This window comes from Lissotriton vulgaris, chromosome 7 (genome assembly GCF_964263255.1).
Source record: "Lissotriton vulgaris chromosome 7, aLisVul1.2, whole genome shotgun sequence".
Classification (NCBI taxonomy): Eukaryota; Metazoa; Chordata; class Amphibia; order Caudata; family Salamandridae; genus Lissotriton; species Lissotriton vulgaris.
Window position 1 is genome coordinate 489,498,048 of NC_141695.1, and position 144,179 is coordinate 489,642,226.

Below are 144,179 nucleotides of genomic sequence, written 5' to 3' on the forward strand. Positions count from 1 at the left end.
GATTTTTCAATGGTTTTTGATGATAGGAGCTGTAATGGAGAGTATTGTTTTTGTCAGTGGTTTTTCTGTAAAGATCGGTCTCTAGATGATCTTGAAGCCTTGTCACTCTCACATCCAAAAAGGTGATGGTTTGCTGGCTCATTTCCGATGTAAATTGAATGCGATCGTTAATTTGATTGAGATCAGTTACTGCTTTGTGTAGGGAGTCATAGTCTCCTCGCCATAGAACAAAAATGACGTCTATGTATCGCAAGAATGTCATGGCATGTGTGATCCAAGGTGTCTGGTTCAGGATGTTATTTTCCTCAAAGTGTATCATAAATGCGTTGGCATAGACAGGTGCCACACAATTGCCCATAGAAGTCCCGGACAACTGTGCAAAGAATTGATTATCCCAAGAAAAATAACTCTGATATAGAGTGAAATGCATAAGTTGCATTAAAAAGATTTGAAAGTCTTGTGAGAGATCAGAGTGTACCAAAACATTTTCAATTGCTTCCATACCTAAATCGTGAGGGATGCTCGTATATAAAGATTTCACATCTATTGAACATAACCAGATTGTTTCATCCTCTCCAAAACTGATCCCATCCAGTATCTGTAAAAAATGTGTAGTGTCCTTTATATAGGTGCGAGATTGTTGGATTAATGGCTGAAGATACCTATCAATGCATTTCGGACCTTGTGTCCGAAATGCATTGGGACATGATTACTTATACAATGAATTTGGATACATAAATGAAATGGAACTTCGTGGACATTGATGAGATTCATGTGAATTAAACATGAGAAACATGAAAACAAATTTGGTTTAATCTTTTTGCAATATTTGGAACATTTGTTACAGAAACTTCGTTTGTTTCATTTAGGTTGTGCTCAGAGAGCTGACATCTACCCTAGGTGTCACCAACCACTAGTTTGATTCCAACACCTTCTTTGTCAGGGGGTGATATCTTTGAAGCACACCACAACCTGTTTACCTTAACTTCACTGAGGAGTGCGTGACCCACACCTGAACAAATATTAAAAAAAGACATTCAGTCAGAAAGCTCAGTCTGGATGCGTATTCGGTGTTTGTTTCCCTGCAGCGTTAACACTTACTTAGGAACAGGAGAGATATTTCCTGCACATGCGGTGTTGCTTCGCTGTATTTTCTTTGGCTCTACGCGGGGTCCCTGAAATGTTAAATTGTGTTGTTTATTATATGTTCTCGGAGTCGCTCGGGTCGAAGTTTAAAGCTTTTTTGAAACCTTTCTTACCTCCTTTAACTCTGCACTGGTTCGTATTAGCTTGCTCCGTGTCTTCGGGTGTCTGGCGTTTCAATTGCCGCTAGTCGACTGATGGTTTTTGAACGGTCCCCCGGAACTGGTTTGGACCTTATATGTGCTGCTCTGCATATTGGGACTTGTAGTCTCTGATGACTTTCAAGTTTTTTCGCCGGTTGACGGCTGCAGTACGGGGTATAGTTATATTGTGGATATTAGTTATTTATTGGATAAATGCTGGCACTTATTTGCGTGGGGGTGGTGGCGGGGCAGGGGGCTCAGTAGATGGATCGTTGTAGTTCGGACATTTAATTCATCCCATCCATCACACAGTTAAATTTAAGAATTAAGTATGCCTCTTTCTTTAACAGCATGGCATCTACATTTCCTCTACGGGGGGGAATTTTTATTGCACGTAGAACGGTCCATTTAAAGTCTTTCTCAGTGTGTTTGTGTTCTGTAAAATGCTCTACCATGGGCGCAGTCAACACCTTATGTCTGATTCTAGATCAGTGTTGCGCCACTCGCTGGTTTATTCGTTGAGTAGTTTTCCCAATATACAGTTTGGGACAAGGACAAATGATTGCGTATATTACGTTGCTCGTTTTGCAATTTGAAAATTCTTTATGAAACCATTTCACTGAATTAAATTCAAACTCCTCCCCTTCTATTGTGTTGGCACAAGATACACAGGAGCCACATTTATGATGGCCTTTCACGGGTTGGAGCTTCCATAAAGTGCGTAAATCCGATTTGGCCTGGCTTATTCCCAAGTCTGCTCTCACTACATATTGTGCAATGCTTTTGTTTTTCTTTAGTGCGAACAGTGGTTTTTCCATTGGAACTTCTGAATTGGAGATTAGGTGCCAATTTTTTAGAATGATTGTCTTTAGTTTGTTCGTGTATGGCCCGAATGTAGTTACACAGACTGGCCTCTCTATTGGCTTGGTCTCCTTTTTCTTGAGTAATTCTTCTCGTGGAGTATGCCAGGCCCGTGTAATTGCATGTTTTAACAATTTACTGGGATATCCTCTCTTACTCAGTTGGTCACTTAGTATTTGAGAGTGTGCTGAAAAGTCTTCTTTCCGAGAACAGTTTCTTCTTATTCTCAACATTTGGCCATATGGGAGGTTGGCTTTTAGGCCAGACACCCGAAGACACGGAGCAAGCTAATACGAACCAGTGCAGAGTTAAAGGAGGTAAGAAAGGTTTCAAAAAAGCTTTAAACTTCGACCGAGCGACTCCGAGAACATATAATAAACAACACAATTTAACATTTCAGGGACCCCGCGTAGAGCCAAAGAAAATACAGCGAAGCAACACCGCATGTGCAGGAAATATCTCTCCTGTTCCTAAGTAAGTGTTAACGCTGCAGGGAAACAAACACCGAATACGCATCCAGACTGAGCTTTCTGACTGAATGTCTTTTTTTAATATTTAACAGCACCCAGCACTTGTGACCCGTTTGGCACTACAAATCAAATGCAACTCTAGAGAATCATCCATCTTTGGTCAAGTAAGTGCTGGCACCCCCAAATCGATTAATGCCATTTATCATGTAGTATTAAATTCACACAAGCGGTGAGAACAGTTAACAGTAAACTATCCTTTGATTCATTACCCAGGCCTAATTGAAGGATACACAGATGCCCCTAGTAAGAAAGTGACAGAAAGAGAATGCCTTTGAAGAACGAGGTAAAGTCCCTTCTTTTTCTAGAAATGTTTATGAGTCTAACATTTCTGAGAATAGGAGAAGTTAAACATTCCCCAAATCTTTACACCATAGGTACACAGCTCAGCCCTGAGGAAGAACCCTGACAACTGAACAAGGGTTTGGAAACGCGTCGGCTGCTCGGCTGTCCCAAGGGAGCCTACACCTTGGAGATTTCAGGATTAATAAAAATCCACAATCACAAATAGGGCAATTTAAAATAATTCGGGAACTGAGAAAACCGAAAGGCCCATTATGTTCAGTTTCATTCATTTGGTACATTATGATTTGCACAGAAATAAGTACAGGTGTATCATATTGAGTTGTTTTATTACCACAATTGATAATCCACTTGTTTAACTGTTATTGAATGTTATCATTTATGTATGCATTGAGTATCATTTACAAGATTGTTGTTTGTATCAACCATTTTAATTGTCAAGGTAGGCGAAAACCACTGCTGTTTGTTGAACAATGTAAATAAGTTGAAATGCATAGTATTGTATGAATTAATACAAGAGTCTTCGGAATCTATGAAACGGAGGCCCGGAACTGCTAAATAAAGAGCAGTTGTGTATGAAATTCGAGCCCTGGCAACCTCATTTTGTTATAATAAATGATATGGCGGCCCTATACCTGTTGGCGGTTGCCGCCGACCGGCCTTCTCTATGAAGTGCCACCAAAAATTGGAGCAAGGACTCCTCCCGCCCCCATCTATGCTCCCCTACTGGCCCCAGAAAGGCGCAGTATGAACGGAACGCCCCTTCATAAGCTTTCCTCGTCCTTGGCGCTAGACTGGCTGCCACGAGGTCTTGTAGTCCAGGGCACCGATCTGCCATAGTGCTTCAGGGAAAGGTGCCGCCACTAGCTTCACTGTGGGTAGATAACCCCTGAAAGCCTGCATTTTTGAACGAGAGAGTGCATCAGCTGCATTATTCAGTACACCCGGCACATGTTTTGCCCTGAACTGTACGTTTAATCTCATGCATCGCAATACAATTTCCTTCAACAGTCGTAGGATCCATTTGCAGCGTGCTGCCTGTTGATTAATGCACTCGACCACTGTCATGTTATTTGACCAGAATACCACTGAGCGGTCCCTAAAGTCCTCTGGCCATGCCATCAGAGCCACCCAGATGGGCAATAACTCCAAGAAACCAATGTTACCTGTTAGGCCGCTTGAGTGCCACCACGCCGGCCATGTTTGTGCCGACCACCGGTTACCGAAAATTGCGCCAAACCCCACGCTCCCCGCCGAGTCGGTCCATAAGCCGAGCTCCTTCGACGAAGCTGGGGGTTTGTTCCACACCACTCGACCGTTGAAGTCCTCCAGAAATGCCAGCCAAATGAGCATGTCCTGGCGAACCTCTGCCGAAAGTCTAGTGCGGTGGTGTCCCTCCTTGAGGCCAACCATAGCCTGTGCTATGGAACGCGAGAAAGGGCGAGCCATCGGCATCACCCTCAATGCAAAGTTAAGCTGACCCAATGTCTGTTGTAACTGGTGTAGGGTCACCTTCTCTGTTAGGAGACATTGTACCAGGGAGGCCCTAAACTTGGCCACCTTCTCATCCGGCAAGCGGAAACATCCTTCACTGAGCATACCTTGGGGTCAATAGCTTCATTTACTGAGGCCCCCCTCGGGGCCGACAGATTGTGGATGAGTCTATACTCCCACGGGTCTTTCTTTGGAACCACTCCTAAGGGTGAACACACAAAATCCGCTACTGGTGGGCCGCCAAATGGCCCTGCCACTCGCCTCAAGCTAACTTCTTTTGCTATCTTTTTGGTGGCCACCGCTGGGTTGTGTTGAATAGACAGCTGGTTTTTACAGGAAGGGCTCCCCCGAAAATTGCCCGCCGGGATCCTGAAGCCATATGAAAAGCAATCCCTCAGAGTCCCGGCGGACGCATGATCAGGGTATCGGTTCAGCCAAGGGGTCAAAGCCAAGATATCTACGGGCGAAGATGTTTGCTTCCGAGGAACCGCATCAATCCTGCTTGGATCCCCCCTTTCCTCCCGCGCCATTGGTTTTAGATCGGCAACTGGTTTCTGGGTATGAGGAATTCCCACAGCCCGAGCACGCGTGCCGGAACCTACACATTCCCTGAGGCCTGTTACAAGTTCCTTTGTTGAATCCCCAACAAACCTCTCGCTTGCCTCCATTCCCGCTAGACCTGGGCTGGGATTCCCCCCCGGCGTTCGCCCGAAAGGGCTGTGACGGCCTCTGATGGAATCCCCCAGAGCCACTCATGCTTGGCACCGAAGGACCCGCCGGCCCTGGCAAGAGCTGAGCGTGCCATGACACTGTATCCAAACAATCCCATGTCAAGGCCTGGTTAAACTCCTTTGCTTTTCTAAAGGCAACATCATACCCCTTCCATTCATTTCCCCCATGCATCGCATGGAAATTCATGATCCTGTTCTGATAACATGCCAGGTCAGTCAACACTTCTGGTTTACGTTCTCCGATAATTGCCGCAAAGATAGAAAAGGCCCTGACCCAGTTCACCATGGTCTCCTCGACCCTGAATTCCGCCATCTTGGCCCGCCATACACTGGGGTGCCAGAGATCTTTCTTGGTCTTTGCATATTCTAACTCACGATGGTCAGTCAAAAGTGAAAACATGTTAATGTATTTGTCTCCCCACAACATCTCTTTCGTAGCCATGGGAATATGTTGAGATAAACTTCCCCGCCTTGAGGGTACCGGGCCCTCCCCCACCAATTGCAACACTCTCTTACCGGCTTCAACCGAACTCCCGGCAGTGTCCGTTGTCTTCTCCCGATCGTCAGTCGTGACCGCCTTCGCCATCTGCGGGGGAATAGAAGGTACATTCGCTGTCCCGGCATCCCTTGCCTGCCGCAACTGCTCAATAATTAATCTGGCTTCCTCGGCCGGGTCTCCCGCGGCCGCTGATCCCCCTGCTCCCTTCTTTAGCCAAGGTAATACCGCTGCTAACTGAAGTGCTAATTCTGGGGGCATCTGGTCATCCCCCAGTGGCGTGATAACCACGGGAATTGGCAATCCCCCATCCGGTCCTGGTACCGGGCTAGCCGCCGGCGCGACGGGAATCGGTGGAGTTACTACTGGGACTGGGGCCTCGCTGGGACCTGCCCTCCCCTTCCTTTTCTTACCCTTATCCCCTGGGGTGACATTCGGCAATGCCGGTCCTATGACCTTTTTAGGCCGGCCCGAGGGGGCATTCTGGGCCTCCACCTGTTTCCTGATGGCCGCCTGGCCACGATCAAGCCGGTCTACTTTACCCAACTTCCGGTCCATCACCGCCACTTGGTTCACCAACGTGCGCAGCATCCTTTCCATCTCGGAGCTCTTTCCGGATTTCTTGCCAGGCATGTCTTCGATCAATCCGTCCGACTTGACTTGCAAAGGTGACTCGATCTCCCAACACTCCTTGGTAACTGAAAGAGAAAGACAAGGATTACAAGTTCTCAAAAAGTGCAGCTTGTTCCCGTGAAGGCTCACGAGCGACGAGTGGTGCAGCCTTCAGAGCACAGGAACAAGAGGAAGCTTTGTTGGATTCCCGCACTATTTATCTAGCTGCGGGAGGGCGGAGACCCGCCTCAAGCACGCCCATCCGTGCACGGACTTCCGGGCGGGTGTCTAGGACAACCTCTTTTGGGCGGGGGGGCGTGCTCCGGCTACGCCGCTTCGGGCATACCAGCCGGGTTACGCCCCCGCCCACAATGGTTTCCCGGGGGATCGGGGCACCCAACCATACGTTCGGGGGGACCCAGTGGTCTCCCCTTTCCATTATTGTAATTTTTTTCCAGTCTCTTCCGGACATGGGTAGGTGTTTAATTCAATATTCCATCTCCTGCTCCAAGGATGCTGTTCTTTGGTGTAGGTTTCTGGCCATTCATGGCTCAATCGCTTCCCCTGCACTTCGTTGTAATCTCAGGTGTGATAAGACCCTTCTGCTTTGGGTACAGTTTCCAACATTGGTGATGTCCCACAGAGCTCCAACAGTTGGTGGCAATTTTAGAGTCCCTCTTAGCTTTGCCTCCCGAAAGAGTGTTTCTCTCAATATGGCTGCCAATATGATCACATAGTCCTTCTTTAGTTCTGATGCTCACTTGAAGAGCAGAATGGTGATTGGGGCCTCAGTGTTTGTTTTGACGAATGAATGACTTAATAGTAACATACACCAAGCACTTCCTCACTTCACCATGACCACTTCCAATGACGGTAAACTTTTCAGCTGAGCTTTCCACTGCAGACAGATGGCCACAACAATAGCTAGTTTCATTGGGTGCTGAAAAATTCAGCTTTATATCAGTACTTGCAGGGTTTATTTGAAATGAGTGTACATTATTTTCACAATCACAGACCAATAAATTAACGTGTTCTCTGCCAGCTTCTATTGATTGTTTAGAGGCTGTCTCCCACCTTTATAGTCACCTATCAGGTTGGTGGTGGTGTATATTATTACGCTGCGCCTCACTTCCAGAGATGTTTAACAGCTAACCTCTATGTTTACTTCTTACATGAAATCTGTGCCTTTGTAAATGTTACTTTAATTTATTTTATTTATTTATTTTTGGCAATTTTTAGAGCGCGCAAATACCCGAGGGTGTCTCGGCGCTGTGTCACAGAACTCTCCGTAGGAAAGGAAACTAGGCATGGAATAGCCATGTTTTCAGATTTTTTCTGAACTTAAGCAGGGTAGGTGCACACTTAAGGTGGAGAGGGAGAGTGTTCCACAGTCTAGCTGTGGCAACGGTGAAACGTTTGTCTCCCCAGTTAGCCCTTCTTGTGCGGGGGACTGTTAGCAGATGGGCAGAAGATGAACGCAATGTTCTTTGCTGTTCGGGTGGGCGAAAGGCTTGTTTTAGAAATAGGGGGCCATGGTTATGAATGGCTTTGTACGCTATGCACAAGGCTTTAAATTTGATGCGGCTCCTTACCGGCAGTCAATGCAGCTGTTGGATGTAGGGGGAGACAGATGCAAATTTAGGAATGCGTAGCAGGGTCCTAGCTGCTGCATTCTGTACAGTCTGTAATTTATTAAGTACCTTTTGTTGTGCATTTAGGAGTAAGGCATTACAATAGTCGGTCTTGGAAAAGACTAGCGTGCTGACTAAAGTTTTGCCTGCGGAAGATGGTAGGTACGGAATGAGTTTTTTGATTTTTTTAAGGTGTGGAAGGCAGATGAGACCACTGAGTTTGCGTGCTGCTGGAAGGACAGTTTGTTGTCGAAGATGACCCCCAAGTTTCGTACCTTGACCACTGGTACTGGAGGTTGTCCCATTTGTTGGGGCCACCATTGAGGAGACCAGGTTGGTTGTAGTCTCCCGAATGTCATCACCTCTGTTTTATCAGAATTTAGCTTGAGGCAGTTTGATGACATCCAGGAGCTTATTGCTTCCATGCCAGATTGGAAGTTTGACGCTACTGTTTGGCCATCATCGAATACGGACAACACCAGTTGTGTGTCGTCTGCGTATGTAGTGAGAGAGATACCGTGGGACTTGATGACCCTCGCTAAGTCAGACACATATATATTGAACAGTGTCGGGCTTAGCGAGGATCCCTGTGGTACACCGCAAGGCAGGGAGAAGGTCTGGGAAGTGTATTGTCCCAGCTTCACCGTTTGTGGGCGGCTTGACAAGAATGAGGCCAGAAGCTCCTTAGCCTTGTCCCTTACTCCTATGGCTGCGACACGGTCAATCAGAGTGGCATGATCGACCGTGTCGAAGGCTGCGGACAGATCTAAAAGTATGAGGATTGCAGCTCCTCCATTGTCCATAATGGATCGAATCTCGTCTGCCGCCTTCAGGAGAGCTGTCTCTGTGCCATGTCCCTGACGGAACCCGAACTGGGTGTCATCCAGTAAGTTGTTGTTGTGGATGTATGTTGCCAGTTGCTGGTTCATGATCTTTTCAAAGATTTTGGCCGGAAAAGGAAGGCATGCAATAGGCCTGTAGCTGGATGGGAGAGACGGGTCTAGACTGGGTTTTTTGAGTAGCGGCTTGATAATGGCTTCCTTCCATACTGAAGGGTAGGTGCCGGATGTGAACATTGCGTTGCAGATCGTAGTGAGTGACGGGGCAACAGCTTCTGGGATAAGGTTGAGAACAGCAGGAGGGCATGGATCAAATGGAGATCCAGATTTGGTTCTGGCGATAAGGGGTTGAACCGTATTTTTCGTGATGTTTTCGAAGGCTGGGAAATTTGGAGTGTTATTTGTCGTAGGGTGCTCGGTAGGGGATAAGGAAGGGTCAGGTGCAAAAGTGGAGAAAATGGCTCTGACCTTATCTTCAAAAAATTTGGCCAGTGCATCTGAGAGGTCCTGTGATCCCTCTGAGGGGGGTGGAGGAGGATTGGACAGGTATGTTACTACCTGGAACAGTTTTCCTGATGAATTTTTGGCCTGGTTGATTTGGTTGGTGTAGTAAGTGGTTTTCTCGGATGTGATCAGTTTTTTATAGTTGGAAAGGGCGTTTTTATAGCTGATCTTGTCTGCGTTATTATAGTGTCGACGCCATTGTCTTTCTAAGTTCCTGCAATATTGGCGCTGCAATCTGAGTGATTCTGAGAACCAAGGGGCTGAAGGATGCTTTCTGTTCCTGTTAGATGTTTTTGTGGGGGCTAGTTTGTTACAGGCTGCGTTCAGGATGTTTAAGTAGGTGGCTGACGCAGCTACAGGGTCTTGCTTGTTTAGCAGGGGACTGTCCCGTATGATCTCAGTGAGCTGGTCGATATTAATGTTTTTCCAGTCTCTGAATTTTGTTGGTCCAGAAGTAGTCTGGGAGGGTGGGCAAGGAGTAATGGGGACTGAAAAACAAACTGCCGAATGGTCTGTCCATGTTAGAGGAAGAACCTTATTGATTGTAATATCTCTGTCGTTGGTGAATAGGCCGTCTAAGGTATGCCCTGCTGAGTGGGTAGGTGATTTGACAATTTGTAGGAGGTCTACTGACTCCATGTCACCTAATAATGTTCCTGTATCAAGGTCATCATGAGATTCAAGATGAAAATTGAAGTCACCTAATACGGTGAAGTGTTGGGCTCCGATAGACATCTCAATGATTTTGTCTACATTTGAGAGAAATTTAGATCTGGATCCTGGGGGGCGGTAAATTAACAAACCTCTAAAGGTAGTTTTACTGGAGGTGCGTTTGGCAAAGAGGAGAGCTTCGCACTCAAGGAGAGTAGTTTCTGATGTTGTTAATTTTAGGTGCTCTTTATGTATGATTGCTATTCCTCCGCCTTTTCTTAGGGGTCTGTTTAGCTTGCTTACACAGTAATTGTTAGGCATGGCATCTCTGAAATCAGGTCCAGAGGATTCATCTCCCCATGTTTCGGTGATAAATAATAGGTCCAGGTCATGGGAGTCAATGAACTCGGCGATTTCCATTTTGTGTTTGGGTAAGGAACGAACGTTTATTAAAGCTGCAGACACTGTGGGTATGGAGGTGGTAGTGTCTGTAGACGGTATCTTTATGCATGTGGGACATGTAAGCGGTCCAATGCAAGAGTCGTAATTACAGAGGGGTGTGGGATGGGCTATAATGAACAATAGGGCTGTGAGCTGCATGGGATATGTATGATAACCACCCAGTTCTCCTACAGTATCTGGAAAGAGCAAAACATTCTCCTTGTAGGTACTGTTAAAGTCTATCATAAACATGTTACAAAATAAGCAGCATCTTTAAAGAAAGGGATCCCGAGAGATCATTTGTGGCTCTGACTGAAAAAACGCCCAAATCAATGTGAAAGTGTAGTACAATGAAACCACACCTGCACAGAGAGTTGTGTATACATCTGGAATACTACTTATAAGACAGGTGAAGGAAAGGAGTTCACACCCAACTCGTTCACTTATATCAACAAGAGAATCCGCCTATGACAATGAGCAGAACAAAAATCAGTGAAATCAGTAAAAACTACATTAGGAGTGTTTCTGAGTCTAAATGTGATTAAAATGTAATATTTGCATGTAAAAACACTTTTAATATATGAAAGTGGTTTAGTAATTATAACATTTTTAATAATGATCCATTCCACATAGTTTGTAAGTCCTAGTAACTAGTAGGTGTCACTATTATCTGCTTTAATGATACCAATGAAAAATATTCAGCCGACTTTTATATGGGCACAAATCATTTGGAATCTCTGTGTACAGACTAAATAAAGTGCAATACAAATAACTGATATATGTGGGGAGAAACAAAATTAAATCCTGTTGTTGGCCAGAATTGGTCCAACTTAATTCGCCAGAAACGTGCCCCCTCAGCCCCCATCCCCTGCACCCACCCCCACATAAAAGCAGAGGGGACTCACATTCACCATTTGCATTGTTCTCAAAGGCCCGTACAAAAATTGTTTTCACCTGTGAAATCTTGCGTTATTTCTGCAATGTCACATTAAGCTTGTTCTGCGAAATGCCCTACATTACTCTTTTGATCAACGACACATAATTGAGAATTGGTTCGGGTAAAAATGCTATCATGTGTTTTGCGTAATTTCACATAAAGGAAATTACACAAATTTCACAGTCTTACAAAAGTTACTCGAAAGTCCCTTGGTCTTGTTACTTTAAATAACACATCATTATTGATCAATTTATTGTATTGAGATCAGAGGAATAACGTGTGGAGTCACCCATGCTGAGAGTTTAAGCTTTTGATCTAGTATGCCACATGTTTCTTTCACACGCATGTTAAACCTACTGAGCGAATTTACTTTTAGGTGGAGTTTTAATAAACGCTATATAAGAATACATTTTATTTGTGCTTTCTTTTTTTTCAAATTCGTAATACTATCACAGGAGTAAACAGGCATAACATGCACATGCCATTTGATGGGTAGATTGGCACCATTTCCGTACATAAAATAATTTCTTTTGTCAGCTGATCTTTTTTGCTTTTTTAAAGGCTAGAAATAAAAGGGCAATTAGTTGAAATATCTAAATGAGAGCAGGATTGTCTGTAATTTCGCATTTATGCAGAAATTAATGTAGCCATAGCCACACCTGGGAACACATTTGATAATAAGCGCATTTTCATTGTTTGTGCCAGACGCACTTTTAAAAAGGTGCGACCTGCGTAAACAATGAAAATGCACCCTATTATGATGAAAGTGCTGTCCCCAGGGCAGACATGAATCCTGGGGGGCAGTGCATTCAGGTGAAAAATGGAGTGGCTGCTTTACAACCGCTTCGTGCTTTCACAGTGCAGGCGGCAAACCGTCTGCACTTTTGAAGGGGATTAGAGATCCCCTTGCAGACGGGTGCAATTAGTGACTCCAGCCGCCAGCAAGGGTATGTCTGGGGGGTCCAGCCAGAGGGCTGCCAGCAGGGGTTGCACTGACAGTGCACCACCTTTTAGGTGGCACACTGTCATGGAGCAGCCTGAGGGCTTCTTTGCCTTTGCGTCTCTAATAAGGGTCAGACGCAAAGGCACAGAGATTCCCTCATTTGCATAGTGCACACCCCCATACAAATGAGGGGGCGCCCACTGCAGATATTGCTATATGTATTGTAATGTAGTGTATGTAGTGTCTGCTGCCCCTTCTGTAATACCATAGTGTCCAGGGAGTGCGTAAAGCGAGTGCAGACACCCAATGCGCCCAGGAACACTTTCTGTAATGTGGTCCCTGAAGTGGTTAAGAGACTGGTTTCCAGCCAGCAGTGGGGGCCTCTCCCTAGGAAACATAAGAAGTGCATGCACTGAGAGGCTGAGCTGTCTGCCATGTAGAACCCTGTAGGAGGCCAAGCAGAAGAGCACTGGTGAAAGGCGGTATACAACCGTTTCAACGCAACTTTTACAACGCATAAATGTAAATGTAAATGTAAAACAGCTTTTATACAGCGCATTCTATCGCTCCAAGGAGCATACTGTTTCAACGCACACCATTACAACGCAGGATCCTTTACAATGAATTACATTACATAGCAGATGCTATTACAACGCATGCCATTACAATGTAAGTTTAGGTAAGTATATCATTTTATTTTTTTTAATTAATTTAAAAGATTAAAAATAAATTAAATACATTTATTTAAGTAATTTTATATATATAGTTTGGGTTATGGGGTACAGGGGTATTTTTAGGGTTCAGGGCTGGGTTTGGGTTATAGGGTACAGGGGTATTTTTAGGGTTCAGGGCTGGGTTTGGGTTATGGGGTACAGGGGTATTATTAGGGTTCAGGGCTGGGTTTGGGTTTTGGGGTACAGGGGTATTTTTAGGGTTCAGGGCTGGGTTTGGGTTATAGGGTACAGGGGTATTTTTAGGGTTCAGGGCTGGGTTTGGGTTTTGGGGTACAGGGGTATTTTTAGGGTTCAGGGCCGGGTTTGGGTTTTGGGGTACAGGGGTATTTTTAGGGTTCAGGGCTGGGTTTGGGTTTTGGGGTACAGGGGTATTTTTAGGGTTCAGGGCTAGGTTTGGGTTTTGGGGTACAGGGGCATTTTTAGGGTTCAGGGCTTGGTTTGGGTTTTGGGGTACAGGGGTATTTTTAGGGTTCAGGGCTAGGTTTGGGTTTTGGGATACAGGGGTATTTTTAGGGTTTTGGGGAACTGGGGTATTTTTAGGGTTCAGTTTTTAAATAAATAATTTAAATAAATTAAAACATTTTTTTTATAATTTTATTATTTATTAATAATAGTTCTTTATTAATAATAGTTCTTTAAAAAATAAAATTAAAGTAATTTTTTTCCCTACACTATCCAGCACTTACCCTACTATTACACTCCCCTGGAGTTAGAATATTATTTATAAACACCTAAACTATTTTTTAAAATATATATATATTTACAAATAAATTAATTTAAAAATAATTTAATTTATTAAATTAAATAAATATTTATCAATTACTTTTTTTAAATAAAATTATATACTTACCTATACTTACGTTGTAATGGCATGCGTTGTAATAGCATCTGCTATGTAATGTCATGAGTTGTAAAGGTATTCGTTGTAAAGGAATCTGCGTTGTAAAAATTGTGTTGTAATGGTGTGCGATGTAAATGTATGCGATGTAACGTCATACATCCGTGAAAGGCATGCCTGGGCACCACACAACCTCTGCTAATAATTAGCATTGTTACCTGTCCTTGGGCTGAGGTTTTTCAGCAATAGAAATGCAACCAGATTCATAGATAAGGGCCCAGCTCAACTGTGCAGCACCTACCTAGTACTCTGACTACCCACAGTAGGTATTTTAGCCCGATATTTCGAATACCCAGTGGTTACTTTTGCCACTTCCATATGTTGAATAACCAACACACAGGGCTGCAAGTTAAGCCTGCTGCAGCTGCAGATAAACATGCCTAATACGATTTAGCACTATTCAAATTCTTGCATTTACTTAGTTGGAAGAAAGTCTGAGTGCCTCATTTACAAGGCCACTGCGCTACCGGAGCGTCACTTTTTGCAATGCTTTGGTGGTGCTGTGCTGCCCTGTTTCATAGTTACACGGCAGCGCTAACCCACTTTGTGCGACTGAACGTGGCCTTGTAAATATTGTTCCCTTCCACTTGTAATGCAATCAGTCTGCTATACGTAGTCCTTATAAGAAGCATTGCAACCTCCATTTGCTGGATTGATGCAGTGTTCGTGCGTCCATTCTTTCACCTACCAGTGGCCTTCCCAAAAATGTCTGCAAATGTAATCAATTATGAGGTCAAATCTGGACTAAGGCAGAAATGCCTATTTAGGGTGAAGAGGGGATGCTTTTGTCTTACAAACTATCTCTCCTGTTGGGCAGCCATCTGTAATTCTACAGGCATTTAAGTACATTGTGAGACCATTGACTCCATGTTGCTTTCACTACATTTTTGAGTACGGTTTCATCTTATGTTTGTCTGACCCTGCCTTTCAGCTGCAAACGCAGGCAGGGCCCATGTTACTTGCGCGCAAACACAGAAATTTATGTTTTTCACTTCACCGAGTGGGGGTAATAAGCTGCTAGAACAGACAAGTGTGGGCTGCATACAGTTCCCAAGGATGAGAAGTGAAGAATTCTGTTCTGCTCTCATTAAAGCCTGCCCAGCTCTGTTGAGTGACGTTGACACATAGTTCAGTCAGCACCTACAGTGCAGATGAAGGGAGGGGGAGCTAATAGAGGCATCTCTCTGTGGGGCATATTATCAAGAAACTGCATTAAAATTATTGCCGCGGCGATAATGGGCTTGATAATATGCCCATGTGAATTTCCATAGAAGCCCATGTTGTGGTGTGAACATAGGCTTCTACGGAAATTCTCAAGGGCATATTATCAAGCCCATTATCGCCGCTTTAGTGACAGTTTCCTGCCGCTAAAGCAGCGATAATTTTAACACTGCTCTTGATAATATGCCACTGCGTTAGTAAAGAGTATAAAGACAGAGACTTCTTGACATTTTTACAGGAAGACTTTTAGGAGTGGACGCATTGGCTTAAGCCCTTGCCCGGCTGAAGAGCTCCTGCATAGACTTTCAATGGGTTCCCCAGTCGTGCTGGCAGGATGATGCAAAACAGTTCGCCGGTGATTTATTCCAAGTTCTAATTACCTTATTCCTGTGTACATGCAGTTATCTTTCCATGAATTAATTCTTGTGTAAATGCAGACATCTTTCTATGCCTTTATTGTTGTGTATTTACATTACCGATACACATTTATTTTATATGTACATTATTGCCATTGGATATACTGGAACTTGCTGCAATAAATATTTCCCTTTACTTGGTATATGAGCGCTGAGCTCTGTTTATGTTGTATTTTGGTATTTTAAAGGGTGTAGAGTTCTATTTTGAAGAGTATTCACGTTGTGTCCTGGTGTTTTGAAGTCTTGCTTAGGTGTTCTGAAGAGAAAGCAAGACACCATATTTTTTTAAAATTGCTTAGTTTTGCATTTTGATTTTAAGGCTCCCCCTGCCTGCACTGGGATGCTTCACATGAAGCTGAATAGGAGAAATGTTGCTATGTCCATAAATAACTATAACCATGGAGAGAAAAAGAAACGTTATAGGGGTGCAAACCTTGGCTTCCCCTGAAAACTAAAAGAGGTTAGATCCACAATGCATTAGAATATTGTGTTCCTACTGCCCACTAAAACAACAGGTCTGAGAACAGCCTTTGTTTTTCATGAGCCCTGACCCACACACTATTCATGTGACACGAGTCATCATCGAACTTACATCCAATGTGATTGTTGACTTCAGGTGGGCTCAGGAGGGAGGAAACAGGTAACCCAACCCCTAAAAGCTTTTTCAGGAGAAGGAAACTCGGTCCAATTCTCAGCAGATAAGGGTGATTTTAACTGAAATGCAGCGCTAGGCATAACAGTGGACCACATAGACCTTTCCACTCCTGGGCCTGTGTAGATTAGAAGGACTGCCCTGCTGGATTACTGATGATCTGGTGCCAGATAATAAAAGGCGTTTGAAGGGCAGGAGAAGGACTGTTGTATCATCGCTGTTCTGTCTGTATTTTTTTACACTCCCCACTCCCCAGCCACTGAATCTCTTCTCTTCCCCATAACATCTCTCCACTGCCTTTTCTGTCTACAAACCTAGCCACCCTTCATTTGCTCATCTCTCCATAGCCTGTGCATCTCTTCAGTGTTCCATCTCTCTACATCATTTGCATCTCTTCACTGTCTTATTTCTGTGCACGTTCTGCAGCACTTGACTGTCCAATCTCTTTACATTACCCACTTCTCTTCACTGCCGCATCTCTTGACAGCAGCCTCTGTTTCACTTCACTGTCCCATCTCCCCAAAGCACCTGTTAATTTATCTTCACGTTCACACTTTTCTACATCCCATGCATCACTTAATTGCCAGCTTTCATCATAGCTCCTGCAGCTCATCTCTGCCAAAGCTCTCTACAGCACCAGCAACTCTTCATTGCACCTCACCCCCCAGCACCTGTACCTCATCATTGTATCCTTTTGCCAGAGCCCCTTTGAATGCTCATTGACCCATATCTCTACTTTCCAGGCATTGCTTTACTATCACATCTCTACACAGCCTACGAGTCTCTTGAGTTTCACATTTCTGTACAAATGCTGCACCTTTGCACTGCCCCATCTGTCCAAAACCGTATGCTTATCTTCTCTGCCCCATCTCTGCAATGGTCTCTACATTATATAACTGACCTATCTCTCCATAGCCCCAGCATCTCTCTATACTCCCTATTCCTTTTTGGACATCTGCTGTCCTTGTTATTGTCACATCTTACTACTGTCTTTGCATTTCTTAACTGATTCATTTCTCAACAGCATCCTCTGCATCTTTTCACTGCCAATCATTTCAACAGCAGCCTGACATGTTTTTATTACCCTGTTTCTACCCAGAAATGCAGTTTACAGCCTGCCTATTAATTACTCACAACAGCTTATCTCCCACTAATGTATCCCAACCCCATTTTCTATCCACTGCAGCCTCATCTCTCCAAAAAGCATCTGATCAATCTTTTTGCGAATCCCAGCTTTCAACGGAAGCATAGTAACTAATTACATTTTCAGCATCTCCTCACAGCCTCAGTATATTTCGAGCACACCTGCATATCTTCACAGTACCATCTTCTCAACATAATCCTGAGTTGAGAGGAGAACATGGCGGCCACGGTGTGGGCAGATCTCTAGAGTGCCTTTGAGCGCACACAGCAGGGTGTAATTGAAAGTACCAAGGTCGGCGGCATTGGCTAAAGCACAAGCTCAATGAGCAAGGAGTACGCACCTGCCGGACTGCGATAGTCCAAATCCTATGCACAGCGGATCCACAACTGATTTACAGATCAGTTAAATTCCTGGACAGTTTCGTGAAAAAACGAGGCCTATTGTCATAGGTCCGACCTTCATCTTGACTTAAGAACCCTGGGCCTTATTTATGAGGCCTTGCGTCAGTTTTGCGCCGCTGGTGCGTCACTTTTTGTGACGCACCAGTGGTGTAAAAAAATGCGCCTCGTTGCACCATATTTAAAAAGTGACGCATCTAGGTAGATTCGTCACTTTTTAAACCCCTGCACCACATTACACCTGCGTCAGGTATAAAGTATGCAGAGGGGGGCGTTCCCCCGCAAAAGCCTCGTAATAGTGACGCAGTGAAATCTATGAGATTTCACTGCGTCACTTTTAGGACGCTGTTGCGTCAAAATCTTGCGCCTGCCTCACAGCAGGCGTAAGACTGACGCAAGCCCTTTCACATGGGGCTTTCCCCATGTGAAATGTCGCATTGCTGGAGTTGCGTCACTTTTGTGACACACTCCAGCAATGCGTCACTTTTGCGCTTACAGATACGTCAGAAATACTGACGTATCTGTAACTCCTTGCGACATGATGCGTCATACATTAAATATGACGCATCAGGAATGTCGTAAGGAGTGCGCAGTGAAAAGTGACGCATCACTGTTTTCACGCAGCGATGCGTCACTTTTCATAAATGAGGCCCCCTGTTATTAAAGACAATTTGTGTTCTGAATAAGTTTACTGAAACTCACAACAGACTCTCGGCCACACAGATTTCCTACTTTTTTTCTCTTTTATGTAGCATTAAAAGCTTGTTTTAAATATTGTGGAATATTATACATTGTAATGGTTTTAATCAACCAACAATAAAGAATTACTTACATTACACCCACCAAATGTCAAATTAATGTGGCTCACTGTGTTGGCTTAGGTATCAGGGAGGCTGCAAAGGGGCTGTTGAGCAGGGACAGGAACGTCAGAGGCTCAGACTGGTTTAGGGCCACCCTGGAGCTCAGGAAGAGCCACAGGGCGGCAGCGCCAGGTCTCCTCTGGGTCTGTAAGAGCAGTGTCAGCACAAACGCTGCACCCACAGTCCCTTGATTGCTGAAGGATTCTCTGGCTGCTGGGGAGAGTACTGAATGCAACAAGGAAGAGCTATTGGTTGATGGAAGGAAGAAAGAAAGGCTGGAAAAACAGCCCACATGGAAGGTAGCCACACAAGTGAGAGGTAGGGGGCTCAGTTCAGGTAGGCGAAAACAGAATGTTGGCAAGTTAAACACTTTGCAAAAGGAAACAGTTGCTAATATAACGGAGGGCGGTAAAAAACGACTCCCAGAGCAGCTCTTAAATACTCCTTCAATTTGTTTGACTTCTGAACACAGTGTGGAAGAAACTTACCCCCGAACTTACCCAGGTGTGTAGATCCAAGGAGAAGTCTAGGAAGGAGGCGTAAAGGACAGGGAGAGCGCAAAGTAGAAATTACAGTTTAGAGCTTAAAGATTACTCACTCGTTGAGGTCCTTTTTTAAATCTTAACCCCCGTGGTGACTCTCAGAGAGCAAGAAACAGGCCCTGTAGAGAGGGTGAGGGGACAAACCTGTTCTATCAATGATGGTAGCGGAGAGGAGTACATCTAACCCAGAGTGGCCTAATCAAGAAACAGCTTTAAATGACTCTAGTTTAGAGAACGCTGGGCCCCAAGTGGATGATCCTACACAAGATAAGGATAAGAAGAAACGTCCATCAGACATGGCCTTAAAAATACTAGGGAAAGAAAAAAACTAATGTAGAGGCTCCAGCTAGCTCCTTAGAGACTATGGGGCATATTACCAAGCAATAGCGATAATTATCGCTATTGCTTGGTTAGAGACAAAAATTTACCGCTGAGCTGCGGCGATTTTTACCGCAAACAAACCTTGGTATTACCAAGGTTCATCGCAAATGCGATAGAAATCGCCGCAATGCATGAATATCGCTGAAAAGTCAGTGATATTCATGCATTACCGAGCTAATGCTCTTAGCCATGTTATCCACCTCCCATTGGATAACATGGCTAAGAACTGCTCAGGGCAGGTGTTAGCTTTTGGAGATATTCGCGCTTAGCGCGAATATCTCCAAAAGTTGGTAATAGGAGATAGCGATGTTAGCGACTGTTTTCAGTCTCTAACATCTTGGCACGCCCACTTTGCATGTCATTAGTGATAAATATCACTGAAATGCAAAGTGGGGCCCAAGATGGTCGCTATCTCCTACTAGCTGTCGCTAACTGGTGTTAGCGACAGCTAGGTAATAGGGAGATAATTTTATCTCCGCTTTCTTGGATTTTAAAGCCAAAAAAGCGGAGATAAACCCCCTTGATAATATGCCCCTATGTTTTCTTTTCTTACTGTTGATATTAGAAAGGGTTTCGCTGTATCTGAAGGAAATCAGGGTGAAATACGCAGTTTCTGTGAATCCCTTGAGAAAAAGATTGATATTCTATTTGTAAGCACCACTGTGGGGGAGATGAAAGAAGATCTAAGCAATAGTAAAATGGAACTACAGGTTCTACGGCGGGATGAGCAAGATTCGCAGGAGAAACTGGAGCAGCTGAAAAATAATTCAAGAAGAACTAACTAGAGGATATTGAATGCCCCAGAGGGAAAGGAAGGCGACAAACTAAAAGATTTTGTGGCTTCCCTTATAAAGGCAACGGTTCAGATTAATGAGAGTGAGGTGGATATTGCAAAATATATTCAAAGAGTACATAGAGATCTCTTCAGAAAAATCTAAAAAGGGTTAAGCAATGGAAGATTCTCCTTAACTTTCAGACGTACGCTTTAAAGGTGAAAAATATTTCATGTGCATTAAAATTGAAGACATTAAGGGGGAAAGACTTCTCATTTGAGATTAGATCTGATCTATCACGGGTCACCTTACATAGACAATTAGAATTGGGAAAGCATTTAGAAGAATTAAAAAAAGTAGGGGCCACAGCACAGCTTGAATTCCCTGCATCCCTAAGAGTTATGCACAATAATAAAATTCATACGTTAAGAAGTCAAAAAGCAGCAGATGACCTATTAGAGGCTATCAGGGAGGAGCGGGAAACTAAGAGATGATATTTGTATAAGTGGAGCTGTAGGACAGGGTGTGCCCTGCTTTTTCTAAGAAAGTAAAGTGGGGTAAAGGGGGTCATTGTTTGTTTATGTTCTGGTGGGGGGGTGACTGTGCTGCTGGGAAATAAATTTGGCCTAACATCTCATCCAGAAGGATGTATTGGTGGGTTCTCCAAGGAAGGGTCGGGGAATAAGGGAGGGTTGCACTCAATGGGGAGCATGTGGGAAAAAACTATAAAAAAATTGTCAAAAACCTCAGATGGGTATAAGGCATTCAGAAGAGATATATCTGCCCAAATGGAGTGTAAGGAGAAAAAGAGAGGAACATGTTGATTCAGGTACTAACATGGAATATTAATATCATTAATATTATTAGCATTTATAGAGTGCACTGTAACCCTACGGCCATCCTGGCACTAAGAGAACAGTCAGCACAAGATCTGTCAGCTGCACAAGAAAAAAGGCCCACCATCCAATGAGAACAACTGCACCCTTGATACCACACATTATACCCTAGGGATGAGCCAAGTCTTAATTTTTTTTGCCGAACAGCAGCAAACTTTGTGTCCTCTTAATTTCTAAAGGGAGGGAGTTCCAAAGATGAGCTGCTGCCACGCTAAAGACTCTTCCTCCCAGGGCCACCCTCCTTAAATTGGGGATTCTAGCACAGTTGGCGGTAGAGGAGCGGAGATTCCGGGTAGGCTTGTACCACTGAAACTTGCCCTGTAGTGGCTTAAAGAAGGTAGCATTACACGCAGATGATCTTATGATCTTCTCCTCGGACTCTGTCGGCCACCTTACAGATGGCTCGGAGTTCTGCAAAGTGTCCAGTTATCTAGTAAATGAGGGGAAAACAGAGGTCATGGTATGGAATCAGAGAATGGATAACCCGGGTGCAGAGTAGGCTGGTCCAGAGCTTCCTGGCTGGCACCAGGGGTGTTGTTGCAGCAGAGCCTCTGCTGATGGGAGTCCCAGGCTTTAAGAGGGTCAAGGCAGGCAGGTCCTCGGGGTGTCCCAAAGTTGCTGTCCGCAGGAGTCACCGGGATTTAGGCACAAGCAGGTTCCAGGATCGACAGGCATGTAGGGCTGGGGCCAAGTCAGTTGTTGCCGTCCTGTTGTTAGCAGCTGCGCGGCGGGGCTTCTTCTTATTGATCTTCTTTCTTCTTTTGGTATCGGGATATGAGGAAGGAAGGTTCAGGGAGCCTCTAAATACTGAATTTCGGGGCGTTACAGGTAGGGCAAGGGCAGGGACCAATAGGTCCCTGTCCTGGGGTGGGTACACCCCTAGCTTGCTGCTCTCCTATGGGAGGGGGGCAGGAGCCTAGCTGGTATTGGTCAGGGCTCCCCATCTTCAAGATGGCCAGAGCCCGGGGTTGTGCTTCACCTCGTCTCCCCCACCTGAGGGGTTGGGTTGCCACAGGCGGGCACACCCCACTTCCTGACATAGTTTTTCCCGCCAGTCTTCCTGCCAGAGTGGGGTTCAGAACTGGTGGGGGCCCAGGCCCAGGAGAGCGGGGGCTCCCCACTTAGGGGTCCAGCAACATGTCTGCTGTGTGGCAGCCTCTGCAGCCACTCAGCCCAGACGTGAATTGTAGGTTAGATTTTCAGGGGGCATCCCTAAGATGCCATCTGGTGAATTTTACATTAAACCCCACTCTGGCATCAGTGCGGGTTTAATGTGCTGAGAAGTTTGGTACCAAACATGTCAGTCTTCAGTGTAGCCATTATGGTGCTGTGGAGTTCGTAATGACAACGTCCCAGCACCATATACTCTTAATGGCATCACTGCACTTACAGTGCCCAGGAATGGCCCTGGGTACTGTAGGGACACAGGGCTCATGCACCTGTGCCCACATCTCTGGCGTAGGGCATCCAGCTAGAGGGGTGACTGAAGTATGCCAGGGCAGTGGGTTCTATGGGCATGGCACACAGGGATGTGGTCCATGTCGACTCTTTGTTTTTAGGTCTGTACTTAGGCAGTGTGTGGGTGTCAGGGTACAGGGCCCCTGAGGGTGGCACAATAAGTGCTGCAGTCCTCAGGGGTCTTCTCTGGTCACCATGCCCTGTGTAGTTAGGGTACCATTTACTAGGGGCTGACAGGTGGCCAGAGATGCCAATTGGGTTGTAGTTTCAACACAGCTTTTAGGGAAGGAACACAGGCCCTGGGTACAAGGGCACACTCAGTCAAATTACATCACCAGTTCCGAAAAAAGTGGGGGCATACCAGTGCAAGAAAGATGGCACTTTCTCACAGATGGGGAAAGGAAACCCTACTGTATGCGCAAAATGTGGTCAAGAAAAGGCAATGGGTGTTCATATGTTTCACCAATGCCCGGAAATCAGGAGGTTTCGGGATGAAGTGGGAAAGACAGTTTTAGGTATTTTGGGGCTAAAAATTAAGGTAAGTCTTTCATTAAACATTTTTGGAGTAATGGAAGGAGTTCCAGGAATTGCTAGAGATATCCTGTTTTACGCTATTTTATTTGGCAAGAAGAGAAATCTCTCAAAATTGGGTAGGAGGTACAGCAACACAACATTTGAAGTGGTTAGATTCCCTTTTTTATATGTCTAGAATGAAGTTATTAGGGAAAGACTCTAAGGAGAACGACTATGGGCACTGTTATAAAAATTGGGCTAGGGTGTAGTGGTAAGCAATGGTTATTGAGGATGTAATGTAGTAGAGACTTGCCCCATGATTACACCTGTATAACACTGTGTTTTTGCTGCAATGTCTCCCACCACCTCATTTGACAAAGCTGTTGTTAATCAGACATTGTGAGAGAGATGTACCTGCAGGGAGGAAATGTCTATTTCTGATGCCCTTCTGAGGTTGCTTTTCCGCATTACTGGGCTGTTATTGGACATTGGAACCTGAGGTGAAAAAACCATAATCCTATATCTAGTCATGGCCCACATCACTGTCCCACCATCATTCTACAATACCAGCGTATATCTGCAAATACCGATTGTACTCTCTATCCCCAGCAGCTTTACTGTCTAATAGTAGTTTATGACTTGAGTATCCCTCCACAGTTGTATTTCTCAACAGCCCCAGTGTCAGTTTACAATCACACTACAGTTTCAGCATCTTTTCAACTGGTGTGATACCACATAGCTTGCTTGGGGCTTGTTTGAAATGTTCCTTTTCTCCGCCATCTACACATCGCTCTCCTGAAAGTAAACTCTTCAATCAATCATTTTGTGAAGCGCAGCTACTCCCCCGGAAGGGTCTCAAGGCGCTGAGGGTAGGAGGGGATGGTGCAGCTCATAACACCTCGTGGAGAATCAACAGATACCATAGCCATCAGGGTGTGTTAGGAGCTGACGATCATGGTGATTCATCAAAGAGCCAGGTATTGAGGTCCTTCAGGAACTTCGAGAGAGTTGGTGTCTGGTGGAGGTGAAGTGGGAGGGTGTTCCATGCCTTGGCCGTGAGGAAGGAGAAGCAGCGACCCCCTGTTCTGGTTTTCTTGATGCTTGGTACCGTGGCGGGGGAGAGCTGGGCTGAGCGGAGGGATCTTTGGGGTGCGTGGAAAGAGAGGCAGGAGGGGGGGGGCAAGAGGGTGGGGAAGGGAGGGGGGAAAGGGGGTTGGGTGGCGGATGTGGGGGGAGAAAATAAAAAACTGAAGAGAGTTCGTACTGATAAAGTGATTTCGAAAGAAAGAGTAAATTTGAAACAAAGGATGTGTTCTTATTATGTATATTGTGCATGCATTAGGTATCTGGACAGGTTGATGTTATGGAAATATTTAAAAATTAGGCATGCCTAAACTAAGGATTTGATCTCTCAACATAGGAGGATTAAATGATTGGAAAAAGAGGGGGAAGCTTGAACAATATTTAAATATGATAAACTTAGATTTAATATGTCTACAAGAGACCCACTTACCCTGGAGCAAAAAACACTGGTTGAATTTTAAAGGTTATGAATTGTTGTCATGTACATCCCAGACTTCTATGATAAGAGGTGTGGCCATAATTGGCAAAGTGGGGTTAGGGGGGGCCAAAAGGTGTAAGGCGGACTCACTAGGAAGATGGGCAATTTGCGAAATGAACTTAGGTTTCACTATTTGCTCAGTATATGGATCCAACGTAGACGAGCCAGAAGTCTTTAGTCATATTGAAAATGAATTAATTGATTGGCATACCCCCATAGTATTATGTGGCGATTTTAACATCTCTGCAGATTTTAGGGCCGGTAGTGCATACAAAGGCAGGAAGCCAAGGGTGTTTAGAGCAATCATGTCAATAATGCAGTCACATGGCTTAGACGATGTCTGGGGAAATTTATTGACTGGAGATCCAGGGTTTACTTATTTTTCACATCCTTTTAATAAATATTCGAAATTGGATTACTTCATGATCTCTACTACCCTACTTAAGAGCGTTCAAATAAATAAGCTTCCCAAAATCATGTCAGATTACAATCCCCTAGTTTTAAATATGGTCATTAATAGACCATATAAGGCTCAGGTACAGTGCATCAAGGGGAGGGGTGTGGGATAGCTTCAAGGCAGGAATAAGAGGAGAGACTATAAGCTATACCACCAATGTATGGAAAAAGGTTAATAGGGAAAGGGTAGCATTGATGGAAAAACTGAGTGAGGCAGAGATACAACATAGACAAGACATAATTACAGGTGCTCAATCTATCGAGAGCCTACATAGAGTAAACTCCTTAAAAGCTGAGGTCCAGAAACAACTAGCAAGGAAGGCGGCAGCAAATTATCAGGCACAGAGATCACGCCTTTATGAAACTGGTGAGCAAGCAGGTAGAGCTCTTGCCCTGCGAATCAGGCAGGTGGCAAGTAAGAACATTGTGACACAAATTGAATATCAGGGCCAAATATATGACAAGCCCGGTGAAATTTTGGAGGGGTTTAGGAAATTTTATCAAGAATTATATCAGGAAGAAGCAGCTGGAGAGCCCCCAAATATAAGCTGGTTAGACATGGGTAGTAAGTTAAAATCAGGCCAGATCGAATCACTGGAACAAGATATTACAATGTCTGAGGTATTGGAAGCTCTGCAAGATCTTGCAAGCGGAAAGGCGGCGGGCCCAGATGCTATACCGGTAGAACTATATAAAAGTCTAAGGGAGGAAACAACACCAATGCTCTTAGATCTATTCAATGGTGTTATGAATACCGGAATAATACCTGAGTCCTGGCAAGAAACTAATATAGTAATCTTTCACAAAAAAGGGAAACCAAAGACCAACCCGGGCTCCTACAGACCAATATCATTGATTAACAGTGATAACAAGCTATATGCCAAAATCATGGCCACTCGCATGGGAAGGATCATTGCGTCCTTGGTTTCCCCCTGGCAGCATGGGTTTATCCCAGGAAGAGGAACCACAAACCATATTAGGAGAGCTATCACCTTATTTGACATCGGTGCTGCTAGGGGGGAGGAGGTCGCAATGATCCTCCTCGATGCAGAAAAGGCATTTGATCGCGTCCGATGGAGTTTCCTATGGAAGGTTATGGAGGCAAGGGGATTTGGCCCTAGATTTTGTCAAGCCATTCAGGCTATGTATTCATCACCTACGGCAAGAATTCAATCAATGGGGGAAAGATCAGATAGGATCAATATCACAAGGGGTACGAGACAGGGCTGCCCTTGTTCTCCTATCTTGTTTGCGCTCTACATAGACCCTCTAATCACACAATTAATGAACAGCGCGCTTATTAAACCAGTAATATCAAATGGGTTTCATACTAAACTTCTCGCTTACGCGGATGATTTAGCAGTCATTACAAAAGATCCAGAGCTAGCTATGAGGGAGGTAGTTAGCATAACTGGTCAGTTTGGAGACGTGTCGGGCTACCGACTAAATGTGGATAAAACACAGATATTATGTTCTAAAAAAATAGCCAAAGTGGACGGAAGATATGTAGGATCTGTAGTTTACCTGGGTATAACAATAAATGCAGAACCAGGTAAAACTATTGACGATAATTACACCCCTCTTATCAAATCTATGGAAACAGATCTAAAAAGAATGGACTCACTACAGCTATCACTGATTGGGGGGGCAAACGTTATAAAAATGACAATGTTTCCTAAGGTGCTTTACAAATTAAGATCAATCCCATTTAAAATTGACGAGAAAATTATTAAGAAGATTGAGGCCACTTTTATGAAATTCCTATGGCAATATGGAAAAATAAGGCGGTCAAATAGATATATGTCATTACCACAAGATAGAGGTGGGTTGGGACTACCAGATATTAAGAGCTATCATCTTGTATGTCTCCTCACAGACATGGCTATTCTATTCCATCCAGGGGGCCCAACCCTCAGGCAGGCGGAGATACCATCAATTTTTGAGCAATTGGTGGGAAGTGAAGCCGTAGGGCTTTTATTAAGGAGAACTCAGAGGAGGTATTACAAGGAATTAGGATACAAGACGCTTGAAGGTCTATGGTATATATGGAAAACGGTTAAAAAAGTTCTAGATATACCTACTATCCATCATCGTACACCACTTTGGAATTCAACACTCTTTCCAAATCTTAGTAGGGATGGAACGTGGCGCCATTGGGAGAGTCATGGTATTGTGGAGTTGGGGCAAATAATGATCAGAGATCAGTGCAGAACACTTGAAGAAATTACACAAAACTATTCACTACAAGGTTATCAAGAGTTCAAATACATACAGATTGTAAATAGAATTAAATCAATCAGGCCACGTATCACTTTGCTTAGAAAATTCGAACTAATTGAGTATCTGAAGTCAGGGGGCCATAGAATTAGAGATATATATAAAATATTTAACGATGCATCAATTGACGATATTGGAAAAATTGAAACCGCATGGTCCAAAAAATGGGGAGATCCCGAAGTAGACCTTGATAAGGCGTTAGCCATGGATAAGAGGTTTCTGCGCTCCTCGAATCTCAGAGCCCAACATTACAAAACTCTATTTAATTTATACTATACGCCCGAAAAATTATTCTCTTGGGGGAAAGCGACAGATAACAACTGCCCCAGATGTGGAAAGGGTACAGCTGATCTTATACACATGTTCTATGGCTGTGAAAAATTAAAAACTATTAAAGTTGAAATAATACGGTTTTTAGAGGGGCTTCTGGATGTCAAAATTAACCTATCCCCAACCTTGATAATAATTGGCTGTGATGCGAAATTAAATATGAGTATTGAGGCCGAAGCTCTGGTTTTTATTTCCGTAGCAGTTCTTAGGATTTTAATTAGCGCAGCCTGGAAGGATACAGAAGCTCCAACTTTTCAAATGTGGTTGTGCAGAATGTTGGGCATACATAATATTGAGGAAGCATTATATGATTTAAAGGGAGCGAAGCTAAGGGATGTGGGCAAGCGACTTTGGGCCCCAGTGGCTACCTGGAGGACAGCAAAATTAACTATAAATGAATGATTTACTGGTTGTGTAGATATTTAATATGTTAATTGATTTTGTATTGTTTATTATTCTTTCTGTTATTTTGCATGACGATATAATGCTATGCTTCTATCTATGTATCTATGTATCCATTTAGAAATATGTATTTACCGGTATGAACTCTCATTAAATAAAAAATAAAAAAAAAAAAGGAAAGAGAGGCGGTGGTTCAAGTAGGCGGGGCCGGGGTTGTAGAGGGCTTTGTGAGCATGGGTGAGAAGCGACGGGGAGCCATTGTAGTGTCCGCAGGTGTTGGGTGATTTGGCAATGGTGCGGTAGGTTGAGGACTAGTCTGGCTGCAGCATTTTAGATGTTCTGGAGTTTGTGGTGAATTTCTTTTTGTTCCTGACATAGAGTGCATTGCCGTAGTCCAGTCTGCTGCTTATGAGGGCTTGGGTGACAGTTGTCATGTGTTCGAGGGGTATCCAGTTGCGAGTTTTATGTAGGAGACAGAGGTTGTGAAAACAGGAAGAGGTGACGGTGTTGATCTGGTGGTCCATTTTGAGTTCGGAGTCCAGGATGATTCTGTGGTTGTGTGCTTGGTCCGTAGGTGGGAGGGGCTTCCTGAGGGCTGGGTGCCACTGTGTCATTCCACGCATCACAATGAGGGCCTAAGATAGGTACAGTTTTGTCTTCGTTTAGTTGTAGGCAGCTGCTCTTCATCCACCTGGCGACTGCTTCCATTCCTTCTTGAAAGTTGAGTTTCAAGATGTGGAATTTGTTGGATAGTGAGACGATGAGTTGAGTGTTGTCTGCGATGGAATCAAGGGGGCCATGTAGATGTTGAACAGGGTGGGGCTCATGGAGGATCCTTGGGGGACTCCGTAGGTTGTTGGCGTGGGCTCCGAGATGAAGGGAGAAAGTCTGACACGCTAAACTCTTAGCCATGCAGGCACTCTAAAAATATTAGGACAGCCGCGAGTGGCAGTCGATCACATAAAACAAGTGGATCATCTCAGTCACAATTTGTACTTTCTGGAACAGAATACTTTTTGGAAGTCCACATTTTCCATGGGAGCAAGGTCCAAAACTGATGCAGGAGAGGGTCCCTCACAGCCAGATATGCAATGGCATGCTCTTGGTGAACTCATTGGTTTTGGCAGAGCAATGCTCAATTTCAGAGGTGCTCGTGTCATTTCACTGCTGATTTGACACCTCGTTCCTGTTTCAAAAAATGAAGGAATGCCACTTCTGGAAATGTTTTTCTAGTCCACTTGCAAACGCCAGGTTCTCAGGCTGGCTTCCAGGCACTAGATCTCTCAGTAGCCAAGGATATTGCAGGGTCAAGTCCTCTCTGTTGAACGGTGCCCTTTTGAATTCCGGAATCCTTCTGCTTTTTCTGTCTCTGAAGCGTGTAAGCAAGAGATCAGCAACCTGAACCTTGGAGATAAGTTCCAGTCCCTGGGTGCAAGTAGGAGGAAGGGAATTTCAATTTCTTTTATTCCAACAAGGTCTTATTTCTTCAGATGTTGCCTATCTAGAGCATCCAGAGCACTATCCAGTGAATGGTATATTTTTCTACTTATCCATGTCTACGTCTGTCTTTGTGCCTACCTACTGTTGCAGCACCTCCACTTTGCTTTACTGTACCCATTCTCATAATCCATATATCTAAAATGACTAATCCCTTCCTACATCAGAAGAGGTTCTGGTTCTCCATACCCCACTCTCACACTTTTAAGAGTAGGTGTCCTCCCTTTGTAAGGGTCAAAAACTATTTTCCTCTTGCTGGGACTGGAGCTAGTCTAAGAGTTTGGGAAGACCCAGGGATTGAACGGAAGCACATTCTGCTATCCCTATTTGGCATCTGCAAGTCATACTATTCCTGTCTCATTTGTTGGTGGATTATTTCTGTGAAGAGGGCAGTTTTAGACAACACTCAGGCACTTCTGAAACCAAACCAATGCTATTTTCCTCTAACGAATGAGGTGAGTAATTCCAGCAAGCTGACATAAGTAAAAAAACTTATTATAAGTCAGTTTTTTATAGGCATCACAAAGTACATTTTGTTACTTGTACACTAAACACAGCAAAATACTACTTTCCTAATGAAATCTATGTTCACCATTTCAGAATTAGTGGAGTATCACTTTGAATATTTTTTCTAGAACATTCCCAGGTGGAGAAAGTGTTTTATTTATACCAAGGCCACTTCATAGAAAATGTATCTTTCCCTACACATTGAAAACAGGATTTGACTATTTACTCACTGTGAAGGCACATGTGACATTTTTATACATTAAGCACCTAGCCCTTTGGGTTTTAAGGTATGCTTTAGGGTCAATTACCAATATATCAAAATATTGTTTTTGTACATGACCAGACATGACACGACTTTTTCTTGTCTTTTGTAGCGGTAGGGCAGGCTAGCCAGAGCACAATGGTGTTTTCTGGAGTCATATGTATATTTCTGTGACATATGTTTGTGGCGTATAAATGCACTGCAGTCCACTTATTACATGTAGATTCCAGGCTCATGGTGCAATTTCTGTGCCAACTACCAATTGAGTAACTGAAAGTTAAATACCTCAACTGGTCAAAACTCATGTATAGTACCAGAGCACATACACTATGGGGTCGATTCCGATTCGGGGAAAAAAACGACCGTCCGATTTTCATCCAGAGCCATCGCCGTACGATTCGTACCCGTCTGTCCGATTCCCGTAGTACGATCCATATTCCGTCAATCCGTCTGAATCGTCGCGATCCGTACGTATTGCAAGGCTGAAACGGTGACCCATACGACTCGTACTCATGGCGTACGACCCGACCAGTACGATCCGGACCAGGGTATGAGGACGCGATTCGTGCAGTCCACGTCAGGTAAGAGCGATTCATACGGAAAAGCGCACAATCACATACACACCGTACGGTGCGTACCCCCCATGATCGCAGGGGTTTGGCGCGTACCCCTGCAATCATGGGGGGTACGCGCCGTACACCCAGCGTACATGGGGTACGCGCCGTACACCCAGCGTACATGGGGTACGCACCGTACCCCATGTACGCTGGGTGACCGGTGCGTACCCCCCATAATTGCAGGGGTATGCGCCGTACCCCTGCGATCATGGGGGGTACGTGCCGTACCCGGGGGGCGTTCTGTACCTGTTTTGGCGCGAACTCTGCTTTTACGGCTGTTTTCAGCTCCCGTAGAAAAAGGGTCGTACGGTGCGTACCCAACCCGTATTGTACTTGCTGGGTTGTATAAACCAGCCACAAACTGTACATATGTCGCGTACAGTGGGTTCCAAGTGAGAATCGTACGGAGATTAGAGTCGTACGGTCTCTGTACGATTCGTACGGAGTCCAGCTGCTGGTACGAATCGTACTTCGTCGTACGTACGGGGGACGTTGCAGGGTACGAATTGTACGGGAAAAACGATCTGAACGGCTATTCGGAGTGGGATTTTACCGGATCGGAATTGACCCCTATGACACAGTGCACAGCCACAACACCAATAAAAATAATATCCTGCTGAAACAATGGTTTTCGCGCACAACACAGCACTGAAACAGCTTTGCTCTTTATGACCGAGCATTTGCGTTCAGTGCTGGATGCGGGGCAGACTGCGGCGCTCCTATTGTTAGACCTGAGCGCCGCGTTCGACACGGTGTCTCATGACATTTTGATGCGGCGCTTGGAGGAAGTGGGTATTGAGGGGAAGGCTCTTCAATGGTTCCGCTCTTTCCTTTCGGACCGGTTTTTCAAAGTAGCCATTCCACCTGGCCAGTCCTCTTTCCACTCTCTGGGACTGGGAGTCCCTCAGGGCTCTGCCTTGAGCCCCACATTGTTCAACCTGTATGTGAAACCGCTGGCCGCTGTCGTCAGGCAATGTGGCCTTACCATGACATTGTATGCCGACGACACGCAGCTGGCGGTGACACTCAGTGGGGACCCTGAGGTGACTGCGCCCAGATTCCGCGCAGGACTTATAGCTGTGGCAAATTGGATGCGCAGTAACTGCTTACAGCTAAATGCTAAGAAAACCGAGGTCCTGATTTTAGGGAAGCAGGCGGAACTATGGGGAGATCAGTGGTGGCCTCCCGAATTGGGGGTGTCCCCCATCCCAGCGGCCGAAGTTAAGAACCTGGGGGTTTGGCTGGATCCTAACCTCTCTTTTACCAGCCACACAAAGAAGACAGCAGCTACCTGCTTTGGTATTCTGCGAGGACTGAGACCTGTCCTCAAATTCTTTGACCCTCCCACTCGGCAACTGGTGGTTCAGGCCTCTATCCTTTCCCGGCTGGACTACGGGAGTGCTCTGCTGCTTGGAGTTAATCAGGCTGAGGCTACTAGGCTTCAGAGGGTGCAGAACGCTGCTGCACGGGCCATTGTTGGTCTTCCGAGACGGTGTTCTGTCTCTACTGTCCTGACCTCCCTTCACTGGCTTCCGGTCAGACAGAGAATCAAATTTAAGGCTCTCTGTCTGACATTTAAGATTTTGAAGCTTTCCTCTCCTCCTGCCCTCGCGGGCCTTATCTCTCCCTATGTCCCCACGCGGTCTCTCAGGTCTGAATCTCACCATCTGGCGATTAAGCCTAGGTTCAGACTGAGTAGGATGGGAGGACGCTCCTTTCGTGTTTTGGCGGTTGAACTATGGAATTCGCTTCCTGTACATATTCGCGCCCTAAATAGCCTGACTCTTTTCAGACCCGCTATTAAAACCCACCTGTTTGCCTCTGCTAATTGATTCCCTTTCTTTTCAGCTCTGACCTGTTGTGTTGTGGTACTTGATCAGGCGCCAGGACGCCCCTTCGCTGGGGCAGCTGTGCGCCGAATAAAAGTTATTAACATAACATAACATAACATCTAGGGTGACAGTGAGGGACGGTAACATTGATACGCTATATATTTATGTATGTTTTAAGTGCTCTATACCAAAATAGCAAAGCTTCAACAGGTCCTGAAACCACAGAATTGCCATGTAGCCTCTTAGATATAAAACCTAATGCAAAACATGAAGAAATGTGATAGCATTAATCTTTTAAATAAAAAATATGCTTATTGTTTAGAACTGTGTTCTCTTCAAGGTTGTAAAATCGATTTTATTGCAGTACCTTGACAGTAGTGCAAATATATAAGTAAGTGAATGGTTTTGCCTTTGGTATTAGTTTGTATGTAATCTGTGTCCTTATTTCAGCTCTTCTTGGCTTAATGACTTTATAATCGTGTTTTATGTTTAGCTGATTATACCATAGATGCAGTGGGCTATGCAGAACTTAAACAGCCAGATTTACTCACATGTCACTGTACAATTCCCTTTACCACCCACTGAAAGACCTGCCATTTTTTGTAAACAAATTATCTGAACATTTGGTTATCTCCAGCCACATCCAAAAAATAACAGCAAAAAACAATGAATTATGAAATTTGCTTCACATTTATTACCCTTTACACTTGTGTGTACATGACAAGATTTACAGTATAAACACAAAGAAGTTCATATTCTATGCACTTCTTCCGCTTCTAACAGTCAGGCGTTCTCATTCTTCAGCTTTCTGGAATGCAAATAACAATACAATAGTTAAGAATGGTAAGCAACCATTTCAACAAAGAATAATAATGCTAAGTGATAAATAAATTCAATTAATAAGCAAGAACCCTTTTTAGATGGCATTTCTTCCCTCTTGTTATCAGAGGGTAGTGAAGGATGTGCAAAATGATAACTCAGCCATAATCTATGTCATTCTGCCCCTTACACCCCAAGCTCTGTGACAAGTGAAATGTATGATTTCTATTTATTATGGCAGCAGCATATGCAGATATGAAATCAAATACTAGTTTATACTAAGATTAGACAGATAAAGTGTAATATTCTGGATTCCATGCTCCCTGCGAAACAACCCTTGTGGCCCTTGGTGCTGGCATTGCCAGCGTATGCATGCTTCCTAAAGCATTGTCGATGGATTTATTAGTGCATGCACACCAGTTGAAGACAAAGCCGCTGTTCATGTGCAAGTCTTCCAGGCCACACTTACTTTATTCTCTAATTCAACAGAATGCCCAAAGCCCAGCTCTTACCTTGCCCATGCCAATGTCACGGCTTTTCACTCTCAGTTTGTTGACCTGAGACTCTGCAATGTCTGCGCGCTCTGCAGCCTCCTCCAGCTCATGCTGAGTCTTTCTGAATCTAGACAGGTGGGTGTTCGCCTGTTCCTCCTGAAACCGGTATAACACAGTGTTCTGTTAATGCAGTCTGAGTAAGTGTAACTCATTATCAGCTTAGAATGTTTCAGTGTATGACTTCCCGTTTACTCACTTGTTCCATCATTCAAATCTAAACAACATTGTGTGTAACAAAGAAGATGCCTGAGCACCTTAGAAGCTGTGAATGCAACTACATAACTGATCCTAGATTAACATATGTAGTAACACATCAACCCATATATGAGAACATACAATTACACTAGTTTCCTGCATCTTAGCTGATCAGACCCCACACACTTACTAGGGCGTAAACGTTTGCGTTGAAACTGGTCCGCTGCACATCTTTATAAAATTGTAAATTTCATAGTTTCAATTCTACTGTATGCCTCTAAATCACATTTACCATCAATGTTATAAATGAGTATGGTCAAGCTGAAAGGACGTATGGTCCCCTCTAAGAAAGTTAATTCCAGAATGTTCCAGTCTCTGCTATTGTCCTTCCTTTCTAGTCTTGATCCAGAATGGAACACCAGCGTGTTGGGCATATGTTAATAGGCTTTTTTTTTTACTGAGTTTTTATATAGCGCAAACTTGACCCGGTATCGGGTATCAGAATGCTTTACATAGCACTAGTTGCGTTAAATGTAAACACATTCATTGTGTTACACGAAGACACATTCATTTTATGTTAGGCATGGGGAGATTAAGTGATTTACCCAGAATCACAGGATGTTCAGCGTCATTGCTGAGACTCAAATCCGGTACCCCAGATTCGAGGTCGACCACCCTAGCCGTTAGGCCAACTGAGGCCAATTGAGGTTCAGCATTATTCTTTCTACAACTATCTAAGATTGTCTTTTCTACCCAGTGCTCTAGAAAAGGTTTCTCAGTGTATTATCAGATGACTCCTCTTAATACTAACACTGTTATGGGCAGTATGTGGTATAACTGGAATACGTACCTGCTGTCTCTTACTCACTTTGAAAAAATATATTTTCAAAATATTTGATTGAAATGATTGCAATAATCTCTCAACTGAAAAGAGGAATTGTGGTCTTACAAAGAGCTTGTTTAGGACGATACAATTCTATGTTATATAGTGAGTTGGAATTTGTATAAAGTACTTACAACATCCTCTACTTGTCTCTTGTATGCTTTCACCTTCAACTGCAACTTGTCCACCAAGTCCTGGAGCCTAAGGACATTCTTTTTATCCTCTTCAGACTGTAAATAAAAGCACAGTTTGTCATTCCAAGTGGGAAAATGACAACATTTTGTTGTTATTAATGCTCAACAAAGTTCCCAAAACCCAGTCCACCCTAGTTACCTGGTAGGTGACCTCCTTGAGGCGCCTCTCATACTTGCGCATTCCCTTAATGGCTTCTACTCCACGCTTCTGTTCTGCCTCAAGTTCATTCTCCAGTTCATGCACCTGAAAGATGATTTTTTTTGTGAAATTACTATTTCATTTAGTGCTCTTGAACAGTTCTTTTGCTTTGACATATTTTCAACATTTTATTCTAGTCATCTTTCTTGTTAACATCTGACCAACTTGTCGGGACTGGTTATCTGTTTAATCATATCTTTGACAAGTTTTACATGACTAAACCTATCTTCTTGAGCTGTATGGCAATGTCTATGCATGGCACTTTGCATTCACTAGCTAGAGGCCTTATGAGAACAGTTAATAAAAACGTTTGTCTATATTTATGAGTTTACTCCATTATTTTATGCTAATTTTCAAATATTTTGAAATGTTCAATCTTAAGAAGACGTGATAGGTACAGCTACTGAGGATTACTTATATGCATCAGAATGAGTAAATGTAGCAGATGTACATTTACACATATATTAGGTACCCGCTATTTACGGCTCACATTTTCCTTGTTGCCCACTCACCCTAAGAAAATACTTTTTCTCCAGTGAGAAACCCATTTCTTGCCCACCCCGGGGTGTACATCTCATCAATTGACACACTGACTGCAGATTTACCCTTGTCCTTGACAAGAATAATAGTAAGTCATATTTAGACAGTTAATGTACCAAATGCCTGTCATGTTTTCCCCACTTTTGAATCCATCAACACCCACTCTCTGCTCCTGTGAGGACATTTACTCATGCCATTTAATGTGCGTGTAATTTCATTTGTGAGTGCAAATGCACATTCTGTGAAAAACAGCCATGAATTTACAGTCAACCCCCTCAAAGTATTATAGGGAAGACTTACTTTCACTCTGCCTTGGTTATATTTTGATTAAGCCAACATTTCTACTTCTATTGATAGTTTAAATATGTTTGTGATAATGTTGTACAGATATTGATAAAGTTGTAAAGAGATTGTGTAAGTATTACTCGTATGTGTATAGAATAAATATTTTGATGAGGAGACATTGAAAAGACTGAAGGATCAAGTGGTGCCCCAAACTGAGTAAGTATTGTGCTATTAATTGCATTTGCATCAGAGGTCCATACCCTGGCTTCCAGTTTCTGAAGCGCCTTCTTGCCACCCTTCAACGCCAGCTGCTCAGCCTCATCCAGGCGGTGCTGCAGGTCCTTCACTGTCTGATCCAAGTTCTTTTTCATCCTCTCAAGGTGGGAACTTGTGTCCTGTTCCTTCTTCAGCTCCTCAGCCATCATGGCTGCCTGTGCATGGAAAGCAAAAGCCATAATAAGCAGGTGCCACCTCTTTTGTGATACAGGTTTCAATCAAAAATGAAGTGTGCAGTACACAATTTCATTATGCACATTTGATGTTAAGCTACTTGCTTTAACTCTTAAGTATTGAGAAGTAGATGGAAGTGAAAGAGTGAACAGTTTACCCAACTGGCAAGTAGAGTTCGGGATAGTATCTTTATTGAGATGATTTAGACTATCATTAGCAAAAATATTGTCTGATAGGAATATCATCTACAAAAGTATCAAGCCATTGTCTGTGGATTTTCCATTATTTCCAATTGGCTAATATTTTTATACACAATATATAAGAAACAATGTTTCTGTCAAATTGTATTTTAGTTGCGATATTCTGGTACCTTAAGAGTATTTTAGATGGAATCATTTTAGCAAAGCCTGCAGGAATATCAGCAGTGACCATGAGTACATCTACTGCACTAGCTCTGAGACAGTGAAGCTGAGAGTGTGTTTCGGCTGCATTAAAACCCATTCATAATATGTTATGCCTGAGTGGGGATAATATTGAACACATCTTATACACAGCAATGAACTTACAACTATCTTTCAATAGCCTTTTGCGTAAAACTGTGATGTCACTGCAATGCCCTGGCAAGGCTTGACTAAAGCACACCGCTGTGGCCAAGAGTCATCATTCTTTGCTCAGAGGAAAGAGGAGTAGGCCTTACTCCTCAGTCCTTCCTGAAGGAATGCTCTCTTTACTGAGGGTTTTCCAGAAAGCCAGATGCAAATGACAAAAGAGGAGCTCAGAGAAATAACGGCTTTCTTCTTTTGCTACCTCATCTGGTCATCTTTATAATTCTGCCTACACTTGGGATTTTTCAAACTTTTACACTTAAAACGCACCTTAGGAAAGTGTAATCAATAAAGTGAAGATGAATCAGTGTAAGTACAATGAACCCATCTGCCTTGATATTGCAATGGAGACTAGGAACTCACTGGTAGAAAAGTCTGGTGTGGCCCGTAATGCTGCTATAGTACTGTCGCTGAAAGACATCATGTTTTTCCAAACTGTACATTGGGTATGTACTGTGATTATTACCTGAGAAGGCACTTTCAGTATAATGTTTCCACCTGGATGTCTGCTACGATGCCTAATTTGTTAAAGGATAGGGGCCATGCTAAACGTTTTGTTCAGAAGTTGACACCCTCCTTTATCAAATGTCAAGGATGCCACATCCCTCTGCCCATATCTGTCACACTTCTTGACTCTTTTCTCATCCTTGCTTTCTATGTCCATGATTTCTATCTTTCTCTTCCTTTCCGCCTTTAACCCGAGGCTATATCAAGCACTGCTCTGCTGAAAATAAACTTCTCTGCACATTTAAAGTTGATAACCTGGTAAAGGCAGGTGCCCTACTTGAATTAAGTTTACTTTAAGAGCTTCCCCGGCAATGCATTTCCAAGAATAAAAAACAAATACTGATATCCCAATTGAATTACAATTTTACTAAGGACAACAAGTACTTACATCTGTGATTGCCTTTTTCGCCTTTTCTTCTGCATTTCTAGCCTCCTGGATGCTTTCGTCTACTTCACTCTGTAGCTGAGAAATATCCGTCTCCATCTTCTTCTTCGTATTGATGAGACTAGTGTTCTGTGGAATTAAAGGTGTCACCGTCAATTGAAGCGGTAATATTAAAGTAAAACGCATGAGCAAACATGTTCGCACTGAGAAACTTTCAGTATACCTGAGTGTGCAGCAGCTGCACCCGCTCAGTGACATCGAGAAGTTCATGTTCAGCTACTTTGCGGCCACGCTCCGTCTGTTCCAGAGCAGCTCTCATCTCCTCAATTTCTGCAGCCATCAGGTTGCTTCTTCGCTCAACCATAGCCACCTGTTCTTTCAAATCTTCATTGCTTCGAAGAGCATCATCCAGGTGAATTTGGGCATCCTTTTTGGAATGGAAGAAACAGAGTGTGATTTGCCATCTATTGACAGTTGGTAATACAGCTCGGAAAAAGTAAAGACAGCCAATTGGATCATTTACCTTGAGTTGCCCTTGCACATTCCTAAGCTGTTTCTGTGCTTCAGCTGCCTGGCGGTTGGCATGTCCCAACTGGATTTCCATCTCATTGAGATCTCCTTCCATCTTCTTCTTTAGCCTGAGGGCATCATTCCTGCTCCTGATCTCAGATTCAAGGGTGCTTTGTAGGGATTCCATGGCCCTCTGGCTATTCCGCTTGATTTGATCGATTTCCTCGTCTTTCTCTGCAATCTTTCTATCAATCTCAGATTTCACCTGGTTCAGCTCAAGTTGGACACGCAGGATTTTAGCTTCTTCATGTTCTAAGGATGCCTGAAAACATTAAGAAGTATTGCAGCACTTAAATTAATCTCTACATAAAAACATAAATAGTTTTGGCCAGTATGGCTTTAACTGTATGTACTTGCCTCGGCTTCTTCCAAAGCAGATTGGAGTTCGGATTTCTCTTGTTCAGTTTGTTTCTTAGCTTTTTCCAGTTCGTGAATACTTTTGCTACCTTCAGCAATTTGTTCGGTTAGGTCAGATATCTCCTCTATAAATGTGAAAAACAATGTGTTGTTGTATCTGGCATGTCATTATTAAAATTGGCCATTCGGTACATAGTATGGAGAACTAATTACACAATATATTATTAAGATCAACAGTTGCGATTTGTTAGTAATATATGCTAGAAAATCATGAGTATTCCAGTTATTTGAAGTCTATAGAAGACAAAAATGTTTTCTTCTCTACAGCCACCTTGAAATATCATGACAATATAAGAATATTAACGTTTATAAGCTGAATACCTAATTTTTGAAAAAAATTATGCTCATCATGATGATACAGCACCCCAACCTTATAACTTCTTCTCAGTGCAGTTTTTCAACCCGCTTCACCTCACTGAAGTGCTGGAGACTGCTTCTAAAACTACCACGCGTAACAATCATAATGTGCACAGCATTCCACTTAAAGATAAATACACTACCTTTGTGACGTATATGAACCCATATTTCCACTTGCAATACAAAAAATGCATAATCCACAGTGGCTTCCTTCTAAGGCTGCTTTCTAATACCATTATAAAACATCTGCCGTACCCTACACTACATCTAATATTACTGCACTCAGCTCTCTCAAAGTACATGAGTTGTCTTTTAATGCTTCAAACTCCTATTGTTATCATGTACATAAGAGTCAATATTCAAAAAAATAGAGCACCAGTCTTATAGTTTTACAACCCAGTCTGAGTCTATCAGACCAAATATTCATAAACGGTATGCTATCCTATTAGGGGATATACCAAGTTGACTTTACAATATAGATCCACATTCTATAAGAGGCTGTGCCATTCGATCCTTATACTATAAAAGCGCTCTACATTAGGCGCCACCATATAGTCATCAGGATGATGTCATTATGAGGAGGCTAGAGCAGCCCACTGTAATGATGTGCATGATGATCTCAATGAGGTCAGAACACCTTACCCCATTGACACTACCGACATAATAACCCTGTCACAAGACAAGACCAAACCACAAAGACCTGTGACTAGCATACATGGTCTCTTTATGCTTTGGTACCATTTCCAGTGGTACAGAGCTCTGCAAAGCAGTGACATCACTACCAGTAAAAGGGTATGTGCAACACAAAGCACAAATCATGACAAATATCTGCATTGGTATGTCAGAGCTTCAGCGTTATAAACTGTGAATGAACCATTCTGAAGAAAAGTGCAACATTCAGCAGGCACAAGTATTAACAGCATAGTTTATTAAGTAGGGAATAGCATCAGAAACGTCCCATCCATAATGGCAGTCAGCAGATAACTTACTGACCACATTCTACAGCCCTGTAACATTCTAAGCAAGCATTCTACATTTTACAACCCACATGTACTAACCGAGGATACCACACTTTCATTTCAAGTATGTTTGTAACCCCTATATGAGTAGACAATCTGTATTATACCAAACAACCCAAATAGGATGAGGAAAAGTCTGAAATAGTACTGAAACGTATTTGGGCACTTAGCTTTAAAAACGTTACATCTATAAAATATGTATTTATGCCTACAAAGCAAGGACACCCTGGCTGAATTCAGTACTTACGCTGAAGGTTTTTATTTTCTCTCTTGAGAGTCTCCAGCTGGTCCAAGGATTCCTCATAGGCATTCTTCGTTTTGAACAGTTCTGTGCTCAAGGACCGCGTCTCTTTCAGAGAGGCTTCAAGTTCAGCCTGGGCTTCATCATGCTTTTGTTTCCATTCTGCCAGGACCTATGGAATCATACCACTTACAAGTTAGAACACATGTTAATCTTCCATTACAGTTGAATCTTAACAGAGATTCTCTCAGAATATCTGTTTTCTCTCAGACCAAAAGTCAAATAATTATTCTATTTTTTACCCAAATCACCTAAATGCCATCTGTGTGCTCCTGAGCTCTCCGAAACGTTTTGCTTCTATTGTGTATACAACATTGTATGTCAGGTTACAACATATTTTGCCTCCACTGATATCTTTTTAGAATTGGGCAGGAGGGCCTGATTTGTTTTTTCATTACAGCGAAAAACCGGTGTATGGGTTGACTGCCTTCAAGGTCTAGATGTCAGAAGGAGCCACCACTCAACAATCCTCATATTCTCTCAAGAGTTTTTAATATTGTGTCATAGGCCAGTCCCATGAAGTCACCCTTCCAGTTGTTATTGGTACAATACCTTCTCTCATATTGGGCGTGAATACAGCATTTTTGTTTTGAAACTGCATGTGCTGGAGTGAATATTTACTCTGGCAAACAGTGGTAAATAGCCAAGTGTGCCAAGAGTGCAATGGGGTTACCTAAATTAGCATTCCTAAATGTTGAAGAATAAGGTGTCCACTAGAATTACCTTTCAGTTTATGGGAATGAGTGTCTTAAGATGTATTTTTTTAAAAATCATTTTTATTAAGTATTCCAGTTAAACAAACTACCCCCTCTCTCCACCCCCAACACTCCTCAGACAGTACATACACATTAAAGGAGAGCGACAGAACATACAAAAAAAACAAGATTTTCATATTGCGTAGGAAATCTTGACAAAACCATTTAAGGTACATTTCAGGTACATCCAGAACAAACATACACAATAAAGAATATCTTCATGTATATTTCCTCAATAATAATTTCCTAATAGTGTGTACTATAACTAGTTAAAAACTGGATAGAAGCCTAGCCACTCCCATTTTGTTCCCGCATCCACTTGACCAGTGGGTCCCATATTTTCAAGCCCTTTTTGAGTTAAGCACGTCCTTTCTTTCTATATATAGCTGTTTCTAGACTATATATCGCTAGAAATGTGGCGCGCCATTGTTGAAATCCTGGTGGGATCGGAAATGTGTGTGTTAAGACTTATTTCTAATGCATTTAGTAAAGCACTACATTATTTGAAACATTTATAAAATGTGGTACTCTCTTCCCTCAGTAAGAGCACATGGATAGTTCCTTGTTTCAGATATGTTGTTAAGAAGCGGGGTGATTTCTTGTTTAGATGTCCACTTTTGTTGACAGCAAGACTTCAGATCCTCTCCTCTGAAACTTCTTTACCCTTCTAGCTTTCTGTTGGTGGTGTAAGTATTAACTGTTTTACAAGAATCCACAACCTGCATTCTGTATTCTTGCCATCTGGTATTCTTAAATATGTCCATCTTGAAGTCTAAAGTTAGGGCAATGAACATTATGGGTCTGTTGGTCCCTTTTGGAGGTAAAGCCAGAATAGCTTATTAGTTTTAATGTTGCATGATGAGGTAGAAGTTGGTGCTTATTTACAATTAAGCCCTGAACATCTTCTTCAATTACATAGCAAACTCTGGATTATGACATATTAGGATCTGATTTGTAAACTAAAATGTAAATTACATTTTTCTGGTTTGCATAAAGGAAAATAAGCTGGGGGGTGTTTATCCAAATAACAGTTCAATATTGGACCTTCCCTTATTGCAAAGAAGAGAATTTGAAACGTTGTGTTTTTAACTAACAAACAGAAAAATATGTTTCCCACCTTAAACAATGTATTCACAGAAAATAACTTTTTCTTATAGATTTTCCTAAATACACTGTGTTAAAGTTTTTGAGGAATTCAGTAATGTATAATTGTAAAACATTCCACAAAGGTTTTCCCATATTACCTTATCAAAGTTCTTCTGCTTCTTGTCAAGAGCTGCACATGCTGCGTTTGACCTCTCTACGTCAATCATAAGATCTTCAACTTCACCCTGAAGTCTCTGTTTTGTCTTTTCCAATGAGGCACATTTAGAATTAACTGCTTCAATTAGTTCTTCTGCATCCTGTAGACGCTGGGCAAGCTTCTTCCTAATGTGGATAAGAAGATATGGACTGTAGTCTTGTGCATTTGTTTCTTGATTTGTATACATAAATCCCCTAAATCACCAAGTTATTTCAAAACAGTGACAGGTTCACATTTTAAAAATAAATGTGAAGTATTGGGTTCTAGACTGACGGCTACCAAATCATTAAAGGCATAAGACCTACATAGGGAGTTGTTGGGATTTTAATATCAGAGTTTATTTTATAGATTTTCTGAGAGTATTTCACGGATTAAGCTCATTTCTTAAATTTTTGCATTTTAGTGATAAATTTTAACATTTTCAGGTTACAAAAATAAGTTTTTCAACCGTCAGAAATGGTGCCTGTCCTCAATGGGTCTTATGTGTTTGTTGACATAAATATCTTTCAATAAATCAACTTAATGTCTAAAAAGGCTGATGTGACACCTGCGCTGTCCAGACTTCAGAAGTTCCTTTGCAGAACAAATAGCTCTTATGATTGAGAACAATATCTTAAATATAATGCTTTAAAGCATCCCAAGAAGAAATGTTAAAGCCAGGACTGAAATAGCCATTTATTATATCCAGAATCATAAATGTAAGTAACTGTCATAAGTTTTACTAGGGTCACACATCTTTGCTCAAGTCAAGAACATTTTACTTATGTTTAACTCTTGCATGCCATAATCCAGTGATACACAAGACATTACTAGACATACATAAAACATATTTGTTCGAATATGGGCCCTGAAAATAAAGTCTGTTAACATTGGATCCAAATCAAAAAGACTTTCTATGAAGCAAATAATAAACGCCCTGTTCGTCTCTGGTTTGCATCAGCTGTATATACATAACTGTGCCAAAGTGCAAAAATGTTTGCACTGAACCCAACATGACGATTCTTTGAGCATCACTCGGATACTCATATGCTAATGGAATTACCAAGCATTTGTTTGACTGGATCTCAAAGATCTCCAGATTTCCTCTAGTGCAATTGTTTGTAAATATGTAAAGTGTTGTGGCTTTTATCAACATTAAATCAACTGATTTTATGTAATTACATATAGAAATAGGAATGCAAGCAGATGCAGATGTCACAGAAACCTACTTGGCCTCTTCCAGTTCCTCGGTGCGCTGGATGGCATCTGTCTCATACTTGGTCCTCCACTGAGCAACTTCTCCATTGGCTTTGGACAGGGCTCGTTGCAGCTCAGCCTTGGCCTCCTGCTCCTCTTCATATTGTTCACGCAGTAAGTCGCAGTCATGACGCGCAGATTGTAAACCATGCGCAAGTGCATTCTTGGCCTAAAATATGTGACATAAAAGATTTATTTGGATCAAAATGTTTAAGTGAGCCACCCTCATGATTCTTTTAAAAACAACAAAATTATGTAGTACAAGTCAACAATTAAAAGCTTGGAAATGTCAACATGTTCAACATGTAGTAGCTGACATCAACCTCTACCTACCACAGTCAGAATCATAAGATGGATAAACGTGTCATTCTCAACAACTAAAACATCAACATATGCATTACAGGGATAGGTGTCATTTTCCACCAATTACATATGCAATTGTGATGACATTTTATGAGTGAATATAATGCTAGAAATGCATTCAAAAGCAGTGTATAATCATTTTAAAAAGAGCCTGGCTAATGCTGGGCATTGTGGAAAAATTGTGCTAAAGGCACTAAAAGCTTTCTAGCACTAAGTTTCTACTAATGTAGACTTGCAGGGTGCTCTCTTCCCTCAGTAAGAGTCATGGAGATCAGAAGCCAAACTGTGTTAAAAATACTAAATTACATTTACTTCATTCAATTTTATGATATTGAACATTTTTCCACTTTGTGCTGGCCATGAAACGCCTTAATAGATCAGTCACTGACTGCAGAAAATGAGCTTGGCTGCCCTATTAATGGAAAGGGGCGACCACTCGGTCCCCCCGAACGTATGGTGGAGTACCCCGATCCCCCCGGGAAGCCATTTTGGGCGGGAGGCGAGTCTCGGCTGGTATGCCTGAAGCGGCGTAGCCGGGGCGCGCCTTTTCCCGCCCAAGAGAGGGTTGTCCTAGACACCGACACCGCTAGCCACGCCCCGGAGGCGGATTGGAGGTGGGTCCACGCCCGCCCGAAGAAGGATAAAAGGCGCAACAAGCCAAGGAAGCATCCTCTTGTTCCTGTGCTCTGAAGCTGCACCTCCCCGTTGCACGTGAGCTCGAGACGGAACGAAGAGCCAATTTTGAGAATTTAATTTTTGTGTTTATTCTTTCAGTGAGTCCGGAGTTTCCTGGCCTAGGACCTCGAGGAGCATACGTGGACGATGCCTAGCAAGAAGGTCGGAAAGCGGGTCGGGACCGATCAGATGCTTCGTATGCTGATGAAGGACATGGCGGATATGAAGAAGCAGATGGCGGCAATGAATGGTGCGGGAGGTCCTAAGAGAGTCATCGGACCAGCATTGCCGGGAGTGGTCCCTAACGGGAGAGGTAGAAGGGCCAAGAGGGGAGCATCGGGTGGGGAGGCCCCGGTTCCCGAAGCACCTCCAGCGCACCCGGTCACCCCGATCGAGGCCCCGACTCCGGTCCTGAACGCGGGGCAACCAATCCCTGTGGTAGTCACTCCTGTGAACGGGGAGGATATGCCTCCTGAGCTGGCTGCCCAGTTGGCGGCATGGTTGGGCAAAGAGAACGAGGGGGCCACGGCTGATGAAGCCAGGGCGATAATGAAGCAGTTGCGGCAATCGAAAGATGCTGCGAAGGCACCGTGTCCTTTTGTTTCCCCGCAGGCTCCCGTGGAACAAACAGTATCGGGCGTTGGTTCGGCAGGGACTACGGTCACAGTTACCGGTTCAGGTAAGCAGCCATTGCCGATGGCGGGGGAGGGATCGGTACCTTCAAGGAGGGAGAAAGTTGTTCAGCATATCCCGATTGAGGTAAAAGAAAGGATATGGGCTGATAAATATGTGAACATGTTTTCCTTACTGACCGATCACTATGAGATTGAGCATGTAAAAAATCAAAAAGAATTTCTGCATCCTAGTGTGTGGCGCGCCAAGATGGCCGGTTTCAGAGTTGATGAATCGATAGGCAATTGGGGCAGAGCGTTTGGAATGTTCACTGCAATTATGGGGGAACGTAGGCCCGAATTATTGGTCGAATTAGCCGTGTATCAGACACGTATCATGGAATTTTATGAGACATATGGTGGCAATCAATGGTTTTGTTACGATAGCATATTTCGTAAGTCCAAGGAGCACGACACATCCCTGACGTGGGATTGTTTCGACTCCATTTCCTGGCAGAAAATGGAGAAGTCAGGCACGGCGAAGTCGCCATCTTTAGGGGGAAACGTGGTCGAGTTTTCCCGCCATTCGTCTGGGGCACCCTTTCGGGCGGGATCAAGCAATGATCAGCACACAAGGAACAATGGCAACTCAGGTAAAAAAGGGGCATGCTGGAGCTTTAACAGAGGCAAATGTACTAGGCCGCAGGGGTCTTGCAGGTTTAGGCATGAATGTGCAGGGTGCGGGCAGTCCTCGCACCCCGAGACCATGTGCAGAGCCAAGACTGGTGATACGGGAAGTAGAGGGGGCGCCAAACAGGTCTGAAATAGTCCGAGGGGCGCCTCTCCCTACCCCGGTTGATATCATGGCAATGATTCCTTGGCTGAATGAATATCCGGATCATATCTCTGCTGGGGTGTTGCGAGATGGTTTTTCATATGGTTTCCGCATCCCAGCGGGGGATTTTCAGGGTAAAGCACAATGTAGGAACCAACTGTCGGTTCTGCAGAATACGGCGGTGGCACAAGCAAAGATTGGGAAAGATGTGACCCGAGGTCGGGTTGCCGGACCATATGACACGCCACCAGTAGCTAATTTTGTTTGTTCGCCTCTGGGAGTGGTCCCCAAAAAGGACCCAGGGGAATTCAGGTTGATACATAATTTGTCAGCTCCAAGGGGTCTTTCGGTGAACGATGCGATTGACCCGGAACTTTGTTCGGTGCGGTACGCATCTTTTGATGAGGCCGTCGCCATGTTGAATCGCCTGGGGCCCGGAGCGCTGATGGCCAAATCAGACATTGAGTCGGCGTTCCGGTTGCTCCCGGTACACCCAGATGATCAGCGTCTCCTTGGTTTCATGTTTCAGGGACGCTATTACATGGATAAATGTATGCCAATGGGTTGCTCCATCTCTTGTGCGTATTTTGAGAAATTCAGTACTTTTTTGCAATGGGCTTTCACAAGAACAACGGGGTTTACACATGTTATGCATTATCTTGACGATTTTCTATTCCTGGGGGCAGCCGGGGACATAGAATGTGCACAGGCTTTGAATTAATTTTGTGATCTCATGACTCGCTTTGGCGTGCCATTGGCACCAGGTAAGACAGTGGGCCCGGCTACTTCGCTCGAGTTTCTTGGAATAGAGCTCGATTCCGAAGAGGGGTGCTTCTGTTTGCCTAAGGAAAAGGTAACGAAATTTAAGGCATCGCTTGAAACATGTATTAGCGAGACGAAGGTAAATTTGCATCAGTTGCAGCAGGCTGTGGGTCAGCTGAATTTTGCCCTTAGAGTAATACCGATGGCTCGCCCCTTTTCCCGCTCTATTGCTCAAGCCATGGTTGGCCTTAAGGAAGGGCACCATCGCACAAGGCTCTCGGCAGAGGTTCGCCAGGACATGCGCATATGGTTGGCATTCCTGGCGGATTTCAACGGCCGGGTCGTGTGGAACAAACCAGCGGTTTCCTCCGAGGAGCTGGGGTTGTGGACTGACTCGGCAGGGAGTGTGGGCTTTGGCGCCATCTTTGGTAATCATTGGTCAGCACGAACCTGGCCGGCATGGTGGCACGAGAGTGGGCTCACAGGTAACATTGGGTTTCTCGAACTGTTCCCTATTCTGGTGGCCTTAAATACATGGCCTGAGGGGTTTCGTGATCGCTCTGTGGTGTTCTGGTCTGATAATATGACCGTGGTTGAGTGTATCAATAGTCAGGCAGCACGCTGCAAATGGATCTTGAGATTGCTGAAGGAAATTGTCCTGCTGTGTATGAGACTAAACGTCCACTTTAGGGCAAGACATGTGCCAGGGGTGTTAAATCAGGCAGCTGATGCGCTTTCTCGTTCCCGTATGCAGGCCTTCTGGGGTTTTCTGCCCTCAGCGGACCCGGTGCCGGCACCATTTCCCGAAGCTCTCTGGTCTCTCGGTGCCCCGGACTACAAGACCTCGTGGGAGAGAGCCTAGCACCCAGGACAAGGAAGGCTTATGAAGGGGCGTTCCGTTCTTATTTGTCCTTTTTGGGTTCAGCTAGGGGGGAGCTTTGGGGGCAAGAGGAGTATGTCCTGAATTTTTTGTTATCATTACATCAGGCAGGCAAATCAGTGGCTACGGCCAATAGGCACCGGGCCGCCATTTCTTTCATGGCACGGGCCCATGGCATACAGGACCCCACAGCGTCTTTCTTAGTACAGAAGGCGCTGCGTGGGTGGCAACCCCGTGAGGGTAGCAGAGTGGATGAGAGGCACCCGATAGGTCTGGAAAGGTTGGCCCTGTTACCGTCCGTACTCCCCGCGACATGTTCATCTCAATCAGAGACAGTGCTATTCCGGGCCACTTTTGCATTACCATTCCATGGGGCTATGCGGGTAAGCGAGCTGGTAGCGAGGAACAAGCAGGATACGGGGGGAGGTCTGTGCCGAGAGCACATTCAAATTAAGGGGGAGACAATGGTAGTCTCATTTACCAGGTCCAAGACCGATCAGAGAGCGATCGGGGACAGCGTAGTGGTCCAGCAGATTCCGGGATCTCCCATGTGCCCGGTAGCATGCGTTGAGGAGTATTTGACGCAGAGGGGGGCATCATGGGGGGGAAGCTTGCTGAGGCACGCCGACGCCACCCCACTGACTAGGTTTCAGTTCCAGCGGGTGCTCACGATGGCAATCGCGGCGGCGGGCTTGAACCCGTGCGAGTTTGGGACCCATTCCTTCCGGATAGGGGCTGCTACAGAGGCTACAGCCAGGGGTCTGAGTGTGGAAAAAGTGAAACAGTTGGGGCGTTGGTCCTTGAATTGTTATAAAAGGTATGTGCGGTTGCACATGTTATGAAGCTAATGTCATGCACTCACGCTTCTTGTTTTTGTTTGGTTTACAGTTTCGCGAGCTTACGAGGTGGGGCGGACTGTGCAGTCAACCCGACACCTGGGAACCAGCGGTCAAAGACCACCGGCTGAGGAAAGAGTGGTGTGGGTCGTGGGCCACTCATACGTGAGGCGTGCCGCAGACGTATTCAAAGCAGGTGACATGATTCACATGGCTGGGGAATACGGGTACAGGTTGACCTTCTACGGAAGGGGCGGGCTCTGTATTGACCAGTTCCAAACTTTTATGGAGGGCTTGTTAGGGGGGACAAGGTCACCGCCATCTGTAATCATAGTGCATCTTGGGGGCAATGATTTGGTGACCACTGGTCGACGGGTACTTCTCGAGTTGATACTATCCACAGTAAGTTGGTTGGCGAGAAGGGTTCCGGGGTGCACGATTGCATGGTCCCATATGATTCCACGGAAGGTGCGGCGGGGGGCTAATTCTGTGTCTGCTATAAATCATTCGGTGAAGAAAGTGAATAACAAACTTGGTAGATTGTTCCGTACAAGTACATTGCATTCTATTCCTCATGGATGTATCAGGGGGGACCAGATGTATCTAGAGGATGGGGTCCATTTGTCCCGGGTGGGGAATACTTTACTCATAGGAGACCTCGTAGCTTGGTTAAAGAGTTTGCAGCCATGACCTTTAAGTAGGAGTTTTTGTGGGGGGTCCGGATAGCCGGTCAACTATCCGGCCTGTGGCGGTAAGGTCATGATCGGTGAGCAGTAATTGGAAGATCCCTAGAGGTGGGGCGTCACCCATTATGGATGGGAGCGCCCGGGGGGAGGCGGCCATTGGCCCCTCAAACGGGGAGGCGGTCCCCTCTAAGGATGGGGACGCCGAAAGGGAAAGCGGCCATGGGCCCCTCCCTGGGGAGGAGGGGCTACGGGCCACTCCTGGGAATTTCCCGGGGCCAGGACATCTGCGACGGCAGATGTGGTAAGTTGTGTGAGGTGGGAGGGGGGTCTACGCTACCTTCTAGACACCTCACACGAGTCCTCGGACGACCACTAAGATGGCGTTGAGTTAACAGGGGGCCCCCGCTAAGACAAGGGAAATTGGAAGTAGGCACAAAGGTACAGTACTCGGTGCGACCGCCCCTCACAAGTGAGGGGGGAGTTCTGGTATTGGGGATCTGACACCGGTAACGACCTTGCCGTTGGCCCGTAATGTTAGGATGTACAATTTCAATTTTGAGAAATGCATTTGCAGGATGTTTAATATCGGCTAGGAGAACCTTTGTATTAGAGATGTGTTAAGGTCAGCCAAGAACATCGTAATGTGTAAATGAAATTGTACATGATATGAAACTGTTATTTTAATGTTTTAATTTTGTTTCATATTTTAATAAATACGGCCGGGAGGGTAACTCCCTCCTGCCTTCCAAAAGTTCAGAACCGTTTCCGTCTTCCCATCCTTGGAGATTGTGTTGAGAGGGGGTGGCGGGTATCTCAGCCATATGATGGAGTGCCAAACCCGGTATTGGTTGCACTTAATGAGCATTGCGGCTGTGCACCTTGTTATAAGGATCAAAAACATCACTTGCCTGCTCACTCAAATACTTCACGCTTGTGCTGGAGATACTGTAGTGCATATATGCTTGGATATGCCTTTACCTTCTCCTTTGTGGCTGTGTTCAAATGACCCAGAGTCATTGTGGGGGCACATGTAAGAGGTGCTTACAGAATATGGCAATGAATGGCTGAACAAGCATTCATCAGTAATTGGCTACTAGGTCTTTCATGTGTGTTTCCCATTCTTTCACCCTACTTTTGCTTAAACGTATTCCAATTCAAAGAAGAAAGCGCAGTGGAACAGAGTTTTCATGAAGGTTGTCAATGACAAAGAGCAGCTCACTCCCTGGTACACATGGAATTACAAGGAACAGCTCACACGTACAAAAAATATGTATCAACATGAAATAAGATTAAGGTTCGTAGAATGAGAATACAGATAAGAGCAACGTATGCTGTTTTACATCAATTACCTTTAGTTCTTCTTCCAAGTGTCTTTTCAGCTCTTCCAGTTGCTGGGTGAAGGCTTGCTTGCCTCTGCTTAACTGAGATATTAAAGACTCTTTCTCATCTAGAAGCCGAGAATATTCGCCTACAACCAGATTTATCACAAAATGAGCTCTTTTTACCCCTGTTCCAACAGTTTCATTGTGCATATAATATAGATATGTACACTACACATTCCCTTTGTTTACTTACCATTCTCTGTTGACAGGCGAGCTTTCTGGGTATTTAAATCATTAATTTGGCGCTGATGTTCTTCATCTTTTGACTTAAGTTCAGAAAATTGGTCTTCCAGAGTTCTGCACATTTTTTCCAGATTAGCCTTTGTTTTGAAGCAAAATGAGAAGAGTTTAGATAAACATGTTGCAAAACTATAGCTGCAACTCATGATACACCCTGAGATTGAGAAACAAAATAATTACCTTGGTTTTAGAGACAGACTCCATGTTACTTGCGAGGTCATCAATCTCCATCTTCAGTTCACTCTTCTCCTTCTCTAGTTTCTGCTTGACTCTCTGCAGATTGTCGATTTGCTCCCCAAGTTCTGCTGTACTGTCTGCATGCTTCTTGCGCAGAGCGGCTGCTGTAGCTTCATGCTGCAGAGTTGACTCTTCCAGGTCACGGCGCATTTTTTGGAACTCTGCCTCTCGCTTTTTGTTCATCTCAATATGAACTGAGGTGGCCCCACCGGCTTCCTCCAGCCTCTCACTGATCTCTTCAAGTTCCCTGGAAAGATCTGATCTCTGCTTCTCTGTTTTAGCTCGAGACGCTCGTTCTGCTTCTATCTCCTCTTCAAGTTCTTCAATACGAGCCTAGAATAAGGATTTTAAATATTACCCACAGCTGTATAGCCATAAACTGCCTCTGCTTCAAACTGGTATTTTTAATTAACAAATACTTCATAAAACTTGAAAAAGCTTTTTGATAGATCTCTAAAAACCTTAAACTTTCATCTGAAAAAGAGGTAAAAATGGTTATTCAAAATTTCACAGACGCATATATACACCATTTTACACACACATACACACAAACACAAAATGTTGATATTCATTCTGCTTATTAGTTCTCCGTATTTGTCCATGTTTGTCTGAAGGTTTGGGTAAATATTGCCCCTCTCACTTGAATAATATAAATGTATGTAAGCGTGCATACATAGAATTACCTGTAATTCCTTAATTTTCTTCTGTGATTGAGCCCCTAGAACCTGTTCATCTTCAATCCGGCTTAGGAACTGGCTAATCTCAAACTCCTTCCTGTTTTAGGGGAAAACAAATAAACATAATGTTTGTGTGTGTTTATTACAAAGCAAACATGTTGTCTAGGGGATGTTTATCCATCACAACCCTGAGTATCTTCCGGATCATAAATGAGCCATTATTCCCCTTGAAAAGGTCTGAGACTCAGGTGGTATTTTCACACCAATATTTTCCACCATAACTAGTGATGTATTCCTTTAAAAGAGGTAGACTATGATTTATTCATCATCTGTCAGACTCTAGGCTTTGCATTTATTCTAGAACCCCCAATCACCACCACCACAGAGCATTGACAATGGCTATCATATTTCGTTCCCGTTGCCAATGTCGAAGCAACATTATATTTTGCATGTTTTTACTTTTTGTTCTTTTCGTCCAGTTGCTGCTTGTCATTATCCATATCCATCAACGACTCCTGGGCAAGTTTTAGGTCACCTTCAAGCTTCCTTTTTGCTCTTTCAAGGTCCATACGCAGCTTCTTCTCTTGTTCCAGAGAACCCTCAAGCTAACGAAACAGAAAAAACAGAAACTATCATTATTCTGGCCGACATGATATGGATTTCTGCCAACTGCCACCGTTAGTGCAGTAGATGTCTTACATCATCCACTTGCTGCTCCAGTTTAGATTTCGCTTTTGTTAGGGTATTGACTTTATCTTCCTCAGCTTGGAGATCATCCAGGGTTTGCTGATGGGCTTCTTGAAGAGCCTTTTTCTCCTTGGTGAGCTTGGCAATGCTTTCATCCAGGCCAGCCATTTCTTCGGTAAGATTTTTAACCTAAAAATGATAGAAAGATTTGCATATGTATCCATATTTTAAAATAAAAGTGATGTATGCCTTTTATTTACTTTTTATTCACGTGCCTTCCACAACTCCTTAAAACAATTGTACCTGTAATTGTGCTTAGACAATGTATTTTATCTTTAGCAATTAAGCAAAAAGTAGCCGCGTGTTATTTTAACTGAAAGGGCAAGATACGTTTTGGCTACCAGCATACATTTTTGAAATTTCCGATTTAAGACAGCATTACATGCCAATCTCTCTTACAGTTAGTCAGAGAACAGGTAAATTATGGTGACATATTTAGTTTTATGATCAACTGAGGGACACATGATGGTACAATGGGTGTAATGCATAGGCAAAGGAACTTGATGTTTAATTGAATCTGTTTACTGAGGACACCAACCTAATGATTAAATAGTGAACCACATACAAATCTCGTCTAGATATCACCAATCTGCCAGATAATTTCTGATGATATAAGTAACCTGTCTGGCCCCAATCTATGTATGTGCAAGAAAAAGGAAAATATGGCATCAACATGGCCCAAGGAAAGATCAATGACATGGCCCAAGGAAAGATTGATGATGGTTCTGCATTTCAGCAGTAAGACAAAGGAGCATTTTCATGTGTCATTTCTCTTTAAAACAATGTGCCCACATTACTGTATCACACAGTGTTCAAAGGTTGGACACCTTCTGATGAAGCATCTGCTCAGTATGACATACCTTATTCTCTGTGGCATGTTTCTCCTTTTCCACCTTGGCCAGTGTCAGTTCAAGGTCATCAATGTCTTTCTTCAGTTCAGAGCACTCGTCCTCAAGCTTCCTTTTCTTGGCTGTTAGCTCAGCATTGGATTCTTCTTCATCCTCAAGCCTTTCAGTCACTTCCTTGATTTTAGCTTCAAGACCAATCTTACTTTTAATGAGTTGATCACACCTCTCCTCAGCATCAGACAGATTTTCCGATTCCTTATATATGTAAAACAGAAATGTAAAACATCAGATTCAAAATATAATGCTGTATTGCCAAAAATCTAAAGTATCAAACATAACATTTTATATGGTTGCTTATGCCTTTTGGTGGATGCTGAAGCAACAGATATAAGGACTCATGTTGTGGTGAAAATCGTTAAAATTAGCATCTGCCTTAACCATACTATCTTTTCTAATCATGTCCCTCCTTACTTGGCACAGGTATTTACCTAACTCTACCTTCCTGAAGATTAAATTAGCTGGCACTTTATGATAACATCCCTACTATTGCCTACAATTCACAACATAAGCTCTCGCAGTTGACACTGAGCCTGCTCCATTCTCAAAGTAGAAAGAATATTCAGGTGTCATCTTGTATTTTCTTCCTATATGTATGTAATGCCACGTGCCTGAAGCATCAAGCAAGTTAGGGCATTTTACTGTAAGAATTTTTTTATGCCACAAAACTGAAAAGGAGGGCAAATGGGAGCTCATATTACCTTAATGTGCACTGAATGACCTTTTGTTCTTTTCTCAGATATATAGATTGTCCATGTAACACCCTCCATCTTCATACATGCGTATCACAGATACATATGAAAATAATCTTGAGGGAGATAAGACTTTCACACTCTGACTCAACTGATTCAATATGCATTTTGAACAGCTCAGTACTTGAAAAATCAATTATATCAAGTAATTTCCAACTAGTGCTAACTGTTACATAAATGTTGACTTGGTAATTCACTAAGAGTTGTAATGGAATTCTGTAATGCAATGCATTAGAACCATTGAAATGGCACTGAATAAGTACTGCAGAAGACAGCTGGGGTGAATTGACAAAATCACTCTCAACAATATTGTTGAACATAAATGCTGTGTCCTAATTACTTATTTGCAAAAACGTTATCTAATTGGGTGGAGATTTTCTATTATTTAATCAAGTGGAGAGATATGTTTCTAAACAATATTTTTGTCAGAATTTATTTGGTCCATGATATTCTGGTACCATACCGAAAGCTGTAGGGCCAATGTAACCAGTCAAAACACGTGCTGAATAACAAAGTACTGGAGAAGTAAACTGAAAGGTCAGTATATACATGGAGCTGCTAAGAGAACATCATCGTTTACAAATCTGTATTGAGATTGCATCTCCAATTGAACTTAATGTGTGCATTGTTCCTAAGACATATTAGCCCAATTAGACTAAAAGTCTAATTGGTCTGCCTGAACTGTGGGTCTCCTACTATCAACTAAAAAGCCATGTGGCTAATCACTTGGTTGGTATGCAAAGTATCACTTTAAAGACTACATTTAAAGTTGCAAAGTAGAAGCTCCAAAGATGGAAGCCCTTGCCAATTGATGTCAAATAATCCTTGAAAATATTTGTCAGTCAAAGGCATATGCTGAGTTTTTTCTATTTAAATTAATTTATAAACATATCCTTCATTTAAAAGTACTCGAATTAATGTCAGTGGGCTTGGGTTAATTTGAGATTTAGAGTCACATCAAGATTAGCTTTTTACAGTCACTTACTGACTGGGCTTGGAGAAGCAGATCATTCTTTTCCTGCATAACTGCAACCATTTTCTCTTCCAGTTCTTTCCTTTTAGCCTCAGATTTAGCCAGATTTTCTTTGGTTTTCTCAAATTCTTCCTTCATGTTGGCCATCTCCTTCTCAGATTCTGCACTCTTCAGGAGCGGCTTAATCTTGAAGTACAGCTTCATCCATGACCAATGTTTGACATTCATGAATGAGCGGATGTTGTACTGAATGGTGAAGATGGACTCCCTGAGAGTTAATAACATAAATTGGTAGGTATTCAGATAAAAACAACAGGAAAATATCTTAGCACATTATTGTTAAACCTTTATGTTCACAGTAATATAATACACTTAAAAGGTATGTAAAGTTACATTTACACAAGTCACCTTCTCAAAGTACTGTTTACATTAGTTTCCCTTTTCTGATTTCCCTAGATTACCACACTGTTCTAATCTAACACAGTAATATGGGAAACAAGAGAATAAACATTCTTCAATAGTCAATCCACATGACTTCTATTTTATGTTACCGACATGGGCAAATGCTTTTCTGAAAACTTCATCCTTCCCTAGTGTACTCAGTCCATATATAATTTTCTTGTTACTCCTGACTTCCCAGTCATTTAAACTGTTGCCTTTTTCCATGGGAAGAAGGTGAACACAGGTTATGTTCTCACACTGTTTTACCTAAGGACTAACAGGATAATGTCTGATGGAAAGACACAACCCAAGGAAATCACTGATAGAAAGTGTGCAGAATAAAAGGAAAATGTATGGAAATGTATGAAGTGTTGGGAAATACTGTAATTTATCTGCATATATGGAACAGGTGCATATCAGGAATTCAGTCAATGAGAGCACCACCTTCTCATGCCAGTACACATTCTTAGTGTTAAGTACATAAAGTGACTTGTACTGTGATCCACACTTTGGAATGAACTAGGAATCTAACTTACCTCAAATTAACACAGTTCAAAGCTAAATTCTACTTTAATATTTGCTTTTCATGTTTGAAATCTTAGAACAGCTAATTTCAGGGTTACCAGATTGTGTCTTAGAAATATCATACAGTCATTTGTTTTTTTAAGTTTTATATAGCACAAACTTGTCCCAAATGTATCAGAGCTAGCACCAGTTGTTTTACAGATGGACATATTCATTTTTGTTAGGCACAAGGAGATTAAGTGATTTGCCCAGAACCACGAGAGGTTGAGCATCCATGGCAAGACTCGATCCCGGTTCCCCAGCTTCAATGTCAACGGCTCTAGGCATTAGGCTATATAAATCCTCATTCATTCATTCAGCCTCCTGTATTTCCCATTTATAGCATTTAAAGCACATAAGTGATGGATTGGGACAGAATGAATGCAAGGTAGCCATTCCTAAGATTGAAACCGAAAGGTATCTTAAACCATTTGCCTGTATTAACTGTCCTCGTATTTGTCCAACAAGTAAAATTTACACTTTCTATACAGCATTGAAATTTATTGTAGATTGTTAGGAAAGATTCTGGAAGTGACCTTTGATGATCGGAAATTAAATGCTTACTATAGCTCTGTTTTTCTACTATATCAATTTAATAAATGTAGTTGCGTTTTGAGATGAGGGCTCAGGGAGTATGGCAGCCATGATAGTGTGTATAACCTAAGCATTGAGACATGTGGGGGGCTCTCTAAAATAAATAGGAATGTTATTGCTAATGTCTTTTCTTTGAAGGCTGATTTTGTGAGATAAACTGATCTTTGTTTAAAGGCGTCTCACTTATGGAATTATCCAGATTAAGGACAACACTTACAAAGATGCAGATTTAATCAGTGATCCTAAGTATTGTATCATTTATTACATTAAATTTCCTTTTACCTAAACATGCAATCTGTATGTGTTTTGCATGTCAGTATCACATGGAATTGATGATGGCATTGTAATATTAGTGACTCCTGATTTAGTGGATGCCAAAATACATTACAATACATTAGATTTGACATAGTGCTTGGTAACATGCAGGAGAAATGTTTTCACAATATCACTCAGTTCTCACCTCCTTTGCATCATCTTTTGAAATTCTACCCTCATGAGGAAGCCACGGCACATAGCCTGAGTGCGAGTTATCAACTGGGCTAAGCGTTCATCTCTCATCTCTTCAAGGGTACCCAAAATGCCAGCTTTAAAGAAAACCTATTGTGCAGAGTGAAAGGTTGGGTAACAGCATATACAAAATGCAGAAACCATAACGATAGTAAGTATGTACATAATTGGAATTTGAAATTGAAACTTGCCAAGGCATCGATTTCACCAATTATTATACATATTGGTAAGTTGTTTAAAAATGTAATTTTACACACTGTGATGCAATATTTGTGTGCAGCAGATATAGAAGCACAAAAGGCACAGAGAATAGTGATGTGTAAGTAATGTTAGTTACCAACAAGAAAGCAAGTTGTGCCTTTGTTTTTTTTAGTGTGACACAATCATCCCATAGCATCAGTACCCAATGTGTTTTTCACCATGTTGGGTGCACCATTCTCCTGCCCATAATTATCAGGCAAACAGATTCTAAAGAGAATTGAAATTCATCTAGCAAGTAAAAGAATTGCAGTCTCCTGCATGGTGATTGGAAGGGTATGTTTCTCCAATAGCCAGAGAATGTTTTGCAAAATCTGTACCTCTATGGGGCCATATTCTAATGACATAAATGACAACAATCTATTGCCCACTAAAGAAGATATTTAACACATTCATAGTTATTTATTGACATTAGCTGAAGTTACAGATATCTTTGGTTGACTTCTAATCTAGCTAGTTTCTAAAACAAGTTGATATGAAGAAGTACATCACTGATATTTCAAACCCTGATCAATGTAGATCGATGATTGAGGACTTTGTTTCTAATTACATGATTTATAAATAAATGAACACATATTTAAGATATGTGGAAGCAACATATTTTCAATTTAAGCACATGTGGGTACCTGCTTGTAATATGTTAATATATAACAAAATAAAAAAACAAAAGTATCATAACATTTAGTATTTATTGTAGCATAAATTATATATATTCACAGAATATGCGATAAAACTTTAATAAAAGCTATTTACCTTTGTATGCCCAAATTTGTACTGAGTATGGTCAACATCTATAGATCCAAGAAGCTTCTCTGAAGCTTTCTTACTGTCAATGAACTGACCTTCGGGAATTGCACTTGCATTTAAAATCTTGTACCTGAAATAAAGTAAAAGAGAGGACAATGCTTTGTTCATAAATGATGGAGTGGATTAGCCAGATCATATCAGCACTAATCTGCATTCTGATGAATAAAGATGTACGACTTGCTAGACCCTGTGCTTCCCCCTTCATGTTTGGAGAGGGTATAACCATAACCTTGACCAGCCTGGCCACCGTGCAATCTTTAAATCCATAAACATCAATGAATACCCACCTAACACCCTTTTGATTAATGTGATTAAAACAATGTGTAGAATGAACATATTATCTACTCAACTGGAACAATATATACCATCTCATCATTGGCCAAGATGATAATCTTCACAGCTCTACATCACTGATCCTACCTAGTACTCCGGAACAAGGAATACAGGCATGTTTGCACATTTTAATTATATATTCCCACTTAGGTTAGACACACGCTCTAATTGTAATCATGAAATTATTCTTTTCCAAATTCTCAATCCATTTTTGATTTATCAAAAATGTTGCTTTGCTTGCTAATAGTTCAATAGATGAACGCACCCTTTTGAGATTTCTATAGACTTTTCATATAGACTTTGTCTATTAGTATTTGATTTTTGATTAATGCTTGAACAAAAAGTTGTCAAGGTTTTCCTTTTAACATATTTTCTTGTAGTTATCACACCTGGGGGAAGTTGCACTTTTGTCTCAGAAGTTTCTCCTTACAATATAAATGTGACTTAATTCTTTGCTGTCTTAATATTCAATTGATGCTGGCATTAAATAGGTGTCAGTATAAAACCCACCTAGATTGAACATTAGAAGTGACATATGAAAATAGCAGAGAAATACAATGATAAACAAAGGTGATATTTATGTAACATATACCGTTGCTTGAAGTCAGCATATAAAATTCTGCTTGGGAATCCTTTTCGGCAAATTCTAATACCTTCCAACACTCCGTTACACCTCAGCTGGTGGATAACCAAATGGTGATCCATGGCGCCTTACAGAAATCCAAACAAAAAATAGCTTTAAAACTAAAAGCGTACATTTAAACATGTACCAAATTGTATATATCAGCGCCATTTACATAATAGACACATAAATCATTATTTTATAAATATTCTGTCATATTGATAAATCTTAAGCCCATGATGTAGAGCCCGGTTCACAGAGCCATTTTGACCATGAGCGTGTGTTATTCATATATACCCTTTGATGCAAAATAGTTACATATGCTATACACAAAAGGATACTAAGCAACTGTAAGTTCATTTATTCCTCTGTAATTGTACACGGACTCACTGTATGAATGAAGGACTTATAGCCTTCCATAAAATCTCTCAAAGTCTTCTCCCTACCAATTGGCAAATCAATGTTCTCTTACCAGGCGTCTTTGTTTCATTGGGAATGAGACAACGCACAAAGTGGGGGTGGGTGCTTCTCAGGTTGGACATCAGTTTGTTCAAGTTTTCCTGTGGTTTAAGCATTGAATAATGGTTGCATTAATTTCGCTATATGTTCAAACAAAAATAAATAAATCTGTGAATGTGGCTTACCCTGAACAGAGCTGACACAGTCTGGAAAGAACCACCCTTCTTCTTGCCGGCCTTTTTGCCAGCGGTATCTTAATTGAAAAGAGGAACAAGGTAAAAGAACTGACATGATAATTTATGGCTGTAAACATGAGCAAACAGATCAAAAAGTATGACATACTGTGTCCCATTAAGCAGGCAAAAAGCAACACCATAGTGTCACAGTGGTCATTTTTAGTGTCAAATTTTCTGTTTCTTTATTTTTGCTCCATTCTTTATTATGAAACTTTGCTGATATATTTCTAAGGACTTCACTGATTGTGGCATCATTGTGTGCAATAACACCCAGAAAAATGGAGATACCATGGAATTCGATATTCCTCTTGTGCAGTATTACCTAACCATTCCCAGTGCCGTAGTTCGGAAAGAGGGATCACACAGTAATTCCACAAGTTTTCATCCTTTTGAAGATGCCATACTCAGTATATTGTTTTTTTACCCATGCACATTCCAGCATTGCTGGCGTTTATTCTGCAAAATCTGTGTGGCCAGCATTGTTGGAGTTTATTGAGCAAAATCTCTGTGGTGAAGAACTCCATGGTCAATGTAACCTTTGTGCACAAGTTTTAATTGTGATTCAAGCTCATTCTTATAGCAGCCTTCAGAATGACAACCAATGTATCTGATAAAGTGTGAGAACACATCGGTGATATCTACCAAATTCTGCTCCTTACTGCCTTAAGCAGTATTGTCATTTGGGCATATGTGTACGGGGGAGGGAGGGAAAGGTGATCTTTCCCACATTTAGGGTCTCAATACAAGTACACCTGTCCCAAGTGGGCTTTTTTGGTTCAGTGCGCTGAATAAATGAATATAAGGTTAACCATTACCGCCTGCTCTTGAAAATAAATGGGCTTCCAAGTAGTCCATTCTTTTAATAATTGCAAAGCATCCTTCAAAGAAATGGTTCACTTCATAGCAGTGCATTCGTGATATGACACTTCACCTGTTAGTTTTTGTGAAATTGTAATTTGTTATATTGCATTGGGCAGGAGTCTTGTATTATATATAATTATATGAGATGTTCACTATGACCTGCAACTATTTAACGTACAATCTATCCCCTTCGGTGATGCAGCAAAGACCTTCACCGGTCAGCAGCATAATATATTCTGACTATAACAATTACATGCTGCAAGTTCTTCAGACCTTGCTAGGTGAGACCTGCATAATTCCTTCTTTTCATCCACAAAGGAGAACTGAGATAGATAGATAGATAGATAGATAGATAGATAGATAGATAGATAGATAGATAGATAGATAGATAGATAGATAGATAGATAGATAGATAGATAGATAGATAGATAGATAGATAGATAGATAGATAGATAGATAGATAGACAGACGGACGGACAGACGGACGGACGGACGGACGGACGGACAGACGGACAGACGGACAGACGGACAGATAGACAGATAGCCAGACAGACAGACAGACAGATAGACAGATAGACAGATAGACAGATAGACAGACAGATATGTCATCTAATGTTATACCTTCAGCACCATAAGAAGTATAGAGGAAGGACAAAAGCTTCACTGATGCTTTCTGGTACAGTTGAATGACAGAGTCGTTCAGAGGATCCTTGTTCTTCTCAAGCCAGCCAGTGATGTTGTAGTCCACTGTGCCAGCATAGTGCACAAGTGCAAAGTGGGCTTCCGCTTTGCCTTTCACAGGCTTGGGCTTCTGGAAGTTGTTGCACTTGCCCAGATGCTGGTCATAGAGCTTGTTTTTGAAAGAAGTGTCTGATGCCTTGGGAAACATGCACTCCTCTTCCAGGATGGAGAAGATGCCCATGGGCTGAAGGATGAGAAAATATAAATGTAGTGGTTAGGCATCAGATATGCTTGAATAAATAGCATGACAAAATGTCTTAGTAAAGTGAACTTCCTGTAATTTGTAAGAGGGAGTGTGGAGTTGTAGGGCAACAGTAATCTTTATTACCATGTATAATTAATTAAATGTATAATGTCAGTGCCCATATGGGAAGCTACGGCCACTGATGTATAATGAACAGATATAAGTGCTAAACAGGACTGAATTAGGCAACATTGGAGTGTGCTGGATAGTATGCTTGACAGGTAGTTTGTGTCATTGTATCAATAGACAATTGTACAACTTTTCTTTTCTTTCTGTGGTATATTTTATTAATGAAAGGTTTAGTCATTTCTAGATTTTTTTATTTCTAGATTTTGGGATAGATGTAACAGTCACAGTACTGATCATTTTGTCTTTGTTTAATGGTCATGTTGTTACACAATGGAGTTAACAAGCTTAATAGCATCAACTATGCAAAGGGCGGCAGCGTCTCTTATTAACATTAAAGGATCAATCGCTTTAGATGTCTAGCAAAGAACACAATAGAGCTCTAGCAGAGTAACAACATCACTTTACCTTCTCAATAAGCTCAATGCAGGCAGCCAAGTCCATCCCAAAGTCAATGAACTCCCACTCAATCCCCTCTTTCTTGTACTCTTCCTGTTCCAGGACGAACATGTGGTGGTTGAAGAATTGTTGCAATTTTTCATTGGTGAAGTTGATGCACAGCTGTTCCAGTGTGTTGAACTGAACAACGAAGAGGCAACATGTGTTTGTGAGTAGAAGTGTAAGAAGAGTACTCATCTTCAAATTCCTTAGGTTACAGATCTGTCTCACAATATTTCTATTCCACTTACATCAAATATTTCGAACCCAGCAATGTCCAAGACGCCAATGAAGTGCTGTCTTGATTGTTTGGTGTCCAGCTGCTGGTTGATGCGAACAACCATCCACAAGAACATCTTCTCATAGACTGACTTAGCCAACGCGCCAACATTGTTGTAAACCTTAGTAGAAATATTATTTTAATGAGTATGCACATTTTTTCATTGCTAGCGCTCAACAGACAAGCACTGACAAAACTACGGTACCTGTGCAACAGTTTGGCCTTTGGTCACATACTCATTCCCGACCTTCACCCTTGGGTAGCAGAGAGCCTTAAGCAGATCTGCTGAATTTAGACCCATCAGGTAAGCAATCTTGTCAGCGACTGCAATCATAAAAATACACTTATTGAGGATATTTGGAACAGTCAAAATAATTGCACATACCTGAGAATTATCACAAATTATCGGTAATATTCAAAAACACACGTAAACATGCTACCAGCCCTAAATAATGCTAACCACAAACCAAACCTGGAACTGTGAGAGAGATTCTTTTACATATGGTGTAAGAGTGTCCTGCAATGTACCTCTTTTACATACACTTTTCCGGCAAAATAAGGAGGGCATAACAGACTTGCTTCTGGTATTCACAGTCATAACTTTATGAGTTTAATCCAAGCTTGGGCTACCACTTGCTTTTTCTTCTGGCAATGGAAAGTCAAGAGGAAAAGTTGTATGACATAATTAATCCTTGTAACTTTTTGATGAAAATAGGGATTTAGCTATGAAAGGTTTTGCATATTTTTTATCACAACAGTCCTATTCCATACCATTCATAAAATCCATATTTCTTCTGAAAAGCCAGCCTTAGCATTTATCTTTCTTTTGTGTGTTTAAAAGCAAGGACTCTAGCTGAACATGTGTGTATTCACTCTATTTTTCTGTTATCTATTTTCCTGTCAATTCCGCTATGAGTAGTTACCATTGAGCAGAAGACAGCAAAGAATGTGATTGAAAATCTTGATTGCATAGGGGTGGTGCTCTATTTTAATGCCAGCTTTTGATTTGGCAAAATTAAAATTTCTGTACCGAGAGTTCCTATAACACATGTGTAAATCCAATACCAAGTTAACTGAAAACGACAGAACAGTGTAACATTTACCTTCAGTACCGTCTGGCTCCGCCTGCTCCTCTCTTTGCTTCTGTTTGAACTTCATGTTGCCATGGTGCATGACTGCACCAGTCAGTTTGTAGATTCCCACTTTCTCATCTGTGTTGAAGCCCAGGATGTCAATGGCACTCTGTACATAAAACACAGTTCCATTAAAGACATGCCGGGAGGGTCAGGATGCAGTGCACAACTTAGAAAGAGAACACTTGCTGTTTAATAATAAGCATCTCTCAGTGATGGATGTTAAATGTAATGCTTTACTATAGATTGTTTCTTTCAATAATGTGGGTCTACAGTGCACATGTACTGTTTATTACCCAACATTATGTGATTGTCTTATATGAATGAGATCGTCCTCTTTGAACTGTGTGTTTGTTTGCAGTGTTATTGAAGAATAAGCATGTTTACAAGAATTACACAGAAACTCAAAAGGCCACAGACGAAGATTAGACCCAGCAGTGTTAATGCTGCATAAGCAAGTGTGAATCTGGCAAGGTTTGTTAAAGGGTTTCTGAGAAACGGGCCTGGCGAGACTCGCCTGGTGTGAAATTTCAACATTTCCTCTTACAGTGTTTTGCATCATTGGGACTTGGAAACCTCGTCACAGGTTGGCCTCCTTTTTTAGAATGTTTTTCCCAAGCAAAGCAGGATTAATTAGTTAGGTCAGCATTTAGACAACCATAGAATGGGGAATTCCAGTCGAGTTTTCAGAAAGGCCTAAAAACTTACAACAACTCTACTGTCACTTGTTATATGTACATTGATACTCCTGATTTAATTTTACTATCCTCTGGAACTTAGAGGTGAAGCAGGGGCTCATAAACATTTTAGAAAAGGTATGTCAATGTTAACACTTGCATCAGTAGCCATTAATTCCTCCTGGTCATCGATACTGGCTACAGTAATTTCACCTTGGCTCACATATCCAAAGTCATACGGATTGGTTGTAATCAGTAGCATATCTACAAGAGATGTGGTGATGTTTAGTATTAATCAAAGTGGATAATGAAGAGTGTTTTTAATTTTAGATTTCATGGATGGAGCCATGCAGACTCATACTTACCAATAAGCTCTGGTTTCTTGTTACACATGACCTGGTAAAAGATGTGGTAGCTTCTTTCTGCTGATAGCTGGAATGTGACTCTGGATTTTTCCAGAAGATCTGCCAAATTAAAAAAAATATTAAAGGCATTATTGTTTTCATCCTTCTCATTGATCTGTAAATTTGCCACTCTACTACCTTGTTATAACTTACAGGTTTCAATATCAGCTGAGGCCAGTTTTCCTGTAGCCCCAAAGTGAATCCTGATGAATTTACCCTATGAAATAATGATAAATACATGTCGCATTGAAACGTCCACTATGGTACAGTGATATCAAGTGCTTTTTCATCTGCTTTGGAACTACACATAATATTATATTTTTTTCAAAGCAAGGTATTAAAAAATTACTCATGTGATGACAGGTAATGCACAGCAAGAAAAATAGAAAATATAGTCCCCTGTCACTAGCCTTCACAAAAGGCACAGCAACAGAACCTGGCCAAAATGAAATATAAACATGTCAGCTCACACTTGTGCTGACAGCAAGTGGAGCCGATATCATGCAAATGCTCTGCATACTTGATTCATAATGTGTGGTGCTTCTGCTTACAGGGTTTTCCCCTTATTAGAATACAAAACTGCTAAAAAAACATGCTGTTTTGCCTGTGCTCTAGTAACCAAGGTCCCCACTACAAAAGATCATTGATTATTCCCAGATACACACTTGTATATGAAGCATTGTGTGTTGCTTGAAGATGTATGCCTGCTATGCTCAGCGTAGGGTAAAATTCCTGGGAGTTTTCGATCAATGTTGGGAGGTTTTCCCTAAATCCCTCAAGCTATTTCAAGGTGGGCAATTGATGGCTAAAGGAGCATGAGGTAGATAATTGGGTCCTCCACTTTGAAGTGGGGATTCTGATGTAAATGCTGTCTTTTCACTATGTCCCTTTCTATGTCCTCTTCTCACCTTATCCAGTGCTTCAACATACACTGTGATGTGGAAATATGTGTGATTTGGGGGCTGTAGTGAACTACAGGCAAGACTTATGGTCTAAAGGCAAGGAGATGTAAGCCTAACTCTTCCCACACAGTTTTGCGTAATTCTCCATATAGGTGTGAACAGTAGTTCCCATCTAGGTCATAATATTAAATAAAGATATGGGTCTTTTGATGATTTCAATTGTGTAAAACACAGTCTTGCAATAATTTGATATCTGCTTTTCCTAATTACATTTAACAGCTTGACCTAAAGAATACACATAACAGTAGACAATGAAATATCAATTGTATGTGACACCTGATTAAGAGGATGGGGTACACATTTAACTCCTGATATATATATATATGCGCACACATATCTATATGCATATGTTTGTATGCGCCTCGCCAGATAATGGCATTGTGAAACAGGATTTTATCAAACTTTTTACTGCTCTTTCTCATTTTAGACAAATCTTTCATTAAATATGAGTGAAACTTACAAACAGTAGGAATAACAGTAAGAGTCAAGGTGGATCCTAGAAATATAGACATGGGATAGATGGAGCGAAAAGGAGAAAAAGAGAGTGTAAAGGTAAAATAAAGGCAAGAGAAAGTAGATGGGGCAAGGAAGAGAGAGGATAAAGTAAAAAAGGATTATATGTATAGACAGGGAAAGAGAGCTCAAGAGCAATCGGGAGGAGAAGAGAAAGTGAACAAGATAAATAATTTAAGTATGAGAAACAGGTGAGTGGCCTGTTTCTTTAACTAAAAGATGTGATGAACGTCCATAGGCTTAAATATATACACTGACTCAAAGAATTGAGGGGCTTTCCACAGCTAAATCACTTTGAGAGGGTCTTTCTTATGTATAATTTATTCTCTAACTCAGAGTCTGAGGGTTCCATCCCTCTGAATAATTTTCTCAGAGAAGAGTTAACTAAAGCATTTGCTAATGTTACTTGAAAATGACTGAAATAATCTATGGAGAGAAGATAGCTCAGTCATAAACTTACAAAACGTGATGAGTTGTCATTTCTCACAGTCTTAGCATTACCGAAGGCTTCCAGCAGCGGGTTAGCTGAGATGATTTGATCTTCTAGGGTGCCCTACAAGAAAAACATTTTCGAATTGTGAATTGCCATTTTGAATATTCCACTGTGTAATAATGTCTATATTTTTTCTTGAAGACCAGTGTAGAAAGTAATTTGCAATAAAGTAAAATCTGATCCTAGATCCTCATCTTCTAAAAATGTTAACAATGATCAAAGGGCTGTCATATTGGTCCATAGAAGGTTAAGGAGTGCAAACTCAACATCCTTTGTAGATCATGGATTTCTAAAAATGACTCTGCTGAGTCTTGTATACCTGTGTCTGACTCACTCAATATGGACTCTCCCTGCAACATGTGAGTTCCACAGTAACGAGTGCTGACACATGAAGAGAACATGGACTAAGTCAAGTTTATAATGTCCGTTTTGATTACCTGGTGGGTATTACAGTATTATACTGTGTTAAGAACATCAGAATGGGAGATAAAGCAGTATCATTGTATGTTTCTGCTGTATATTTCGCTGGGAAACTTGGGTTCATATAGATTCCTCCACCTAAATTCTATAGATCATGTGAGTAATAATTACCACACTACCTGGAATCCAGATTCTGGACAAAACTATCTTTTGTACAAAAATCAGGATTTCCTTGGGACTCAGAAGGAGGACTAAAACTTGGGTTGAGCCAAGTAAGCAGAAGGACAAATAACAGTGACAATATGAGTATGAATAAATACATCTATTCTAAATATATTAATCATTAAAAACATTGTTGAGGGATATATTTATTAAAATAGAATACTTAATTCCTAGGGGTATCTGCTGAGACTGGGCTTAACTAGATTACTATGAAGGCTCATGACTTTTCTACCAACCTCTTCACTTATCTGTAGTCAGCAAAGGAGACATTGGTAGAGGTGTCTACCTTCCATATCTCTTATGTATGGTGAGTGTTCACAGAGCTCTCTATGACCAACTGAAACCTAACCTCTGGCTTACAGTTCTTCCCGCCCTTGTTCACTTAGCATGCTCAAGCCAATTTTAACTATAATGTGCCAACATAAAGGCTTTAAACTCTGAAAAGAGACTAATTGAGCACAAATTGGTCCTGAGAGGAAACAGAAATGTGAGCGTAAAGTTTCACGCATAACCTGCTGTTGCAGAAGGCCCAGCTGCAACAGCTCTGATGTATTAAGTGTTCCCCATATGGTGATTCCCTCAAACATATTGAACATTTCCAAAGTAGCCACACCAGAGGCAGGACAAGGAATGGGGAAATATTGCTGCCCACACTTTCTTCTGAAGGAGCAAGATGTATTTATCTACCTCACTTGAATGTTGTAATGAGGCAATATTTTATCATCAGTTATTAGCAGAATGACACAACTATTCTAGTTCAATGTCCTCATGAAAGGACATTTAGCAAGGTTCCTCTGCTTTACCTGAATCTTTCCAGGTTGCGGCTCCTGTTTCTTCTTGTCAGAAGAGGCTGCAATTGATGCAAAGTACTGGATGACACGTTTCGTGTTCACAGTCTTTCCTGCACCAGATTCTCCGCTGTGGAATACAAAGAAGGCTATGAAAAAAACATGCAATTCAATAATGCAGCCTATTTAGTTATATTAATGAAAGCACACTTACGTGATAAGGATTGACTGGTTTTCTCGGTCTATGGTTGGAAACAATTAGGAATAGTCAATTAAAATGCAGAACAAGGCAAATATTTGCAACAGAAAATATTTCTTCTAAAGAAGAATTCATAGAAAAGTAGACATAGCAGACATCTGACTCTCTATTCAGGTATTTACCCTAGCTTACCTATGCTTGATACTCTTGTATGCCTGTATGCATTAGTTGCAGCATGAAATTCCTGGAAGTGTCTGTCTCTAAACAAAGATTCAGCCTATGGTCTGGGAGATTACTTACCAGTTAACATGGACTGATAGGCATTGTCAGAGATGGAGAAGATATGTGGTGGGGCCTCTTGACGCTTCTTGCCTCTGTAGCCACTCACCACTTCTGGGTTGTACACCGGCAGCCACTTGTAGGGGTTGACAGTTACACAGAATAGACCTGAATAGGTCTGAGGGAAAACAGAGAAGAATGCATTGGTGTACATTGGTTGGGGCAAGGTAGTGAGTGACACATAAAGAAGAATTTGACAGTGCAGGTGCACAAAAGATGGCAAAACCATTTTGGAAGCATGTTTGAGGAGAAATTAGTATTTGTGTTTGTGTATGATTGTGTGTAAACATAAATAAGTCTGTTTGCGGTAAGAATGATGTCCCTAAATCAGGTAGCCTTGTAGAGACTCTGAAACATGCCCACGAAATGAAAAGAAATAATTGCATGAAACCTGTTTGTTCTGCGCTGTGATCTCTACTGTGAGCCATGAATGCAGAAATTAAAAGGATCACTAATGACCTGACATCAGTGAGGGGCTGGCAGTTAGAAAAACATTTACTGAGGTAATGAGTAGGGGCAGATGGCGGTAGAAAAAGTGCAGAGCATCGCCTAAGGAATTGGTGTAAGTGTCTTAAAACTTTAAGTGCTGTTAGACGGTTGTAAAGGAGATGGGTTGACCACTTCCAACAATGAACAGGTCATGGGATCCAATCTAAGTCACTGGCTATCTGTAGATGGACCAGTGACAGACAATGCAAATTGAAGAGTAAACTTAGATCAAATGTCTGGAGCTGAATAGCTTGTTTCACACTACAAAGTATCATTAGACTTACGTAGATCATCCATGCTGCATAGCGCTCTTTGAGGTTATACAATACGGTGGCTTCATTCAGGTGAGTCATCATAGCCATGTCCTCAATTTTATCATACTTAGGGGGATTCATCGGGAAGACTTGATCATCCTTCACTGTGAGTGTCTGTGAGTAAGAAGAAACAGTCAAAGGTTTGCCAGACTGTGTGCGGAGAATCATACCTGTAGTGAGTCAGTCATTTTGTCTGGTGTTACTTACTAGACCACTTTGTGTCTTTACAGTGACTTTGCCACTTTCTTTACTTTGGATGACACCCTTCAGGTACATCTCCTTTGGCTCACTCACAAAATATGATGTTTTTGCATCAAAAGGACGATTCTGGTCCTCAATTCTTTCCTTCTCAGTCTTCCTGAGAAACTGGGCAGCCACCCCAAAGATGGCCATCTCAGCATCTGAACTCATGGTTGCAGAGTTCCTGTCAAAGTGAAATGGTTTTCAGTAAAAAATCATTATGCATTTAACTATTTATCCTTGTGACTTAGAATATGCATATCTGAATTTATATCCATCTGTCTCTCTATCTTTCATTTTGTACATCAGCCTATCTACACGCCAATCTAGCTATACATCATTCTACCTACTTTTTTAGCTTTCTATGTCAGAAAAGTGTAGATATGCACCCTATCATATTTTCTAAAAGAAAATCCATAATAAGGAAGTGACCACAAACCACACAACAGCTCCTCCTTTTAGTTGCCAACCTGCTATGTGAGACATTTGTTTAACATCTGTTGAGATTTAATCATCACGTGCTATATATAAATTAGCATGCCCATCTATGCCCACCAATATGACCCTGGGTAGTTATAGTGTAACACTTTCATTTACCTGTAAGGTAGCATATTGGTACAACAGAAAACAGAGAAAGAAAGAAATATGTAAACATAAAGCACACGTTTTCCTCTGTCTATCTAAATAAATATATGTATGTATATATATATATATATATATATATATATATATATATATATATATATATATATATATATATATATATATATATATATATATATATATATATATATATATATATATTGTTGATTATAAGAAAAAGATTTATTATATTTTAGTTAGAAGTAGGTAAGTAAATAGCTGAGCCCCACCAGGAGCAGCATCCTTGTCGCTCAGCCAATATCTTCAACTGACACTCAATCCCACTCAAAACATTCCCAACATTCTACATGACCTCACAGACTACACTTGCTCAGCAGCAGGGACTTGGAAAGCTGGGGAGGAGGCATTAAGTTACAACAGTACCATACATTTTTAATGTTATTTTATTAGCTAACATTAGATCTATCAATCAGACGTTAATGGATAAGACCAGAGCTCATTAATCATATAAAAATATCCAGATATTTCCCAGGTCCAGATCAAATGGACGAATCCCTGTCGGTATGGAAGGAGTGAGGTGAAATTAGGAATGGAGGTTCGAGGTTTAAGAAAATGCCTAAGAGTTGGCTGTTTTAAGATTATATTGCTCAGTGGGTGTCTTCTTCTCAGACGCCGAGAGATCCCCCTGGGGATGATTCGTCACGCCATACAAATGAGTAAATAAATACAGGTGTGACAATGCAAGTTTTTACACATGTGAGGTGTAGTGTTCTGCAAGTACTCTTTCCATGATTAACCCCCAGCATTAGAACACTTTGTAGACAGAGCGCAGGAGGGAGAATGGTAAGCTGGGGCCACCAAATGTAGCTGCACACGTAGGAAACAATGCTTGGATTTTTAGCATATTGAAAATAGCTCTGAGCACATTTGAATTCATTTTACTGATTGACAGCTCCCATGTGGTATTCTAGGCTGACTGACACTTCTGTCGTCTTGCAGTCGGAGTCGGAATCACATAATATAGGTTTGGTGTGCAAGTAATTCCCTAGTTGGTTCCAAATGTTTAAACATCTGTTAATGTTCAGTGATGGACCATCCCCTGCATAGCTATGCTCTGTTTCGCACCCTCAGACTAGCGCTTCCGGTATGTCTTTACTTTACGTCCTCATTCTGTATAGAAGACAGTATGAGGTACAGTTGCACAGGCAGTCTTGGGATGGATGAGTCAACAATGCAAGTGCTTCTTGCACCATATTAGGCAGTTAGGTGCATGTGTTTACCTTCAAACACTTTTAGCCACCACCTTTCCATTTTACATGCCTATCAAAACCTTTACAATATTTAGCAAGAATACTATAATCAGGTTCCTAAGTGCAGCAAGAAAGGTAAGACAAGATCTGCATATAGGATGGAGGCTTTATGGAGTTCATGGTCTGTGACATGTGCAAAATGTAATTTGTACCATGGTCCTTAGAACTTACATTGTTTCTTTCTACAGTTCTGCGTCTTCAGATAGAATGCTGTCTTAAAGAGCCGTCTCAGTATTCCCAAAACCCATCATGAAAAACTCTCCTCTCTCTTTCTAATGAGTGCCCCTCCTTACGTTCCATCATCTGCATGTCACCTCTTTTTTAGATCAGCCTGCTTTAAGTCACATGTATAGAACAACAAACAATGTGTCTTGGCACTCTTAACCTCTTCGACGCTCATGACGAGCTGCACTCGTCATGAGCCACGGCGATCCGGTGCTCATAATGAGCTCAGCTCGCCATGGCCTGTGGAATGCTCAGGTGCGGGGAGAATTCCCCCGATGTGCTGAGTGTTCCACGGGAGCCAATGCACCTGTCACGAGCTCAGCTCGTCATGAGCACCGCAGCGCCGTAGCTCATGACGAGCTGAGCTCGTCATGAGCATGGGGGCACTGTGCGCACCCCCCTCCCTCCCCGAACAGCGGGGGAATAACCCCTGCAGCGAAGGGGTTAATATCCATAATTCAGTCTATGCTGGTAAGCAAAAACTGTCTAGACTTTGTCTTTGACACTGCCCACAATACATTGAAGATATTAATAAGTCATTTGTAGGGTCATTTATCAAAGCATTCCATTTGTTTTCTTTTTTATTATCTAGTAATAATACTTCACATAATAATCACAAAGTCCGAAAAAACAAATTCCATAGAGCATAGTAACAAATATATATTGTCTGCGTCAATAGTGGACGTAATCCCAATGTGTCCTCGATGTTTTTTTTTAGGGAAGATGGCAGCGGACACGTGTTTCGTTACACCCTGTAACTTTTGAAAAAGTTCTCAATGTTTTTTTTTCTTCCCTCAAAAAAACAACCATGGTTGACACATTGGGATCCCGTCCATTATTGACGCAGACAGTATATATTTGTTATTATGCTCTATGGAACTTGTTTTTTTGGACATTTTGATTATTATGTGAAGTATTATTACTAGATAATATGAAAAAAATTAAAAATGCATGTTTGCCTTAATATTACTACATTTATGCCAATTGCCATCATTTCATTCCAGAATTTCAAAAATCACATCCTCTTTTACTTTAAAAGTTATGCCTGCAACCTAACATTATAAAATCCCTTCTATCCGTTAATCCCATCATCCAATTGCAAGACATCGCATACTCTTCCCAACGGATAATCATACATAACTCCTGTTTATTTAAATGATTACAAAGAAACTGGAGTAAATCCATGGAATGGTTTTCTTGAGAACAAAATATTAATCCTAATAACCACTAGATTAACGAATGACCTTTGATTCCGAAGGAGCATGCTGTCCAGTGTAAACCTCTTCAAAGCCTCATCAGGGGTAGTAAGTGCAATATAAATTCAACTACAATAAAACAAAATATATACCCCTCCCTGCCCCAAATAATGCCATAAAACTCACTGGACTGGATGGTAGTTCATACCGTCAGAATAACAATTGCCTTATAATACTGAACACTTTCACATTCTCATGACACAAAACTGCCATGTTAGGTCTTACGTTCAGTGGTGTATCAGTTCACAGCAATAAACCACCCGTCGCCAACTGAACAGGCATGAAATAACTGAAGAGATCTGCCAAACGCTGCTGGCCAACAGAGGACTTTAATTTAGTCCACCACTTCAGGTCCGGACAGGTTACATACTGTGACAACTTCTTGACATCTCACAATGACAATCAGAAATGGGATGATATTAACAAAGTCTTTCATAGCAGATCTCGCAAATATTTCTCCATCAAACCTATTCCTGCCCAGGACCATAAACTTTAAAAATAATCTCTCACGCTGAACAACCAATGAAATTACTAGTTAGGTTCCTAGTTCGGTGATCCAGCCATGCATGCAGGTGGGACTGCGCACTGAGGAACCCGTGCAACGTGAGAAGCATCTTCTAAGAGTTACTGTAACCGAATATGAGGACCTTGGGACTAGTAACAATGGTTAGTGGTGCATGAACCACGGGGAGTCAGATTGCTTTCAGGTCATTTCTGATACTCTTTCGCCAGCTGCCAGAGATCAATACATTATCGATTAATCCTTGCACCTGCGCTTGGAGGTAGGGCGCTCGAATCACGCCCTACGGTTGTTAGTCATACCGCCACGGTATGTCGGTGAAATCCTAAACTGAATGCTGCTTCATTTTCATTGACTTTCTAAAAACTTTTTTTAAAAAGTCAGAATTGTGTTTATTACGAGCACTTCTTTTCAACATTTTTATCCCCGAGGTACCTACATCACATTTCACAAATTATAAATATCCTTTTTTTTGTACCGTGGATGGAAGACTACCTTGTTAAGCCTTTAGAAAGCATTTCAAAGTTCACAGAAGTTTCAACCTATCAAACTGATTCTGGGTTTTTCTATTGTGTTCCTGTTTTCGAATCCCAAGCACACCTGTGTGCACTCCGATATTAAGGGTTTCTGCGATGAACACAAGGCCCATAACTAGTGCAGCGTCAAACAGCTGGCTAGCTGCTTTACTTTCTTCTCCTGTATTATTTATCTGGCTGGTTATGCCATAATTAACTATTATCATATACTCTTTTCTTTTTGTTGTCCTGGATAAACCACTATACAACTTGTAATCCATTTCTCTTGCGTTTGCATTCTAATTCGACAGAGAGCGAGACAATTGCACTTGCCCATTATCAATATTCACCCCCATACAGACACCAAACCAGGCTGTGTTTTGAAAATACCACTTACCTATGCCGCCTCCCAGGTGTAAAAAAGAATAGAACAAAGAACCGGGCACCCCGAAGGCTGAAAGACAAGAGAGGTGTTTGTAGGCCCGGCTGCTCGTGGTTAGCGTTCGGTGCGCGCGCCACGACGCTAAGAAACCCCGGCATTGTGCGCAATAAAAGGGAAACGAACAGACCATCCTGGCATCCATCGCTCGGCTGGTCTGAATTCCCTGCTGAGCGCGCCTCTGGGATCGCTTACAGCACCAGAAGGCACTTACAGCACCAGAAGGCACAGCTGGTGTATGTTTACTTTGGACAAGCTCTCCACATAACGCAGAGCGAAATAAATAATTTCCATATGCATAGATGACATCGGTTAAAAGCGGAATAGGTGTAGGGTCGGGCCAGGCTTTCTATGGAACAGCAATTGCAGGGGACGCATCTCTCGTACGTCTCAACGCCATGTCCTCACTTACCTCTGGTCGGTGAGCCAGTGACGGATTAAGGACAACGGTGGACCTGGGACGCTTTTATAGTCAGGGATACGCCAACACAGCGTGGTCGGCGGCCATATTAGGGTAATCATTTAATACGAATCTGAATGTCAAATTCTATTGGCTATAATTTCTCTTCATCCAGCCTTGGTGAGAAAAATTGGCTGACGCATGCATGTTATGTGCTGGGGGGATTCCTTTGATTCCTATTCTCCACGAAGTGCCAACTTACACCGGGCTCTTCCACAGTGCTCCTAGACAAGAACACAACTTTAGTTTATGAGAAAGGGATGCAGCCAGCTACACATAATGCACAAGAGTCTAGGAAATACATTAGAATTATGTTCAAACCGAATTCTATTTTAACATAGCAGTTATTCTTACAGATATTATTTTTATACACTCTGATATTGTGCAAACAAGTTGATGATGTAACATAATCTAGCACCTAACCTCAAGTGAAGAAAAAATACCTCCTCCACATGATACCTTAGCAAAAGGCCAAAGCCTTATGAAGTCAGGGTTATATGGGGCTGCTTTATGAAATATAAGAGCATACGTTCACATGAGGAGGGGGAAGAATTTGTATCTGCTTCGGTATTTTGCTTGCTAGTTTTATCAACCCATGAGGAGCATAGTTTCTTTCCAATGCAGCTTTGCTTGAAATTGCATTCATATAGGAGGAAAAAGCACCACAAAGCGAATCTGCCAACGTTGAGCCTGATTCAGAAAGGTAAAGTTAGACCAAAAGTCTAACTCATACCAAAAGTCTATCTTTACTACTTTTCGGTTTTCACAAAGGTAAGTTACTACTAGTAAAATTGCTACTAGTAAATATTCATATTCAATCCCACACAAAGAATTCCCGATGTGATCAAGGCTTTTGCCGAAAAACGCCTGTGCTGATTTATGGAATAAATCAATTTGCTTTGTATCACTTGTGTTTAACAGTTATAATGGTGTTTGCTAATATATATATATATATATAGGTGAACACGTTTGTCACGCCCCCAGCACACGGCCACAGCAGACGATCTTCTGATTAATGTACGACCCACATGGCATGAAGGGCGGAACGTAGCACATGCCCTCAGCATTTCTCACGCCCCCAGCGTGCCCCTTGATGCGGCGCAATTGCGTTCACATGGCATGAAGGCCAGACACACGCCCCCAGCGTGTCACGCCTCCAGCGTGCCCCTTGATGCTGCGCAGCAACGTAATTGGCGCTTGTATGTACGACTCACATGGCATGAAGGGTGGACACACGCCCCCAGCATTTGTCACGCCCCCAGCGTTTGTCACACCTCCAGCACATGCCCACAGCCCACGATGTGATGGCCGTACAACACGCCCCCAGCATTAGTCATGCCCACGCCCACAGCACAACGCAATATTAAGCAACAATGGTCCAAGACCTCTATCTTTCCAAATATTCCTCAAATATACATCACATGTTAATGTTTGCCAAGATATTTCATCATGCAGTATCATAACATAACTGGACATCAATTTATTCATAAAATTGACACTTGTCTGTTTATTTCTTCTAATTCATTAAGTCCCTTACTGGCTGTGTCAAGAAGCTATATCCAACGACATTCCCTTCTGCTCAGAATACCCTGGAAGTCCCCTACTCTCTGGTTCACTACCACCTTTTCAATTGTTATGTCCCTTCAGTGTGTGTACCTGGCTGTTATGTTTAAAGTTGGTACATTCAACAGTAAGGGAGCAGGCCTTACAAGACCCAGCATTTGGTATGGCCCACTACTGGTGGCAGGCCCCATAGTGTGGTCTGGGCGGCCATTGTCATCGTTGGTAAGAGAGACTTAATCAAGTGGTCCCTAAGGTTTCTACCTTTACGGAATGCATGGAGAGGTGCCTGTAATCCACCCACTTCATCTTTCACAAAATGCCAATGTCGGTTTATAGCTTTTTTAATCTGATTCTGAGTAACCTCCCCAAACTAGTACAAAGCATCCCTTATGGGGAATTGCTGAGACTCAGGAGGAACTGCACACGCAATTGTGACTTTGATAAGGCAGCCACCAAAAGCATAGACAGATTCATTGTAAGAGGTTACAACGCAATCACCCTGAATAAAACACTCTGCAAAGTGAGAGCCATGACCAGGGATAGTCTGCTTGAACATCGTAAGGGCAAAAAATCTGATGGAGGGAAATTTCGATTAATCACCCCATACTCAGCGGAAGCTAACCACCTAAAACAAATGCTGAGGAAAAATTGGCATATTTTAAAGGCAGATAATGTGATAGGTGAGGATGTCCCTGATTATCCACTGGTCACATTCAAAAAGGCTAGGTCCATCCGGAACCAATTGGTACGGAGCCACCTAGAAAAGATACCGCCGAAAACTAACACCCTGAGAAGTATGAAAGGTTTTTTCCCCTGCCATAAGTGTAAAGCGTGCTGCAACAGCAAAAGGGCGCTTACATATACCATTCAAGATACTGGCATGGTCAGGAAAATTAGCAAGTTTATTACTTGCAGCACACCATATGTGGTGTACTGTCTTGTCTGCCCATGTGGGCTGGAATATTTAGGCAGCACTGTGCACCCATTTAAAATCCGAATTTTAGAGCACATGAGGGCGATTGACTATGTTGATCAAGCCTATCCGGTCGCAAGACATTTTGCAGAAAAACATCAAAGTGACCGGAACCAGTTACGGTGCTACGGATTAGATTCAGTTCCTGACAATATCAGAGGAGGTGATAGGCTAAAGAAACTTTGCAGACTTGAATCAAGGTATATTATTGACCTTCATACCAAAACACCTTGGGGCATGAACAGTGGCGAAGACCTGATGGTCCATATTGGTACATAAATGAATGTAAACAACACATGATGGAACTGCAAGGATGTAATTCTGATACCTTTTTCTGTATATTTGTATATAATTGTACATATATATATATAGGAATGGTGATCTCAGGGTTATTTTGGATGAATTACCTCGTTTCTTTTGGGTTTATGATTGATTTATAACTCCTTGAAAGGTGAAAAATGAAACTTGATTTGATTTGGAGTTATGAGATATACCCTGGTGTGTCCGCTAACCATAAAACATGATTTTGATTAATGATTTGAAAAAATGAAAAATTGAAGTAACGCAGTCTAAAATTGACAAAGGATAAAACAGTATATAAATGTACATAATATATATAAATTAGGAATTGTTACTGGTTGATTTATTTTGATAAACAGACCTGAATAACATCTAAGGGAGGATAATGGCCGATACACGGCTCAATTTTGTTGGCAAAACAAGTAATAGAATTCGACCTAAATTACAAAATTGTATATGTGAGGTGGTTATTAATTATGTACATTTTACGCTCAAATTTACTTGTGTTGAGTGGTCTACATGTATATTAATATCATAACATGTATAGAAGGTGATTACATTGTCGTCAATAGCACACCACTCTAAGATGGCGCTGGTAAATGTCAGCTAGCCAGTAGTCCTTCCTTGACTGTGAGGATATTGTTTAAAAACATGCCGATGTCTGGTGGCTACCGACATCGAGAAAGGCTGTGTGCCGAAACGCGAGGGCGTCTGTCTTGTCTGTTGAAATAAAGCAACCTTGGAAATGGCAGCTCCGTGAGTGTGGGTAATTCTTTACAGCGCGAAGAATTTGAGCACAATATACATATATATGTATATATATATATTCACTGAAAAAAACAGAGGTTTCACAATCGTTATAGTTAGGAATTAGCATTTAAAAAACCTTTGAAATTCACAGAGGAGTGAGAGACTAACGGGTCAGAGAGAATGAGGCTAACAGAGAGAGAATGAGGGAAGGGGAGTGTAGAAGTAAGAGGACAGAGGGAGTAAGAGAAGGAATTAGTGAAGTGGAGTAAGGAGAGTAAGGGAAGGGAAAACAATGAAGGAGTGAAGGAAGGGAAGAGAGAGGAAGGAAAGTAAAGGAGAAGGTCTGAAAGAAGGTGAGTGTGGGAGTATGGCTCAGTTATAGGGAGTGAGCGTGATAGAACAGGAGTAGGAGGAATGAGAGACTTAAAGGACGGAAAGAATGGGGGTAACAGAGAGAGAGTGAGAGAAGGGGAGTGACACAAAATGCAAGAATAAAGAAGCACAACATGCTTCTTAATCTTCCCCATAGTGCATACAGCTCTCTATCTTTTTTAAAAGAATCATTACTCACCTTTAAAAATGCTTTGGAAGATGTAAAACAGTGTCAGTCACACTCAACAGATTTTCTTAAGCAGAATCTCTGAATAATGCTTCTTTCACTTGAGCCTCAGAATAATGGTACAGATTCTTTCTCATTTCAGACCCATATTCTTGTACCTAACCAATCAAAAATGTTCCCACACAGATTTAATCAATCAATCAATCAATCAAAGCATTTATATAGCGCAGTACTCACCCAGAGGGTCTCAAGGCGCTGGGGGAGGGGGGTCCGCTACTGCTCGAACAGCCAGGTCTTGAGTTGCTTCCTGAAGGCGAGGTGGTCCTGGGTCAGGCGGAGGTGGGTCGGGAGGGAGTTCCATGTCTTGGCGGCGAGGTAGGAGAAGGACCGTCCCCCTGTGTTGGCTCTTTGGATGCGGGGGACGGCGGCGAGGGCGTGGCCGGTCGATCGAAGCTGGCGTTTGGGAGCGTAGAAGTTGAGGCGGCTGTTGAGGTATCCTGGGCCTTGGTTGTGTAGGGCTTTGTGTGCGTGGGTGAGGAGTCGGAAGGTGATTCTCTTGTTGACCGGGAGCCAGTGCAGGTCTCTCAGGTGTCTGGAGATGTGGCTGCGACGGGGGATGTCCAGGATGAGTCGTGCGAAGGCGTTCTGGATCCGCTGGAGTCTCTTCTGGAGTTTGGCGGTGGTTCCGGCTTAGAGGGAGTTGCCGTAGTCCAGACGGCTGGTGCCGAGGGCCTGGGTGACCGTCTTCCTGGTCTCGGTGGGGATCCACCGGAAGATCTTACGTAGCATGCGCAGGATGTTGAAGCACGACGAGCAGACGGCGTTGACTTGTCTGGTCATGGAGATTCAAAACCAAACTGCACATTTTAATTGGTTGTACATTTCAAGACTTTGAAACTCACATAACATTCACCCATCCCCCCAGTGCTCATTCACCCTGTAACCATGGTAACTCCCTCCTAACCCAGCACACAGTTCACAAGTTCATCATACTATGTTGCAAAAGAATCCATCAAGGGTGTTTGACCTCTCAATGTACTAGCTAATCAAGTGCAATGTTTGTTAAATGACTTTTTCTCAACCATTGAAATGACTTTTTACAAAAAAAAGCATGCACCCTAATTTTCAGTGGAGATTTTAAAGAAACCACCAATCATTTCTGGTTTTTCAAGTGCACTGATTCTCAACCACTTTTTTTCATAATCAAACTGCCATTTCATTTCCACAACTCATCTGACTAGAAGCACATCTACCTTTAAGATGCCAAAAGTCTGGTTTGTGGGTCATAGCTATGTCCACTGGAGTAAAAAATACGCAGTAAGGGTTATTTACAACCTTGATTTCCCAAATGTGGACATTGTATGGATTGGACAAAGAGGATTGAGACGTCACCAATTGATACCATTGGTAAAATCCTTTTTGCATTTACCACACCCTGACCTTATAATTGTGCACTGTGGTGGATATGACCTAGGCATTTTTACTGGGGTATGTCTGGAAATGCTTTTAAAGGACATCTTTGGGCAAAATGACTTTTTCCAAAAACCGCCTTGGTATTTTCTAATATATGCCTAAGGCAAAAATGGAACTGGTCCAACCAATTTTGTCCACAGATTGAGAAAGCAAGGAAACATGTAAATAAATCTCTATCTGCTTTCCTCAGAGACTATGGTATGGGTTCCATTTACCACAACAACTTGCGTTACAACATGCAAGACATCTATAGGAGAGATGGTGTGCATTTTACAGATGAGGGGAATAGAGTTTTCCTCTTGAATATAAGACTCTGCATTGGTACCTACTTGTAGGTTCAAAAAACACCCACATAACACAATAGCTCTTTTCAGAGCTACCCTACCTCTAAGCACTCAAAATTATTTTTTTACTCTATTTTCTTGCACTATCTTTCCCCGTGGTGCGCTCATGGTGCGCGTACCGGAGAGCGCACCTGGGAACGCATCCAGCGCTTACCCCGCGGAAAAACGTTTTTTTGCCCTTCAGGGTCCTTCTAGGCCCCCCTCAGAAAACCTAGGGGGTCAGGGGGTGTCCACTCTGCCCCCTTTTAATTATTTCCCCCTTTCATTTTCACCTCTTGTGTCTCGATTCAACCGAGACACAAGATGGCGGACTCTCCGGACTGTTTAGAATGTTGACAGACACCCGACAGCCAATCAGCTTTCCGCTCGCGCACTCCCATAGCGCGCCGGGTGTGCTCCCTGGTACACGTACCGGTGAGCACTCGGAGCGCGCCTATAGATATATATGTGTTTTTGAAGTTAATAAAAAAAAAAACACTGGAGCAATTTTCAGCAAATATAGCAAAGGCACATCTGCGTACCAGTCCCTACAATTTTGCCAAGTTTGGCGTAATTCCATTCAGCAGTTCAGGCTAATTCCATTCAGCGGTTCGGGCTGTAGACTTGTCAGACCATCCTATGGAAATTAACATGGGGAAAACACGTTTTGGGACCCCCCTTTTTTCTCAGCCCCCACTTCACGAATCCCCCCGTAACTTCCAGGGAAAGAGCGGAGCGGAGCTGGCCAAAATTTCTGAAAATTACACACATATTCCTCAACCGGCGCCAGAGTTATTCCCAATAGAATGTTGCGGATTTCCTATGGTAGCTAGGTCCTAACTATATCTACCTACTGGCGACCGCCAGTAGGTTATATATATATATATATATATATATATATATATATATATATATATATTACCTACTGGCGATAGCCAGTAGGTATATATAGTTAGGATTTTTTCTCTATGGAACTTTTGAAAATTCTATGCCTAATAACTTTGGCGTTTGTTGACGGAATTGGCTGAAATTTTCAGGAAAATGGCACATTTTGTTTCTGAGCAGCTCCTGGAAATTTGGGGGGGGTTCGTCAAGGGGGGGCTGAGAAAAAAGGGGGGTCCCAAAACACGTTTTTCCCATGTTAATTTCCATAGGGCGGTTGGCCTCACTTTTAGCCCGAACGGCTGAATGGATTTCCACGAAACTTGGCAAAATTGTAGGGACTGTGAGCCCGATGTGCCTTTGCTAGGTCTCAATATATGTGCTTCAGTGGATTTTGAGAAATTAACGTTTAAAACAAGATATATATCTGTAACAGCGCTCCGGGCAGCGCTCCGGTTCGCGAACTTTTCGCGTATCGGAACTTTGCGAAGCGAAGCTGATTGGCTCTCCGGTGTCTGTCAACATTCTAAACAGTCCGGAGCGGCCGCCATCTTGTCTCTCGGTAGGATCGAGAGACAAGAGGAGGCCAAAACAAAGGGGGAAATGAAGGAAAGGGGGCAAGGTAGACCCCTTCTGACCCCCTAGGATTGATGAGGGGGATATTATAGAGCCACGCCGGGCCCCAAAAAAAAAAAAAAAAAATTCCGATTTTTTTCGCCGTAGAGACGCGTCTTGGTTCGCGAACCGGGCAGCTAACCGGGCAGCTAACCAGGAAGCTAACCGGCAGTGTAACCCAAAAAAAAAAAAAAAAAATCCGATTTTTTTCGCCGTAGAGACGCGTCTTGGTACGCGAACCGGGCAGCTAACCGGGCAGCTAACCGGGAAGCTAACCGGCAGTGTAACCCAAAAAAAAAAAAAAAAAATATCCCATTTTTTCGCCGTAGAGACGCATCTTGGTACGCGAACCGGGCAGCTAACCGGGCAGCTAACCGGGAAGCTAACCGGCAGCGTAACGGGAGTCTGAGGAGTAGCTGATTGGCTGTCAATATTGTAAACAGTCCGGAGCGGCCGCCATCTTGTCTCTCGGTAGGATCGAGAGACAAGAGGAGGCCAAAACAAAGGGGGAAATGAAGGAAAGAGGGCAAGGTAGACCCCTTCTGACCCCCTAGGATTGATGAGGGGGATATTATAGAGCCACGCCGGGCCCAAAAAAAAAAAAAAAAAATTCCGATTTTTTCGCCGTAGAGACGCGTCTTGGTACGCGAACCAGGCAGCTAACCGGGCAGCTAACCGGGAAGCTAACCGGCAGTGTAACCCAAAAAAAAAAAAAAAATCCGATTTTTTCGCCGTAGAGACGCGTCTTTGTACGCGAACCGGGCAGCTAACCGGGCAGCTAACCGGGAAGCTAACCGGCAGTGTAAGGGGAGTCTGAGGAGTAGCTGATTGGCTGTCAATATTGTAAACAGTCCGGAGCGGCCGCCATCTTGTCTCTCGGTAGGATCGAGAGACAAGAGGAGGCCAAAACAAAGGGGGAAATGAAGGAAAGAGGGCAAGGTAGACTCCTTCTGACCCCCTAGGATTGATGAGGGGGATATTATAAAGCCACGCGGGGCCAAAAAAAAACCAAAAAAAAAATCCGATTTTTTCGCCGTAGAGACGCGTCTTGGTACGCGAACTGGGCAGCTAACCGGGCAGCTAACCGGGAAGCTAACCGGCAGTGTAACGGGAGTCTGAGGAGAAGCTGATTGGCTGTTATCATTGTAAACAGTCTGGAGCGGCCGCCATCTTGTCTCTCTGTGGGATCGAGAGACAAGAGGTGGAAAAAAAAAGGTGTAAATGAATGAAAGGGGTAAGGCAGACCCCTCCTGAACCCCTAGGATTGATGAGGGGGCTATTAAAGTTCCCTGGGGGGTGAAAAAAAAAAATTTGCGATTTTTCGCGGTAAAGGTGCTTCCTGGTACGTTAACCAGGCAGCTAACCGGCAGCGTAACGGGAGTCCGACATATTGTGTTTTTTGAACGTTTGTGATATGTGCACGTGTGGATTTTGTCTAATTAAGGTTAAAAAAAAATATATATATCTTTAAGCGTGTTCTGGCGCGCTTACGTTTTGGGTTTGGTTTGCGCTGCAGAGACGATACGTCACGGTTATGCGATGCATCATGAGGCGTCTCACGGGCTACGTGATACGTCACTTAATAAAGAATATATTTTACAGCTATAGATATTAGCTTTTAAAAAACCAATGAAATTCACAGAAAAAACCATAGGTTATAGACCATATATAGTTAGGAATTTGCATTTACAAAACCTTGAAAATTCACTGAAAAAACAATAGGTTATAGACCATATATAGTTAGGGATTAGCATTTAAAAAACCTTATTTTATTTGCACAAAACCATTGAAATTCCATATATAGTTAGTTGCACTAACTATATATCGCGGACCCGCAATCCACTGCTAATGATGTCACATATTACATCATTCATGACATGGTCAGTGACATCACTGATGACATCACTGATGACATCTCAAATGACATCACTGATGACATCACTGATGACATCTCAAATGACATCACTGATGACATCACTGACATCTCATTTGACATTACTGATTACATCACTGATGATATCATTTATGTGATAATACATCTTCAGACTCTAATATAACCTTAGATACACTCAGTGTAAACAGGCATTCACAGACTGTCACACATCCATGGAGTTACTCACACACCTAGTCAGTCATGCAAAGAATCAATCACATCTCCATTTCCTTAACTATACAGTTATACACACCTTACTTATTCAAACATATACTAACACATATTTACTCTCGTATACAATCCTTGATACAAGTTCACAATGATTCATACAGCCACTCTCACATTCACTGGCTCTTATGTTCAGTTATTTATATATGTCAACTCTCACATGGAGTGTGTTTTACATATGTACTTACTTTGACATGTAGAACTGAGATATCCATTCACTCACCAATATACTCATGCACACAGTCAACTGTCCATACAGCTGTTTCTACATGCACTTTTGAACCCATACACCTAGGGAATCAACTGCTCACACATCTATGCACAGAGTTATACACCTCCCAGCCACCCACACACATACTCAGTCTCCCATACAAATACTTGGGCAACCATTCAATAACCCATATAGTTACTGATATAGCTACTGATTTAAACATGCAGCAGTTTACAGAAGAACATAAATAATGATTGCCAAATTAAGACACTTTAATCACTAACCCATGCACTCAGTGAGACACATTTAATCATTCTCTCATACAGTCAGTCATGCACCTACTAAATCCTTCATCCAGACACTTATACATCCACTCATTCTTCAATATGTAAGACATATTTTAACTTTACAGAAACATACAGTCACTGGGTGTTGTCATCAGTGATGTCATTTGAGATGTCATCAGTGATGTCATCAGTGATGTCACTGACCATGTCATGAATGATGTAATATGTGACATCATTAGCAGTGGATTGCGGGTCCGCGATATATAGTTAGTGCAACTAACTATATATGGAATTTCAATGGTTTTGTGCAAATAAAATAAGGTTTTTTAAATGCTAATCCCTAACTATATATGGTCTATAACCTATGGTTTTTTCAGTGAATATATATATATATATATATATATATATATATATATATATATATATATATATATATATATATATATATATATATATATATATATATATATATATATATATATATATTCACAGAAAAAACCATAGGTTATAGACCATATATAGTTAGGAATTTGCATTTACAAAACCTTGAAAATTCACTGAAAAAACCATAGGTTATAGACCATATATAGTTAGGGATTAGCATTTAAAAAACCTTATTTTATTTGCACAAAACCATTGAAATTCCATATATAGTTAGTTGCACTAACTATATATCGCGGACCCGCAATCCACTGCTAATGATGTCACATATTACATCATTCATGACATGGTCAGTGACATCACTGATGACATCACTGATGACATCTCAAATGACATCACTGATGACAACACCCAGTGACTGTATGTTTCTGTAAAGTTAAAATATGTCTTACATATTGAAGAATGAGTGGATGTATAAGTGTCTGGATGAAGGATTTAGTAGGTGCATGACTGACTGTATGAGAGAATGATTAAATGTGTCTCACTGAGTGCATGGGTTAGTGATTAAAGTGTCTTAATTTGGCAATCATTATTTATGTTCTTCTGTAAACTGCTGCATGTTTAAATCAGTAGCTATATCAGTAACTATATGGGTTATTGAATGGTTGCCCAAGTATTTGTATGGGAGACTGAGTATGTGTGTGGGTGGCTGGGAGGTGTATAACTCTGTGCATAGATGTGTGAGCAGTTGATTCCCTAGGTGTATGGGTTCAAAAGTGCATGTAGAAACAGCTGTATGGACAGTTGACTGTGTGCATGAGTATATTGGTGAGTGAATGGATATCTCAGTTCTACATGTCAAAGTAAGTACATATGTAAAACACACTCCATGTGAGAGTTGACATATATAAATAACTGAACATAAGAGCCAGTGAATGTGAGAGTGGCTGTATGAATCATTGTGAACTTGTATCAAGGATTGTATACGAGAGTAAATATGTGTTAGTATATGTTTGAATAAGTAAGGTGTGTATAACTGTATAGTTAAGGAAATGGAGATGTGATTGATTCTTTGCATGACTGACTAGGTGTGTGAGTAACTCCATGGATGTGTGACAGTCTGTGAATGCCTGTTTACACTGAGTGTATCTAAGGTTATATTAGAGTCTGAAGATGTATTATCACATAAATGATATCATCAGTGATGTAATCAGTAATGTCAAATGAGATGTCAGTGATGTCATCAGTGATGTCATTTGAGATGTCATCAGTGATGTCATCAGTGATGTCATTTGAGATGTCATCAGTGATGTCATCAGTGATGTCACTGACCATGTCATGAATGATGTAATATGTGACATCATTAGCAGTGGATTGCGGGTCCGCGATATATAGTTAGTGCAACTAACTATATATGGAATTTCAATGGTTTTGTGCAAATAAAATAAGGTTTTTTAAATGCTAATCCCTAACTATATATGGTCTATAACCTATGGTTTTTTCAGTGAATTTTCAAGGTTTTGTAAATGCAAATTCCTAACTATATATGGTCTATAACCTATGGTTTTTTCTGTGAATTTCATTGGTTTTTTAAAAGCTAATATCTATAGCTGTAAAATATATTCTTTATTAAGTGACGTATCACGTAGCCCGTGAGACGCCTCATGATGCATCGCATAACCGTGACGTATCGTCTCTGCAGCGCAAACCAAACCCAAAACGTAAGCGTGCCAGAACACGCTTAAAGATATATATGTTTTTTTTTAACCTTAATTAGACAAAATCCACACGTGCACATATCACAAACGTTCAAAAAACACAATATGTCGGACTCCCGTTACGCTGCCGGTTAGCTGCCTGGTTAACGTACCAGGAAGCACCTTTACCGCGAAAAATCGCAAATTTTTTTTTTTTTCACCCCCCAGGGAACTTTAATAGCCCCCTCATCAATCCTAGGGGTTCAGGAGGGGTCTGCCTTACCCCTTTCATTCATTTACACCTTTTTTTTTCCACCTCTTGTCTCTCGATCCCACAGAGAGACAAGATGGCGGCCGCTCCAGACTGTTTACAATGATAACAGCCAATCAGCTTCTCCTCAGACTCCCGTTACACTGCCGGTTAGCTTCCCGGTTAGCTGCCCGGTTAGCTGCCCAGTTCGCGTACCAAGACGCGTCTCTACGGCGAAAAAATCAGATTTTTTTTTTGTTTTTTTTTTGGCCCCGCGTGGCTTTATAATATCCCCCTCATCAATCCTAGGGGGTCAGAAGGAGTCTACCTTGCCCTCTTTCCTTCATTTCCCCCTTTGTTTTGGCCTCCTCTTGTCTCTCGATCCTACCGAGAGACAAGATGGCGGCCGCTCCGGACTGTTTACAATATTGACAGCCAATCAGCTACTCCTCAGACTCCCCTTACACTGCCGGTTAGCTTCCCGGTTAGCTGCCCGGTTAGCTGCCCGGTTCGCGTACAAAGACGCGTCTCTACGGCGAAAAAATCAGATTTTTTTTTTTTTTTTGGGTTACACTGCCGGTTAGCTTCCCGGTTAGCTGCCCGGTTAGCTGCCTGGTTCGCGTACCAAGACGCGTCTCTACGGCGAAAAAATCGGAATTTTTTTTTTTTTTTTTGGGCCCGGCATGGCTCTATAATATCCCCCTCATCAATCCTAGGGGGTCAGAAGGGGTCTACCTTGCCCTCTTTCCTTCATTTCCCCCTTTGTTTTGGCCTCCTCTTGTCTCTCGATCCTACCGAGAGACAAGATGGCGGCCGCTCCGGACTGTTTACAATATTGACAGCCAATCAGCTACTCCTCAGACTCCCGTTACACTGCCGGTTAGCTTCCCGGTTAGCTGCCCGGTTAGCTGCCCGGTTCGCGTACCAAGATGCGTCTCTACGGCGAAAAAATCGGATATTTTTTTTTTTTTTTTTTGGGTTACACTGCCGGTTAGCTTCCCGGTTAGCTGCCCGGTTAGCTGCCCGGTTCGCGTACCAAGACGCGTCTCTACGGCGAAAAAAATCGGATTTTTTTTTTTTTTTTTTTGGGTTACACTGCTGGTTAGCTTCCTGGTTAGCTGCCCGGTTAGCTGCCCGGTTCGCGAACCAAGACGCGTCTCTACGGCGAAAAAAATCGGAATTTTTTTTTTTTTTTTTGGGGCCCGGCGTGGCTCTATAATATCCCCCTCATCAATCCTAGGGGGTCAGAAGGGGTCTACCTTGCCCCCTTTCCTTCATTTCCCCCTTTGTTTTGGCCTCCTCTTGTCTCTCGATCCTACCGAGAGACAAGATGGCGGCCGCTCCGGACTGTTTAGAATGTTGACAGACACCGGAGAGCCAATCAGCTTCGCTTCGCAAAGTTCCGATACGCGAAAAGTTCGCGAACCGGAGCGCTGCCCGGAGCGCTGTTACAGATATATATCTTGTTTTAAACGTTAATTTCTCAAAATCCACTGAAGCACATATATTGAGACCTAGCAAAGGCACATCGGGCTCACAGTCCCTACAATTTTGCCAAGTTTCGTGGAAATCCATTCAGCCGTTCGGGCTAAAAGTGAGGCCAACCGCCCTATGGAAATTAACATGGGAAAAACGTGTTTTGGGACCCCCCTTTTTTCTCAGCCCCCCCTTGACGAACCCCCCCCAAATTTCCAGGAGCTGCTCAGAAACAAAATGTGCCATTTTCCTGAAAATTTCAGCCAATTCCGTCAACAAACGCCAAAGTTATTAGGCATAGAATTTTCAAAAGTTCCATAGAGAAAAAATCCTAACTATATATACCTACTGGCTATCGCCAGTAGGTAATATATATATATATATATATATATATATATATATATATATATATATATATATATATATATATATATATATATATATATATATATATATATATATATATATATATATATATACATATATGTGTGTGTGTGTGTGTGTGTGTGGGTATATAATATATAAATATATATATAGAAACCAAGTCCTGTCCACAAGTTGCTGCAGCACTAGTATTCAGGAACGGACCACACCACAGAGAAGCGAAGAGTTTAAAGTGCGTTTATTTTCCTCCACAACATGACGCGTTTCGACCAGGTGGCCCCGGTCTTGATCACATGACATGCATCAAATTCCGCGTGATTTATATACTCATTTCACAATAGTTTACCTCCGTTTTTAGAGATCATAGAGGTAAAAGACAGACTCCTAAGTGGAAACAGCTTATATATTAAAACAAGTACCAAGATATATTGTGATACTGCCACAAAAATTGCGTTATTGTAAATAAAATAACATTTACTGTATTTTTGAACTATTTAATTTAAACATAACGATTGTGCAGTCATGACTGATACTGTAATATTTAAAAAAACTAATTTCCACTTAATTAAAAAAACATATTATTAGTGCATAGATGTGCAAAAAATCTGCAATACAGGGCAAGTGCCCCAAATCAACTTGCAACAATGTCTGTCTGATGATATTAATACCAGCATGATACATATTGTGAAAGCGAGTAAATAACACCAATTAAGTGCAATATCTTATCGATTTAACTATTGAAGTCATAGAAGATTCGATAAGATTAGAAAAAATTGTAAAAACATTGAAGTTAATCTGACGGATGCAATTGTTATAATCTCTAGACTTCATATAGACTATAAAGCGATACATTTTATTTATTTATTTATTTATTTGCATACTTATAACGCGCTGGGAATCGACTCCCTGAGGAGTATCTCCGCGCCTTTTAGCAGCATCTGAGACCAAGGCCTGCTCTAACAAGGTTAAGTGATGCCTATATGGAACTAATAGTTGAACAAAAAGGTTTTTAATTTTTTCCTAAAAGGAAGATGTTCCTTACAGATTCTAATGTCGTAAGGAAGATCGTTCCAAAGCTTTGGTCCTGCTACAGATAGAGCTCTTCCTCCTTGTCTGGTCTTACAGAACCTGGGGACACATAACAGCTCTTGATTACCAGATCTCAAAGTTCTCGAGGGGATGTAAGGGACAAATTTTTTTGTTAGATAGTCAGGACCTTTGCCAATGAGACATTTATGGATGATGCAGCACGTTTTAAACAGCACCCTCTGTTTCACAGTGAGCCAATGCAGTTGATTCAGCAATGGTTTCGAGGGTGTACGTGCTGGGGCATTCAAAACCAAGCGTGCTGCCGTGTTCTGCACGACTTGGAGTTTGTTAATGATGCCCTCATTGGCGGCTAACAGCAAACCGTTACAATAGTCCAGTCTGCTCAACACAAGCGACTGAACTAGAGTTTTCCTGGTGGAATCAGGTAACAGGGGGAAAACCCTTCGGAGAAGACCAATAACATGGAAACAGGAGCCTACCACTTGATTGGTATGATGTTTAAGGGCGAGCTCCTGATCCAGTTTGACTCCTAGATCTTTTACCACCCCTTTGGGCACGGGGACTGGACCTAGGTCTTGAGGCCACCAGTCAGGAGTCCACAGTCGTTTGGCCTCTCCAAAAAGCATCACCTCAGTCTTTGAGACACATTAAATGTCCATTGAGCAAACAAACATCTTAAATTAATCAGTATACATCAAATCGTAATAAAGTGGAATTTTACAATATATATTCCAAAAGAGTGCAAAATTTGCTACCACTAGATTCCAATACCACACAGACACCAGATAAAAGCCAGTTAAACCAGAGAACTAGTAAAACCAGTTAAAATCTAGATAAAAGTGAGGCTAAAATCCAATAAATACTCAGACCATACACTCAAGAAGAATACAAAACTATCATAAATATTGAATATATCACCAACGCCTGGTGAAGAACCATGCAAGTCAAATGGGTGGGAGCAGAGGGGGGGGGTTAGGCTGGAGGGGCTAAGTATTGGGGCAAACAGTAATGTAACCTGGTGACAGTGTCATAGTTAGTTGTTTGGTTCTATTGCACATGCTAATCATTTGGGGTTGGGATGGATATGCAATGCTTGTCCCTTTCCTTGTAAAGGTGTGAAGAGTTAACTCCTGTTTTCTAATCGGAAGGCACACCGGGGCACTTGTATCCTGCTCAAGAAATACTTTAAATGTACTGTCATGTTGCCCCCGGTGAATCACACTGTTGATGTCCTAATACCCGTGAATGATTGAAGAGCTATTTTGAATGTAAAGCAGTGCCTATTGTGTTGTTGAATTTACAAATAACAATAAACAGATTTAACAAAAAAATATTGAATATATCACATGAATATATCAAAGTATCAAAAATATATACAATAATATACACAAAATACCTCCAAATTCATAGAAAAGTTTTATAGAAAAGTTTTTTACATTCAAGAAATTGTTTGAATTCATCATTTAGCAGCAGATAGAGTGCAAAGATAGGAACATTTCGATCCATACAGACATATATATCTGCACACAAATATAACCTTCATGATTTAATAATATCTTAAAAAGAATCATAAAAAATTCATAACAAATTATACATATCTTCTCCTGTATTAAGCCAATTTGGCATTTTAGTGTCTAACCTAATAATATATTGACTCTCAAGTTTGCGTAACTTCTTCTCTCTGTTACCTCCTCGTATTGATTTCGAAACTGCATCTATCATGAAGTAACTGAGATCATTGAGATTATTCTGGTGCACCAATTTGAAATGATGGGCGACAGGATATGATGGATCCGAATTAACGATCGCCCGTAAGTGCTGCAAAATGCGGTTAAAGACAGGAAGTTTTGTGCTACCAACATATTGTAGTTGGCATGTACATGTGAGCACATATACTGCATGATCAGTCTTACATGAATGCAATCCTTGTATTTTGTACAGTGTGGGAGAGAAGGCATCAACAAACTCATACTTGTTTATTCCAAATTTGCAAATCCTGCACGAGCTGCATTTGAAAAAAAACCTTTCTACAAGTCAGCCAGTTACTAGTCTCGCTTACTTCTAGACTAGTTCTAACCAGAGCATCCCTCATCGAGGGTGCTCTTCTGAATGTTATAGCTGGATAGACATCTAGTTGTGGGGCTGAAGTAATATCAGTTTTCAAGATTGGCCAATGCTTGTTGACTATTTTTCTAACTTGCTTCTCCTGATTACTATATGTAGTAATGAGTCTAACTACTGATGTTTTGTTTTTCACACACTGTGTCGGAATATCCATTTCCACATTCACCTCACTTGTAGTTTCCAACTGATGTGCCTGGTCATGTATTTTTCCAAAGGCAGTCTGGAGATCATCTGAACTATAACCTCTGTCCTTAAATCTTCCTATTGATTCAGATAGACATGTGTCCAAATCTTCCTTCTTGCTGCAAATTCTTTGAATTCTTAAAAATCCCCAATAAGGGATGCTCCTGATTAGGTGTCTGGGATGGGCACTGCTGGCATGCAATACAGAGTTGCCAGCAGTGACCTTTCTATGTAATTTAGTGTGGATGGTATTTGTTTCCACAAAGATTCCCACATCTAAAAATTCTACTTTTGTATTGCTCATATTAGCCGTAAACTGCAGATTTAGGGAGTTTTCGTTAATATCAGGTACAAATTTTAATGCTGATTCTTTTGTACCTTTCCATATTACACACACGTCGTCTATAAATCTCCACCTTTTGATGACGTGGTTAGAGACAATGTCTGCGTGGGTGTGCCCGAGGACATGCTTCTCTCACCAGCCTCCATGTAAACATGCATAGCTGGGGGAGAAGCATGCCCCCATTGCTACACCTCTCAATTGTTGGAATATTTCCTTATTGAAAAGGAAAAAGTATTGGTGAGACATAGTTCTGTCATCCTCAACAACATTTTATTGTGTTGATAAAAACATACTTCTCTATTGGAAAGGAATTGGTTGATGGCATTTATCCATCTTGATGGTTGATACTTGTATAAAGAGAACTGATGTCCATTACTAAAAAGCAATAGCCCTCTTCCCAAGTGACCTCCCTTAATTTCTCCAAAAAATCGCTAGTATCCCTAACATAGGAAGGAAGATTTTCAACATAACCATGGAGAAAAAAATCAACATATTTAGACATGGATTCTAACAGGCTTCCCATTGCAGAAATTATGGGACTGCCAGGGACTGGAGTCGTTTGTATATGTACTTTTGGAATGAAATAAAGGGTGGGAGTAATAGGGTATTGAGTTTTCAAAAAATTGTGTTCATCCTTGCTAATTAAACCATCCCGCTTCCACTGTGATAACTCTTTAAAGACCTTTTCTTTGACTTTTGCTAAATCACTGAAGGAGGCTTTTTTATAGCAACAAATGTCGCTTAGATGTTTTTTAGCTTCCTCCATGTATGCTTTACGTTGCCAGAGAACAATATTCCCGCCCTTGTCAGCCTTATTTACAATTATATTTTTATCTGCACTGATTTTCTTCATAAGGCGAGAATATTGCTGTTCTATATGCTGTCTATGTTTGATCTTTTGCATATATGACTTGTTAAGGGCTTTAAGGTCTTCAACAATACCATCCCCAAATATATCTATGGCATCTCTCGCCATCATGGGGATGAATGTAGAAGGTGGGTGGAAAGGAGTAAGGGCAGCCCTGGTACTGGTAATGCCCATACCCTGAAGGTCTTCTTGAGTTTGAATGGGCTCTTCATTACTAGATCCTGCTAATGCACTCACAGTTCGTAACATGGGTACATCAGACACTTGAAAACGTAGACTAGGTTGATTCTCTATGTTGATAGATAAAGCTTTTTCATTAGCATTGTTCAATTTATGGTATTTTAAAAGCTTCAATTTTCTAATGAACTTAAAATATCAATACGAGATTGAACATATATGAAACTTGATTTCGGACAAAATGAAAGTCCTAAAGACAAAAGTTGCAATTCAGCAGCACTCAGTTCAATGTCAGTCAAATGTATCAAAGTATTGGCGGTTGAACTGTTGTTGATTATGGTTTTGGTTCCCCATCCCTCGTCTTTTCATCTTGTAGCCTCCGCGCTTTACGCCTCTGTTTCCGCTGTTTGTTCCACCTGCTACACTTTGATTCTGGGGTATCCTTGGCCTCAAAGTTGCCTGCGGTCCTCAATCATAAGCCCCAATTCCTCTGAGGGGCTATAGCTAGATAAAGGCTGTATTTGATTTGATTCACCTCTATCATCGGACTCCGCACTGCTGACCACTGAACTGACCTCCGTGTCAGATGACACCACATCATCTTGGCTGACATTTTCTTGTACTTGTTGTGCTTTGCCACTAATTGCTTGTCTTTTGACTGTATCAAAATGCTTTGAGAAAGTAAAAATGCGTCCTGTCTCATAATCTGTCTTGTCACGGGCAAATTTTGTCACCTTCTGATTTTTAATTACTTCCTCATGTTTCTCCAAACATTTTTTAATGTCCTCTCTTGATTTGTTTACCAAATCCTTTTGATTAAGAGCATCAAGTTCCGTCTCGGCTGAAATAATCAGTAAACACGTGGCCACTATCAGATAAGGCTACCCCTTAGATCCGTGCCCACCTTCTGTATTCAATCTTCTCTCTGAAACCATTACTCCTCCTCTCACGGACATCTGTAATTCAATGTTCCTCTCAGGTGACTATCCGGAGATATGGAAAAAAGCAGTAATTAAACCTCTGCTAACAAAAACATCCTTGGACCCCTCGGAATCAGCCAGCTACAGACCTATAGCCTGCCTCCCTTTCCCAGCAAAGGAATTCGAATCCCTCATGAATCATCAGCTTACGGAATACATCAATCAACACCACCTGCTGGATGATACCCAGTTTGGGTTCAGGCAAGGCCACGGTACAGAAACCGCATTGATTAAAGCGTCTGACGAGATCAGGACAATCCTAGACCAAGGCGGGGCGGCGGTCCTCATATTGTTAGATGTTTCCGCCGCCTTCGACACGGTCGATCATTCTATCTTAATCGACTGTGTCTTAACCTTGGGGGTTAATCACCTAGCCAGAGATCTGTTGGCTTCTTTTCTGGCTAACCGCACCCAATCGGTGAAACTGGGCACATTTTACTCGCCCATCTTCACCTTGCCATGCGGAGTGCCCCAGGGATCATCTATGTGTCGGACTTGGCTAGGGTCATAAAATCGCATGGGCTGAGTTTAACCACCTATGCAGACGACACCCAATTGGTGTTGGCCGTGCATAAGGATGGGGCAGCGGTTGCCTCGAGATTCCAGGAGGGCATGCTAGCCATAAGCTCCTGGATGTCGAGGAACTGCTTAAAATTAAACTCAAACAAGACCGAGGTCATGATCTTTGGCAACCTCTCCCCAGGATCGTCTGATAACTGGTGGCCAATTGATATGGGTCCCCCTCCAGAACCGGTTGCCAAGGTCAGAAACCTTGGGGTCATGTTTGATGTCAAACTGACATTCCACCACCACATCAACACAGTGGTTTTCTCCTCTTTCTTCACTGTAAGAAAAATTAAAAAGCTACTCCCATATATACCTGCAGCAGCAGGAAAAACCCTCATAACCACCTTAATCTTTTCAAAATTGGATTACTGCAACACCCTCTTGCTGAACACTCAGGAACAGCTTCTAAACAAATTGCAGTTTATCCAAAACACGGCAGCTAGAGTTTTACTCTCCATTCCCAAACACCAATCCGTTTCGGCATCCATACGTCAACTCCATTGGTTGCGTGTCAGAAGCCGCATAAAATTCAAGACTCTCTGTATTGCCTACAAGGCTATTCATAATTCCGGACCACGATTTCTTAGAAAGGCTTTCGCGATCTACACCCCCAATAGGCCTCTTCGTTCATCATTGACCTGCCTCTTACCAGTCCCACGTACCAGAACAGTCGCCTGGGGAGACAGATGCTTCCTGTGGCCACCGCGAGGCTCTGGAACACCCTCCCTTTCCCCATCAAGACCAGCCCCACTCTTCCAATTTTCCGGAAACAACTGAAAACCTGGCTCTTTGACCAATGACCTCCTTCAGCGTGAAGCATGTCTACTTGACAATCCTATGCGCCGAGACACCTTCGGGTATTTGCGTGCAATACAAATCTAATAAACATAAACATAAACATCAATTTGAGCCACCACTTCATGTCTATCGATTTCCGCATACTTAATCAATATGCACACCATATTCATCAATGCATCTAAGTTGTTAGTTGCCCATTCTTGTAACATTAAGGGGTTGAGGTTCTCAAAAGATGGAGCTATAAGAACCCTCAACCCCCTAGGTACTCTGCCCACCTCCTTGTATTTCTCCAATAACTTCTTTTCCCACCATTTGGTGAGTTCAGTACGCTGCAATTTTTTAAACCTTTTCAACATTGTTTTAACATAATTTCTGTCATTATTATCACCCTTCACACTATTTTGTTTTGCTGTTTGTGAAGGCAAATTTGAGAATAGTGCATCAGCCACTTCCTCACGGTTCCGAAGCACTTCTGTTGCCGACGCTATTGCGACTAATGAGAAATATTTGTAATGCACTGTGAATCTTTATCGCTAATAACCCAAATCGTTACCGAATCTTGTTTCAGGGTTATAGCTTCTTCGTATCTTTACACCCGCTGGATTTATAAAAACATATGAGTCTACCGTGCTTGGTATTGCGGCTCACCTTCCGTGTAGAACCAGACGCCTTCCGGAGCCCTCCAACACCTGGATTACCGCTCGGTCCACACTCCCGGATACGCCCCTACCAGCGCAGCTGTTTGACTTCCTGTTTTCTTAACTGCAGGGGGCTGGAACTGCAAAATTCCTTCCGGATTAAACACAAATCGCCGATGACGATAACTGCTGCCAGAAACCAGCCACTTTAGTAAAGAGGGTCCGTTGTAGCAGTGACAGCAAAACCGCCGAATCCAAATCGAAACCAAGTCCTGTCCACAAGTTGCTGCAGCACTAGTATTCAGGAACGGACCACACCACGGAGAAGCGAAGAGTTTAAAGTGCGTTTATTTTCCTCCACAACATGACGCGTTTCGACCGGGTTGCCCCGGTCTTGATCACATGACATGCATCAAATCCCGCGTGATTTATATACTCAATTCACAATAATTTCCCTCCGTTTTTAGAGATCATAGAGGTAAAAGACAGACTCCTAAGTGGAAACAGCTTATATATTAAAACCAGTACCAAGATATATTGTAATGCTGCCACAAAAATTGCGTTATTGTAAATAAAATAACATTTACTATATTTTTTGAACTATTTCATTTAAACATAACGATTGTGCAGTCATGACTGATACTGTAATATTTCAAAAAACTAATTTCCGAGGAGGAGCTTCGCGGGTAACCAAGATGGCCGCGTAAGCTCGGAGCTCCGCGGACCCTCCGACTCTCCGCAATAATCCTGCACGAAATCCTGTTCCACTTTGGTGGATTCTACTAGCTGACGGGTCACTGACGCGGGAGCTGCTTTCCGCCTTTGGATCGGTGGTTCCTACGCTGAGCTACGTCGAGTGGGACTCCGTGCCAAGGGTGCGCCATTGTCTCCTTGGTCTCCGCCACTCCGCACGACTGGCATGCGTAGTGCTCGGTGGTGATTCCTTGGGGCGAAGTGCCTGTGACTGCGGTGTTTTACTACCATCGGCCTGATCTGCTCATCTGGCCGCGACCACTGCCTTTGGATTATTCGACTTGCACTCGAGTGGTGTGCCCCTTTGTTCTCATCGGACCCAACATGGCGGGCAAAGGCGACCCCGACAAATCGTCGAGCAAAGGTGTTCGTGGCAAATCTCAAACTCAACTGAACAGAATTGAGCGATATGTTCAGCCGCGCACTTCACCTGCAGCGGGGGCCTCCACTAAAGACCTTCTTTCATCGGGATCGCCAGATGGATCCGAGCCCACCCTCAGTGACATTATGGGGGCCATTTCGGGCATACGGTCCGAACTGCAGAAGCAGCATGAGGTCTTAACCCACAAGGTGGACACTTTGGCAGTGGATTTCACCCTTATCCGAGCTGACCTGGGTAAAACTAATGACCGGGTGAAGTCGTTGGACATCAAAACCTCTAGCCTCACCACCGACGTTTCGGACTTGCAAACTGAGGTCCGGACTTTGCGATTAACTTCTGAACAATTCTCCAGGAGGCTGGAGGATTTTGAGGGACGTGCCAGGAGGCAAAATGTCCACATCATTGGAATTCCGGAAGGTTCGGAGGAGGCGGCAGCAGACCTATTTGTGGAGGACCTGATACAAAATCATCTAGCTCCTCCCGGGTTGAGCAAATTCTTCTCGGTGGAGCGTGCTCACCGGGTACCGGGCGGCCCGCCTAAGTCGGGCGTGGCGCCTCGACCCATCATTGCCAGGTTCCTCAACTTCCGAGACCGGGACGCTATTTTGCAAGCGTCCAGAAGACAGGGACCGCTCCAGTTTCAGAACTCAGAAGTGCATTTCTATCCTGATTTTACCAGGGCGGTCCAGAGGCAGCCCCAGAGCTATGCGGGAGTGAAAAGGCGACTGAGGGACATGGGCCTAAAGTACTCGATGATGTTCCCTGCCAAGCTTCGGATTGAACACGACGGTCATGCCCTGTTCTTTGACTTCCCGGAGAACGTTAGCGAATGGCTGGACACACTGCCGCAACACAGGGAAGACCACAACGGACTCAATGGGGGCGCGACTGGTGGATCTGATCAGTGAGACTTGGCTCAACTACGAGGACTTTGGCGGTTGGCGGTCCTGCAATATGTGACTATCGTTACTTTAATGTGTTAATCTTGCAGATCTCCTGTTGATTCAAGGAGGGTGGCGGGAGGTGTTCATGGGGATTCCTCACTCCTTTGGGGGCTTTTTGTAGACTAGTTAATGGGACGACAGGCACACTGCTGGTTGGGGGGCTCTTTAGTCTGATGCAGGGGTGCAGGGTGGGGGGTGGGTCTGGGTCAGTTCACTTGTTTGTTTGTTCTTTCTTTCTTCTCTTAGGCAATGGGTTGTGTACAATGTTGATTCTTTCTGGCTGTTGAGGTTTGTTGGGGCTGGATGGGGCAGGCGACACGATGATGGGGGGTAAGAAATTAAAAGTAATCAGTTGGAATGTTAATGGGCTGGGTGACCGTATCAAGAGAGGTGTTGTGCTTCAACTGCTTAAGCGCCACATGCCTGATGTTGTCCTTCTACAGGAAACGCACTTGTTTGGTAACTCATGCAAAGCGCTCAATCGCAAAGGTTACAAGATGGTGGCCCACTCGGGGTTCTCTTCAGGCTCTCGAGGGGCGGGCGTCCTTGTACGTACGTCCCTTCCGTTTGAGATTGACGTCACTACGATTGATGATAGAGGGCGCTACGCCGCAGTGGCTGGGAGGTGGGAGGGGCGTGCCCTCACTCTGCTTTCGGTTTACGTCCCCCCTGGCCTACAGGCCAGTACTTTTCGAGACCTTGGTGGCGCCATTTTAACCCTGCCTGCTGGTTTATTGATTGTGGGTGGGGACTTCAACTCAGTCTGCTCTGGCTCCCTGGACCGACATCCGCCTAGAGATCTCCGTAGCTCCCAACTATGGCTACCCTCTTTTCTAGAGTCTATGGGCCTAGTGGACAGTTGGCGGCTCTTGCACCCCACGCAACGCCATTTCTCCTTCCTTTCCGGTGCACATGGCAGCCTCTCCCGTATAGACTACGTTCTCACCTTAGCAGCACACGCGTCTGCCGTGTCCGAGGCCCGATTTCTGGCACGTGGCATCTCCGACCATTCTCCGCTATGGGTCTCCTTCGACTTTGACGTTATCCTTTCGGACCGGCCGGCGGTGGTTAATCCGTGGTATTTCCGCAACCCTAAAACTCGCGCTCTCCTAGCCAAAGCCATCGACCTTTATTTCTCTGAAAATGAAGGCTCGGTTAGGTCGGCCGGGACCCTTTGGGAGGCATTTAAGACTGTTTTGAGAGGCGAGGCCTTCGCTCTGATAGCGGAGGCCCGTAGGATCAGAGATGCTGACCTACTACGCATAGAGGAAGAGGTTCTTAACCTTGATTCCCAGTTGGGACCCGAACCTGACCCCGCTCTCCTCCATGCTTTTTCCCTCAAACAGTCGGAATACCGCGATCTAGCCACGAATGCCGCCCAGACCTTGGCTAGGGAACAGCAGGGTCGTATTTATGACGTTGTAGACAAGGCTGGGAAGCTGCTGGCCTGGTTGGACAGGAGGGAGATGGCTAGCCGCGTCGTACCTGAGATTCTGGGGAGCGACGGTGCTGCTGTCACCGACCCCAGTGCCATTGCCGAGTCTTTTGCCGATTATTTCCGGGGTGTCTACACCGCTACTTCAGACTACTCCGAGGCTGACTCAACAGCGCTTCTCTCGACGGTTGACCTTCCCTGCCTCTCCGAGGAGGACCGTGACGATTTGGATAGAGACATATCTACTGACGAGATCGCTCTCGCGATCCGCTTGTTGCGGTCTGGCAAGGCATCCGGTCCCAATGGCATCCCGGTCGAGCTATATAAGATACGTCCTGACGTAGTTTCCCCGTATTTGCGGACTATGTTTCTGGAAGCGCGAGATGCCGGCCTTCTTCCCCTTGACCAGAGGCTGGCCACCATTGTGGTCATCCACAAGGAAGGGAAGCCGAGAGACCTGTGTCGATCCTATCGCCCCATTTCTCTCCTGAATGTCGAGCCTAAGGTTCTTGCCAAACTGCTTGCCAATCGCCTGATTGGAGTTATTGGCGACCTAGTGCACCCGGACCAGTCGGGCTTTATTCCTCACCGCAACACTGCCCTCAACCTACGTAGACTCCACGGTGCCCTTGCTAGGGCCCATACTCTTGAGGAACCGGCAGTCTTAGCCTCTCTTGATGCCACAATGGCCTTCGATTCCCTTGAGTGGAACTACCTCTGGGCAGTGTTGGCTAAGCTCGGTTTTGCCCCGGTTTTTGTGGGTTGGGTGAAACTTCTTTACGCTAGCCCACTGGCTAACGTATTAGTAAATGGCCGTCTGTCAACTTCGTTTGCCTTACACAGAGGTACCAGGCAGGTTTGTCCTTTGTCGCCTCTCCTTTTTGCCCTGGCTCTCGAGCCACTTGCGGCTACGCTGCGCGCCCACCCTGACCTGCATGGCATCACCTGGGCCCCCGGCTTCGAGGACAGGGTCTCCCTATACGCAGATGATATCCTGCTCTACCTGACTTCTCCCTTCAAGTCCCTCATCGTGGCTTGCGACGTACTCAGACTTTTTGGGAGATACTCGGGCCTAATCATCAACTGGGCCAAGTCCTCCCTTTACGTCCTGAAAGGGGACACGCCACACCTCCCCAGAGGCTGCAATATCCAGGTGGTTGTACAGGGTTTAAGTACCTAGGGATCTACATCTCTGGTAGTCCGAAAGCGCGGTACGACCACAACTTGCTCCCTCCACTCCAGCGTCTCCGTCGTGATGCGGATAGCTGGCGGAGACTCCCGCTCTCCCTACTCGGCCGTGCAGCCCTGTTCAAGATGATGTCCTTGCCCAGGTTTCTCTATGCTTTGCAAAACACCCAAGATCTGGTTCCGGCCCGATACTTCAGGGAGATTGAGGGTCTCCAGCGAGCCTTGCTCTGGGATGGTCGCCCCCGGGTCGCTGTCACGAAGCTCACGCTTCCGTGGTACGACGGGGGCATAGCTCTGCCGGATGTCCGTAGGTATTACTGGGCCTCTCAGCTCGCAGCTCTCAATCACGGGTTTTACGGCCCGGTGAACAGCCCCAGCTACGCCATGGATAGGTGGCTCTTGAGTGGTGGTAATTATTACCGGGCCCTGTACTCGAGATCCCTGGATCGGCGTATGTCGGGTCCAATGAAGATGGCGGTCTCCATTTGGCGGACGATTAACAAGGCGCAGGGATGGCAGGGCAGGCTGACCAGATTTACCCCCCTGTATGATTCCGACATTTTGGGCAGGTTATGGCACACCAAGGGTTTCGACAAGTGGGATCTCATTGGCATCTCTAGGGTGGACGACATGATCTCTAAGGGTGAAATCAAAACCTTTCCTCAGTTGCAGATTGAACACCAGTTGGGCGGCTGGGAGTTCTTCCGCTACGCCCAGCTGCGACACGCGCTGCTCTCTGCCATGCCACTGGAAGGGGCGATCCCGGAGAGCTCTCCGCTGGAGGACAGAGTGTTGGACGGCCATATGCCTGACAGTGCTATCTCACTGTCGTACAAAAAACTAATCAATGTCCGCACCGACCTTCTCCTTGGAGTGTGTGATCAGTGGGTGAGAGATGGCCTGGAGATCGACGATGAGGATTGGCAGAGCGCAGTGTCCTCCCCTAAGGAGGTTGCCATCTCTTCTCGTCTTAGACTGGTGCAATTTAAGATCTTGCACAGGGTGTATGTGACTGGCCCCCGACTGGTACACATGGGTTACTCGCCCGACGGTCTTTGTCGTCGAGGCTGTGGTTCCCTCGCTACCTTCCTGCACATTCTATGGGAATGCCCCGTCATAGCCTCCTATTGGAGAAGGATACACAGTGTAATGAGTGAAGTGACTGGAGTGGCGACTACGGCGGAGTCTCGGAGGTGTCTCCTTAACATCTGGGAACCGTCTGATCATACCACGGCACAGACCCAATGGGTGACCCTAGGCAATATGGTGGCCAAGCAGGACATTGCCCAGAAGTGGGGTGCCGCCACGACTCCCCTTGTGGTACAATGGAAAGCCAACATGGATTGGTGTATGTTCCGGGAGAAGACGGTCTATGTTGCCAGGGGTAGGCCCCGTAAATGGAGTAGAGTGTGGGGAGCCTGGAATGCTTACCGAGGGGATGTATGCCTGCCACCCGAACCTGTTTCTCTGGATGAACATATGTCGCCGTAGCCTGTACACCAACTGTGACACATTATCTGACTGATCCTGTCTTTCCTCCCCCTTTACATATCCTCCATTCTCCTGTATCACTGATTCGCTGTTTTATCTCCCCTGCCTGCTTCCAACACCTTGCTGCATTCTCTATCTCATTGCCACTCTCTAGCGCCTTTTGGCGCTTTCTCTCTTTTGTTCTCTTTTTCTTATTATAAAATATTAAAAAGCAACCTGCATTGTTCTGATGTACCTGTTTTGCACTACTACGCTCCTCTCTTATCATGCTGCCTTGCCTCCGGGATGTTAGGCTGAATAGCTGTGTGCTCTTTCAAAATAAAGGTTTTAAAAATTAAAAAAAAACAAAAAAACTAATTTCCACTTAATTAAAAAACTATAATATTACTGCATAGATGTGCAAAAAATCGGCAATAATATATTATATATGCACTCGGGGCACAAGTTGTCATCAATTTTATTGTGCAACATCAGCAACCTGTTCATGGAACGCGTTTCAGCCGTCCATGCGGCCTTTGTCAACCTACAGAAATGCTGGTTCAAATTTATTCAAATTACTTGTGCAAGGATCCAGCCAAGATTTTTGTAAAAATGAAGCACAGGCTGGCGATCTTCATTCATTTTTGGCCCGCATGGACCCCTGCAGGCCTGAGGACCATCACCTCCCAGGTGCACATACATTATTTTAAAAACAATGTGGGGGAGGATCTACACCATCCCCCGCAACCCCAGGGAGGGCCACCTTCCCTGAACAATAAATGTAAATTTGGGGCCGGCTCCCCGCTGCCCTTGGGACTGCTACCTCCCCGGGGCATATGCAGAATAATTAAGGAGGTCCGTTGCCGATCCCCAGCCCTAGGGACCACCACCTCCCTGGGGCTACATGAAAGAAAGGAGGGGCACTTGGCCTGCCCTGTAGAGCCCTAAATGGCCCTGGAGACCATCACCCACCCTCCCCTCAGGCCGGCTCCAGCAATGTCCCTCAGTGCCAACCCCTGAGACATTGCAGTTTGCCATAGCAAACACTGCCCTGAGTAAGCGATAGCAGAACATGCTCTTGCTTACTCAAATCAGAGCAGAATTGCTTTTGGACAGAGGTAGCTGCATATCAGCAGCTCCCTCTGTCCAAAAACAATGCCGGCTCCCACCGGAGGCAGGGAGCCAACAGGAACCACAGGGGTCTTGAGTTTCCCTGTGTTCTCCAAAGTGAAAAACTGGGTGCCCTGGGTGGGACCAGGGAATCCAGTATTATGGCTAGGCCCGCGTGGCCAAAAACCGGCCCTGGGAAGGGAGACCACGCAGCCCCCTGTCCTTTAATTAAATATATATCTTTTTTTTTAACTCTGGGCATGGTCTCCGAAGACCCTTCAGCAATCCAACTGTGTAGGACTTACTGGAGGTAACATATGGGGTAGTTAGCCCCCAAAGACCTTCTGGAGCCAAGAAGACTACATCCCAACCATCAATGCACCAGAAGGCACGTTGGCAGAGTAGTTGAGAAAGGAGGCATGGCCTCCAAAGACTTCTAAGCAATCACGCGGTGTGGGACTTACTTTAGGAGTTGTTGGCCCCTAAGGATGTCCTTCTGGGCCAACCACTCCTCCTGTTACCTTCAGTAAGTCCCATACTGTGGGATTGGTGAGAGGTCTTTGTGGCCTACTCCCTTTCTCTACCAATCTGCAAACACACCTCCTGGTGCACTACTAGTTGGGGTATAAAGTCCCCTGCTGCTGAGGTTCCTTTGTGGCGAACAACCCCTCCTATTACCGACAGTAAGTCATGCTCAGCGTTATTACTAAGAGGTCTTTGGAGGCCACACCCCCTTTCTCCACCACTCTGCAAACAACATTACTACTTTAAAAAACATTAAAATTCACTGAACAAAACAAAGGTTACGGAGACTTTATAGTTAGGAAATGAAAAAAAACCTTAGAAATTCACTGGAAAAAACCATGGTTACAGGAACGTTATAATTAGGCTCATGTTTTACTCATACAAAACCAGTGAAATTCAGCAGTTATAGTTAGCTCAGCTAACTATAAATCACACTTGCAGTGCATTTCTGATGACGTGGTCAATGATATCTCAAATGACTTTACTGATGGAATCATCCAGTGACTGTGAGTATTTTTAAAATGTGTATGAGTATTAAATATATATTCCAAGGTGTATTTGTGAATCAGTGTATGTATGAGTGCCTTTATGGATGATTCAGCAGGTGTATACCATGACTGCCTGTATAAGTGATTGAGTAGGTGTCTCAGTGAATGTATGGGTGTGTGACTGGTTGTGTGAATGTTTGGATCAGTCTCTTTGTTGGTGTTTTAATATATACTCGAGGAGTCATTACTGAATGGGATAAGAGATGTTCTAAGGAAGAGTTAGTGGAAGAGCTAACACTGGAAAATAAAATGGTATGGTTGGGGAGACAGCTAGCAGATTCCACGTTGCCTATTGATGAGCGCAGGCTGCAGTAACAACTAGAGAGCTGTAAACAAGAGGCACGAGTCCAAGTAGTACTCAAGCAACAAGAGAGACAGGAAGCTAACAATCTGCACCTACTACTTAGAGGCATGAAATTGCAGTTGAAGTGACCACTGGGTTATTTGCATCCTACAAGTTGTGTGCATGTAGCGGCCATTGCAGATTGTGCTTTATGTCCTCTGGCTCACATCCATGTACTGCTAGAGACCAATTATCCATGAGATCGTATAACAGAGGTTAAAGATGTTGATGAACCCATGGAACCACAGTTGTTGTTGACATCCACCCCTGTATTCTCTGGCTTAGGTTTGGTGTATTCTCAACAGTTGTGACAACTGATTCTGCAGGCATTGCATCTATGGGTGGGCGAAGAATTCAGCGGTGCCAGTGGAGTTAGTGGAGTTGTGTCCACTCCGCCCTGCGTTCCAAAAAACTCAGTGAAGCGGAGTTTTTTCTCTTGCTTGGCTCACCAACGTTAAGTTGGCGAGCGCAAGTGAGAGAAATCACTTGCTAGACAAACTCCAAGCAAGATTTTTCAACGGGGCAGTCATGGCAGGTCACGGCAGGGTCAGGACCGGACTGACTACCAGGCGTTTTGGAATTCTGCCGAGCTGGGGGCTGATTTCACAGCGGTGGGGGGCGATTTTGTTCATTGAGACCTGCTTGTACTTGGAAATAATTAAAGCAAAACGAATTTTGTTCAGTACACGCAGGTCTATACCACAAAAAAGTGTCAGAGGGTCAAAAGTAAGACAGGCAAATATTGAGGACAGTGAAGGTGTAGCGCTCCCACTAGCCATATGACTGGAAAAGAAATGGTGTTAAAAGTGCCAGATCAAGATCGGTGTCTGGTCTCTGGCACCCATCAGTCACCACTCGGAACCGCCCTTCATCATTTGGGGCTCCGAGGACCAACACTATACTAGATCTTGTTTCTCTAGCAGAAAGAAATTAGCCTTCCTGTTAGTCAGTATATGTTGGTATTAGGGTCAGAAACGTGTGTGTTGGTAGAGTAACTGACGGGGTAAAAAGAGCGTGCAGTGCAAGGGAAATACCAAGAAAATAAAGAGGGTGAATAAAATTGGTTTAAGGAGCAGAAAAATAATTTTAATAGGGTATAGCTCCTAACACCAATGTTAAAAATAGCCAAGACAGGGAAAACTAATGAACTGTCTAGTGATGTAACGTGGTCGACATGTTTCAGCAAATCCGGCCAATAGCCTTGCTTTCTTCAGGACCTTAGATATACCGCTACTGCAAACAGAAAAACCCCCAGATGTGACAGAACTGTTTAAAAGTGAGTGAAATATAGTATTGGAACAACATTGATATTAAATGTCACCTGAACCTCTAGGTATGTCTGTTCCAAGTCTTCTCACACAGTCAGCGATGGACTGAAATAAAAATGCATGGCATGAGCATATCCCTCAGCACCTGTCCAAAATAAGCCTTCTTTTGCACCTGTTGCAATCATCAACATAGGTGAAGTTCATGTCTCAAAAATCCGAACAAACACACTGACCGAACTAGTGTATAACAATTGTAGTAGAAATTGAAACTTTTCAAGTTTCACAAAATACTTCTTACCTGGTTAGTAAGAAGTATAGACCTCACCCCACCTGGCTGCGGCTCAGGACTTTAGTGAAGCACCGCTCTGTAAAAGGTGAATAAATTCAAATTCTAGAATCACCCACCATGAAGTGCCAACAACAGATCTAAATGAGCTGTAAAATACTGTCCTCAGTGTACAACCAAGGCATGTACGCATTCTAGCAAAGTATGAGGGGCGGTATGAAGAATATTGCATCCGCTTTCAATGCAGGGTAAATGGAATAGTGATTATGAATCAACCGCTGTCATAATACTGTTGTGAGCGCACATTGATGTACATATCCTTCCAATACACTCATAGTCTGAAATCGTTATACTGAATTTCAAGGAAGCTGTTCGAACTGGGAGTACCAAAGAGCCCCACTAACGAAACTGCTTCCATTTGAGTGATACCGTATCGCATGCCTAGCGGTGAGGAAACGAAGCAAGGCAGACTCGAAAAAACTGCTCTACAAAGGAACGTGTGCTACAGTTGCATTGTATCGACAGACAAACACCAAACACACTCACCTAACCGTCGGTACTCCTAAGCGGCATCTGTGCCGTCTGGGGAGGTACCGGCGGTTTGTTTTGGTTGGTTTTATCATGCTGTCCCTGATTGGTTGGAACGGTCACGTGACGCGCCAATGATCTACGTCAGGCGTCCGTGATGTTCCAGGAAATATGAGTGGCTGAGCCTGCGGGCAGGTTATCCAATGCCGCGCTAGCTCAATGTTGTTGTGGTGAAATGTAAACAACATGTGCTAGACAGTCGGCAAAGTTGCCCATTCGGTTTCCGCGATGGAGACTTATTTGTAAGCCTGAAACCAAAGCGATGTAATCTGACTGAGCCCAAGAGTTAGCGCCAAAGTCATAGTGAGATATAAATACAATACATAGACGATGTGCAGAATTACCAATCTGGCTAAGGCAGACGAAACTTATATCGATGCCCAAATATACAATCATGTGATACAGGTCATGATGCTAAGCCCAACGGCTAGCATTCAAGCCAATGATTTCAGCACAATACTAGAGAATTGTAGGCTAGATCTATGTGCTAGGTAGGGCTTTATAACAGAATCTTATGACCACATATATCCTTTCTACATCTCTCAGAAGGAGTACGTTTCAAAACGAGGACCAGGGAATGTCATCATTTAACCCTGTTCGATCGGTGCCAAGTTTCAACACCCATTTCTGTTCTTTCTTATGAAGGAAGTCACTCACGTTGGTGATGTGAGAGGGAATGCACGGTTTCTCCAAGACTGTCCATTTAAAAGATGTAGGTGAGTGATTTTGAGTGATAAAAAGGGTAGTGAGTTTGGTGGCCTGTCTCTTACAGTTGATGGTACTTCTGTGTTCAGATAGCCTCACCTTGATCTTCCGGGTGGTCATCCCCACATACCTAAGCTCACAGGGACAGGTGATAAGATAGATTAATTTATCACTGTTACAGTTCGTGAACCTCACCTGTCTCCAGGGCCTAGAAGTCCCGATGTCAACCTCTGTGGTTTTGGATGTTTGGGCACATGATTGACATGTGCCATAGGGGTGGTGGCCAGACACTGGGGGTAGATCCCAAAGGGTACCTACCGCTCTGGGAGTCTCATCAAGAGGTCTGGTATGTACCATTCTGTCCCGCAAATTGGGTCCTCTCTTAAAAGAGAACAACGGTTGTAGGATAGAGTGGGGTCCTGAATTCAAGATTGCCCAACGTTTCTTTACTGCTTTTTTGATACTATGGGACAATGTACCAAAAGTATGTACAAAGGTCAGCCTTTCAAGAGGTGCTTTTGGAGTGGTAGGTTCCAACAATGCTGCTCGGGTGTTGTTGCTGGCCCGTTTCATGGCACGGTGTACCAGACGGGGAGGATATTTTCTTTCAACGAGCTGGTCCTTAAGTGCAGTGGAGTGTGTCCTGAAAGCAGTGTCCGTGGAACAGTTTCTCTGGACCCGCAGAAACTGCCCAAATGGCAGATTGTCCCGTAAGGACTTAGGATGGTGACTGTCGTATAACAACAGGGAGTTTCTGGACATTGGCTTTCTATACAATTCGGACTGTAATCCCGTGGCAGTGGCCTTAATCATCAGATCAAGAAAGGCCAGACTGTTATCGCCAATCTCTATGGTGAAGCGTAAAAAAGCATTTCTGCTGTTCAGCCATCCCAAAAAATCCTGGCAACGGTCTCTGGAGCCCCGCCATACCACCAATATATCGTCGATATATCGTTTCCAAGTTCTTATTTGTTCAAAGTATGGGTTGGACTCATTCAGGACAAACCGTTGTTCGAAGTAGTGTACGTAGAGGTTTGCCAAGCTGGGGGCATAAACGCTCCCCATACTGGTTCCAGACACTTGTAGGTATATGTTGTCTTCGAACTTGAAGACATTTTTTTTCATGGCTAAGGTAGCACAGGCCATAATAAAATGTACCGGAGTGATGGTGTCTCTCTCTGTGGTGTCAAGTAGGGAATGAATGACTTCCAGGGTTTCGTCCTGAGGTATGGAGGTGTATAGGGCCTCTACATCAAACGAGACCAGCAGGTCAGTAGTGATGTCAAAGTTCAGGTCCGGCAGTAGACGTAAGACGTCAGTGGTGTCTTTAAGGTAGGTGGGCATTGTTTGGACCATAGGGCGTAGAAAGTGGTCAACAAACGTAGACAGGGGTTCTAAAATAGACCCAATGCCCGAGATGATGGGTCTACCTGGTGGCGGGCGTTTCTCCTTGTGCACTTTTGGTAAAATGTAGAAGTAAGGGGTCACTAGATGTTCAGTGTTAAGGAATCTGGCCTCTGACTCAGTTACCCATCCTTCATTAAGTGCCTCTTCTGTCATATTTCGAATCGTCCTTTGTAGGTCTGCCGTGGGATCCTGGTCCAAGAGGCGATAAGATCTTACATCGGTCAGTTGCCGAAGGCATTCGGCTCTGTACGTCTCAGTGTCGAGGATGACGATTGCCCCGCCCTTATCGGCTGGTTTTATAGTTATCGACTTGTCAGCTGATAAAGATTTGAGGGCCTTGTGCTCAACTTTAGGGAGATTTCAGAATGTTTTATCATCATGTTTGAACAGCTCATCGATGTCCCTTTCAATAGCCCGTTCAAAAGCCAAGACGTTAGCTGGCATAAGATGAGCAGGTGGATTAAAGGTCGATTTGGGTCTTAATCCAGTGTTAGTCATTGCTTCCTCTTGGTCTGATTTCTCTTTATCAATGAAAAAGAAGTGTAGTCGCACCTTTCTGATGAATTTAGCCAGTTCAAATCGGGTTTCTGAGTGTTTATTCCGATATGTGGGAACAAAACCCAAGCCTCTATTGAGGGCCGTTTGTTCAATCTGGGTGAGAGTACGACTGCTCAGATTGATCACGATGCTGTCTCCGTGGGGGTTTGTTCTTTGTTCCTGGCCGTGGTGCTCCGTAAGTTCCGAGTCGAGCTCGTTGTTGGCGGTGAGTTGAACTGCACTTGGGGTTGTGTTGGTGTTTTGGCTGTGGTCTGGCCTCTCCTTCTGCCCCGTGATCTGCCGTGGCCATACCCTAAAAAAGGCTGCCCATTAAAGTTGGTGGGGAAGGCAGGTGGAAAATTAGGAGGGAAGGGACCCATAGGTGGTTGGAACGAATTCTGTTGGTTGGGAGGGAAATTAGGAACCCCGTACTGCCAAGGGTTCGGTGGCCACCAATGCTGTGGTCCTTGATTGTGTTGGTTGCCCCGCCAGAATTGATTAAAGTTCCTCTTGCCTCGACCCCTGCTTGGTCTAAATTGATTTTCACTGCTAGAGCCACTGCCGGAGGTGTTGCCATCTGAATCAGAAGTACCATAGTTGGAACTGGTTTTGCGATTATTAGAATTGTAAACGGGCGGAGCATAAGACTCGCTGGTATAAGGATACACCCGTTCAAATTTGAATTTCTCAAGATCCTTCTTGAATTTTTCCATTTTGGTGAATAGGATATGATCCTTGTAAGCGCTATTATTTTTATCAGACTCCTCTTTTTTCTTTCGAAAGATTTTGTCAGAGAGGGTAGCCTTAATTTTAGATTCGGTGATCTGAATTTCGACCAAAATGGCATCAGCCGCGGGGGTCGAGGCAAGAGGAACTTTAATCAATTTTGGCGGGGCAACCAACACAATCAAGGACCACAGCATTGGTGGCCACCGAACCCTTGGCAGTACGGGGTTCCTAATTTCCCTCCCAACCAACAGAATTCGTTCCAACCACCTATGGGTCCCTTCCCTCCTAATTTTCCACCTGCCTTCCCCACCAACTTTAATGGGCAGCCTTTTTTAGGGTATGGCCACGGCAGATCATGGGGCAGAAGGAGAGGCCAGACCACAGCCAAAACACCAACACAACCCCAAGTGCAGTTAAACTCACCGCCAACAACGAGCTCGACTCGGAACTTACGGAGCACCATGGCCAGGAACAAAGAACAAACCCCCACAGAGCCGAATGCCTTTGGCAACTGAGCGATGTAAGATCTTATCGCCTCTTGGACCAGGATCCCACGGCAGACCTACAAAGGACGATTCGAAATATGACAGAAGAGGCACTTAATGAAGGATGGGTAACTGAGTCAGAGGCCAGATTCCTTAACACTGAACATCCAGTGACCCCTTACTTCTACATTTTACCGAAAGTGCACAAGGAGAAACGCCCGCCACCAGGTAGACCCATCATCTCGGGCATTGGGTCTATTTTAGAACCCCTGTCTACGTTTGTTGACCACTTTCTACGCCCTATGGTCCAAACAATGCCCACCTACCTTAAAGACACCACTGACGTCTTACGTCTACTGCCGGACCTGAACTTTCACATCACTACTGACCTGCTGGTCTCGTTTGATGTAGAGGCCCTATACACCTCCATACCTCAGGACGAAACCCTGGAAGTCATTCATTCCCTACTTGACACCACCGAGAGAGACACCATCACTCCGGTACATTTTATTATGGCCTGTGCTACCTTAGCCATGAAAAAAAATGTCTTCAAGTTCGAAGACAACATATACCTACAAGTGTCTGGAACCAGTATGGGGAGCGTTTATGCCCCCAGCTTGGCAAACCTCTACGTACACTACTTCGAACAACGGTTTGTCCTGAATGAGTCCAACCCATACTTTGAACAAATAAGAACTTGGAAACGATATATCGACGATATATTGGTGGTATGGCGGGGCTCCAGAGACAGTTGCCAGGATTTTTTGGGATGGCTGAACAGCAGAAATGCTTTTTTACGCTTCACCATAGAGATTGGCGATAACAGTCTGGCCTTTCTTGATCTGATGATTAAGGCCACTGCCACGGGATTACAGTCCGAATTGTATAGAAAGCCAATGTCCAGAAACTCCCTGTTGTTATACGACAGTCACCATCCTAAGTCCTTACGGGACAATCTGCCATTTGGGCAGTTTCTGCGGGTCCAGAGAAACTGTTCCACGGACACTGCTTTCAGGACACACTCCACTGCACTTAAGGACCAGCTCGTTGAAAGAAAATATCCTCCCCGTCTGGTACACCGTGCCATGAAACGGGCCAGCAACAACAACCGAGCAGCATTGTTGGAACCTACCACTCCAAAAGCACCTCTTGAAAGGCTGACCTTTGTACATACTTTTGGTACATTGTCCCATAGTATCAAAAAATCAGTAAAGAAACGTTGGTCAATCTTGAATTCAGGACCCCACTCTATCCTACAACCGTTGTTCTCTTTTAAGAGAGGACCCAATTTGCGGGACAGAATGGTACATACCAGACCTCTTGATGAGACTCCCAGAGCGGTAGGTACCCTTTGGGAACTACCCCCAGTGTCTGGCCACCACCCCTGTGGCACATGTCAATCATGTGCCCAAACGTCCAAAACCACAGAGGTTGACATTGGGACTTCTAGGCCCTGGAGACAGGTGAGGTTCACGAACTGTAATTGTAATTGTAATTGTAAAAGTACTTGTAGAGCGCGATTGCTGCCCGAAAGCGTCCAAGCGCTGAGTAGAAGCAGGGAGTGCCTGGAGGGAATCTAGGGGGAGTCGGATTTAGCAAACAGCAGGGTCTTTAGGCTTTTACGGAATGAAAGGAGGTCTGGGTTGGACCGAAGTGAGATGGGGAGAGCATTCCAGAGCTTGGCGGTGTTCAAGGAGAACATCCTGCCCTCAGACCTGGCTCGCTTCACTCTCGGAACAACAGCGAGGCACGCCTCTGTCGACCGGAGGTTCCTGTTAGGTTGGTAAGGAATGATAAGGTCAGTGTTAATGGCTGGGGCTGTTTTCCAGAAGGCGCGATGCGCCAAGCACAGCGCCTTGAAGGTCACTCTCTGCTTCATTGGCAACCAGTGGAGAGTTTCCAGAGCGGGTCTGGCTGATTGAGTGCGCGAGAGTTCTAGCAAGGTGCGGGCTGCACAGTTTTGGACGACCTCTAGGGGGAGTAGCGGGAGGACCTTCCTCAAGATTCTAAGCAGGCCAAAGCAAGTGGATGACAGTTTTTTGGCCTGAGTAGCAAAGGAGAGTTTGTTGTCAAGCCATATCCCCAAGCTTTTAACGCTGTCCTTAGGGGTGGGAGGGGGGCCCAAGGCACTGGGCCACAGTGAAGTAAATGGTACGGGAGAGGTGGGGCCTAGGAGCATAAGCTCCGTCTTATCACCGTTTAGTTTTAGGGAGGAGTTGGTCATCCATCCCTTGACATCCACTAGGCAGTTTAGGAGGTCAGCTGTGGAATGCCTACTGTTCTTCGTGGCCAACGAGACCACAAGCTGGGTGTCGTCGGCATATGACACAATTTTAATGCCATATGGTTCGACAACACCCGCCAGCGGCCTCATGTATACGTTGAACAGTACAGGGCTCAAAGAGGAGCCCTGTGGCACTCCACAGCTCAGGAGTTTACTCGAGGACACCATCTCTCCGTCGAAGATCTGGAACGACCTCCCAGACAGGAAGGACTCGATCCACCTTAAGGCGTCACCTGAGACTCCGATGTTATGGAGACGGTCCAGCAAGGTGGTGTAGCTGACCGTATCGAAGGCAGCACTTAGATCAAGGAGGATCACTGCCACTGATCCTCCCTGATCCAGTATCCTTCGAGTTTCTTCGGTGACGGCTAGCAAGGCGGTTTCAGTACCATGCTTTGGTCTGAAGCCCGTCTGGGATGTGTGTAGTAGAGAGTGGTCCTCCAGGAACTGGACCAGCTGCATGTTTATGTGTTTCTCTAACACCTTGCTGGCCCAAGGAAGAAGAGAGATGGGACGGTAGCTGGAGTAGTCGTCTGGGTCCAGGCTGGGCTTCTTCAGCAGCGCCCTTACCATGGCCTGTTTCCAGGCTGTGGGGACTGAGCATGTGGATATAGAGGTATTTAGAAGATCCCCGATGACAGGCAAAGTGGCTGTACTTGCCTGCATTAGGACTTCTGGGGGAGCAGGATCACGGGGGGAGCCAGATTTTACTGTAACAGTGATAAATTAATCTATCTTATCACCTGTCCCTGTGAGCTTAGGTATGTGGGGATGACCACCCGGAAGATCAAGGTGAGGCTATCTGAACACAGAAGTACCATCAACTGTAAGAGACAGGCCACCAAACTCACTACCCATTTTATCACTCAAAATCACTCACCTACATCTTTTAAATGGACAGTCTTGGAGAAACCGTTCATTCCCTCTCACATCACCAACGTGAGTGACTTCCTTCATAAGAAAGAACAGAAATGGGTGTTGAAACTTGGCACCGATCGAACAGGGTTAAATGATGACATTCCCTGGTCCTCGTTTTGAAACTTACTCCTTCTGAGAGATGTACAAAGGATATATGTGGTCATAAGATTCTGTTATAAAGCCCTACCTAGCACATAGATCTAGCCTACAATTCTCTAGTATTGTGCTGAAATCATTGGCTTGAATGCTAGCCGTTGGGCTTAGCATCATGACCTGTATCACATGATTGTATATTTGGGCATCGATATAAGTTTCGTCTGCCTTAGCCAGATTGGTAATTCTGCACATCGTCTATGTATTGTATTTATATCTCACTATGACTTTGGCGCTAACTCTTGGGCTCAGTCAGATTACATCGCTTTGGTTTCAGGCTTACAAATAAGTCTCCATCGCGGAAACCGAATGGGCAACTTTGCCGACTGTCTAGCACATGTTGTTTACATTTCACCACAACAACATTGAGCTAGCGCGGCATTGGATAACCTGCCCTCAGGCTCAGCCACTCATATTTCCTGGAACATCACGGACCCCTGACGTAGATCATTGGCGCGCCACGTGACCGTTCCAACCAATCAGGGACAGCGTGATAAAACCAACCAAAACAAACCGCCGGTACCTCCCCAGACGGCACAGATGCCGCTTAGGAGTACCGACGGTTAGGTGAGTGTGTTTGGTGTTTGTCTGTCGATACAATGCAACTGTAGCACACGTTCCTTTGTAGAACAGTTTTTTCGAGTCTGCCTTGCTTCGTTTTCTCACCGCGAGGCATGCGATACGGTATCACTCGAATGGAAGCAGTTTCGTTAGTGGGCAGCGACGGCTCGTGGAGGGAGTTACGGTGGGGCAGGAGGGCGGGGAGGGGCAGGGCGGAGGTTGCTAAAAACCGGCATATGGATAATTGCAGGTAAGTAAACAATTTAATTAATAAAACGAATTTCGTAGTGCGCCTTGCATCGCAAAATGCAATGCAGTGCGAGCTACGAAATTCGTTTTATTAATTAAATTGTTTACTTACCTGCAATTATCCATATGCCGGTTTTTAGCAACCTCCGCCCTGCCCCTCCCCCTCCCCGCCCTCCTGCCCCACCGTAACTCCCTCCACGAGCCGTCGCTGTTAGTGGGGCTCTTTGGTACTCCCAGTTCGAACAGCTTCCTTGAAATTCAGTATAACGATTTCAGACTATGAGTGTATTGGAAGGATATGTACATCAATGTGCGCTCACAACAGTATTATGACAGCGGTTGATTCATAATCACTATTCCATTTACCCTGCATTGAAAGCGGATGCAATATTCTTGATACCGCCCCTCATACTTTGCTAGAATGCGTACATGCCTTGGTTGTACACTGAGGACAGTATTTTACAGCTCATTTAGATCTGTTGTTGGCACTTCATGGTGGGTGATTCTAGAATTTGAATGTATTCACCTTTTACAGAGCGGTGCTTCACTAAAGTCCTGAGCCGCAGCCAGGTGGGGTGAGGTCTATGCTTCTTACTAACCAGGTAAGAAGTATTTTGTGAAACTTGAAAAGTTTCAATTTCTACTACAATTGTTATACACTAGTTCGGTCAGTGTGTTTGTTCGGATTTTTGAGACATGAACTTCACCTATGTTGATGATTGCAACAGGTGCAAAAGAAGGCTTATTTTGGACAGGTGCTGAGGGATATGCTCATGCCATGCATTTTTATTTCAGTCCATCGCTTACTGTGTGAGAAGACTTGGAACAGACATACCTAGAGGTTCAGGTGACATTTAATATCAATGTCGTTCCAATACTATATTTCACTCACTTTTAAACACTTCTGTCACATCTGGGGTTTTTTCTGTTTGCAGTAGCGGTATATCTAAGGTCCTGAAGAAAGCAAGGCTATTGGCCGGATTTGCTGAAACATGTCGACCACGTTACATCACTAGACAGTTCATTAGTTTTCCCTGTCTTGGCTATTTTTAACATTGGTGTTAGGAGCTATACCCTATTAAAATTATTTTTCTGCTCCTTAAACCAATTTTATTCACCCTTTTTATTTTCTTGGTATTTCCCTTGCACTGCACGCTCTTTTTACCCCGTCAGTTACTCTACCAACACACACGTTTCTGACCCTAATACCAACATATACTGACTAACAGGAAGGCTAATTTCTTTCTGCTAGAGAAACAAGATCTAGTATAGTGTTGGTCCTCGGAGCCCCAAATGATGAAGGGCGGTTCCGAGTGGTGACTGATGGCTGCCAGAGACCAGACACCGATCTTGATCTGGCACTTTTAACACCATTTCTTTTCCAGTCATATGGCTAGTGGGAGCGCTACACCTTCACTGTCCTCAATATTTGCCTGTCTTACTTTTGACCCTCTGATACTTTTTTGTGGTATATGTCTGTCGGGCGTGTATTCAGAGCTGGTCATTAAATTGCCCTTGGGTCCCCTTTAATGTATGTAGTTTGGACAGTACACGCAGGTCCCCATCAACGAAATCAGACCCCAGCTCAGCAGCATTCCATAATGCCCGGTAGCCAGTCCGGCCCTGGGCAGGATGCTACTGCTCGCGTTGAGAAAGCTGCTGCTTCCGTTGAGGAAGCATCTACTCGAGTGGCAGAAAAAAGGAGCACTCTCTGGCTCTATGTGTGATGCTGGTTGTATTGATTTTACAGCACAAGAGAAACTCCAGGGGTTAAAAATCAGCATGTACATCGCGACGTACTGGACTCCACCACTCGTGGAACTCTGCATAGTGCAGCAGAGATTTTTCAGCACTTCGCAGAGCTCTAGGTAGTCCGAGGACTCCACCCAGGCCTAATTCTATTCTTATTTCGGGCAGAAATATTTGCCATTGTTCCATGCCTATCAGAGCACCTATAAAAGTATTCTTCTGAGTGAGCGAAAGCCTGGATTACTGATAGTTGTTGACAAATCTGAGATTCGAGGCAAACACAGGTTCTGTTCACACAAGATTCTGCCTTCGCAAATGAAGACTAAGAAAGGAGCCAATCATCAAGGTAGGGAAATATTTGAATACCTTGTTAATGTGAACATGCAACAACTGGTGCCATTACCTTTGTAAACAATCTGGATGAAGAGGATAGCCAAATGGTAAGCCTCTGAACTAATAATAATAGTTCTGTATTGCAAAACGTATTTACTGCTAACACCAGCTGAGTTAGAATATGGAAATATGCATGCTGTAGGTTAAGTGTTCTAGACAGTACCCCTTGGATATCAGTGAGATTATAGACTGTGAGGGTACCATTCTAAAATCTGTATACAAAGGCGGGACTGAGGGTCTTTTCCCTCTAATATAAGAGTGGGAGGTACAGCATAAATGCTCCAGAGTAAGTATCAGAAGTAAAGGTTATGCTGTTCCTCAGTGATTAAATATCAGAGTCCGGGAACACTACCAACTTGACCTTGACGGTTCAAAGTTGGGAGTCCATATATTGGATTTTAATGACCTCACTCACCCTTTCAGGTGTCATGCTTCATCATCCGGGCTGCTCCTTGTTGGTTCGGCGGTGCAATACCCAACGGGCTCCCTATAGTAGGGGCACTTTCGCAGAGATCATTTTCCAATCGCCGTTTGGTGAAGTGGGGGTGAGGGGCCAGAAATGTGTGGATGTATATGATGAATAAGTGAGTTAAAATGGGTCTCGAAGTAACCATTCTGAAATCTGTGGAATGAACTAATTTATTGACTTTTTAAAGTTCAATACCAGTCTTTATTAGCTTCCCGACTTTGGTACCAAATAATTATTGAATATATACCACAAACGTTTTGCGACCATGGAACTGTAATTACTGCTCTTCTTAGTAGTCACGCTTGCATTCCACCCATCATGACTTTCGTTTTGACTTCTGATCTGAGTATTGCGGTTGTGCTAAGCCAATGCTCTCTCAGTTGGAATGCAAAGCCTTTTAGAATAGCCATCATTTACAATGTTTAATACCCATTTGTCTTGTATTAGTGTTATTTTAGATGAATTGTATGTATCCATCCTCCCACTGCACTGTCCATATAGTCAGGACTTGGAATTTTGCTGAAACCTACTTGGCAGTGTCTGGACTTTAACAGACACTGCTGCTCCACTGGACCCTGCCTCAAAACGTGATGAATGTATTGTCTTGTCTTTTTCTGGAATAAAACACTTCAATTGAACTGCGTTTCAAAGAGTTTGGCCCCAGAAAAACCATCTTTGAGTTAGATCAATCTTCCAAAGCCTGCCGTTGACGCTTCTAATAGTGAATCAAATGTAGAATCCAGCAAGAATTGGGATAATATTTCCATCTAGACTAGAATGTCTGTTGGATCATTTATCTCTTACATGCAGTTATACAAGGGTTAAAAGTCTTTTAAGAAGGCTTGCAAAGCATGAACCATATATGTACGGAATCTTACAGAAAAATGCTATGCAGCATATTCCTACTTAAAAATGCCTTCCAATTCCACACTGAAGGAAATTATGCTTCATTTGAGGTTAAAGTGGAAGAGGAAGTCATAGTTACAAGAATCAAATTCACGTAAATTATCTGTGTGAATTTTTACTCAAATCCTTATAATGTATACATTTTAGATAGAAACATTGAAAATGTTTTTTATCAATATTCTTCCACTTGCTAAATACTATATTCTAACGATCTGATGCATCGAACGGCGTTCTGTTTGTAAAGCAGTTCACTGTGTAAGAATTTCTCTTCAACTTGTTGGGGATTCTCTTAGAATTCAGCACTTCCCTTGTATGAGAAACAGCTCCTGAAATTGCCTTTCTTGCATTTATTTTCCTTTCGGACCCTCATCTACAGCCTCATCAAATTCACTGTCAAAGTTCTGCCTCTTCCAGTGGTTCCATCGAGACAACATTAACTTCGTTTTTTGTTGATTCCTCAATTTGAGCTCTTGATAAAGAAACTATTTCTTCCATCTCAATGACAGTATCTGGGTCTGTAATGTTTTGCTTTACAGGACTTTTTTCGTGCTCCCTGGTGCACTATTTGACATCCTCACTGAAATGGCTTGTTTTTATCAACCAACTCGCTTCTCACAAGAATAGAGTTGCAGTTGAAGGGGTCTTGATGATTAGCCTAATTAATCCATGCACATCTAAAAGCACTGCATAAAACTGGGAATGTCGTACTATCAGTGACTTTCACACAGTGCAACTATAAACACCAATCTCCTCATCCTAGCTGCACACCACAGCACGGAGAGCATAAGCACATCTTCTTCACTGTTTGCTCAGCATGACAACGAAAGTAATACAATGTATTGGAAGATAGGGGTGCAGCATAGACCACTGACCATTTTGTATAGTGTGAAAAAGGCTGCTTTATTAAAACAAGTGCACAATAAAACTTGATCCTTGGCAAACCGACTTCCAAAGGTAAAACCTCGCTAGCATACAATTAACTATCTAATATCCTACCCCTGTCCCTACCGTCCCACCCACATGCCCCACCCTGCAAGTATCTCATGGTTATTGAAGCACATTTTAACATTTTGAACCTTAACTTTCCCCTACAGCCTATGAATGGAAGTATTATGCTCTAGGCTTCTAAACCTCTTAACCTTGAACTTCTTGCCTGCCCTCTATTTCCCCATGTTTTATCAGTGGCTGCCGTAACCTCCTGCAAAACTTTCCACGCCAACAAGATGCACCTGTCTCAAGCAACAATTGTACAACAATACCCCCCCGCCCCTCCTTTTTGCACTTGTCCCAACAACGGAGCGAGAATCAAAGAAAAAACACTAGGAAACATAAAGACTCACACAAACTATTTTTACAGGAATGGAATGAACCCACAGACTCCCTGCCATCAGCTACCAGGTCACCAAAAACCTAAAATGGTGCAGGGAGGCCAAAAACAACCCCCCATATAGCCTTGTTGGGCTAAATTGAGCTCCCTAATAGCAACATTTTAGTTGTAAGACTGCACCCTCTCCGAAAAACCCCAGTGGGCCAGACCTCCCTGTGGTTGGCTGCCCCTGAATCTCCCATTGGGAGATAGGGGTGCAGCCTAGACCACTGAACATTTTATATAGTGTGAAAAAGGCCCCTAATTTGATATGTATATCTACTCCATGTGTATCATTTATATATCACGTAATTTCCATAAAGGTCACAGGAGTGTTCTGACTTTCAGTGAGTTCCTGGGAGCCCTTCATGTGCATGTTTGAAAGGGTGTTGGCTGCATTTAGATTCAAGGGAAACATTGGGTGTACTGCATGTGGAATGTACGTTGGTGGAAATATAAATCAGCTTAATAGCACATGGCCGTAAGCATTTCGGAGTAGTGTATGGGTATACACAGCTGTGCATGCAAGTAGTTATCACTTCTTTCATTGTAGTATAAATAATATTATTTATGGTGCTTGTCTGTTTCAAGGGTTTAACAACTTAATTGTTTATGGATGATCGTGGGAGTAAGTGGCAAATCCCCAGAGGTTTTGACCCATTCAGTGTAGTTCTTGTTCAAGACCCTCTGTTAGACCTGGCATCTTTTGGCATGATTTCCCCAGTCTTTTTGCTGCTGACCTCCTGTTTTTGACTGTGTGCTGCATTTCTTTGCGTGCGGTTTAAGACTCTAGGGGGCATATTACCAACAACTAGCGATAATTTTTGTCTCTAACTTGTTTAGAGACAAAAATTATCGCCGCACATCGGCGATTTTTATCGCAGATAAACCTTGCTATTAACAAGGTTTATCGCAAATGCGATAAAAAACGGCCGAAATGCATGAATATCGCTGAAAAGTCAGCGATATTCATGCATTATCGAGCAAATGCTCTTAGCCATGTTATCCACCTCCCATTGGATAACATGGCTAAGAACTGCTCAGGGCAGGTGTTAGCTTTTGGAGATATTCCCGCTTAGCGCGAATATCTCCAAAGGTTGGTAATAGGAGATAGCGATGTTAGCGACTGTTTTCAGTCTCTAACATCTTGGCACGCCCACTTTGCATCTCATTAGTGATAAATATCACTGACATGCAAAGTGGGGCCCAAGATGGTCGCTATCTCCTACTAGCTGTCGCTAACTGGTGTTAGCGACAGCTTGGTAATAGGGAGATAATTTTATCTCCGCTTTCTTGGCTTGTATAGCCAAAAAAGCGGAGATAAACCCCCTTGATAATATGCCCCTAGGTACTTTACCAATGCTGACCAGTACTAAAGTGCATACGATCTCTGTCTAAATTGGATTGGTGATTGGTTTATCCATGATTGACACATTTGATTTACTAGTAAGTCCCTGGTAAAGTGCACTAAGTGTGCCTAGGGCCCGTAAATCAAATGCTACTAGTGGGCCTGCAAATATGTCCTAGACCTCCCTATGCAGTGTCTGTGTATGCAGTTTTAAACTGCCATTGCGACTTGGCAAAGTGAATCCACTTGCCAGGCCCAAACCTTCCCTATTACTACATGTATGTAACCCTTAAGGTGGGCCCAAGGGCAGGATGCAGTGAATATAAAAGGTAAAGGTAAGACATGCACTGGTGTGTTTTTACATGTTATAGTAGTGGAAACATGTAAATTTTGTTTTCCACTCTTGCAAGGACTATCTGTCCTGTAGGGTAGCATGGGGATTGCCTTGAAATATCTTTTAAGTGTAATTTCCCATTTAGAGCAGTTAGGGATTTGGAGCTTGACATCTCTGAACTCTAAATTTTAAAGTATATCTATTGGTGAAGTTGGTTTTTAAATTGCGTGTTTAGAAATGCCACTTTCAGAAAGTGAAAGGCACACAAATGATGGACAGAATGCAGAGCAATTCAAGCATTCACCTCCAGTCAATAGATCTGTGGTAAATAGTACAATGGTTCTTTTGCTCACCATGCTTCCCCAGTTTAGACCCAGCCATATGTATATCAGTCTGGACCCTGTGCCTCATGGGAACAGTCCACACCAAACTGCCAAGCCAGGTCCTTTCTGGACCGGAAACAAGCATCCTGGGACCGGGTTCTGGGCATCACCCCATATCAGCCAGGCTACTTTGAATCCAGAGGCACAGTGAGCCCGGGACCGATGTCTGGGCATACCTGGCGCACTTAGGGCGAGAAAGCAAAAGACGCATAGATGATGGATGGAATGAGGAGCAAATCAAGTATTCACCCCCAGTCAATGGATCTGGGTTAAATCCATTGTTCTTTTGCTCACCATGCCCCCCAGTTTAGTCCCAGTCATATGCAAATCAGTCTTGACCCTATGCCTCATAGGAACTGTCCACACTGAACTGCCAAGCCAGGTCCTCCCTGGACTGGAAACAAGCATCCTAGGACCGGTAAAACCCCCAACCCGGTCTAGGACGCTTGTTTCCAGACCAGGGAGAAGCCTGGCCTGGCAGATCAGGCTGGTCTGTTCCCATGGGGCACAGGGTCAAGACTGATTTGCATATGGCTGGGTTCAAACTGCAATGGCATGGGGAGCAAAAAACGTTGCAAGGGTTATCTTAGCTGTGTAACTCCCTTACCCTGACTAGAGTTAGGGCCCGTACTTGGATAGAGTGCAAACCACTGCCAACTAGGGACCCCATTTCTAACACCCTCTATGAACAAATGATTGGGCTTTTGATCCAGGTAATCCATGAAGAACAGCCGCCTGAAACTGAACTCGGACAAGACGGAAGTCCTCATCCTGGGATCCTCACCCTCCGCCTGGGATGACTCCAGGTGGCCCCCCGCCCTAGGCAGCGCACCCAAACCAACAGATCACGCACTCAACCTGGGCTTCATCCTGGACTCCTCCCTCTCCATGACCAGACAAGTCAACGCTGTCTCCTCGTCGTGCTTCAACATCCTACGCATGCTACGCAAGATCTTCCAGTGGATCCCCACCGAGACCAGGAAGACGGTCACCCAGGCCCTCGTCACCAGCCGACTGGACTACGGCAACTCCCTCTACGCCGGAACCACCGCCAAACTCCAGAAGAGACTCCAGCGGATCCAGAACGCCTCAGCACGACACATCCAGGACATCCCCCGTCGCAACCACATCTCCGGACATCTGAGAGACCTGCACTGGCTCCCGGTCAACAAGAGAATCACCTTCCGTCTCCTCACCCACGCACACAAAGCCCTGCGCAACCAAGGCCCAGGATACCTCAACAGCCACCTCAACTTCTACGCTCCCAAACGCCAGCTTCGATCAACCGGCCACGCCCTCGCCGCCGTCCCCCGCATCTGAAGAGCCACCACAGGGGGAAGGTCCTTCTCCTACCTCGCCGCCAAGACTTGGAACTCCCTACCGACTCACCTCCGCCTGACCCAGGACCACCTCGCCTTCAGGAAGCAGCTCAAGACCTGGCTGTTCGAGCAGTAGCAGACCCCCCCTCCCCTAGCGCCTTGAGACCCTCCAGGTGAGTAGTGCGCTATACAAATGCTTTGATTGATTGATTGATTGATGGTGGCACATCCAGGCTCCTCTTACTCTGTCAGTGGTTCATATGATTTGTTATTACATAATGTTAAGAAATGACATCCAGTTGAAAGGATTGAGGACAGCTTTTAGATCCATGTTGACAAACGTTTCCTGTGGAGCAGACCAAAACCTACAGTGAGCTCAAGGGCCACTCATTGTTTACCATTTGTTAATTTTATTGTTACCATTGACTCGGTTACTTACCGGTAATGTTCATTACTCCGAGTCATATTCTCCCTCGTCCCGTAACCATGGAGCACCCAGTGATCTGGACACAGCATTCACCTAATCAAAAAGGTCCTCACCTAAGATGGTCGCCCGGCAGGAAGTACCTGCCACCTGACCTTTACGGGTGGGAGCTATACAGGAAACATCCTGAAATACAAAGCAAAATCCATTGATCGTCCCCCACCAGCAAGGGCGTGCAGGAGGGAATAAGACTGTGACGAGGGAGACTATGAATCAGAGTAATGAACATTACCGGTAAGTAACAGAGTCATTACCTATCTCGTCCATCTCCCTCGTCACAGTAACCATGGAGCGTATACCCAAGCGAAAGACGAACAAGGAACAGACACCAAGATGCCAGAAAAATGCAAATTTTAATCAATGCAGACAAGAAACACAATCAGTGGACAGCTGCAAGGACAGCGGAACCAAAATCCTCAGACAAAACCTCCCCCATCCTCAACCGATAATGGGAAACAAAAGTGTGAGGGGAAGCCCCCTTGAAAGATTCCCAGGAGGAAGCCAAACCCCGGGTAGATCGACTCTGAACAACCAAGGGAAGGGACACACCCGAATGGCGGTAGGCCAGGGAGACAGTGGAACGCACCGAACAGGAAAGATTGGCCGTGGTAGGGCAATGACCCGGCCGGGCAACACCAAAGGTAACAAACAAAAAATCCACCTGGCGAAAGGAGGCAGTGCGTTCCAGGTAGATCACCAGAGCCCTGGTCAAATCCAGGGAATGAAGCCGAATATCCTCATCAGTAGAAGGGGAAGGGAAAATGGCAGGCAGGACAATGTCCTGAGGCAAATGAAAAGCCGAGGGAACCTTGGGAAGAAAAGCCGGGTCAGGACGGAGGAACACTTTGTCAGGAAAAAAACGTAAGAAGGGAGAATGACAAAGCAAGGCCCCAAGTTCCCCCAAACAACGGCCAGAAGTAATGACCACCAGAAAACAAACTTTCAGGGTCAGAAACTCCAGAGAGACCAAAGTCAGAGGCTCAAAGGGAGAATCCTGCAAGGCATGAAGGATCAAGGGAAGATCCCAGGGAGGGACAGGAACAGCAACGACAGGCCGCTTAAGAAAGAAACTGTGCAGAAGGCGCGAAGCCAAGGCCTCATATGGAATGAGAGAGGACCCACAGGGAGCCTTAATGGCGGACTACTGGCTGCGGAGAGTAGAGACCAACAGACCAAGCAAAAACCCATCCCGGAGGAACTCAACAACAGAACCCCCTTCACAGGAATCAGGGAGAAAACCCCGGGAAGAACACCCAACGGAGAAATTCTGCCAGTGGCGCTCGTAGATCTTGAGGGTACTGCCTTTACGAGAAATCTGGATAGAAAACGCCACAGCAGAGGAACACCCAAGGGAGACTAGCCTTCGCCTTTCAATTTCCAAACCCCCAACGCCAACTGACTGAGTGGGAGCCTGACGAGACAGGTGAGGAAAGCAGAGAGGTGCAGATGACAGCGGGAACCGCCAAGGAGGAGCAACTGCCAGACGTACAAGGAGGGGATACCAAGACTGGCGAGGCCAAAGGGGAGCCACCAAAAGCACCAACACCCTCTCCGATCTGATCTTTGCCAGAACCCTGCTGAGAAGGGGAAAAGGATGAAAGGCATATAGAAGACCCTGGGTGCCAAGGGAAACTCAGTGCATCCACACCCCAGGCACCCACGCAAGGCAGAAGGGCACAGAACCTCGGCAGAAGAGCATCCTGAGGGGACGCAAAGAGATCCAACCAGGGCCTCCCGAATCTCTCCGACAGCTCCCGAAAAAACAGAGGAGACCGGGACAGAGATACAGAAGAGGGAAGAAGGCGACTCAGCTGATCCGCACGCCCATTCTCCCTCCCCGGCAGATAGATAGCCGTCAGACCCAGCAGATTGACCTCCGTCCAAGACCCAATCTGATCCACCAGTAGAGCCAAAAGAGGAGAGCGAGTGCCCCCCAAATGGTTCAAGAATGCACAAGCCACCTTATTGTCCATCCTGACCTGAACCCACAAGTCTTGCAGATGAGAGCAAAGTGCACAAGAGCTTTTAAGACATCAGCCAATACTTTCCAGTTCGAGGACATCCAGCTCTCTGCGGGGGACCAAGCACCCAGGGCTGAGAAAGACCCGAGGGAGGCCCCCCAACCCCAAGGGCTGGCAGCGGTGGTCAGGGTACAGGGAAGAGGAGGATCCAGGGGAACACCCCTCGCCAAGTTTTCCAGCACCAACCACCACTGCAGCAGGGGAGACATGGCAAGATTCACAGGAACAGAGGCCTCGTAGTCCAGGGACATCGGATCCCAGTGGTCCAGAAGTTGATACACCAGATGGTAGAGGTGTCTGCGATCCCAAGGGACCAAGAAGAGGGAGGCAGACATGTCCCCCTGAACCCGCAACCAGATCCGTGCGGAAGCTGAAGAGCTTGACAGAAGGGAGGTCAGATGAAACCGTAGACGGAGCTGGCATTCTGGAGGTAGAAACACCAACCCCAACCTGGTGTTGAAGAGAGCACCGATGAACTGAAGCTCCTGCGAAGGGATAAGGTGGGACTTGCTGACATTCACCAGGAACCCATAAGACTCCAGGCAAATCCGGACCAGCGCCACATCCTCCAGGGCTTTAATGGTTGTATCAAAACTTTCACACCTACCCTCTCAAGCGTTCTGCAACAACCTGGCCAGCTACTTCTTTGACAAAGTAAATAACATATATACCGACTTTTCTGACAATGTCAAAGAAAATCCTCAACCCATTTTTAAGCAGTTTCACAAAACCAATTCCACTCTTGTCGCTAATGCAATGACCACCATCAAATCAGGCTCCCCCAATGACTCCTGTCCTCCAGCTATTCTCCTCCCAGTATTCAACATTGTAGCACCCCAACTCACAGATATTTTTAATTCTATGTTCAGTACAGGGGTCTATCCCTCAATCTGGAAAGACACCCTCCTCAAACAACAGCTGAAAAACCCCATCTTGACGCCGAAGACACAAAAAATTACAGACCCATTGCCAGTCTGCCTTATGCGGCTAAACTAGTAGAGAAACTGATGAACATTCAAATCTCCCAGTATATCGAAGACCATTCCCTCCTGGACGACACCCGGTTTGGTTTCCGGAAACACCACAGCACCGAGACGGCGCTCATCAAAGCCACCGGTGAGATAAGAGCCATCCTCGATCAAGGAAGAGCAGCTGTGCTGATCCTGTTAGATCTAACTGCTGCCTTTGACACGGTCGTTCATAACATCCTGATCGACCGTGTCAACGCTATAGGCATCCAGGCTGAAGCCATATATCTTCTCGCTTCATTCCTCTCCAATCGTACCCAGATGGTCCAGCTGGGAAATTTCATCTCCGCACAGATGACATTACCCCGTGGCGTCCCTCAAGGCTCATCCCTCAGTCCCACATATCTGTGTGGCAGACTTAGCTAGAGTCATTAAGACTGTGGGATGAGCCTAACATCTTACACAGACGACACCCAACTGGTCCTGGCCATAAAGGATAATGGAGAAAAAATAGTGGCCAATTTTCAATACGGCATGCTAGCCATTAGTCACTGGATGACCACAAACTGCCTCAAATTAAACTCTGATAAAACGGAGGTAATGACATTCGGCAAACTCAACCCCGTCTGGCCCGGGTCTTAGTGGCCTCCCGATCTAGGTCCCCCCCTCATCCAGTCACAAAGGTCAAAAACCTGTGAATACTCCTCGACGATAACCTAACTTTTACCGCTCACGTAAATTCCATTTTGTCCACGTCTTTTTTCAAACTTAAATCTATAAAAAAGATTCTCATGTTTCTTCCCCCTAATTCAGGTAAAACTTTGGTTACAGCTTTCATCATGTCCGCCCTGGATTACTGTAATGGACTTCTTGTCAATGCCCAGCACAAAGTCATTAAAAAATTACAGTAAGTACAGAACAGCGCAGCTAGAATGCTTTCAGGCACCCCCAAGTTTAAACCCATGACCAAGTCATCAAAGGCTATAATTGGCTCCCTGTCAAAAACCGGATAAAGCTGAAAGCTCTTTTTATTGCGTATAAAGCCTCTTGCAAACAAGGACCCCGCTTTCTACTGAATTCCCTTGCATTCCACGTTCCCAACAGATCACTACGATCTATGAACGCTCTTCAAATGGCAGTACCACGTACCAGGACTGTCTCCTGGGGCGATCGCCGATTTACTGTGTCAACAGCTGTTAGACTTGGCTGTCTCTAGTTGGCAGAGGTATACACTTCTGACAAATAGGGACTCACCTCCTCTAGTCAGGGCCAGGGGATCACACACTTAGATAACCCCTGCTCACCGTCCTTGGTAGCTTGGCAAAGCAGAAAGGCTTATCTCAGAGGCAGTGCGTTGAGCATTTATGACCACATACAGTAATAAAGTGAATACACTACAAATGGACATGACACAGTAGTATTATAAAAATAAGGATTTTTATATAAGGCTTAGCACAAGACCAAATAACGACAAAAATATATCACAATCCTAATAAATACTCTTAGAAGGAAAAAAAATAGTTCAAGTGTAGTTTCTTCTTAGCAGAAAGTCTTTAGTAACAAAAGCAACTCTTCTTCTTTAAATCACAGTTCTTGGCAACAATGTAACCCACACGGGAGTCACACGACTTTGAGGCAAAGTTAATCCAAAGGTTCGGCGTCGACCGCGAGGAGCGCTACGTCGAGCCCAGAGTCACACGGACCCCCCACAACACAGTACCTTGGAAAGGTGAAGCACACGATGATCAGCGGCGTCGAGATGTCCGGCGTCGCGTCTTTGGGGTAGATCGTGCCTCGGAGTCGGGGCGATCTGCAGCGGTGTCGACAGATGTCCGGCAGGAGCAGCGCTCCCGAGGCGAAGCAGGATACGGCGTCATCGTTGATGTCGATGATGATGTTGCAAGAGTGAGCAGTGATCACGGCGTCAAGAGGGCTCGGGGTCGATGCGATCAGCGGCGGCGTCGACACAGGGTCACTTGGAGCTGGAGCCGAACTCGCTACTCACTGGCGTCGCTACTGGCATCGATCGGGCCCGGCGGCAGGCGTCTAGGAAGCGGGACACTGGAGCCGTTACTCACGATGTCGAGCTGGATTCGGCGGCGTCCGTCGGCGTCGAGATTGCTGGATTCTTTCAGAGGTGCTGGATTCTCAGGTTCCAGCAACAAGCACTTTTAGCAAATAAATGAAGTCCTTTGGCCCTGTGACTTCAACAGGAGGCTGGCACTCTTCCAGCCCTTGGAGATTTTCTTTAGCAAAGTTTGAGAGTACACACTTAGTTCATCTCTCCTGGTTCCTTGGCAAAAATAAAGAAGCAACTGCAGGATTCCCCCCAGCAAACAGCACTCTGGCAGAAGGGGTAGGCAAGTCCTTGGATCAGCAGGCTTCTTGTCCTTGGTTCAGGGTTCCTTGTCAGAAGTGATCTAAAGTCTTAGTTCAGGGGTCCTTCTCTTAAACCCCTTTTTGGCTTTGATCCCTTTGTCCATGCAGGGGAATTCCCCTCATCCTGGGTTTGTTGTGGGTGTAGCCAGGCAGAGGCACCTGGCCTATTCACTGTGCAGGGCTGGGTCCTCAGACGCCCAGCAGGAGGTGGAGCCATTATTGTCACTGGCAGGAGCAGAGCTATCAGTCGCCCGGCAGGAGGTGGAGCCAGCATTGTATCAGGCAGGGCAGGTAATCAGGAACTACTCTCCCCTCACTGACTCTCAATGCAAATGCACCACTCACCCCTCACTGACTCATTTAGAACTCTGGAGCCACCCAGCCCTTGTCACACACACACCAAACCAGCAGAAACCAGAAATAGTTAGACAAGAAAATAGCCACTTTCTAAAAGTGCTATTTTCAAACCCAGAGTCCAAAAACCATCCACACAAACGGATGCGTTATTAAACCCTGAGTTCAGGGATACCAAACTCGACATTGCACCATGCTCCCCGAGCCAGCTAGGATTATAGCATTATTAACCCTGGCAGCCCATTCTAACTTATGGAGAGCAGGTAACCTTACAATAGTGAAAAACGAATATGGCTGTAATTCACTATTCGGACATGCCAACCTAGTCAGGCTTGTCCTACCTTAGGCTTACAATGCACCCTGCCCTCGGGCCTACCATAGGGGTGACTAACATGAAGTTAAGGGAAGGTTTGGGGACTGGCAAGTAGGTGTACTCGCGCAGTCAGCGTGACAGTACCAGACTGCACGTAGGTCTAGCAATGACAGACCTTTAGACATACTTTTACTAGGCCGTTCTTGTGGGTGGCACAACATGTGCTGCAAGCCCACGAGCAGCATTTGTATTTACAAGCCCTGGCACTCCTGGTGCACTAGACTAGGGACTGACAGTAAACCAAATAAGCCAAACATGGAATTCAATCAATACAGCAATTTTACATAGGGAGCACTTGCACTGTGGCACTGATCAGCAGTGGCACAGTGCCCAAAGCAATATACCAGCAAAAACATCGTAAAGATAGGAGGCAAACAAAAAAAAATGGAGGAGAGACTCAGGCCAATGATGTCAGGTCTAACAACAGCCAAACTCCGGAATTCCTTGGATCTTGATATAAGATCCTCCCCTACCCTGACCATCTTCAGGAGAAAAATTAAAACCTGGCTGTTTAATCAATAATCATCTTTCCTACCCCTCTTTTCTGCCTCGTCCACAGCGCTGAGACGCCATCGGGCATTTGTTCGCGCTTTATAAATTGCATAAATAAATAAATAAATAAATAAATAAGAAAAGACGAAGAAAAGATTAACCAATTGTCCAGGTAAGGAAACAACAGCACCCCCTGAGCATGCAGAAGACCCACCAGGGGAGCCAGGACCTTAGTAAAAACCCTAGGGGCAGAAGCCAACCCAAAGGAAAGTACACAAAACTGGAAGTGTTGTCCCAGTGCAAAGAATCGCAAATAACGTTGGGAGAGGGGAGGCACAGGGATGTGGTAATAAGCATTCAAAAGTTCCAGAGAGGACAGGAAGGCCCCAGAGGCTGTCAAGTGGCAGGATCCTCTGCAAATTCACAATTTTGAACCTCTGGTAAGGCATATAGTGGTTCACGGTCTTGAGGTCCAAGATGGGGCGAAAGTCCCCAGATGGTTTCGGCACCAGGAACATCAGGGAGTAGCAACCCTGTCCCATCTCCGGCACAGGAACAGGCACGATGGCACCCTTCTGGAGAAGATCCTGGATCCCCTGACGTAACCCCAACAACCTCAGAGGATTCTGAGGAGTGGGGACAAAAATATCTGGTGGAGGAGAAGAGAAGACGATAGAATACCCTTCTACCACAAGGCGATGAACCCAGGGATCGGTGACTTCGAGAGCCCAGGCGGAAGAGAACAGGCTAATCCGGCCACCCACCCGAAGATAGTCAGGACTTGGCAGAGGCATCGGGAATGGCATGGCCAGTAGGTGGTTGCCTGAACTTGGCAGAGAAGGGGGTGCCATGTTCCACGACCCATCCCGCGAAAGGGCTGGGGGGAACCCATCGCAGCAGACGGGGATTCCCAAAAGCACACCTGTAACCAAAACAACGCCCCCTCAGAGGCGGTCGCAGAGGAGTCAGGAGCTTACGATCCTCCACAGACTTCTTAAGGAGATCCTCAAGCCTATATCCAAACAACTTGGGACCATCAAAGGGCAAACGGGAAAAAAGGGCTTTCTGCGAAGCATCCACCTTCCAGGAGCGCATCCAAATATTCCGGCGAGCTGAAATAATGGAGCCAGAAATGGCAGGTGCAGCAGACGAAGAGTCAAAAGAGATGTCCGATAACAAACAAACCTGCTGTTTCATAAGGGACTGACGGGGATTAACATCCTCCCCCTCCTGGAGGGCCACAGACAGGATCTGTAAATCATGAAGCAGAGACTGCACAACATATGAGGCATAGGCCCTTGCCCAGATTGAAAAGTTAGCAGCGGAGTAGGCCCGTCTATCCGCACCACCCACCTTCGTATCCACTGGGTCACTGGGCGAGCCATCCTCAGAAATGATAGACCCACTGGATGCCAGACCCACCATGAGAGACTCCACCTTAACACTATGAGGAAATTCAGACAGAAAGTTCTGGAGAGGATATTTCTTGGCGAGGAACAGTGAGAAACCAGCCTTTTTTAACATCAGCCCACTCACGAGACAGAAGACCCCTGACCGCCTTGTGAACAGGAAGGGCGTCCGGCTCCCTACGGCGGTACTGGGAGAAATAATCATCATCCTTAGTCAGTGGAGCAACAGAAGGGAAAGCCAAATTATCCTTCAAGTGCATCAGGACCTCCTTCAACTCAGCGCCCTTAACAAAACGCCATGCTGCTCATCATCCAAGCCATCAGAATCAGGGACAGGCAGAGAAGAACCAGCAGGTAGCAAAGCCACCGGCACATCACGAGCCACCAAGGCAGAGGACACATTATTATCAATCATGGACTGGAGCACATCAAGGTCCAAATCCACCGGCCCCTGTGTCACAGGATCAGAATCCGAGCCAGAAGACCAGCGAGGACGCTTTCCTGAGTGTTTACCCTCCATACTGAAATGAAGCACAACCAGAAGAAGGAGGGGAAACTCTTAAATAGGGAGGGAATTCCGTTGCCCAGCAACCGGTCCCACCCCCTAACCTACAAAGTGTCACAGAAACTGCCCGCGAGGATATCAGGAGCAGTAGAAGCAGACGCCAAGGAGGGCAGGAAAGACCATGCCTCACCCCAGACGCTCAGCGTGGGGAAGCGGCAAAGTGACAAAAGGAATACCGCTGCGCCCAACGTCTAGCGAGGGGGCAGCAGCGTCATTAGATTTAAACAAAGAGTACCGCTGCACCCAGCGCCGAGCGTGGGTGCAGCAGCGGCATTAGATTTAAACAAAGAATACCGCTGCACTCAGTGCTGAGCGTGGGTGCAGCAGCGGTATTAGATTCAAACAAAGAATACCGCTGCACCCAGCGCCCAGCGTGGGTGCATCAATAGGCAAAGAATAGCGTTGCACCCAGCGCTCAGTGGGGGTGCAGCAGCGGCATAATCACTAAGCAAAGAATACCGCTGCACCCTGCGCTCAGCGGGGGTGCAGCAGAGACATAAGAAAGAAGAAAGCAACCGCTCCCCTCGCTCAGCGCGGGAGCGGAGCCAGCAAAACCGCCACCCCAGGAGGAGCAGAAGCGCAGAAAAACAGGGACGCTAAAGCAGACCCTGAAAACGCCCCCCAAAAAAATTAATTGCATACTTACTGAGCCGGTGATCGAAACCGCCTCGCAACATAGATGGAAAGGGTGTTCCAGCCGGAACACAGAGAAAAAAACTGGATGTTTCCTGTATAGGTCCCACCCTTATAGGTCAGGTGGCATGTACTTCCTGCCGGGCGACCATCTTGGGTGTGGACCTTTTTGATTGGGTGATAGCTGTGTCCGGATCACTGGGTGCTCCATGGTTACTGTCACGAGGGAGACGGACAAGGTAGGTAATGTTCGCTTCTTATTCTAAGGCTTACCTTCCTGCGCTTGTATTGCCCATGTTCGCATTTAGGGATGTTTCAGCACTCCACATGAACTCATTTTTTTCGAACTCTTGCCCTTGTACGGTGTTTCTTCCCCAGATACACTCACCATATTCTGTGTGGCTCCCTCTTCCCTCCACTTCTTCACTCCATCATTCAACAAACCCAAGTGCTCCGTGTTTCTCTCTCCTCTATAAAACTCAGCTCTTCTTTTTTACGTCATCACTCCTGTGCACATGGCAACAAGACACATACACGCTTATGTGCATAGCATGTCATTGTATTGGGTTTTTTTGTGCAGCCTCGGCAAAAAGCATTTGCAAAGCAAATACGTGACATTGGCGCAGGCTATTGCTGTTGCAAATATATGCTTAAATATGTTCTTAAGAAGACAAAGTTAGATTTGTTCACTTCACTTGCATTCTATGTATAATTCTGGTGGTAATTACATTCCACCCTTTCAATGGCTCATTAATCATTAACATTGTGAGAGCACTTTTGTAGTGTACCAGAATATGCGCCATTAATATCTCCTGCCAAGATCATTGTGTCCTAAATATCATCTACAAAAATACTGCACCATCATAGTTATTAATAGAAAACCTGCACTCAATGTAGCAATAGTTGTGTAAGTGATATATATAGAGGTGGCGGGATTTACGTCAGAGGATATTTTTGCCATCAATTTTCTGACACATAGCCAGGCTCTGAAGATGTTTCATTAAGATCAGGGTGCATGGTGCTCGACAACATAGAAGATCTATGTGAAAGGCCGACAAATGTATCTTTGCTGAGAAGCGAGATGCGATGTGACATCAGTGTGGGTCAGTGCAGAGACTTAGATTATGACAAACTTTTCAGAACCAAGGGGTATAGTCTATCAGAGGGACACTGCTTCTCTGTGTAACAAATGTTTGTGCCTGCTTGACATGGAGTGTTTCTATCGGGCATGGTTTGCTGCTGTTGGGCGCTGCATCAGATATTGGACTATCTCATGAGTTTCCCTTTAGACCTGCCTTTGAAAACCTACCGCTTTCTATTAAAGGTTTCCAGATGACATCTTGGGGCCCAAAGGGGGAGAGGCGGGGGGGAGGAAAAAGCACAGATCAGAGACTCAAAAGTAGATGTGATAAAGGCCGCTTTATTGGAAGCAGGTGCACCTTAAACAATGAAAACCCTTGGCCTGCGCCGTACAAAACTATACCTCACTAAACATGCAAATTCCTGACAAAACCCCCCACCCCCTCCCCTAATTGATTCCCCCAATCCACAAACAGTAAACAATTAGCAGAAACGTCAATTTTGCCTCTCCACCTGGGTAAATCCTTTATTATGCTTGACCCACCCCCCGCTAATCTAACAACCGATCTCCTACACTGCCCCCCTATATTAGGAAGAACCGCCCCAAGGCAAAAAATCACCCCGCACCTGCTCCAGCGACACAACCAACCACACAACCCTTGAGCAAAACTAGATGCACCGGCCCCCAAGAAAACTCCTTCCAAAAAACCACTGCACACCACACAAAAACCCCTCCTACACCCTGAAGAAAAGCAATCACCCCTCCCCCTGCCCCCCAGGCCCCGTACTTGAAAACCCCCCCAATCAACTTGATCGAAACCCAGGGTGGGAGGGTGGGAAAAAAATTACCTCCGCCACACCCCCCGCCCGGCTGCTGTGTCACCAGCCACCTTCTTTCTAAAATGGTGGCCTCTGCTCAAGATGTCCGGGTATTATCGGGGACCAGCCCAAAACCAGCCCAAAACCAGCCCACCCCAGCCCAAGGCTACCAAGTAGCCCAAAACCAGCCCACGTACGGTGCTGGCTCTACCCCCCTCCCCGGCCCCAAAACTCCCCGGGGGTGGCAGGCCTCCCGCTGGTCGGCCGCCCCCCCCAAATCCCCATTGGGGCCCAAAGGGGGAGAGGGGGGAGGAAAAAGCACCGACCAGAGACTCAAAAGTAGGTGTGATAAAGGCCGCTTTATTGGAAGAAGGTGCACCTTAAACAATGAAAACCCTTGGCCTGCGCCGTACAAAACTATACCTCACTAAATATGCAATTTCCTGACAAAACCCCCCACCCCCTCCCCTAACTGGTTCCCCCAATCCACAAACAGTAAACAATTAGCAGAAACGTCAATTTTGCCTCTCCACCTGGCTAAATCCTTTATTATACTTGACCTATCCCCCGCTAATCCAACAACCGATCTACTGCACTTCCCCCATATATTAGGAAGAACCACCACTTGAAAGGCATGCTAACGGCTTTTGACCCCCCCAGGACTCCTGCTCTTCCAACCATCTGCGCCCCAATCCCTCTCCAGTGCCTCCCTCAAGTGTAGCACATAACTCCATTCCGTACCCCAGGCGAAAACCCCATCCCCCTGCAACTCCACTGCCCTGTGCCGCAGCTCTGGGTGCTACATCCTCCCAACCTTCTATCTTCCCCGGAACCTTCACTTCCTTGACAATTCCCTACGTGTCCAATCTATGGCCGCTGGCCTCTCGCCCCCCTTCAACTCACCTGGGACCACACTCTTTCCAACTGACCTGACACCCCGCCTACCCGCGCCGTATCTCAAATAGACCCTCTTCAGTTGTTGAACCCAACGCTAACCCTTTGCACTGTACCAAGCCCACGTCAGGCACACTCTCCCCTGTTCCACTGCACACAAAGCCTGCCACAACGCATGCCAGCTCATGCCCCTTCTCCTTGCCGCTGACCATGAAACCTGTCATCCGACTCCGACCACTGATACCGTTGCTTGACCCAGTTCCCCTTTCCGCCTGCTTTACAACTGAGTGTGCCCCAACATAACTCTCCAGCGCCGCTGCAGTTGGCCCCTCCCCTGCACCTGAAAAGACACACATGTGAGAGGCGAGAAATGTCCATCATGTCGTATGTTCACTGCCCACCCCCGCAGCCTGCAGCTGCCCGCTAACAGTCTGACCTCCAGGGCCCGAGGCCTTCTTCCACCTTGATGCGCCGCCTCCGTTGCCGCCCCCACTCCGACGCAATGCCTCCGTAACACCTTCGGGTCCTCACCCATACACCATAAGGCGTGCCTCAGGACCCCTAACGCCTGTGCCGCATACGTCCCCCCATTCCCCCGCCAACGGCGAATCGCCCCCCGAAAGCCCCCGTCCAACCACTTCAACCTGAACCGCGAGTCCCGCTCCTGCGGAAGCTGCCTATCCCCCTACCCCCACAGCACCCGACCTCCGCAATTCCTCCCGTGTCCACTCCTATGCACACCATGGAAATGACCCTGGGATTCAACCCGTGAACTATCGCGAAGACGGAGGACTAGGAGAAGGGACCTAATACGGCAACAGCCTAACAAAACTGACAGAAGAACTTCTGCTCCAGGAATATTGAACTTTCTGTATTTTGGATACTACAAAAATTGGAAACCATAATAATTTATGCCATATATGTAAAATTAGCCTTGAGAAAGCCCCGGCGCAAATCGCCAAGAGGGGGCGAAACACGTGTCGGCTGTCCATGTTCCACAAAAAATAATAAAGATGTCCTATTGCAACCAGAAATAGTTCTGTCCTCTGTATGACAACTTGAAAGAACGGATATTATTCCTGATAAGAACTCTTGTAATTTTCTATGGAGTACACACTCATCACTTTTCACACCATGGTAATGCCCCGAACGCCTGTCCCCCACCAATCCCCCTCTTCTCCCCCCACCAACAACGTACCCGAGAATGCGGCCACGTCAAAACCGGACAGCGTCAGACCCAAACGACGACGTTGCCATTCCCTTGGCCTACGGCAGGCGTGCTTCCATGGCCACGGAGTCGAGCTCTATACAAAGGAATGACAGCACCTAAACTGGGACCGTGCATCTTCGCTGGTGCCCGGGGCACCCACAGGAATGAATGAATGAATGATTACGCATTTCTATAGCGCATCGTTACCCTGAGGCATCCCAGCGCTTAAGTGGTCCATTCATCTCAGCTACATTTTAGCAAAACAGAAAGGTTTTCAATATTTTTCTGAACCTGAGGTGGTTCGCCTTCAAACGGATAGCATCCGGAAGATTCTTCCAAAGTTTTGCAGCCTGTAAAGAAAAACGCCTGCCCCCCGTACGGATTCTCCTAGTCCTGGGGATTACCAGTAGGTTCTTATTACTGGATCTTAGGGTCCTACATGCTTGATAGGGGCGGAACATGGGTAGAAGAAGGTCCGGTCCAGAATTAGACAGGGCTTTATGTACAATAGTCATTGCCTTGAATTCGATCCGTTGTTGTACAGGTAACCAGTGAAGTTGCCTCAGCGCTGGTTTCGCAGAGGTTCTTCGTGGGATGTCCAGTAACATTCGGACTGCACAATTTTGGATGGTCTGTAAGATCTTGATTGTCCCCTTAGGGGCCCCTAGATAGACTGCGTTGGAATAGTCCAGGTGTGATAAGATCAGTGATTGTACTAAAATCCTCCTGGCCTCAAAGGGGAGTAGCCCTATAATTTTTCTAAGTGATCTCATTAGGGCATATCCAATCCCTGCTACCTTCCGAGCTTGAACCTGAAAGTTACGGGCTGGATCCAGCCAAACTCCTAAGCTTTTAATTTGCTCTTTGGGGTGCAGAGGCTGCCCCAAAGAGTCCGGCCACCACTCATCCACAGAGGTAGGTGATTTATGTCCCAGCATCATGACCTCTGTTTTAGCTCCATTCAGCTTCAAAAAGGACTCATTCATCCACTCATGGACTTTGCTAAGACAGGAGGATAAGTTGTTCTGAGACGACTCCTGCCCGGACAGGGTGATGATAAGCTGAGTATCATCAGCATAGGTCACCAATTGCACTCCCCAGGGTAACACCACCTCAACCAATGGTCTCATATAGATATTAAATAGAGTGGGGCTGACGGATGAACCCTGGGGCACACCGCATTGAAGATGTATTGGTGGAGAAGCAGCATCGGCCTCAAACACAGAAAAGGTCCGGTTGGACAGGAAGGATTGAAGCCATCTCAGTGCGGTCTCAGTGATACCTGCATTACTCAGTCTCTGAAAGCACTGAGTAATGCAGTCTCTGAGTAAGATTCGTATGGTTAACAGTATCAAAGGCCGCACTGAAGTCTAATAGTAGTATGGCCGCACAGTTCCCTTCATCTAAGATCTTCCTTGTTTCCTCAACTACTACAATAAGGGCAGTTTCAGTGCCCTGTTTGCACCTAAACCCAGTCTGGGTGGGATGTAGTAGATTGTTAGCTTCGATGAAAGTAGATAAAAGGGAGTTGACGTGTTTTTCGGCAATCTTACTAACAGTCGGCAACAAGGAGATAGGACGGTAGTTAGCACAATCATCAGGGTTGAGGTTGGTTTTTTTTAATAACGCCCTTACTCTTGCTTGTTTCCACGTTGGTGGAACTACTCCAGCTGCCAAGGAGGTATTAATCACATCCTGTATCACCGGGGCCACTATGCCCGAGACCAGGTTAAGAACGGTTGGTGGAGCTACATCAATTGGTGAACCTGATTTCAAGTTCCCCAGAAGCCCTTGGACCTTTGCGCAGCTAGCGGAGAAAATTCCTTAAGCATAGGCAGGTCCTGGGCCGGTGGAGAGAGAGGGCCTACAGAAGTCACCTGGAAGGATGCGTAGATATTTGCTACCTTTGCAGCAAAAAAGTTTGCCAACTCCCTACAGCACGGGTAAGCCAGAGCTGGATCATTGGAGGGGGTTGGGGGGGTTACTAGAGACTTAAAAATTTTAAAGATTTCCCTGGAAGAGCTAGCAGCTGAAGAGATTTTCTCCTGATAATAGTTGGACTGGGTCACTTTTATGGCCCGCTTATAATTGCGTAAAGCTGACCTATAAAACTTTTTGCTATCTTCACAGTAGGCTTTCCTCCACCTTCTCTCCTTACATATCTGTTTAAGCACTCTCAGCTCTGGGGTGTACCAAGCTTTTTTATTCGCCCCCTTACGATGAGAGAGATCAATTTTAGGTAAGGCCGTCTCTAAAGATACCTCTAGCCACTGATTGAAGCGAGTATTCGCTTCTATGGGGTCATTACTGGGCTCGGGCTTAGTTTTCCTAAGGTCAGCTATCCATTTGTCCACAGGCAATTTAGACCAAACCCTACTCATTTTTTAAAAAAAAATTGGCCTGGACTGGCTGCTCGTGATGTGTCAGGGAGAGGGACAGGAGGGCATGATCCGACCAAGGAACCATCGTAGAGTTTTCAAACTTCAATGTACTCATATTGGTGTAACAATGATCCAAAGTGTGACCCGCTATGTGTGTGGGGCCTTGAATAATTTTTTTTAATTGGATCACCTCTAATGCTGTCATCAAACTTTGGCACGCAGGGGTATCTACTTCATCTAGATGTATGTTGAAGTCTCCAAGCATAGTAAAGTTGGGGGCATTGCAAGAGAGATTAATAGCCCAACTCGCGAGCTCTTCACAAAATTGCCCAAGAGACCCAGGGGGCCTATGCACGAGGAGCCCTGTGCATGTACAAGTTGGGGACAGTGTAATTGAGAAGGACATACTTTCCGATCCTTCTATGGAAACCTTCTCATATCTGCAAACCACTGATTTTTTATAGACTATGGCAATCCCCCCCCCTCCCTTCTATGCGGTCCTGTCTCGCAATTGCATAATTAGGAGGCAGGACTCGTATAATATATCCGGATCCGAGCTATCATTGGTCCATGTCTCAGTAAGGAAGAGCACCTCTAGGTCTCGTTCCTCCAGGAGCATATAAATTTCCAGCGCATGCTTATGTAGCGATCTACAATTAATTAGTGCCAGTGAGTAAGAACCTACATCGGAGGCTCCGCTGTCAGAAATAAACTTGAAGTCGCAACCGGTGCATGGCTTATGGTCATTTTGGTAGGTGGATAACAAATTACAGGTGGGATTATGCTCCTTTCTTACTTGCAGGAGTTGATCCCTGTCATACATTTTTATAGGTTTCTCCGGTGCCCTAGATGTTAGGGACCTAGCCCCTAGGTCCGTACTGGCCCGGACGGGCCCAGACGGGCTTACCTTTGGCGCACCGCCGGCTCGCCCGCTGCGCCCGCCGGCTGGGCAGTCGGAGATCAGCCTCCATTTATAGGGAGGAGGGGAGCAGGAGGTAGCCCAACAACTAGTCCGCTCACCTCAATTCCTCCCCAAAATGTCTGCCGGCCCTGTCTCAGGCCGCGTCAGAGCCTTAGTCGCTCTGTGCGGGGAGCAGGGTTCGATTCCAGCAAGGGGTAGCTAGGTTATTTATTAAAAATGTTCCCAACACAAATGTAAATGGGGCGCAACAGAAGTAAAATGGTTTTAAAAATTACAGGCAGCCTAAACCCCGGCTTCCGCCTCAGGGGAGATAAACACGACACACTAGTCTGTGTCGGCGTGTCACAGCACGCCTTAAGTACAGAGGGCAGGAGGTAGCTCAACAACTAGTCCGCTCACCTCAATTCCTCCCTAAAAGGTCTGCCGGCCCTGTCTCAGGCCGCGTCAGAGCCTTAGTCGCTCTGTGCGGGGAGCAGGGTTCGATTCCAGCAAGGGGCAGCTAGGTTATTTATTAAAAATGTTCCCAACACAAATGTAAATGGGGCGCAACAGAAGTAAGATGGTTTTAAAAATTACAGGCAGCCTAACCCCCAGCTTCCGCCTCAGGGGAGATAAACACGACACACTGTAAGCCTCAATGCCCGGAAAACCGTCCAGCTCCTCTGGCAGTCCATCAAAAACCGGCCGTCCCACCAGCAAGAAGTCAACCAGATAGTGCGTCACCGCCCAGAGCCTGTCCGCCAGGAAAAAACCCACTGCAAAATCCACCTAATGGCGCACCCAGCGCACCCAAATTTGAACATCCCATGTGCCGTGCTGTCGCCCCCCATGCCAACCTTGCCGCCCCCTCGTCCTCTGGCAGGCGTGCTTCCATGGCCCGGAGTCGATCTCTATCCAAACAAGGACAGCACCGTACTGGGACCGTACATCTTCTCTGGCGCCAGGGGCGCCCCCAGGCAAGCCACGAGCCCCATAACTGACCAGCAACTGCCGGCAGTGTGCTGAACCCGGCCGTCCCACCAGCAAGAAGTCCTCCTAGTCGTGCGTCTGTCCCAGAGCCTGTGGCCAGGAAAAAGCCCACTGCAACAAGGAACCGAAACGCCCAAACGCGCACGCAAATCAAAACCCCTCCATGCTATTGACCCCCACAAGTGCCCCCCGGTCAAACCGGGTCCTCACCGACCTTTGATCCCCCGGATGCCTCCGAAACCACCAGGACGCCAACCGAAACCCGCACTTTGCCCAAGAACCTTCACCCACCGCCGCCGGGCTCCTTCGCACCATGTCCCTGCTTGTATACAACACCCCCGGGAGTACCGTTGCCAAAGTCACCGACCGACTGACACCCCCTCCCCCCCGACCCCACACGCTGCTGGGACAACCGAAACTGACCAGGCTCCTTCCTGCGCCCAGCCCCGTAGGGGAACCCTCAACACCGCTGCGCAGCTCCAGACTGAAAGAGGGGGGGGCCATCCCCGCACCGCACTCCTCCTTACACACCTGCCCCGCGCTGGCCCGTGATCACATTGACGGCTCAACTCCCCCACCCTCACCGGCGACGAGCCTATGCCCTGAACCTTGACCCCTTTTCCCCTCTCCCCGCACCCCCCCTGGCAACCCCTCCAATCGCGCCATTCCCCGGCGCCCCCCCAAGCTCCGCGGTATCCGCACCAACCGACAGCCGAGGATTACTCAAACCACTCCCCTACTCCGCCACCATCCTTACCTGGCGTCAAGGCCAGCGTCCACTGGATCCCGCCGCCTAACCAGCGGAGGGGGGGGGGGGCGTCTCTCTCGGCGCTCCTTGCCGTGGGCATACCTGAAACACACTACCAACACTGTTACTTTGCACCCCCCTTTCCCATCTCCCCCTCCGCCTCCGAATCCTCCACATATTTCCATTGCCCCATGGCCTCCTCAGACTCCTCCACCAGTTCCAATGGCCCATGGCCTCCTGCCCAGCACTGGGCCCCTCCTTCCACCTTTCGCTTGTAACA

The 144,179-nt window shown here is 44.3% G+C and overlaps 1 protein-coding gene across 1 annotated transcript; it reads right to left on the reverse strand.

Annotated features, from left to right (window-relative positions):
• Positions 1-33,554: 33,554 nt before the first annotated feature.
• Positions 33,555-76,089, reverse strand: LOC147701930 (myosin heavy chain, skeletal muscle, adult-like). The gene is made up of 41 exons (XM_086930556.1): positions 76,003-76,089; positions 75,549-75,605; positions 70,690-70,906; positions 70,453-70,596; positions 69,641-69,797; positions 69,356-69,383; positions 69,157-69,271; positions 67,679-67,771; positions 65,897-65,960; positions 65,705-65,803; positions 65,500-65,603; positions 64,633-64,771; positions 63,735-63,853; positions 63,501-63,650; positions 63,220-63,390; positions 62,322-62,625; positions 60,789-60,856; positions 60,617-60,704; positions 60,115-60,232; positions 59,136-59,259; positions 58,078-58,214; positions 56,031-56,286; positions 54,249-54,491; positions 53,341-53,517; positions 53,101-53,246; positions 52,648-52,738; positions 51,908-52,297; positions 51,681-51,807; positions 51,455-51,573; positions 44,430-44,626; positions 43,163-43,346; positions 41,110-41,275; positions 39,427-39,551; positions 39,023-39,331; positions 38,723-38,926; positions 38,503-38,628; positions 36,813-36,983; positions 35,668-35,772; positions 35,469-35,564; positions 34,215-34,352; positions 33,555-33,691 (listed from the first exon to the last, which is right to left on the reverse strand). Exons 3-41 carry the CDS (start codon positions 70,891-70,893, stop codon positions 33,677-33,679), a joined length of 5,811 nt encoding a protein of 1,936 aa, XP_086786682.1. The 5' UTR covers positions 70,894-70,906; positions 75,549-75,605; positions 76,003-76,089; the 3' UTR covers positions 33,555-33,676.
• Between the last annotated feature and the right edge of the window lie 68,090 nt (positions 76,090-144,179).

Bases quoted from the DNA above. Each gene is read 5' to 3' on its own strand.
- LOC147701930 (XM_086930556.1), bottom strand. From the start codon at position 70,893: ATGAGTTCAGATGCTGAGATGGCCATCTTTGGGGTGGCTGCCCAGTTT. The intron at 65,804-65,896 runs GTAAGTTATAAC...TTAATTTGGCAG, and splicing joins CTCAGCTGATATTGAAACCT to ATCTTCTGGAAAAATCCAGA. The intron at 54,492-56,030 runs GTAAGTGACTGT...TACATATATAAG, and splicing joins TGCTTCTCCAAGCCCAGTCA to GAATCGGAAAATCTGTCTGA.